At 42.7% G+C, this 144,179-nt stretch overlaps 1 protein-coding gene across 1 annotated transcript in view; it reads right to left on the bottom strand.

Annotated features, from left to right (window-relative positions):
- The window catches only part of TMEM271 (transmembrane protein 271), a 3,025-nt gene extending 2,607 nt beyond the window's left edge, over positions 1-418 (bottom strand). Inside the window, exon 1 of the mRNA XM_075264063.1 lies at positions 1-418. This exon is cut by the window's left edge and continues 2,607 nt beyond it. Coding sequence (XP_075120164.1) covers positions 1-63 — 63 coding nt within the window. The 5' untranslated portion in view covers positions 64-418.
- Positions 419-144,179: the final 143,761 nt, after the last annotated feature.

Below are 144,179 nucleotides of genomic sequence, written 5' to 3'. Positions count from 1 at the left end.
GGCGCAGGCAAGCAAGAAGCAGCTGGACAGCGCAGCGCAGGCTCCCCGGACACCCCACTTCATCCTCCGCGCCGGCCTCTCTTCCTCCAGCACCCCCTCCTCTCCTTCTCCTCTTCCTCCTCCTCCTGTGCTCCGGCCGGCTCTCTCTCCTCATCCTCCCGTGTCCTCCTCCCCAGCTGCCCTTTCCAGGAAGGAGGTGGTGGGGTCTGGGGAGGACATGCTTTAGGGAGAGAGCTTGTAGAGCTGCATGCACCAAGGCTCAGCCTGAGTATCCTGGTTTGCCGAGTCCAGGCACCAGCAGCAACAGCAGTTGTAGTATCATGCAGCAGCACGGATCCCTCTCACTGCACCTTCCCTGCCTCTGCACATTGCATTATCTCATTGCTCTTAGAAGAGAATTAAATATTGATGTGAGAGAGGGGGGAATACAGGCAATGTGCAGAGGAATAGACAAGAAAGCCTGTCAGACTTTACACCAGCCAGCTCTGCTGCACGCCAGTCCGCTTTAGACTAGGAGAAAAAAAAAACAATCACTTAGCAGTTGATGTCATGAAGCCCACACAGAGCTGACTCCCTCCCCCAGAATTGCTATCTTTAACCTGCATATCTTCAAAGCAGGGAAGAGGTTAATGGTGCAAGAGGCTAGTTGTATGAAGAGAAGTCACTTCATTGTGTAAATGCTGCATTGTGACAAAGGCACAAAAAATAGGGAACCTGAACATCTCAATGCTGATCTCAAATCTCTGCTCGTCACTGCAAGAATTGAGGAGTTAATTGCTATTTTCCTCCATTGACGGTATTTAGTTTTCAATTCCATGCCGTGCTGCAAATATACCAGAAAGACTTTCTATTAATCCTATACAATTGTCACGTAAACATTATTGCATAGTACTATTAACACTGGGCAAACACTGCAATATATACTGCTTATACTACTGTTTAAAGTTTGGTATTCTAAGTCAGTACACAGTAGTAATAACCTGTGTTACAGAAGAGAGACAGAATGCTAAATTTACAGGCCCAAGGCACATACTGTACCAGAAAGTGGCATTTGCTGAATAACTGGATTGTTATGAGGATTACTATGTGAAACAACGGCTCTGCTATTGGTAATATACTGTATACAGTTCAGCAAATGCACTGTATAGACCAATTGCATTAAGAACATACATATAGTATATAGAATTAAAAGCCATTGTACAGCCAGATCTAATGGCAATGGGAGGTACAAGATGGCAGCCGCAGATCACGCCAAAATATTAAATCCAATTATATCTCAACTAAAAAATGAGAAACTCAATACATTTACAACTTACTTACATAAGTGTTAAAATGAAACCATTACTTCATGTAGAAATCTTCTTACATAAGACAATATGCATGTGAGCACATATGAACATTATGGAGGGGCCATTGCTACTGTACTATACAGCTGTCAATGGAGGATTACTCCATGATCTGGGTACTGTTTATTAGCTTCCACACTATAGCAAACTTTACTGCACGCAACAGTCATGTTTTTGATGGCTTGAATGGCCATTATAAACAGATGTACCTGTCTATTTTAACAGCCGTTTTGCATCCGCTTTACATCTGATCCATTTTTCCATTTTTGATGCCTGACTGTCACCATTGTGCATCAGTTTTCAGTGAAAAAAAAAAACCTGAAATATTACATTGGTGTTACTTTTTGATACAACGCCCTGACATCAATACATTTTACATCAATTTAAAAATGGATCCATTTATTTTTATCCGTGTTTCTGAGTCTGTGAAAACAGACAAAGATACAGAACATCATGGTTTTTGATGGGCATGAAAAATGGATAGTCAAAAAAAACGGACATGTGAATAGACATTGAACTCTACGTGTGAAGCTACATTGGCTGCGTGACGTTTATTTTTTTCATGGATGCCACACGGCAGTTTTAAATTCAATGTCAGTGGATGGGGGCAATTCACATGGCTAGTATTTCGATGATCCATTGTCACAGACTGTAAAGATATAGGTCATGTCCCATTTTTGCCCGTTTTCACGTATTCGTCCTTACACTTAAATGTATGGGAAATGTGTGAAGACGGGTGTCCCCAGGTGCAAGTCAGCTGTGAAAAGTGGACACTTCACAGCTATTTTGCACCTCGATTGTCTGAATGTAGCCTGAAGGATGTGGCATGTTTCTGTTCTATTGCCTACTGCCATCATCATCCATTTGAACCATCATCCATTATCATCTCCATGTGTCTCCTTGTCTAATGGTGAGTTCCTTACATTACGTGCTACATATATTTTCTCTTCTGAATGTCTGATTGTTACAGCATTTGCCTCTACTTAAGTCTTGACAGTATCTAAGGGAGTACCACACACATATTAGCACCCGTTAGTGTCTATTTACTGCCTTATCATAACAGACTATCAATGATAGTGTTATAGAATATAATATTGATTTTCATTACATTCATTCTCATCTCAAGGATCCTATCTATACTGGTAACTTATGTATATTGAAGAGTTTTCCTAAATATATTGCTTTAGTAATGCTACTTTATTTTCCTACTATGTGAAATTATTTCTCCTATTATTTACACAGCATTTCCATAGTGCTAGAACTGCATGATAAGATAGGACAAGTGACATCACTTACTGCTCTCACTGTTATCTACAGCTCTGCCACTCAGCCAATTGCAGTTTGCTGATAAATCCCTGTATGTTATCTCTCTATGTAAACACATAGATAACACTGAGTCAATCTCTGCAAGTATCTGCATATTATTTGATCAGCCTTTGTATTAGATTTCTAGTAATCATAATAAATATTGCGATACTTCATAGTATCCTATTCAGTAAGCTGGGAGAGGGGTGGCTTTGACTGTTTGATAAGGAATACAGGAAGTAAGAAGAGACACGAGGCAAAACTGCTGAAATAGGGAGATGGGAAACCCCCTTTAATGTGTTAAATGTCATTGTAACATGATTGGCTTCTGTTTTACTGGAAAATTTTATAGATTCTGTGATAGTTCTGCTTTTTCATACTTTAATATAAAACAATTAGATACACTGGCCAGATCATGATGAGTAACCTTAACAATTTTCCACAAATCTGAACTTGAGATCTGAAATATAGGTATCTCATATATAGGTAATACAAACATATATTATATATCTGTTCAGGTTTACTAATTTGTCACGCTGACTACTAACTAAAAAATATCCTATGGACCATATATGTGAATGTCATTTATATCCGAATGTGGTTGGTTGATCAGATATCATGATTGTAAAAGGCTTTATCATTTCAATAAATGATTGGTTGTCAGAGTGAAAACTCTGAGACAACTCCCTTGACCACTCCTGTGCATTAGTATATTTTTCCGGGGGGCAGAGCCTGACCGCTGAACGAGACGGCCGCTTAACATCAGAGCTCCCATCGGTTCGGCTGGAAAACCTGTCTATATTGCACTTACCTGGTCCGGAGATGGTGAAGCCGCTCAAAGAAAAGGTGGGGGACAGACCGGAGACCCCGAAATCCAAAAAAGGTACCGGGGATCTTGACAAATTTCTTTGTAAAAAGGCCTTAACCTCTCCAGCGCGCATTCACAAAATGGCGCCGACGCTCCCTCCTGCTGAGGACCAAGACGGCCTAGACGACTCAGACCGAGACAGCTCCGGCGGCGGGATGGAGGTATCAGATTTACACGATTCTTCCCCTATTTCTCGTGCTTATTTGAAAAAAATACTTTCTCAAGCCCTGGCACAGGCCCTCTCCCCTGTAATGAAAGAACTGGGGGATATTAAGGCTGAAGTTGGGCATATAGGAGAGCGCCTGGACATAGTGGAACATACGCAGACAGACATTATTTCTTTTTGCAATGCTACTGAGCAATACTGCAAACAACAACTTAATGCATTGAACCTTGCCTTAGAAAGAATAGAAGATCAGGAAAATAGGGGAAGGCGCAAAAATATAAGATTTAAAGGCATCCCAGAATCGGTACCACATCAGAACTTGCCTGAGGTAGCTACAAAACTTTTTACTAAGCTTTTGGGTGAAGAACAGGCAGCCTCCATTTCCATTGAGCGCATTCACAGAGCCCTGCGCCCCATCCCACAAGATGGCGACCCACCTAGGGATGTAATTTGTGCTTTACTTTGCTACACGGATACGGCGGCAATATTTAAGGCCGCCAGATCTCACAAGGATCTATCTCTAGATGGAGAACCAATCCTTTTATTTCAAGATTTAGCTCCTTCTACTTTGTACAAAAGACGTTTATTGAGGCCACTCACTATTTATTTGAGGGAGAAGAAGATTTTATTCCGCTGGCTCTTCCCTTTCGGTATTCAATTTCAGTACGAAGGCAGACGCTGTACCATTAGAGTCCCGGATGACTTGCCTGCAGCATGGGACGTTCTCCATATTGAACCCATCCGTATTACGTCGTGGCTATCAGTCACAGATGAACATTTGGACTTTCCAAAACTGCCCTCTTCGGAGCAATGGTCTAAAGTGTCCAAAGGGAAAGCATCAAAAATCCGTAAATTTCCCTAAAAGAGTCGCACTGGTATTTATGTTCTGCTGTCGTTTGCAATCTTATCTGCCTATTATATAAGACCCTCACCTCTTCAACTAGAGGCTGCTTTTCCTAAGACTTTATAAGTTTGTAAGCTTATGGTTTGTTTGTTTGTTTGTTTTGACTTTACATGCCGTTTTCGTTCCTGGTAACGTTTGCCATGCTGTTTTCATATTTCCATATGGTTTTCCAGTCGACATTGACGATCAGGTGATCATGTATTCGTGGTCCTACATAACCTCCGCTTCCTCTCTATACCCCCCAGAGATTCTTTACCCTTGGTCTTCATTTTTGATTTCTAGTATGTTTTTATATGTTTGGCATAGTTATTCCATGTTCTTCGGGTCCAAAGGTGCTAGTCTTACATTGCTTAAGATAAGCTCTCCTGATAGCTCGTTCTGCTCAACCCACATTGGTTTCCCATGGCATCTATCAAAGTAACATCATGGAATGTTTGTGGTTTGAATACGCCGCAAAAAAGGTCCCAACTGTTAGCTTTATTAAAGAAATTTGGCTCAGATATTTGTTTTTAACAGGAAAATCGCTTTAAGGCCTCCTCTGTACCAAAACTCTCTACCATCCGTTACAAACATTGGTTTCACAGCTGTAATATTAAATCCTCCAGGGGTGTGTCGATTGCGATAGCTAAGACGGTCCCCTTTGAACCCATGGTGGTGTGTGCCGATCCAGAAGGGCGTTTCCTTTTTGTGAAAGGTAAAATAGGTAATCAGATATTCTCATTTTGTAATGTATATGCTCCCAATGTGAAACAAACAGTATGGGTCTCACAAACATTAGCTAAATTTAGGGACTTTCCTGAGGGAATAAAAGTAGTGGGAGGAGATTTTAATATTGCAATGAACCCTAGTTTAGATTCCTCCCCGCCTTCCAAAATCCATTCTCAAAAAGCCCTCTCTAGATTACATAAAGCGGTACAGGAGACAGGTATTATTGACACTTGGAGAACTTACCACCCCTCCTCTAAGGATTTCACCTACCAGTCCCCGATGCACTCCTCTTCTCATAGACTTGATTATTTGTTTATTTCACTGCCGTATCTTAACATGGTTATTTCTGTTCACATTGGCTCTTTTACCATTTCAGATCATACACCGGTCTCCATGTCTCTGGCCCTCCGGGAGCTTCCCCGCAGGAGTTGGTCCTGGAGGCTCAATGAAACTCTTTTGGACAACCAGAGTCATGTGGAAGCACTTTCTACCTCCTTGAAACACTTTTTTAATGAGAATCCAGCCTCTGATACATCCCATACTATTACTTGGGAGACCCACAAGGCCTTTATACGGGGTGAGTTGATTGCTTTGGGGGCGAGAGTTAAGAGAGAACGCATGTCCCAACTGAATAACTTGTTAGCAAAAATATACACTCTTGAATGTCTTCAAAAACGCTCTCTCGCTACCTCGGTCCAGTCTGAATTATCACAGCTTCGTGTGCAATTGAAAGACCACCTAAATTATGTCTCATCTCCTTAAGAAACGAAAAGAGTTATCTTTTGTTAATAAGATTGTCCCTGATTCTGGCCCGGCTGCAACTTCAACTGAAGAGATAGCCTCTCAATTTCAAATCTTTTTCCAAGATCTCTATAACATCACTCCTGCTCTCGATCCTTGTTCCCCGGAGACTGTCTCCCGGATTGATAGTTTTTTGAACGATTTGAACTTGCCTTCCCTTTCCTCGGATCAAGCCGCTCTGTTATCACGCCCTATAACGCAACAAGAAGTTCAGAGTATACTGAACTCGCTACCGTTAGGGAAAAGCCCAGGGCCAGACGGTCTTCCAGTAGATTATTATAAAAAATTTGCTTTAGTCTTACTACCACATCTTACTAATTGGTGTGAGGAAATCAGGACTACTGGCTCCTTGCCGCCACAAGCTTTAGAAGCAACGATCACAATCCTTCCTAAGGAAGGCAAGGATCCATGTAAATGTGGAAATTACAGGCCCATCTCATTACTTAATGTGGATGTAAAATTGTGGGCAAAAATCTTGTCTACACGCCTTCAATCCTTCCTTCCTGAATTGATTAACCAAGAGCAGTGCGGCTTTGTCCCTGGAAGAGAGGGCAATCATAATTCCTGCAGAGCCCTTCACCTGACTCAATATGCCCTTTACCATCGCTTGCCTTTAGTTCTTCTCGGCACCGACGCTGAGAAGGCATTCGATAGGATAAACTGGTTATATATGTACCGCACTCTACATAGGTTTGGGATCCCTGCGGACTTCATTACAGCAATCTCATCCCTCTACTCATGCCCTCGGGCTAGGATCAGGGTAAATGGTTTATTGTCTGACCCTTTTTTGATCAAAAATGGGACCCGCCAAGGTTGCCCTTTATCCCCTACCCTCTTTATTCTGATAATGGAGACTCTTCTTCAAGCCATTCAAGACCACCCACACATCAAGGGTTTTACGGTGGGGGAGGTTACACATTATAGCGCTGCTTTTGCAGATGACCTACTTTTGTTTGTTTCAGACCCTATAAATACCTTTCCGCATATAATAAGACTGATTGAACAATTTAGTACACTCTCAAATTTCAAAATTAATTATTCTAAGTCGGAAGCTATGAATGTCTCCCTCTCTATCCCTGAGCTGAGATTTCTCCAAGGTGGTTCTCCTTTCACTTGGCAATCTTGTAAATTGAAATACCTGGGTATTTACCTCACAAAGGACCCAAAGGCTCTCTTTCAAGCTAACTACACTCACCTTTTTAATTCTGTTAAAGCCTATCTGTCTTCTCTGTCAATTCCCAGTATATCCTGGATGGGTAGAAAGAACCTGCTATGTACCTTCGTGTTACCCAAATTTCTTTACGTATTTCAAATGTTGCCTATACCAGTCCCGAAAGTGTATTTTAAAAAGGTCAGATCTTTGTTTATCTCCTTCCTTTGGAATGGTAAAAAACCCAGATTGGCTTTTGATAGACTAGTTTTCCCGAAGGAATTCGGGGGTTTTGGCATGCCGGATATAGCGAATTATTATAAGGCGGTTCTGCTTAGACGATGGCTTTGGTTGCATTCGGAGGGTCAAAAATCCCTAGATGTGTTGTTGCCCCTACAGCCACTACAGCCTGTCAGCTCTCCATTTATCCCTCAGGGCACACTGCACCACCAATGCTACGGCCACCATTGGAAGAGAAAAAAGATACAGGTAAATCTTCTACCATCTCAATTAGTGTACACATAGCTATTTAATAGGTCTTAGGATCATTTGTATTTCTATTTTCAGCCAGCTCTTTATATTATATGACACAAGTATCCCGGTCTAAAAATCTGAGTCAGCCACTACTGCATAGGTTCAAGAAGGGTAAGCCACACGTCAACACTGTTGTTTTAACCCTATCGTGTCAGCCACTGGTCTACATTATACTATCTAACCATTAACCATTAGCATGTATATTCACCCACAGTATTCTGTATATAGACCGGTTGAGACATCGATACCCTATCGTATTCACGACTTCCAGTTGACCCTATAGATACTCTATTGAGGGTAAGCATCTACTTTACTATACAACATCCAATATCTGTACTACCTTGTATCATATTTCTCATTACACTATGCATCTACCCACAGGCTCATACATCTCTCTCGGGGAATTTCCGTACATCCAAACTTACTAAAAATCAGAAACGGTATGTCCTACCATATATCTGTTTCTAATGACTTTCTTTTCTCTACCTTCTTATCACAGGGATGCCTTGACAATCCAGAGATCACTAAACTATCTTTTGGTTTAACGGGGACACTATCTTTCAGTCTAACTCTATGCCTCATGCCTTACTTATGAGTGACCAAGGACCTATACGGCAAAACGGCGAGCTATGTCTCATGTAATTTGTGCACTCCAGGAGAATCTCTTGTGATATCGACTTGTCCTTCTGGTCTTGTCTCTAGTATAGCGTATTAGTGATGACTTTGTATATTTTGTATATTTTGTACAGTTGGTTATTGTCAAGTCACCTCTTTGTATATTAACACATGATATGCTTTGGTGGAATACTCACTTTTTGTTTGTTCTGTATTCTGCTTATTTGTAGAGTCTGATGAAGGCCGTTTAGGCCGAAAACGTTTAATTTTCGTTTTCACCAAGCTTTGTAGAAACCCTTGAGAATTAAAAGCAATCACGCAAAAGATTTATTGTCTCTCGGTAGGATTCTTTATAACATAGATGTGTTGTTGGAGCTGCACTCTCTTGACTCTCGCCAACGCGCAGGCCTATGGGGAGTGACTCCTTTTTTGGATTCTCCTTTTCTAATATCTAATGCCCTGTCTAGGGTCTTCAGGGAGACCCACGAATCCTACTCCTTGATTGGATCCCCTCCACCTTTATTACCTGGTGATCTTGCTCCTTTTCTTCTCCGCCCGTGTGCGAGGGAGGTGTCAGGGGCATGGAGACTGGTCAAACAGGTGAGACTGAAAGATATTATTGCTTGGGATCATGTCCCTACACAAATCTTTGAACGGGCACACACCTTCTTCAGTCAGTCAGTCAGTCAGTCAGTCAGTCAGTCAGTCTTCTGACCTGGGGAATTCTCATTCCCAGCTCAAATCTAAATATCCTTCTATAGCCTCCCCACCCTGGTTTGAAGCCCTCCTGCTCAGAGCAAATATATCTAAAGGTATCATCTCAATATTATATACATTTCTACTGACATCAGGGAAAACAGTGAAACCAGCTTACATTTCTAGATGGGAATCTGACTTAGGCCGTACTTTTACTGAACCAGAAATAGCTCATATCCATACCAAATCGCATGGATTTTCTCAGTGCGTGAGAATCCAGGAAAACTCTTACAAAATTGTAACAAGATGGTATCGTGCTCCATCAGATCTTCTAAGAATGGGCTTACGTAATAATGATATATGCTGGAGATGTGAATCCTCAGGTGGCTCATTAGGTCATATGTTTTGGTACTGCAACAAGGTACGACGATTTTGGTCTCAGGTGGAAGAGATTCTCCGCAAAGTCAGACCCCCCCAATATTACACTCTCACCAGTGTCTGTTTTATTAGGTTTACCAGAGAATTTTTGGGCTCCCTCTGCTCGCAACCTAGTCACATTATTAGTACAAGCAGCAAAATTCCTGATACCCCTGCATTGGCTAGAAAAAGAACCCCCTACTGTAGAAGAATGGGTACACAAAGTAGACGAGCTAGCCAGGTTAGAAGAATTATATAGCTGGGAGCTACGTAAACACCAGGCTTTTAAAGACCTTTGGCAACCATGGTTTGCCTTCAGGAGACAATTTACTTACAGTTAATACTCCGCTGTTACATAACCTGCTTATCAATGGAATGCTTCAACATAGCACTACTATCCATTAGTACCTTTGGACCTCTAATACCCCCCCTCCCTTATCCTCACCCTTAATATTATTTTTGCCTTGTTGATATTTTGCATTGGTTCATTATTATTATCACTGTTCATGCAGATGTTATTCTTTGTATCTGATTTATCGATATTTGTTCATTTACTTTAATAAAAAGAGAATTTGAAAGAAATAAAGTATATTTGTCCCCCTCCGACCAGTGATGTAGCCCTTCCTAAAGAGGAAAGGCTAACTATGATAGTATAAAGTATATAATTTGAATCCTACAGAAAAACAGAAGTCCACTTGGGGTTTATCAAATTCAGAATTCTGCAGCAACAATAGTATGAACTTATCCCAAGTCCCAGAAAACACTGGTAGTACCCAGGAAAAGAAATTGCCATAAATGGTCAAGTTCTAATGTGTTACATTAGGTTAAAAGAAAAACATTCAAAGGTGTACAAATTCTATATAGTGTAACCTATGACTTTTCTATGATATTTTTTCCTTAAAGCATTCCTATCATTACATGTTTCTGCTATAGATCGATGAAACTTTGTATACATTAGAAACATTTTTAGGGTAGAATGGCACCTTCTTAAACTTCCACCACCCTGTGGTACACCTTTCTCTGCATGTAGGTCTTCTGAAAATGAGTGAAGAGCACTCACAATGATACAGTGACATCCAACCAAAATTGCATTAAAGTGGTGTTAACATGATAAATAGAGATGAGCGAGTAGTATTCGATCGAGTAGGTATTCGATCGAATACTACGGTATTCGAAATACTCGTACTCGATCGAGTACCACTCACTATTCGAATGGAAAAGTTTGATGCAGAACCAGCATTGATTGGCTGAATGCTATACATTCGGCCAATCAACGCTGGTTCTTCTCCTACCTTTAGAAGTCTTCTCTGTGCAGCTTCCCCGCGGCGTCTTCCGGCTCTGAATTCACTCTGCCAGGCATCGGGCCTGGGCAAAGTTGACTGCGCATGCCCGTTTGTAGTGCGGACATGCGCAGTCGGCTCTGCCCAGGCCGGATGCCTGGCAGAGTGAATTCAGAGCCAGAAGATGCCGCGGGGACGCTGCAAGGAGAAGACTGCACGGAGGATTCAGCCTGACCCTCACTCATGGACTTGGTAAGTATAATTTGATCGAATGTTGCCTACCCCTGAAACGAGCATTTTCCCCCCATAGACTATAATAGCGTTCGATATTCGATTTGAGTAGTCGAACATTGAGGGGCTACTCGAATCGTATTTCAAACCTCGAACATTTTAGTGTTCGCTCATCTCTAATTATAAACACATTGTTATTGTGTGATAGATGTGAGTCTCAAACTCACTGTCCTATGCTGTTCCCATAACTCCCATTCCAACTCCCATGGGTGGAGTTGGTAAAAGTCCTCTTTAAATTCAAAGATTGGCTGAGAGCACCTATATATATATATATATATATATATATATATATATATATATATATATATATATATAAATGAAAGGAGGGTGCGGGGTCTGGAGAAAGAATGCTCAATTGACAACTATCTAATGTGTATGGTCAGACTTTCCATGTGAAGATATCTGACCAATTTCTGTCCAATCAAACCATTAGCAATCTCAGTTGGTATATGTAAATGGAAGTTCAATTAAATTAAAAAAGCATAAGTAAACATACATGTAAGTACCGTTTATTGTAATAGGGATAATGGCTAATTGAATGTTTAGTTCAGTGCACAGTCTGTTACATGTATGTGCTTTTAGACTGAGAGTTCCAGGGTTGAAACTCTTGTTCCCATCTGCAAGCTTGAGTTAGAGATCGGTAAGAGCAGAATTCAAGACTGAGGGCAATTGGCAAGCTTGAGCAAAGCATGCTGCTCACTAAGCTAGCAGTTAGTGGATTTATATGGAGGTTGGACAACGTTTGACAACTGTGTATCAAGAAGACCAGACAAGGAGCAGAGTAAATACAAATAGAAGAGGTAGAAGGGACTCCCAAGAAAAGGAATGCCATTCCTGTTTCTGTTCATGAAAACAAAATTTCCAAGATGATGTGAGGATTTCAATGTCAGAAATGGCAGCTCTAGTGGACGCTGCTCTTCCTAACAGCCAGGAACCATGTCAGAGCATTTTAACTAGAAATGAGGGTGAGGGCCAGGTAGACATTAAAGTGTTACATAGGTCAGAGAGGGAACAAGCTGTAGTAGTCACATTTAATAGAGCATGTGATTCTGGACTAAAATGCAATGCATTTTACTTAAAAATGTTGTTTCTTTTAGCCTGAAAAATAATTCTCTAGAGTTCCTGCCACTAGCTCTCTACCATCTAGCTAATTTATAGTTCACTCTTTGTTGCTAAGCTAGTTTTATCTCCATAGATGGGAGATGGATCACAGTGAGTGCAAGGGGGAGGAGGGGGGCTGGTCTTCTCACACAATAAATGCACATGGGAGGGGCTGATTCTCCTCACAAATTCTCCTCACAAACTCCACTCATGTCTGCAAACTGCTCTGTGCAAAGTACTGAAGATTCTGTCCATCTCACAGATTATAATGTAAGAAAAATCTTTTATGTACTTATATCTACTTCTGGCTGCTTGTGTGATTATAGATGGGATAGTATTCACAGACAGCAAGCAGCTTTCCTGATTGTGCTGATGGATTTATCTTTTCCTGTGTCATGCCTGCATGGTAAATGTTAGAATAGCATGAGCACGTGCCTGTATTTGCCCTATATTTGCAGCTCAGTGTTCCTGGATCACCTATATGATGGTCACCTGTTTTTTTTTTCTCAGCTATTTGTTTGCTCTTGTACAGTTACTCCTAGCATATAAACTAACCAATCTAGTTATATTGGATAGGTGAGATGGACAGACTTCTTTTATTGTACATACCCCCCGCCTCAGAGACAAATGCAAAATATGTTGCAGATTATTAGCAGCAGAACATTTGATAGGACACCATGGAGGAACACAGTAATGTAGTTAGAGATATGGCTAGACTGCTCACATGATTTAGTTGGCAATTCCTTGAGGACATAACTTAAAAATACCTATAGACACAGCCCCATTTTTCTAAACTCGCATGTGTCATTTTATGTGGCAATAACTCATTAACTAACTCAGGTGAGAATATTGAATTTTGAAAATACTTTTTCATAACACATTGTACTTCATGTTAGTGGTAAACTTGATAGTTTTTGTAATTACTGAACCAAAGAAGAAACTAAGAGACCAAATTATAATAAAAATAGAAAAAAATCAATTGACCACCATCAGGGCCTCCGAGCATCCGATTATTTTTTACGTTTTTTAGATTTGGATCCGGATTTGATATAATTTGTTATTGAATTATTGGATTTTGTTTTGAAAAATGATTTATTTATTTTTTTTTTAAGGACTGCCTCTTCCTACAGCTCCAGGGAACAGGGATGGGGGCCGTTTGTGCCCCTCATATGCCAATTTGTTCCTGGGGCTGTGGGAGAGGGAGGTGGTCCAACATACTGAAGGGTACGAGGGGGTCCTGATGTGGTCAAGGTATATTGATGATATCTTGTTTATCTGGCTGGGCTGCACATCACAATTGGAATCTTTTTTTATCCTCTCTGAACTGCAACAACCATAACATTCGTTTGACCTCCACTATTAGTTTTGACCAAGTGGATTTTTTTGATTTATCCATAAAACAGAATATTGGATGGTATTATTACCACTGATGTTTTTAGGAAGACTACTTTGACCAATACCTTGCCTCATGCGACTTCCTCTCATTATCCCAAAGTTAAACAAGTTATCCCTGTGGCACAATTTCTGAGGATGAAACGGATCTGTTCCGATAATATGATGTTTGAAAGACAGGCGTCTGACTTGACCACGAGATTCCTTAATCAGGGTTACCATCGTAAAACTATTTCTACTGGTTATCAGACAGCGAGATCTACTCCTAGAGACTCATTATTGGTGAGTAATCCCAAAAGAACGACTGCGAACACTACTCAGGATGTATGTTTTATCACGAGGTTTAATTGTCAGTGGAGGATGTTGTCAGAAATGTTACCATCTTATCCCCAGATTACATGGAAGATATCAAGGAATCTGAGGGATATCTTGATCTCGAGTCACTATATACCTGATACATCTAAATACATTTTTGGAAATCGGGGTCCCTCCTGGGGATTGTTCAGTTGCAACAATTGTGCCGCATGTAAGTATATAGTGCGTACTTCCACATTTGTGCATTCCAAAGGGGGACAGAGAGTTTAGAATTGTTCAGCACATTTCATGTAACACCAAAGGGGTTATTTACTATGCCACTTAGTTGCATCTGCTAAATCGAGGGAATTTGAAAAATTGTAACCAGTCCCATGAAACTTTAAAGATTTCCATCGTAGCGACCCATGTGGTTTTAGTGTACAAGGGATAGACAGGGTCCACTTAGGAAGTAGGGGATGGTGACTTACAAAAAGCTCTTCTACGCAAAGAAACCCACTGGTTTAGTAGATTTGGATACTGCTGCACCAGCGGGTCTTAATGAGTCTGTCAGTTTTAGGTCCTTTTTGTAATTTCCATCTTGTGCAAATTTTATTAATTATTAATTTTTGTTTTTTGTATTTGTGTTTAATTGTGGTTATCTTTATAGGTTCATCTGTTTTGGTGCCCTCCAGTTTATTCAACAGCCCAGAGTTGTTTATTATATATATATACTAGTAGAATACCCGCGGCTTTGCTCGCAGAAAATATGTCAAATTGTTGGTTATGATAGCTAAAGTAAACTTTTCAGTGTCACAATAAAATTGACATATTCAGACTGCTACAGTAAATCTTTTTTCCACTTAAACTTTTTATTGTTTTGTCATTTTACTAATTTGTCGTAACATTGATGTGAACAACTTTTTTTTCTTAATTTCAACATTAACACAAGTATTTTTTAAATGAAAAATTTTAATATCTGCCCCTTACACAAACATATAAAACCTTTATACCCAATTAACAACATAGTGCACCCCTTCCCCCCTCCCTCCAGTGTAATCTATAAGTAGCTCACAGACAAAAGAGTAAAATTGGTTTCCAATTACACAACTATCTATTGTAGTGCTTTTTTGTAAACAATGTTTCTGGTTTTACCTTCAAGTGCATACCTGTATATGAAACGATTTTTGGGGTTACCCACTCTCAGGGTAATTTCACATGGAGTTTTTTTGGATCAGAACCTGAAGTGGAGGCCGCCTCAGGTTTCGATCCAAAAACCGGGTAGCCGCGATGAAAACCGGTGCACTGCATCGGCATCCGGCCACGCACTCTGCTTTGGATTAGGCCCAATGAATGGGCCTAGTCCAGAGGAGGGAGTTTCTTCAGGCTGAATCGCGAGGCGACTCGGCCTGAAGAATGAGCATCTCACTTCTTTTTTTCTGGGAGCCAGAAGAAACGGCTCCTGGAAAAAAGACCTGAGCGGCTCCCATTGATTTTAATAGGAGACATCTTTTTGGTCAGGGTTTTGAGGCAGATACGGCCTCAAAACCCTGACCAAAAAACTCTGTGTGAACTTACCCTTAGAGTTTCCCATAAGAATAGTGGCTTCAATAACATTGGGCATGAGACTCTTAATGCACAATCTTGTTCCATTACACATTTTTTGGTGGGTCAAGGTTCCGAAGCAAAATTATTGTGGCTCCTATCTTTAAAGTGAGCTTATGTGGTGGTATTCCAGGAGGCTCCAAATAATTCAGGAACTCCAATGGATAGATTACAGCTTGCTCACTCTCCATGACTGAATCATGGAACAATTGGTTCCCTGCAGCTCTTTAAAGGTGCATTCAAGGGCCTTGACAGCTTTCTTGTGCGCCATGGTACATTCATCCCAAACAATTACTTTGCAAGTTTTTAATACCTTAGCTTTCCAAGAGCCCTTAGGCTGGGTTCAGACGGGATTTTTTGGACCTGATTTTGACGCAGAGGCTGCCTCAAAGTTCAGTCCAAAAAACTGGGTAGCCACGACTGGATGCCATGGCAGTGCATACAATGAACCGGCAGCCAGTTGTGGCATTCCGCTTCGGATTAGGCCCAAATGAATGGGCATAGTCGGGAGGGATTGTTGCGCTGCGGACATCCGCGGCTGTTTCAGCTGCGGAATCTGCGTCAAGAAAGGGCTGGTTGCTTCTTTTTTCTGCAAGCAGGAACAAACCGCAAAAAGGAACCCATTGAATTCAATGGGAGGCGGTTTTTTGAGCTGGATTTTGATGCGGATTCTGTGTCAAAATCCGGACCAAAAAACCCCATCTGAACCCAGCCTAACTGATATTACAGACAGCGCTAGATTAAAGGGCAATCCTAATCTCAATGAGCTGTGCGCTTCTCCATCTAAAAGAGTGGCCACAATCCCAGATGAGGCAACAGCCAAGGCACTGTCATTATTTAAGCCAATTTCTGCAAGCAGCAAATTAATTAAAAATGTTTTACCAGAAAATCCTGGTGCGTCTAGGAAAAATAGTCCCCCATTTCCACTGGAAATCTGAGCCATAATTGCCAAAATTCACAGCTTTGTGCACAAAGAAATCTATGGAACAGCCAAAACCATGGCCTTGAGGCCTGTGAAAAATACTGTAGTTTGAAAACAGCTACTAAGGATACCAGACGTGTTTTGTCAGTGCATGCATGTGTGTATGTGTGTGTGCACGCGTATGATCCATGTGTATGTATGCGTGTGTGCATGCACGTGTGTGGTCCGTTTATATGTATGCGTGTATGTGCGCATGTGATCCATGTGTTTGCGCATGCACAGTGCAAGTGTCCATCCGTGCAGTAGTAAGCATGTGCTCTGTTTGCCATATGCGTAGTGGGCATTCATCTGAGTGTGTTTGAGTGTGTGTGTGGTCCTTGCATGTGCGTGCGTGTTTGTGTATGTGTATGTGTGTGTGGTGTACATGTGGTATTTATGGGGTGATGTTGTGGTATTTGTGGGGTGGTGTTTGTGTTGTGTGTGTCTAGAGTGGTCTGGTGTTTGTGTTGTGTGTTGTGGCATTTGTGTGGTGTTGTGCTTGTGGGTTGGTGTATGTGTACTGTCTGTGTGATGTGTATATGGTGTTTGTGAAATGTTTGTGTGTTGTGTGTGGTGGTGCAGCCACTTTAGCAGTGACTCTTTGGCGCCATTGCTATAATCCGTCCCTGTCAGTCACAACTGTGGTTTTTCCCTCAGCACTTTTGCTTTCACTTTTCCCCATTATATGTATAGGGCCTAACTTGGGGCATGGGGGCCCCCATCTCATGACGGGGAGATGCTAGCGAGATGTAACATGCGCAGTATTCTGCTCCTGTGTGTGAAGAAGGGGCATGCCAAGTTTCACCCAAATCGGGTGAGAATTGTGGATTTGTATAGAGCAGACTACTACAGATTTTGAGTTTTATATATATAGATTTTATATGATATGTTTAATTACGATGTCACTTTATTCACACTATTTATTGTATTGTCACTTTATGCATGAATTGCCATTCTGTATATGAATTGTATTTCTTATGGGATTTTAATGTAGTGCATATTGCATATTAATTTTGATGTATTTCACTTTGCATATATTTTTGTATAATGTTTGTCTTATATGCACTGTTATTTATTGCACATGAATTATAATTATATGACACTTTATGTCATGTGAATGGCTTTTTTGTATATGAATTATAATCCTTTATGCACTATGACTTTATGTGTTTATTATATGGATGTATTTATATGTATGTCTTGTATATTCTTTATGTGTTTATTATATGGATGTATTTATATGTATGTCTTGTATATTCTTTATGTGTTTATTATATGGATGTATTTATATGTATGTCTTATATAGTTTTTATACATTGTCACTTTATGTCTATTACATTGATGGATTTATAGTATTTAATTGCTTGGGATATTCTATATATTCTATATTTTATTAGCTAGCCTTCTATCTTCGTGAATGCGTTATAGATTATTATACTGTTGAGGTGTCTACGCGTGCGCGATCAACATAACTTTACTTAGTAACTGCTAACGAGCACAGTTACGTGTGTGTGACGACGTCATCTGTGATTCGCAGGCATTCACGGAAATGTACTTTCATGGCGCTCCGGGATAAGAGGACACACTCAGGTGAATCCTATTTTGTGTATTATGTTTGGGGTATATATATCACGCTCTGCAAATTAAACTGTGCCTCCTGACGAAGCCGCTTTGGGCGAAATGTGCGTTGGGAATGTGATTTTCGTTCCCACTGTTGATGTGCAGAGACTTCCTTTTCTCCCTTCTATGGTGACCTATTGAGTTTCTGAAAGATGTCTGTGGGTATGTAGGTTATTTTATATGTATCTTTATGCCTGTTACTAGTTTATTTTGATTATTTATATTGGGCTACACATATATTATTATTGACCATATATATGTATTGTTCTTACTATCCTACTACCTTCTGGTATTGTATGTACTTTATATCAAGATTGTGAGGGGTACTCTGCTCATCTGTAAGAGGGAGGGTTTGTGGTATTTGTCTGCTACTATGTGGTGGACCTTCCTTTGTTTGTCTCCCTATGTGTTGTGTTTACATTTTTAATGATTTGTTAATTAATAAATACATGTTTTTTTCTATTTTTAATATAATTTGGTCTCTTAGTTTCTTCTTTGGGTTAGTTTATATATTGGTTTCTTAGACTTACTTGTGTTATTTTGGGTACATTATTTGGTTTCACACAGTTTTTGTATTTAGTTATGGTAAAATATACAATTTTGAGGAAATTTTAAAAAATTCGCTATTTTCAAAATGTGAAACACCCTGCTTTTTGGACAGATAGATATACACCAAAATGTATTAATTATCTACCATATTTCTGCTTTAAGTTAGCATCATCTTTTGTCTATTAATTTATTTAGAATCTTAGATGGCTTAGAAGTCTAATATTTCAGTTTTCAAGAACCACTTCAGTTCTGGTATGGATTTTAAAGGCCTATATATTAGAAACCCCTCATAAATAACCCTATTTCTAAAGCTGAACCCCTCAAAAAATAAATTCAAAACAGCATTTGATAATACATAATAAATATAGATAAACAATATGAAGGTCAAATTTTGTTAGTTGATTTTTCACCAGTAATATATTCATTTAGCCCTAAATAAACAATTTATTATGTAATTTCTCTTGAACATGGAGATATCACCCCATGTGGATGTAAACTGCTGTTTGGGCACATGGCAACTTGCGAAATGGATGGTGCGACACTCAGAGTTTGACGAGCAGATTTTGCTGGAATAGTTTTCAGGGGCTATGGTCTCATTGGCAGAGTGCCTAAAGTAAAATGAAAGCCCCCCAATAGTAAATCACTTTTAAAACTATGCCCCTCAAATGCACCCCAAACTTTGATATGCAATGTACTTGCTAGGCTTAGAAAATGGTAGAATCATTTTCAGTTGCCATGACACATTTGCCGAGCCCCTAAGGTGCTAGTGCAGTGGAGAGTACCAAGAAGTTGAAACTGCACCTTGAAAACTATATCAGGGAGTTTAGTGATCATTTTGACCCAAGAGATGGTTTCCAAAAAAATTTGCAGTAGATGATGAAAATTAAAATTTTCGCAGATATATGCTATTTCAGTGGCATAATGACACAGCTTGTTGCACTATGAAAAGTCAGCTTTCCGGGTATCATGTTCTGTTTCCTGAGTTTGGCGACACCTGACCTTAATTCTCTAATCTTTTGCTTGGAAATACGACAGGGCTCAGAAGTGAAAGAGCACCATGTGCTTTTGAGGCCTAATTTGGAAACTTACACTGTAGTGACAGGCAATTTCTAAGGCTCTGAAGTAATATTAACCCCTTCCTGCCAGTGACATTTTTCGATTTTCATTTTTGACTCCCCGCCTTCCAAACCAAAACTATATCTTTTGTATTTTTCCTTTCACAAAACTATATAAAGACTTAATGTTTCTGGGACAAATTGTTCTTCATAATGGTCCCATTTTTTTTATTATGTACAATGTACTAGCAAGCTGGAAAAAAACCTCTGAACTGGGTGGAATTGGAGAAAAAGTGTATTTGTGCAACCTTCTTATGGGCTCTGTTTTTATGGCGTTCTCTCTGCAGCTAAAATGACATGTCACCTGTATTCTATGTTTCGGTAGGATTCTGGTGATACCAAATTTATACAGTTTTAATTACATTTAACCCCTTAACAAGGATCTAAATCTTTGAAAAAATGTATTTTCTAAAAGTCACCATATTCTGACACCAATAACTTATATTTCTGTGTACAATGATACATAGGTTGTCTTTTTTTTTTTTTTTTTGCAGAGCCAGGTGTACGTTTTAGTTATACCATTTTTGGGAATGTGTATTGCTTTTCTCACCTTTATTCAAATTTTTATCAGAGGCGAAACAGCGAAAAAATGGAAGTTCAGTACTTTAGATTTTTTTTTCCCAATATGGCGTTCACCATATGGGAAGAATATTTTTACAGGTTTGTAGATTGGGCATTTTTGGACACAGTGATACCTAATGTGTATGTGTAGCACAGTATTTAAGTGTTTATATATGTGTTCTAGGGAAAAGGGGGTGATTTAAATTTTTTTGAAGATTTTTTAAAACTTTTTAAAACTTGTTTTATTGCATTTATTAGAAACTCTAGGAGCCTTAAACCACAGGGAGTATGATCACTAATGCAATACATTAGAATGCCAATGCTTTTCAATGCATTGCAAAATATTGGCATTTGCATGACAGGCTGCATAAAGAATACAAATCTATGGCAAACAAGCCTGGGATGCTTCAATAGGCTCCCAACTGTTGTGGTAATGGGACGCTGGGTCAGGAGCTTGTTCTAAGTGCTGGCAAATCCCAGCAACATGGCAGCATCTGGAGCAAAAAGTGCAATCCACTGGCAAAGTGGCGCCTTGGTCACCTTTGACGAGGCCCACAATCAGTATGGGCGCTGATTGTGGGCACTACCTCCGAGTCTCTGCAGTATATTTTAAATAAGTGTCATCCGCCATACTATTATGACAGATGTCAGGAAGGGGTTAAAGAACTCCAGATAGCACACTGACCTAGCACACGGTCGTCTGCAAGGGGCTTTAGATGCATTTAGTCGAAGACCAGATAATTGTGCATAGTGTATAACATTACTAATCAGGTTTGGGAGTGTGATCAGTGGTTTGGTGATATATTTGCAGTCTCCAGTACGAAATATTGTGATTGGAATATATAGCAACGGCTAGGGGTTTAATACAAGGGTGAACAGTGCTGGTAAAGGGGAAAGTGCTGGTGAGGCATAGGGGTCCGGGAATCAGTCAGAAGTTTTAGCTGGAAAGGCATCACAGTGAAAAAAGTACACATAAAGCTTGCTGGAACTGACCACTAATACCCATAAACCTGAGCACTTGAACAAAGTAGCCCCATGCTACCCAAATCTATCAATCTATCAGTGCCAGTAACAAAATAGGGATGTGATGTGTATCGGCCCAATGTATAATATTACATAATTTGTGAACATTGACTGAGGCTTGCCTGCAACCTGATCAGCGTGGGCTAGTGATTCAGACAGGATGCAAAGATAGAGGAAAAGATTTTAATATATAAGTTCGAAAAAAAGATCGGCCTATAGTTGGCAGGAGTAGTATTATCTTTATTGGGTTTGAGAATCACTGTTATTAATGCACTAAGCATTCCTTGCTGCCCTGCAAAATAGAATTGTACACTTGCTGGAGATGAGGTATAAGTGCAGTTTTAGATTTCTTATAATATAATGATGACAAGCCACCCTGGGGCTTTACCATTTTTGAGGGATGTCAATCACGAAATCTAGTTCATCTTTAGTCTTTATTTAAGGTGACAGCCTTGGCACTCAGTATTGTGGGAATACGGAGGGAGGCCAAGGAGGACGTTATTACAAATGTAGGGGAGGAATATACCGTCTGGTAGAATAGATGAAATTATTAATAAATAGAATTGGGATTAGAAGTAAAACAGCCTCCCAGCTCCTGTATATCATACAGTGTGTTGCATTGTTGGGCCTTCAATTTGAAGGCCAGCAGTTTATCTGGTTTATTGGCGAATTTTCTGTTCTATGCGTAAGAACCACATAAAGTTGCACTTTGGTTCCTCTAATAGTTTTTATCAAGTATCTAGAGTGGTGTTATTCATTGGCTAATTCTAGGAGCCATTTCTAGCCAATTCTAGAAGTCTATATTCTAGGTCAAAGAAAAAAAGGTGAACTTATGGTGAGACGTCTCAATTTATTTAGGGTACGTAACCCATAGTGAAAAAGATAAAAAAGCCAATAAATCACTGGCTCCAACTAAGCTCCATCCACATGTTAAAGGACATGACTGTTGACAGCTCATAAAGTTTTATGTTTATGTAACGACAGTCACCTCTATTACAAAAGTGTCTGACCTCTGCATAAGCAATGCCGCCCCTGCTACCTCTTGTGTCACCCCCTCTACCTCATAGATTGTAAGCTCTTGTGAGCAGGGCCCTCAGTCCTATTGTGTGAAATGACTTTCTTTGTAATGTATCTTTCTGTCTGTATGTGAACCCTACAAATTGTACAGTACTGCGGAATATGTTGGCGCTATATAAATAAAATTTATTATTATTATTATTATTATTAGATGTGCGCTTGACAAGAGGAGGTCATTATGTGTGAATCGATAATTTTGGGGTCTATAAATATCAATTCCTTTCCCCCCCAAAAACAAATAGTACACACATATACTAATGTACCTCCCAATTCTAAATAGATTACTGCAATCTGTCCAAAACATCCTATATCAAATGGAGTTTCTGTAGTAAATCCTTGCAGAAAGCAGATACCATATATACTCGAGTATAAGCCGAGTTTTACAGTACAGTTTTTGCTTGGGTCATTACAGTAATTCAGCAACATCATAGTTACAGACTTGGCATCCGGACCTGGCATACAGACACTGGGACAGGTGCCGGGCCACAGCATCGCCACGCTCATAGCAGGAGCGTAGCAATGCTGCTTATTCCAAACTGCAGAAGTACTTACGGTACTTCTGCTAGCAGGCCCGGAATACAGAGATTGCAGGCATGAGCTAGGATATCTCCGCTGTAAGTGTTACAGTGGAGATGCTCTACGATGTCCTGGTACGAGGGGTCCGGGCAGGTGCCGCCATGCTGCTGGAGGGAGGAGGAGCGGGCGCGACTGCTCTCTCAAGTGCGATCCTTTAGATAGGAACTGCAGCCGACCGCCAGCAGAAGCGCTTCTGCCGGGGATTCCCCTCAGCTCTCCTGTAAAGGCTCCCAAGCCGGCAGTGCTTCTCTTTTGCAGACTGCTCTATGCAGCCTGCAAAAGAAATGACAATTTTTGCAATGTATTGCAATGAATTAGCATTCCAATGCATTGCATTAGTGATCAGACCCCCTGGGGTTCAAGACCCCTAGGGGGTCTAATAAATGCAAAAAAAAAAAAAAAAAAAAGTAAAATAAATAAATAAAGACGAAGTATTAGTAAAGTATTAGTATTAGTAAATAAAAAGTATTAAAAATTCAAATCCTCCCCCTTTCCCTAGAACACATACAAAACTAATACTGGTAACACTGTGAAACACATACACGTTAGTTATCCCTGTGTCCAAAAACACCGGCTCTACATGCCTATATATATATTTTTCCTGTACGGTAAATGCCGTAGCAGGAAAAAAAAGTTGTCTAACTGCACCTTCCCCGAGACTGAGTTTTTTTCCCCCCTACTTGGAATTCAGCCTGAATACATCCAGGCTAAGTATAGGGTATCTGCACTGCTCATATTCTGTCGTGAAGGGGTTAATAGGAGCACTGCAGATATTCAGCCAGGCTAAATTCCAAGTGGGGGAAAAAAAAACAGTCCTCAAGCTCAGGGAAGGGGCAGACAGACAACTAAAACACCCACTCCCCTTCCTCAGCGTCTACTACACCCAAAAACTCCGGCCATTTTAATTTTTGAAATTTTCCAGTAGCTGCTGCATTTCCCCCCCTAGGCTTATACTCGAGTCAATAAGTTTTCCCAGTTTTTTGTGGTAAAAGTAGGGAAGTAGGCTTATATTCGGCCCGGCTTATACTCGATTATATACGGTATATCTATACTAAACAGCACTCACATCGCCTTGCCATATAGAACAATGTGAAGCCCCGAGTGGGTAGGGTAATATACCCCAGACATAGCATTGAGGATCGTATGCAGCATTAAAATAGACTACTAACAGGGGGAAACCAATGTGTGCTAGATGGCCACTGATTGGGTCCTCTGGAACAGTTTTCAGGTGCCATGTCACATTAGCAGAACTGTAACAGTACACACACCTCACAAACTACATCCTTCACAAAACATATCAAGGGGTATAGTAAGCAATGTGACCCCACAGCTGTTTCACAGAATAATTAAGGGTCCATTCACACAGAGGAAAATGGTGAGGAATTTGGTGTGGAATTTTCCACGCTGAAAAAAGCCTCCCACTAATTTCAGTTGGTTCTGCTGTTTTTTCCACTAGCGGAATGTACTGGCTAGAATTGAATTCAACAATAAGTAAAATTTTATACACTAAAATATAACTTTTAATATTGATCTGCTAAAATATATCCTCATTGCGAAATATAAGTTGAACATTTGCCAAATATGTGCCATTGTTTGACCATATACTAAAGCTGGTGGGTATCCATCAAAATCTAATTTTATCTTTTATTTAGGGGGAGGGGGAACTTCTGTGCAGCATTTAATACTGTGTGGGGAGGGGGGCTACTGTGGAACATTTCATACTGTGTGGGGAGGGAGGCTACTGTGGAGCACATAATCCTTTGTGGGGGCCACTGCAGGGCAGATTGTACTGTGTGTGGGGGTCACTGCAAGGAAGATTGTACTGTGTTCAGGGCCACTGTGAGGAAGATCGTACTGTGTGGGGGCCACTGCGGGGCAGATTGTACTGTGTGGGGGCCCCTGTGGGGCAGATTGTACTGTGTGGGGGCCACTGCGGGGCAGATTGTACTGTGTGGGGTCCCCTCACTATTTATATCACACAGTATCTGTTATATAGCAGATGTGATATTAGTACAGGCTGTAATAACATTTCACAGTCACTATAAAACAGAACCTGTGTGATGTAAATAGTGAACATTAATTGTTCAAAAGTACCAAATGCAGAGACCTTTCAGTACAATTTCTGTAAAGCCCCATTCACATGACTGTGTGATGGATCCACAGAGCTTTAAGGTTAAATTGCCATGTTGGCACTCCACAATAATTTATTGGGTTTTGGGTTGTAGTTTGGGCACTCAGTCTCAAAAAGATTCACCATCACTGTGTTAGGGTGACTAAAGAGGCCAACAAATACTGAGTGAAAAATATGAGACCCTCTGTGTTTTGCCTTATCACAATTAGGGCAACGTAAGTAGGTGAGTTTATCATGCAGATGTACACCGATTAGGAGCAAATTTATGGTTTCTCTAGGGAAGTGATCTTTGGTATGAGTTTTGTTTTTTTTGTGTTACATTTATATGTACTGTGATTCTTATTCACGTCTGCTCCCCTGCTCTGCTTTTGGTATTGTCCATTTAATGAAGTGTCCATTATTTCCTGTCCCTGTCCCCTTTCCCGCTCTCTATGCAACCGCACAGCAAGTTTCCCGTCCTCCCTCCCTCCCATTTTCTTTTATAATTCTTATTATTGTCTTTGTGAATCGATTTCTGTTATTCTGATGCTATTTGTCTTTTTAGTTTTGTTTGTCTGATTTCATATCACAGCTGGCGGTTCGGTTGAAGTAAATGGAGAGGGAGTGAATGTGGACGTAAAATGTTATGACATAAGGTAACATTTCACTATTTGAGAAATATTAATGAAACACCATCCACTAAAGAGTTAAATCTGTTGTAGTGTGAACTTATTTCTGGAGGGATGTTTCCAGTGTTTAGTCTCCACAGGCTAATAATGTCCTATCCTTAGGAGTCCATCATAGTGGAGTCTACGTAAATTGTAGTTGAGCTTCTAACAAAAACTGCCACTCCTCTACTTTTGGTCTGATCGAGTGCGTGGTCAAGTAAACTATAACATGAGTCGAAAATCTTAGGGACTGAGGTAGCAGTAAAATAGGATTCCTGAATGCAGATGAAATAAGGCTGCATCTTAACATATTGTAGAAAGACTTTATGCCGCTTTTGTAGTGAGTTGAAACCATTCACATTGTAGGAGGTAACCTTACATCTTTAACCCCTTTCCACCGCAGGCAGTTTTTGATTTTCGTTTTTTACTCCCCCCTCCCCCTTCCAAGCCTCATAACTTTTTTATTTTTCTGGTTTCAGAGCCAAATGAGGTCTTAATATTTGCAGGACAATTTTTTCTTAATGATGCCGCCATTAATTATTCTGTACAATGTACTGGGAAGTTGGAAAAAAAATTCAGAATTGGGTGGATATGAAGAAAAAGTGCATTTGTGCAACTTCTTAGGGGCTTCATTTTTACAGCATTCACTGTGCAGCCAAAATGACATGTCACCTGTATTCTATGTTTCGGGACGATTCTGGGGATACCAAATTTATATGGTTTTATTTATATTTTAATCCCTTAATAAAAATCCAAAACTGTGCCAAAATAAATTTTTTTCTAAAAGTCGCCATATTCTCACACCCGTAAGTATTTTATACTTCTATGTACAGGGATGTATAGAGCGTCTTTTTTTGCGGGGCCGGATATACTTTTTAATTATACCATTTTGGGGAATATCTTTTGTTTTGATCACTTTTTATTAAAATTTTTATCAGAGGCAAAACAGTGAAAAAACGGCGGTTTGGCACTTTTGATTTTTTTCCCACTACGGCGTTTACTGTCCGGGAAAAATATTTTTATAGATTTGTAGAATGGGCATTTTTGGACCTAATGTGAACACGTTTCACAGTATTTAAGTACTTTAAGTACTTTTATATGTGTTCTAGGGAAAGGGGGGTGATTTGAACTTTTATTTATTTATATTATATTTTTTTTAACTTTTTTAAAAAATTTTTTAATGAAATTTGAATTTGAACCCCAGGGGGTCTGATCACTAATGCAATGCATTACAATGCTAATGCATTGCAAAAAAACCCCGTCTCTTCTATTGCAGGCTACATAGAGTAACCTGCAATAGAATCCATTGGACTGGACCCGGAGCTTGCTAGGAAAATGGCGTCGCCCACGTGCAGCTGGGAAAATGGCGCCTCGGTCAGCTTTGATCGAGGCACTGGAGAGGTTAATGCCCACGATCGGTGTGGGCACCGACAGTGGGCATTAGCGCTGGGTGTCTACTGTATAAAACAGTAGACACCTGGCGTCTATGGCGGCCGCCATGTTGAAACACCCAGCATCTGCCGTACTAGTATGGTGGATGTCGGGAAGGTGTTAAATAATACCATACATTGCTAACTAACAAGCTATGCTGAAAAATGGTAATACCTGTGGTCCCCAGAAATGAAAAAGCAGAACACCCCAGAGTACATACGAGAAGTAATGCTTGATATAGGAAACAAACTTGGTAAAACAACAGGATTAACAAATAATACAAACAGTATCACTATCAGGGAGTACATGCCAGAAAACAACAGCATGCAAAAAACCCCTATGGCATGGAAGAAACATGGGATCTGTTGACACAGCTAAAACCTTGTATGGAGGGGGAAAGGGTAGATCAAAGAAATGAGATTTGACAATAAAGATATGAAGTCAATGAACTATAAATATGACAGCTTAAAACATACATTAAACAACTTGGAACAAAGCTATCAACTGAATAGTTTGGTATATAAAAGTACTGAACAAGGCACTTCAGATGAATAAAACATAAGCTCACACACCATCAAGGTCCATGTATGTCTCAAGAGGCGATACAACAGCACAGGGTAGCAGTATTATATTCAAACATTCCATCTATAAAACGGTAACCAAAGCAGTATAGCAGTCAATATACTTATCATGTAGCAGCCGAAGGGCCCAGAAGTGGAAGAGGCTGGACTACAGTTGGGCCTACTTGTGTTTGAACAGCACACAATGATCTCTGATGGAGAGAGTCAGACTCATCTATGTCCTCCACCTGAAGACCTTCATGTTTAAGGGTATTGAGCCAAGTCTCTGCAAATGCTTCAAGCTTCCCTGTAATATTCTATTATCCTCCTCAGTTTTGATTCCTTTACAGAGTTTAGCATAATCTGCAAATATGGACACCCTGCTCTGTAAACCCTCTATCAGGCCATTAATCCTACTAATATTATAAATGTGAAAGTTTGTATGTTTGTGTGTTTGTTACTCGATCACGCAAAAACAGCTGAACAGATTTGGATGAAATTTGGCACATAGATAATATATATCCTGGATTAACACAAATGCTACTTTTTATCCTGGTAAATGACATGGCTTCACAACTGTTATGAAATTATGTTCATATACTAAACTGCTCTTGCCAGCAGCACTATCTCAGCTAATTCCACTTTGCTGATAAAGTCTGGTCTGTTATCTCTCTACATAAACAAACAGATAGCACTGAGTCCATTGTGTACAAGCGTTTGCATATTATCTGATCTGCTCCAGTACTGAGATGGAAAAAACCCTTTGATCCAAATTGGCAGATCTATAGGCATCTACTTTACAAACAGTGAGATGCGTCTGGCATCCTACATGCATGCACAGAGGCTCCCTTTAATACAGAGAAAATAACAGCTTAGTTTGGAAGATTTCTCTTACAGATGAAAAGAATGAACATAAGACAATGCAAACAGATGACCATCTACTTCCATACAGTCAGAACAAATAAAAACAAATCCAAAAAAACAAAAACAAAGAATACTAGATTCTCTTTTTTTTCCCCACTGACTCAGAAACAGATTGCTTTCCGTTTGCATTTGTTTTTTGAATCTGTTTTGCATATGTTATATGGATCTGCTAAATCAGGGTTTCTCAAACTGTGAAGCAGAGACACTAAAGCAGAATCTACACCGATAATCCCAGCATTGCATTATCAGTGTATCTTACTAATATTATAAATGTGACAGTTTGTGTGTTTGGATGTGTGTGTGTTTGTTCCTCAATCATGCAAAAATGGCTGAATGGATTTGAATGAAATTTGGCACATAGATAGTTTGTAACCTCAATTAACACATAGGCTACTTTTTATCCCGGTAAATGACATGGCTTCATGACTGTTATGAATTTATTTTCACATACTGTATATTAAACTGCTCTCGGCAGCAGCTTATCTCAGGTTCTGATAAAGCCAGGTCTTTTATCTCTCTATGTAAACACTCAGCTAACCCTCAGTCCATTCTGTACATGCATTTTCATATTATCTAATCTGCTCCAGGCAACATGCTGACACACTGGATGGGATAACACCTCAAGCGGCAACAACACTCTCATTATATGGCGTCCCAGTGAGTTGCTGAGAAGCCAGAACAATAACAGGCACAGCGAGAAATGAGTTCAACGGCAGGCCAGCTTGACAGCTGCCAAAATGCCTGAGCAGTTGGATCATCGACACCAACAATACGCTCATTATATGGCGTCCCAGCGAGCTGCTGAGATGCCAGAACAATCAGGGTCACAGTGCAAGAAACGAGTTTAGTGGCAGGCCAGCTTGATAGCTGCAGAAATGCTGGAGCAGGCGGATCATCAACGCCAACAACATGCTCATTTTATGGCGTCCCAGCGAGCTGCTGAGATGCCCGATGGCGTGAGGAACAAGTTCAGCAGCAGGACAGCTTAAGAGCTGCTGAAACGCCAAAGCAGGAAAACCATTGACGGCAGCAATATGCTGAATATAGGCAGATGATCGATGCCAACAATACGCAGACGAAGTCGTGGGCAGAGGCTAGTTCTCCATAAATAGAAAGGATTAATGACCCGTGATAACACATTCGCCAAGAGTCTTTTGTTCTGCACACTGGCATTTCTGTGGTGCTGCTAGAGGGAGATATTAGATTGACTTTGTCAATTTTTTATGTATGTTTGTGAAATGATTTATTGCAATAAAGATTATTTTGTGTAGTTCAGCTGTTCCACTTTTACTTCACTATAGGTGGTATTCATTTTACAGGGTGGCAGAGCCATTACCTTGGGAGAGGTATACCCTTTTTTGCAAGTTGGTGTGACCAAAATGCCAAGTGTGAACATACCTGAAGACTTCTGTCTTCCATAGTCTTTTTACATTTGGAGTCAGTACTGCTCCTGTAAAATTCTGGAGCAAAGTTATTTAAAAACTTTTTAAATTCTGTAAATGAAGCACAAAATATATTCATGTAATAAATCACTTTTTAAGGTCAGATACTTTATTCTAGATATTGCTGTGCCGGCATTAATAGCTGAATGATTTTCCAGTCTAGGGTTTTTAGCAACTTCTCTCATTATTTAAAGTCAACTTGTTAACACCAACTCATCCTCACTCTGTTCAATAATTACAAGCTGTAGTCAACAAATCTGTTTTATATGCAAAACGGATTATACGTAGTTTAGCCGAATGCACAGTGACACTCTGCACATCTAAATAAGAAACGTGTCTGATTGCCAATCTGTGAACCACAGCACTGATGTGGAGGGGAGGCCTCTTTGCACAAGATATATTAAATTGGAATGTCTTGATTTCCCATGATGAGAACATATTGTTTAAAGTGGAACACAAGTTGAAATATGAAATCGAAATATTGCTATGATTTATAAATTGTTTAAGATATATACATATACAGATAAATGGTGAGCTTGCTGCGTGCCTAGTACTACATCACTTTTAGGCTAAGGTCCCATGTTTCAGAAACGCAGCAGAAAATAATGTTGTGTTTTATAGTATCTGCAAAGTGAATTAGATTTTGTTTAATTTCATCCACATGTAGTAGAAAAAAAAGCTGCGGAAATGCTGTATTTTCATAAATCATGCGTTTTTAGAAATGCGCATGTTAATTTTAGTTATGGAATCTCAAGCATTTTCCCCATAGACTTAATAGGGGAAGGAAAAATGCTACTGAAAAAAAACTGCAATGAATTCTTGCTACATTTTTGCCAGTGGGGCTTTAGGCTAAGGTCCCAAGTTGCCCAAAAGCCATAGCCAATAGTGGCTACAAAAGGAATGAGAAATATATAGGAAGTTCTTTTACTTCTACCTTCTGGTCAATCCACTCCTGGCTCATGCAAAAAATTGCCGCAAAATGGTGGGCACCTAGCCTTTGAAAAAATGTAGAACTTTGGCCACTGTGGAAACGCTGCATTTTACATTATCTGCAAAGTGGATGAGATTCTGGCTAATCCCATCCAAATATTGCAGAAAACTATCTGCAGCAGAAATGCTGAAATTTAAAAAATGTTTGCGTTTTTGTATATCATAACATATCAATTATACCTACAGGAATGCTGCCGTTTTCCATTCAGGTATAATAGAAGCAGAAAGTCCTGGGAACTTTCTGTGAAAAACGCTTTCTGCAGTTTTTTTTTTTTACAGTAATTCACTATGTGCAGCCTTAGGGTGCATTCACACTGAGTAAACGCTAGCTTATTCTGAACGTAAAACACGTTTAGAATAAGCGGCGTCTAAAGCAGCTCCATTCATTTCTATGGGAGCGGGGATACGAGCGCTCCCCATAGAAATGAATGGGCTGCTTCTTTCACTCCGTGCAGTCCCATTGAAGTGAATGGGGAGTGCCGGCGTGTACGCTCCGGCATGAGCAGAGCTTGCCGTATACGCCGGCACTCCCCATTCACTTCAATGGGACTGCACGGAGTGAAAGAAGCAGCCCATTCATTTCTATGGGGAGCGCTCGTATCCCCGCTCCCATAGAAATGAATGGAGCTGCTTTAGACGCCGCTTATTCTGAACGTGTTTTACGTTCAGAATAAGCTAGCGTTTACTCAGTGTGAATTCACCCTTAGGGTGCATTCACACTGAGTATACGCTCACTGATTCTGAACGTGTAACTCGTTCCGAATCAGCAGCATTAAAACAGATCCCATTGCTTTCTATGGGAGCCGGCATACGTGCGCTCCGCATAGAAATAAATGGAAAAAAGCAGCCAATCCATTTCTATGGGGAGCGCACGTATGCCGGCTCCCATAGAAAGCAATGGGATCTGTTTTAACGCCACTGATTCGGAACGAGTTACACGTTCAGAATCAGTGAGCGTATACTCAGTGTGAATGCACCCTTAGTCTAAGTCTACGGCCCCATGGGCTGTAATCGCAGCGCTAAAGCGCTGCGGAAAGAACCGCTGCGTGTTCGCATTGCGGTTCTTTCCGCAGCTCTTTGAAGAGAAAGTTCACAGAGTTTTCCTCCGCTGACTTCCTCTGCCCATTATAACTACAGGAAAGCCACCGGCGTTTCCGTAGATATAATTGACATGCTGCGATTTGCAAAGCCGCAACGGCTTTGCAGATCGCAGCGTGTCCACGCTGTGATTTCTTCCGCAAAGAAGGGATGGGATTCGCATGAATCTCATCCACTTTGCCTGCACTGTACAACAACTCCGCTGTGGGTAAATCGTGGCATTTACATCCCGTGGGGCCCCGGCCTTAAAGGGTTTTTTCTGGGCAAAATATATATATAGTAAGTGGATGTTCCTCCTCATATTTATAAATATTTTTATATGATGTGATTGTTATCTATATATGTGTCACTTATATTGATCTGAAAAATGTTATTAGATCATCTTATACTTATAGCATTTTGTTCCACTGTATTATCTTTCACTCCACCTAAGTGTGTTTTGATGTAGTGATACATTGTTTTCAAATGCTGATTAATTAATTGTAATTATGCATCATATGATGTGGTTGTTATTTAAACTGGTGGATTTCCTCACTTCTTTGCTTGAAAAAGGTTCTGATAAGAACCGAAACGTTGCTGCTTGGAATAAACCCACACTTTTTCTAAATGTTGGAGTGCTGCCATTTTTTTCCACTTCTTAAATAAAGTTGAAGATTAGCGATCTTCTAGTTTGGCTCTGCACCCAGTTTGTAAGCTGTGCTGCTTCGGCATTTTTTTCTACTATGTATATATATATATATATATATATATATATATATATATATATATATATATAGAGTCTGTTAGTGTTGTTAATGGGTTAATAAATCTACCCATATAATTATTAATTAATTATATAAGAGAGATTTCTGGGTGTCTCTGGGAGCTCCTGGAATCTCCTGCATTTGTTTACTAGGTTCTGCTTCCTGCTATGTGGCTTCCTCACTAACCCTACTCACCTTCCTCACTCCCTTCCTCCTTCCACACTCCCTCCTTCCTTTCTCCCTCCCATACACCCCTTCCCTGTCTCTCTAGCTATCTCGCCCTTCCCTACCTACTCAACCCAACCCTTGAGCCATATTGTATACTTACCCTCCACGCTTCTTCCTGTGAGATGTCCTTACCACCTGTATTGATTCTGTCTCTGCGCGCTGTTCTCCTCCAGCAAGGATCCACTTCTAATGCGCCTACGTGGATGTGCAGTAGAAGGGAATTATTGGCAACACACAGTGCGCACAGTGCTTGGAGAAGCGCGCACACCCTGCAGAATCAGTACAGAAGGAGGAACCATCTCGCCGAAAGAAGCGTGGAGGGTCAAGTATAATGGGGTGGATGGGAAGGGGTAAGTAGTAGCGACAATCCATTTCCAGAAATGAGGAAATGGATAGTCACCGGATAATCAGAAAATGTCCCTCAACTGGTCACATTACTGCCCCAGGGACATGGGTAAATATACATTTTTGTTTAATTATGTTATTTAGAAATTAGGAGGGGCAGGATCTTTAGATTAGTTTAGGGATTTCCAGTTATCCTGGACAATCCCTTTAACAGGTTTTTGTCTTACTGAAAGAGTTATGGTCTGCTGTGAAAAAGTCAATACAACATTTGCCATATTTTTTTTTGCAGCAAACTAAGACTTGAAAGTGGTACAGGCTTGTTATTTGCGAGGCAAATTTGTGCCTGTGTGCCTAGTTGAAAAGTGATGAAGAAGAAGTGGCTTTTGAAAACTAAAAGACATCAACAATTATCATGGGAGTACAGATGGAAGAACCAATTCGTCATGAGTTGGGTTTGACCTGAATATTCAAAATGGTTTGGTTTTTTAACAAAACCGAACAAATGTCTTTTCATCCCAGGTGAACTAAAATGGCTGCCACCACATGTGTTGTGCAGGAAAAATACAGCGGGTAAAGGGCCCTATTTACTTACCGATCCTCGCTCCTACTCATGCTGCGTCCACTTCCCTTTCTGCGTCCCATATCACGTCACTGATATTTGTTTTTTAAATGTTTTTTTTTGTTGTTGTTCAATCAATTTGCAGTCTTGCAGCCTGCGCCAATCTGAAAAGATCTCTTATTTTACATAGTTATATAGAACAGTTGAAAAAGATATATGTCCATCAAGTTCAACCAAGGGTTGGGAAAGGACATCACATTCTATGCATTCCCATAAGCATTAATGCTGTATTTCTCAAAAAAATTATGTAACCCCTTCCTGACATCCGCCATAATAGTATGGCGGATGCCAGGTCTTTAAAGATGGCTACTACTCTCCTGCATCGTGGCTGCCATAGCAAAAAGGGGGCACGTAGAGGTAATGCTCGTAATCAAGGGTAATGCAGTGCAGGATTCCCCTCCCCACCACAAAAGTCCAGCTTTCGCATGAGCGAGATCACGGGAACCAATCTTTTCTTCTGTCAGCCGGGAGCCTTATGAAGCCTCCCAGGCTTGTCATAGCAATATTACTAAGACAGTCTCAGTAGTAACACAGTCCTTTGTTAACCAAAAGTTTCTTTACTGAGGAGAACTTCCATAAAGTGCAGCAATATCTCATAATGATACAGTCTTTTATGTGCAGTACTGTGGAGTGCATGTGAGGAGGATTCCCTTGCAAACTGACTGGTAAGGGCTGATGCTGACACACAACATTCCTCAGATTTCGTAGTCTACAGTTTTGAGGAGACAGTCCAGATTATACAGTCCTATGAAAAAGTTTGGGCACCCCTATTAATCTTAATCATTTTTAGTTCTAAATATTTTGGTGTTTGCAACAGCCATTTCAGTTTGATATATCTAATAACTGATGGACACAGTAATATTTCAGGATTGAAATGAGGTTTATTGTACTAACAGAAAATGCGCAATATGCATTAAACCAAAATTTGACCGGTGCAAAAATATGGGCACCTCAACAGAAAAGTGACATTAATATTTAGTACATCCTCCTTTTGCAGAGATAACAGCCTCTAGTCGCTTCCTGTAGCTTTTAATCAGTTCCTGGATCCTGGATGAAGGTATTTTGGACCATTTCTTTCTACAAAACAATTCAAGTTCAGTTAAGTTTGATGGTCGCCGAACATGGACAGCCCGCTCTCAAATGATCTGAAAACAAAGATTGTTCAACATAGTTGTTCAGGGGAAGGATACAAAACGTTGTCTCAGAGATTTAACCTGTCAGTTTCCACTGTGAGGAACATAGTAAGGAAATGGAAGACCACAGGGACAGTTCTTGTTAAGCCCAGAAGTAGCAGGCCAAGAAAAATATCAGAAAGGCAGAGAAGAAGAATGGTGAGAACAGTCAAGGACAATCCACAGACCACCTCCAAAGAGCTGCAGCATCATCTTGCTGCAGATGGTGTCACTGTGCATCGGTCAACTATACAGCGCACTTTGCACAAATAGAAGCTGTATGGGAGAGTGATGAGAAAGAAGCCGTTTCTGCACGTACGCCACAAATAGAGTTGCCTGAGGTATGAAAAAGCACATTTGGACAAGGCAGCTTCATTTTGGAAACAAAAATTGAGTTGTTTGGTTATAAAAAAAGGCGTTATGCATGGAGTCCAAAAAGAAACAGCATTCCAAGAAAAACACTTGCTACCCACTGTAAAATTTGGTGGAGGTTCCATCATGCTTTGGGGCTGTGTGGCCAATGCCGGCATCGGGAATCTTGTTAAAGTTGAGGGTCGCATGGATTCCACTCAGTATCAGCAGATTCTTGAGAATAATGTTCAAGAATCAGTGACGAAGTTGAAGTTACGCCGGGGATGGATATTTCAGCAAGACAATGATCCAAAACACCGCTCCAAATCCTCAGGCATTCATGCAGAGGAACAATTACAATGTTCTGGAATGGCCGTCCCAGTCCCCAGACCTGAATATCATTGAACATCTGTGGGATGATTTGAAGCGGGCTGTCCATGCTCGGCGACCATCTAACTTAACTGAACTTGAATTGTTTGTCCAAAATACCTTTATCCAGGATCCAGGAACTGATTAAAAGCTACAGGAAGCGACTAGAGGCTGTTATCTTTGCAAAAGGAGGATGTACTAAATATTAATGTCACTTTTCTGTTGAGGTGCCCATACTTTTGCACCGGTCAAATTTTGGTTTAATGCATATTGCACATTTTCTGTTAGTACAATAAACCTCATTTCAATCCTGAAATATTACTGTGTCCATCAGTTATTAGATATATCAAACTGAAATGGCTGTTGCAAATACCAAAATATTTAGAACTAAAAATGATTAAGATTAATAGGGGTGCCCAAACTTTTTCATAGGACTGTAGCTACAGAAGAGGGATCTTCACTGGTTGGCTCCTGGCAGGTCACTATTTTGGGGTATATGTAGTTACAGTTACTAGGCTGCTGTATCCGATAGCCGGACGCAGACCTAAGAGACACCTAAGTGGCTTGAAAACCACAGAGCACTGGACTTGACTGGAGGCCTACTGTGAGGTCCAGGAATGCAGAAAGGCTCCTTTCTAGCTGCTCTTTTTTTTCAGTTTCTCTCCCTCTTGGAGGCAATAGATGTGTGCTTGTTATCCCCTCTGTATGGACTGGTGAATGGTCCTAGGAGAATCTCTAGCTTACATGGGCCATGAGAGTCACCATGTTGCTCCTAGGGTTTGGCAGGAATAAACTGAAAATCCTGCCTGGTGTTGGCCTAGCAGCAGGTGCTCTTATCTCACACACTAGACCAGGGGTCGGCAACCCCTGGCACGCGTGCCAAGAGTGGCACGCAAGGCATATTTTGCTGGCACGGCAGCCAGCCCGCAACCTTCATACACTAAATTGAGAGAGAGCGTCCCTTCAGTGCTCTGCTAGAGCTGCGGTGTAGGACACACCCCCTTCTCTCACTGCCCACCAATCAGAGGTGAGCCTCTCACTGCACAGGATAAGGGCTCCCTGGACTTGCTGCTACATGTGAGGAGGAGCTCCTGCCATCTGCAGCCCTGAGGAAGAGAGGAAGCTCCGGGGAGCAAAGTGAAAGCAAACACAACACCAGGTACGTGTGTGTTACTGACTATTCTTATTACTGTCAGGCATTTGGGGTTATTACTTTAGTTTTAGTAACTCCATGTGCCTCACATTAATAGCAGTTATCCCCATCATGTCCCTCACATTAACCCCTGTGTTGCTCACATAAGGGTTACTGATGTGTGAGACCTATGGAGGTACTAATAAGGGACCTATATAATGAAGATATTCACTTATTACCTCCATATGTCTCACATATCAGTGTCCCTTATGTAAAGCACACAGGGGTTAATGTGAGGGACATGATGGGGTTAACTGCTATTAATATGAGGTACATTGAGTTACTAAGCTGTAATGCACATGACCAGACTCTTTATCTACAACTGCAGATAAAAGTACAGACCTATATATTTCAATTGACCCATATATACAGCCATTCTTTTTGTGGCTGTGTATCTGGGCCAAATTGAAGAGCTGAAAACTATGGAGCAGGTCCTATATGTGTACTATACATCCCCTATATCTGTCCTATACATACCCTATATCTGTCTGCATTTGCAGCCCTGTCAATTCATTTTAATGTATAGGTCAGTGAAAACCACATCCGTGCCATTTGTATTCAGGAGGCGTAAGGCTGAGGCCCCACGTTGCAGAAACACAGCGTTTTTGTTGCAGATTTTCATGCGGTTTATTTCAACCAAAGCTAAAAATGGCTACAGAAGTAATGGGAAATATATAGGGAGCTTCTTATATGTTCCCTTCTGCTCAATCCACTCCTGGCTTAGGCTCAGAAAAACACAGCAAAATATGTAACAAAAAAAGCTGTGTTCCAACAACGTGGGGGCCTTAGGCTAAAGCCCCATGTTGCAGAAACAGCTTTTTTTCATTGCAGATTTTGCTGGTTTTTTTGAGCCGAAGCCAGGAGTAGATTGAGCAGGAGGGAGACATATAAGAAGCTTCCTATATATTTCCCATTCCTTTTCTAGCCATTCTTGGCTTTGACAGAAAGAAAAACGCAGCTAAATCTGCAATAAAAAAGCTGCATTTTTGTAATGTGGGGCCTCAGCCTTAGTGTGATTCTATTGGGTGGTGACACTGTAACTAGATGCAATTAAAGCCAAATCCAGTTCCTGGGCACCAGTGCATTCACTTTGTTGAAAGTGTGACACCCATTAATTCCTGGCTGGGGTTTTGCTGTTACTGCACCGCCAGGAACTAAAAGTGACAAATTAATCTGCGTTTCACTTAGGGAGCGTTCACACTACCGTCGGTGTCCGACAGCTAGTGTCCACTGCTAATGTCTGTTCAAAATCTTGTGCGGATATTAGTAGAGATGAGCGAACACTAAAATGTTCGAGGTTCGAAATTCGATTCGAACAGTCGCTCACTGTTCGAGTGTTCGAATGGGTTTCGAACCCCATTATAGTCTATGGGGAACATAAACTCGTTAAGGGGGAAACCCAAATTCGTGTCTGGAGGGTCACCAAGTCCACTATGACACCCCAGGAAATGATACCAACACCCTGGAATGACACTGGGACAGCAGCGGAAGCATGTCTGGGGGCATAAAAGTCACTTTATTTCATGGAAATCCCTGTCAGTTTGCGATTTTCGCAAGCTAACTTTTCCCCATAGAAATGCATTGGCCAGTGCTGATTGGCCAGAGTACGGAACTCGACCAATCAGCGCTGGCTCTGCTGGAGGAGGCGGAGTCTAAGATAGCTCCACACCAGTCTCCATTCAGGTCCGACCTTAGACTCCGCCTCCTCCGGCAGAGCCAGCGCTGATTGGCCGAAGGCTGGCCAATGCATTCCTATGCGAATGCAGACTTAGCAGTGCTGAGTCAGTTTTGCTCAACTACACATCTGATGCACACTCGGCACTGCTACATCAGATGTAGCAATCTGATGTAGCAGAGCCGAGGGTGCACTAGAACCCCTGTGCAAACTCAGTTCACGCTAATAGAATGCATTGGCCAGCGCTGATTGGCCAATGCATTCTATTAGCCCGATGAAGTAGAGCTGAATGTGTGTGCTAAGCACACACATTCAGCACTGCTTCATCAAGCCAATACAATGCATTAGCCAGTGCTGATTGGCCAGAGTACGGAATTCGGCCAATCAGCGCTGGCTCTGCTGGAGGAGGCGGAGTCTAAGATCGCTCCACACCAGTCTCCATTCAGGTCCGACCTTAGACTCCGCCTCCTCCGGCAGAGCCAGCGCTGATTGGCCGAAGGCTGGCCAATGCATTCCTATGCGAATGCAGACTTAGCAGTGCTGAGTCAGTTTTGCTCAACTACACATCTGATGCACACTCGGCACTGCTACATCAGATGTAGCAATCTGATGTAGCAGAGCCGAGGGTGCACTAGAACCCCTGTGCAAACTCAGTTCACGCTAATAGAATGCATTGGCCAGCGCTGATTGGCCAATGCATTCTATTAGCCCGATGAAGTAGAGCTGAATGTGTGTGCTAAGCACACACATTCAGCACTGCTTCATCAAGCCAATACAATGCATTAGCCAGTGCTGATTGGCCAGAGTACGGAATTCGGCCAATCAGCGCTGGCCAATGCATTCTATTAGCCCGATGAAGTAGAGCTGAATGTGTGTGCTAAGCACACACATTCAGCACTGCTTCATCAAGCCAATACAATGCATTAGCCAGTGCTGATTGGCCAGAGTACGGAATTCGGCCAATCAGCGCTGGCCAATGCATTCTATTAGCCCGATGAAGTAGAGCTGAATGTGTGTGCTAAGCACACACATTCAGCACTGCTTCATCAAGCCAATACAATGCATTAGCCAGTGCTGATTGGCCAGAGTACGGAATTCGGCCAATCAGCGCTGGCTCTGCCGGAGGAGGCGGAGTCTAAGGTCGGACCTGAATGGAGACTGGTGTGGAGCGATCTTAGACTCCGCCTCCTCCAGCAGAGCCAGCGCTGATTGGTCGAGTTCCGTACTCTGGCCAATCAGCGCTGGCCAATGCATTCTATTAGCCCGATGAAGTAGAGCTGAATGTGTGTGCTTAGCACACACATTCAGCTCTACTTCATCAGGCTAATAGAATACATTGGCCAATCAGCGCTGGCCAATGCATTCTATTAGCTTGATGAAGCAGAGTGTGCACAAGGGTTCAAGCGCACCCTCGGCTCTGATGTAGCAGAGCTGAGGGTGCACAAGGGTTCAAGTGCACCCTCGGCTCTCCTACATCAGAGCCGAGGGTGCGCTTGAACCCTTGTGCAGCCTCGGCTCTGCTACATCAGAGCCGAGGGTGCGCTTGAACCCTTGTGCACACTCTGCTTCATCAAGCTAATAGAATGCATTGGCCAGCACTGATTGGCCAGAGTACGGAATTCGGCCAATCAGCGCTGGCCAATGCATCCCTATGGGAAAAAGTTTATCTCACAAAAATCACAATTACATACCCGATAGAGCCCCAAAAAGTTATTTTTAATAACATTCCCCCCTAAATAAAGGTTATCCCTAGCTATCCCTGCCTGTACAGCTATCCCTGTCTCATAGTCACAAAGTTCACATTCTCATATGACCCGGATTTGAAATCCACTATTCGTCTAAAATGGAGGTCACCTGATTTCGGCAGCCAATGACTTTTTCCAATTTTTTTCAATGCCCCCAGTGTCGTAGTTCCTGTCCCACCTCCCCTGCGCTGTTATTGGTGCAAAAAAGGCGCCAGGGAAGGTGGGAGGGGAATCGAATTTTGGCGCACTTTACCACGTGGTGTTCGATTCGATTCGAACATGGCGAACACCCTGATATCCGATCGAACATGTGTTCGATAGAACACTGTTCGCTCATCTCTAGATATTAGTATCGGACACTAGCTGTGTCTGTGACATTTTACATTGATTTAAATGGACATTGGTGCGTTCATTTACTGTTCGTGGGTGTCCTTAAGTGTCCGTTCCCAAAGATGTCCGACTTTTCAAGCGGACAGAAAAACCTACATGTCGGGTTTTGCTGTCCACTTGAAAAGTCGGACATCTTTGAGAACGGACAGTTAAGGACACCCACAGACAGTAAAAGAACGCACCCGGTGTCCGTTTAAATCAATGCAAAATGTCACAGACACAGCTAGTGTCCGCTGCTAATGTCCGCATAAGATTTTGAACGGACATTAGCAGTGGACACTAGCTGTCGGACACCGACGGTAGTGTGAACGCTCCCTTACAGAAAACTGAAGTTACTAACGGCCAAGGACGGATGGAGCATACAGGTACATTGTGTGTCAGCTCTTTACAGGTATGACCTCACTCTGCTCCCAGTCACATACATTACCACTAATTGTGGGTTACACATGTACTTACATTGCTTCTAATGGAAAAGAACATGTGTATCCAGGCAAATAGTGGTAAGCGCATGTGGCTGGGAGCGCAGTATGACAGCACCCCTATGTTGTGGTTTATGCTATATGACTTTAGTGTAGGTGTCATCAGCTTTACAATTATTGCCCGGCACTCCGAGGACCTCATGTTTGATTTTCTAATTTAAATCGGCACGCCGAACAGAAAAGGTTGCCTACCCCTGCACTAGACTCTCTAGAACAGGGGTGCTCACACTTTGTCAGCATGTGAGCTACTTTATAACATTACCAAGTAGAAAGATCTATTACCCACTTCTTGTGGGTGGGGCCGGGGTGTGTCTGTGGTCGGCGCCGGGCATATGGGCGGGGCCGGGCGGATCTTGAGAGCAGGATACAGCGGTGTTCTGTGGCCGCCCAGGGATCCCTGATGTCTGCTTGTTCACAGCGCAGGCTGAGAGTTATCTCTGGACACTGGCAGGCTGGGGCTGTGGCAGCCCCGCCTGCCAGTGTCCGTAGATGACTCTCAGCTTGCGCTGTGGACAAGCTGCACCCTGGCCCCCTCCATCCCTAAGAGCGGCCTGCAAGTGTCCGGAGTGCTTGTTCACAGCGCAGGGTGAGAGTCGACTCTCAGCCTGCACTGTGAACAAGCAGACACCGGGGATCCCTGGCTGCATCCCGCGATCGACCCATACGTCCATTGCGATCGACCGGTAGATCGGGATCGACGTATTGGGCACCCCTGCTCTAGAACATGGCTGGACTGAATTTCCTGTCTCCTGCTAAGAGGAAGGAGGGGCTATGCAGAAGATTGTGCCGTGTATGCAATGACTGGGATCCTTCCATCACATGAACCTACAGGAAGTGAACCATAGATGTCAGCAGAGTAGAACATAGCAATGAATACAGTGTTTGCACAAAGGAAATACAGATTATACAATAGACTTAGTAACATTAATCACTGAGAAATCCTAGGAGGACTCTGATGCGCTAGTATAAAACTTAACTTTTAATAAGATAAATAATTAAAAATGTAGTTCAGAACAAAGAGTGGTCAATCTTTCTTTGTCACACTCAAGACCAACACGATTGCCGTAGCAGATCAAATGCCTATGGACTTTGGCATACCACTCCCACTCACTGCACTCGCAGCAACTGAGGGGAATGAAACTTCAATCACAGGGAGAGGGGTTTTGACCAATAGTCATCTGTGTATAAAGCTAGATATGTACTCTAAAATTGGTACAGACCTCTGGCCCTTCCTCCCTGTAAATACCATGTCATAGCTAATCCAGTGGGAGTGTGATCAAATGGCATGGGATTCCAAATAAATGATACAGCCTTCAACACAGTACTTGCACCTGAGGATACTGGCCTAATGCCACACCAACAGGACTCATGCCAGATGAAAGCTGAATTTGGATCCACTAGACTCCCCACAGAGAAGCTATATATGACATGTAGCTAAATAGCCCTGCCACCATTGTTATGGTGGGCATAATATATTATATATATATAATACAGTGGCTTGCAAAAGTATTCATACCCCTTGAACTTATTCACATTTTGTCACCTTACAATCACAAACTTAAAGAGGACCTTTCACCACTTTTGGGCACATGCAGTGTTATATACTGCCAGAAAGCCGACAGTGCGCTGAATTAAGCGCACTGTCGGCTTTTCCGATCTGTGCCCGGTGTAAAGAGCTTACGGTGTCGGTACCGTAGTGCTCTATGGTCAGAAGGGCGTTTCTGACAGTCAGTCAGAGACGTCCTTCTGCCTCGCGGCGCCAATCGCGCTGTGCTGTGAGAGCCGGGAGGAACTCCCCCCTCCCTCTCCTGATAATACTCGTCTATGGACGAGCTGTGTGAGCAGAGGGAGCAGAGGATCCTCCAGGATTGAAGGAGGATAACCCCGCTCACCAAATTTCAGGCGCATCTCTTCCAGTCTGGAAGCGCGTTTCTGTGGATCGTCCACTATACGTTTAACTCTAGTAAATTGTGATTTGGGCAAGGACTTTTTGGTTGCTTCAGGATGAAAGCTAGAATAATGAAGTAAACTGTTCCTGTCTGTTTCCTTCACATACAGGTCAGTGGACAGGTTTCCTGATCTATCCTTACAAATCAGTGTGTCCAGAAAACTGATGGATTCATTGCTATGAGTTAAAGTAAATTGAAGCTCAGGGTATATATTGTTGATATAATCCCTGAAAATCAGCAATGAATCCAGACCGCCTGTCCACAAACAGAAGATGTCATCTATAAAACGCCGCCATAATAGGCAATGTGTCTGAAACTGGGGGGATGGGTACACCCAGGTTTCTTCAAAGTCTGCCATATATGCATTAGCATATGGGGGGGCCACATTGGACCCCATGGCTGTGCCCTGTCTTTGTTTATAATACGTATCCTGGAAGAGAAAATAATTCTCCTCCAGTACGATCCTAAGGAGGTCTACTGATAACGATATTACCCGTTGGTGTAGTGTTGATTTTTCCAATAACCTCCTAGTAGCCTGAATACCTTTGTTGTGTGTGATTGAGGTATAGAGGCTGACCACATCAAATGTGACTAAGATGGTGTCCGAAGGTACTGGGCTGTATGTGCGTATGTGGTTGAGGAAATCAGAGGTATCAAGTAGAAATGATGCTGTGCCTTTTGTGAGTGGAGTTAGTATTTTTTCTAAAAAGATGGCCAAGGGTGACAATATTGAGTCGGTGGAAGCAACTATGGGCCTGCCCGGGGGTTTCTGTAGCCTTTTATGGATTTTTGGAAGAATGTAAAAGACCGGTGTTACTGGGGATGAGTTGACCAGGAATTGTATTGTATCATCATCAATTGTGCCTAGTTGTTGATGTAACTGTAATGTATTATCTATTCTTTCCTTGATCTTGTTCAAAGGGTTCTGCCTCAGGGGCTCATAAACATCCCTGTTGTTTAGTTGACCTAAGATTTCCTCTACATAGTCTATCCTATCCATAATAACTGTGGCGCCCCCCTTATCAGCTGGTTTTATAATGAGGGTTTTATCCTCGGTAATGGACCGTAGAGTTTGTCTCTGAGCTGAAGTTAAATTCGAGACACATGAGAGCCTATTGCCCTCTATTTCTCTACGTAACTTGTTAACGTCCCTCTGGATTAGAGTGATCGTGGCCTCAACTGCTGGGTTATTCTTAGGTGGTTGGAACGTACTTCTATTCCTAAGTCCCAGTGACTTAGAAGAGATCAGTCCCGAATTGTCTGTGACCCGTGATACAGCATTGGTAGGTTGGGTCGAGAAATAGGCCTTCAGACGTAAAGATCTGAAGAACCTATGAAGGTCCAGATCAGTCTGAAATAAATTGAATTTATATGAGGGGCAAAACGAAAGACCTTTCTGCAGTAGGTCGATCAGCCCTGGGTCAAGGGTTTTTGAACTGATATTGATGACCAATGACTCTTGACCTACCTGTGAGCGGGTTGGGATGGAGGCTCTACCTCTGTTCATGCCACGCTGTCTCGAATTGCCCCTCCTTGTTGTATTAGCCGACACCGGAGCCCGATCTCGAGAGAAGGATCTGGTCGAGTCTGAATCTGAAGTCACTGGGGATGTTATATATCCTTCTATAGCATCTACTAAACGGCTTTCCACTACGCTGAACATAACACCCTCTACCCCAACCCACTGAGGGTAAGGCAATACCCAACTTGACACATGTATCACCTTCACCCCTGCACATTACAATCAATCTTGACGAATATATATTCATCTACAGACCTTCTGAAATACCTTTTGGTTTCCACTTGTCTTCAACTTCTCCATCAGCTTGAGTTGGTACGTACCACTGGTTATTCTACTCTCAATTTATTTCTTTATCTCCATAGGGGTGTATATACAATCGGGAGATTGTTATATTTTCTCTTGGTACAATTGGGACATTCTCTACATATATCCTAATCTATATCTTAAACTTCATGTGACCAAGGACTTACGGCTGGAAGGCGATTTACAATTCCATGTACATCTATGTTCTCCAACAGGCTTGAATATGACTCCCTGTGTTATCGGGCCTGATCTTTTTTTCCTCTATGCGGTACCACGCGACTGTGATGTTTTTGTATAATTTTTGTATATTTTGTACATTTGCTATACCAGTTTGTTCTCCACTAGATGTTATTGTACAAATTCTGACATAATGCGATGGTGTATTACTCACTTTGTTCCATTGTTTATTTTATTTTATTTTTTTCTTTATTTTGCTTTTGTAGAGTCTGATGAAGGCCGAATAAGGCCGAAAACGTTTATTTCACCAAGCATTATTGAATTCTTTGGAAAAAATAAATAAGCATTCTAAGCAAAAGAATATTTGTCTCGTGGTGGGATCTTCTTCATTATATGATAAGGATTGGGACCCTATCTCACCACCCTCCCAGCCAAATCCATTGCACTCCTGCACATATATTCTTCCCATTGAAATCAATGGGAGGCTTTTTTTTTCAGCGTAGAAAATTCCACACCAAATTCCTCACCATTTTCCTCCGTGTGAATGGACCCTCGGAGAACACTAGTGAAGAAACAGCATAATGAAGACCGAGGAACTCACAACACAGGCCAGAGATAAAATTGTGGAGGAGTTTAAAGCAGGGTTAAGTTTTAAAAACATATCTTCAGCTTTCAGCATCCCAAGGAGCATTGTTCAATCCATCATCCAAAAATGGAAAAAGTATTCTCCAACTGCAAACCTAACAAGACATAGCCAACCACCTAAACTGATAGATCGAGCAAGGAGAGCACTGGTCAAAGAAGCTGTCAGGCTCCTTCTAGTTTTCAAAAGGGGGTAAATGTTTGCAGGTCTTCCATTGCACTGGAACTTTAGGAACTCTGCAAATGAGACATGGCACCCAAAAACTATACCAGCAAAATCTGCACACCAAAAGCCAAGCAGTAGTCCTACCGTTCCAAGTTCCCCATGTATCTATTTAGATGTTTACAAGTACGTATGAGATATTGCTGTGCTTGGGAGAAATTGCATAACAAATTGTAGGATGCATTTTATCTGTTAATCCCATGTAGAAATGTACATTTCAGTGCTTAATGAACTTAGGAAACCCATGCAAACTCCTTGGCTGTATTCAAACCTAGGACAATAGTCCTGTGCTATACACTGAGCCACCAAGCTACCCTTCTAGCATCCCAAAAATATTCAAGGATTATTAACAGATGAGGCCAACGTAAAGCAGAAATGTAGTAAATAATATTTATCAACCATTTTGGGTGGAATGAAAAGCAGAGCAATTCAGATTTTGAGAAAGTTTCACCAAATGTCATATTTTTTATGTAAATAAATGCAAAAAATAGCAAGCAAATTGTACCACTAACATGAAGTACAATATGTCTTGAAGACAGTCTTAATATCACTTAGGTAAGTTAAAGTGTCTCAAAATTATTACCACATAAAGTGACACATCAAATTAGAAAAATAGGGCTGTATTCTTAAGTTATTTTTAGGCCATGTCTTGACAGGGTTAAAAAAATGTCAACATGTTCAAAGTTAAATAAAAGTAAAAAAAAAAAAAAGATATTCATTATATAAAAAATAAACATTTTATTTCACCATATGCGTAAGTCTAAACTATTGAAATATAATGTTATTGTGTACAAGATTGTGAGAATTGTTCTTTTTTTATTACCCAATGAAATTCTGGCACACATTGTCACATCTTAAGCCATGAACACTTTCTGCCAAGACACAGCCTTTTCTTATATAAGTCACACATGCCTGCCTACATAGGCTATATCCCCAGACATCACTAACCTAAGGGTCCATTCACACGGAGTTTTTGGGCACTGATTTTGACGCTGAATCCGAGTCAGAATCCACACGGAAAAAAACGCCTCCCCATAGAGTTCTATCTATGCTACTGGAAAAAAGTTTTCTTCAGGCAGATTCTGCCTGCAAAAACCAACGCAGTCAATGGGAAGCGGAAAATCCATGTTGCGGATTTAGGGTCGGAATTGGCAAAAACCGCGTGGAAAAACCACTAGCGATTTTTTCAAGGTCCATACACTGTTCTGGATGGGGAAAAACCAAAAACTAAAAAAGCCTCAAAAAATGCTACAAAAACTGCTTCAAAAACCATTTCCTAATTCATGAAGCAGATTTTTTCCTCGACAAAATCCTCACCAAAAAAACTCCATGGGAATGGACCCTAAAAGTAAAGGTTTTTGATGGCTGTGACGAACTGCTGAATGATACCACCGTCAACAGTAGCAAAGTGCAGTGACTCTGTGCAGACTATTGATGAATTGCTTTGGCCAATAATACCAGCCGAAAATAACCAAATGATGTTAGGCTGAAATGGCCAAAACTGCTTATTCTGGCCAACAAAATACTAATGCGTCTGAGCAGCTTTATACATTGACAAATACAAGTAGTGCATAAAATTCATACCCTCATTTTTCATATTCACATTCATCATACCATAAACCCAATACAAACCTTGTACTCAGACCAATTTACTGGCTATCCCTTTATCTGCCCAATTTCATTACAAATATTAGTACTGACAAGACTGTCCACAATCTTTCCCCTCTGTACATGTCTGACCTAATCTCTCTACACCTCCCTCCCTACACATTGTCTGTGATCCTCACAAGGGCTCTTTTTTCTTTACTCTCCTCTTATCTGCTTCTTATATAACTGTGTCCAAGATTTTAAGACCTACCCAACAACGTACAGTATAACCCTGCTGCTACAACACTACCATATGAGCACCTTCTATCGAACCCGTTTCCCTTTCCCTTTTAAAATAGGGGTATATTCTATATGACAGAGAGACCTTTAGGTCCCCCTCAGAGTTCAGGGCAAATGGACACTGTGTTGTCATTCTAGTGCCCTCTGAAATTAACCATCCGCTCCAGTTTTTCTCTGTATAAAGGGTTAAGATACTGCTCTGTATAAATGCCTTGCACTGATACTGATACATACAGGAGCATGTTAGCCCCATGGTTGCTATAGCACCAAGACAGATAGAAGATTCTTACTTAGTGATTATATTCTATGAGGTGGGCATAGAGCAGAAGTTATAGCCGATCGATTTGTTTCCCCGCTTGCTGGATCTTGCTGCGCTTAGGGTTGCTACAGTAAAGGGACGATTTCCCTCTGTGAGCTGGCTCACTTACATAACAGATGCTGACTGAGATCACTGACATGAGGAATGGATCCTAACTCCAAATTCGGACAATCAGAATAAATACTTGGCGCAGCCTCTCCTCATCCTATAATTTGTAGATAGATTATTTAGAACCCTCAATCTTACTTGTTATTAGATAACCATTTAGCCCTTTTTAACATGTTGACATGGTAGCTGCCATTCCTAAATCCCATCCTTCATAGTCTGATCATACTAAGTTGTGAGGGTGTAAACCTAGAGGGCGCTGTAGAGCGACCAAAAACAGGGTTGAAAAGGACCCTGACCACATCCATACCGGAGAAAAAGGCTCCACTCCAGAGGGAATGCACAGATTAGGAGAGTGTTGCTGGTGACCAGCAGGAGTAGGTATACTGTGGACCAGTTAGAGACAGACAGGAGGTCTGTCCCAAGAGGACTAGATTTCAGAAGGAGCCAAACTCCAAAGAGAGAGTGCGGCTAGTGACCTGCAGGAGCAAGAGAATCTTGGACCAGTTAGAGACAGACAGGGGGTCTGTCCCAAGAGGACTGGAATCCAAAAGGGACTTAGTTAAACTCAGTGTTAGCCAGACTGGTGAGCAGAAACCTCAGTAGAGTATCTTGCCTTCAATCAATTAGTCAGGGTTCAAGAAGTGAGGTATTGCCCTGTATGTGGTCTAGGCTGTTTGTTGTTTTTTTGTTCCTGTTATAAACTGAATAAAGACACTTATTTTGGATTGCATTACCTGATCTGCTGTTTATTTGGCACCCAGTGCCACCAACACCTCTGTTGAGTCCAGGAAAACTGCTACCTTTGATGTTAACATGCAGAGGAAGTCGCAGCCAGAGGCTAGTTACATATAAAGAAACCAATTACTAATAGTAGTAGTTATAATGGATAGGGAAGGGGAGCAGACTGCTCTGTATTATACATGTTCCCTGCCTAAGACAAAAAAGCAAAATGTGCTACAGCTATAATGGGGCTATTAGCAGCAGAAACACTGATAGAAAAATTAACAGACTGCCCAACAAGACCCTGCAGACATTTCAGCCTCTGTTGAAAACTCAGGTATCACTTAAAAAATATTTTTGGGGCTGTAACATGTTTAATGGGTAAAATCAAGTCCATTGGATTGGAAAATATGGTTTGTAATTGGATTGAAAACTAGTTGAAGGATTGTATCCAGAGAGTTGTGGTCAATGACTACAGCTCACACTAGTCTGTTATAAGTGGTGTACTCTGGGGTTCAGTCTTGGGTCCACTGTTATTTAACTAATGATATAGAAGATGGGATTAATAGCACTGTTTCTATTTTTGCAGATGACACCAAGCTATGTAGTACAGTACAGTCTATAGAGGATGTATATAGGTTACAAGCAGACCTGGACATACTGAGTGTTTAGGCATCCACATGACAAATGAGGTTCAATGTGGGCAAATGTAAAGATATGATGGAGAAAGACCTAGGTGTGCCTGTAGATCATTGAGTAAATTGCAGCATGTAATGTCAATCAGCTGCTTCTAAAGCCAGCAGGAAATTGTTTGGTATTGAAAGGGGTAAGAGCTCACAAGACAGGGATGTAATATTGCCACTAAGGGGCCTGGAGGACCTCAGTTATGAGAAGAGACTAAAGGAGTTAAATCTGCTTAGTTTGATGAAGGGGAATATGTTTAATATGTTTAATATGTTTTATATGTTTAATATGTTTAAGGGGAATATGATAAACCTGTATAAATAAATATATAAATAATCCATACAAGAAATATGGGGAAAAGCTATTTGAACTTGATGGATATATTTCTTTTTTCAACCATATGTAACTATCAGGATCCTACAGCATTAGGATGCACAACATGGACTTAAGTTCAGGAAATGTAGAATCACCCATGCAGAGTATGTAGAACCTCTGGCAGAACGAGATAAATCCCAATTTAGAACTCATAGATTGGATTGATATCTTTCAGAGAGATTTTGATAGGTGGGAAAATCCCTTAGCCTTGCGACTGCAATTTCCAACATTTTTATGCAGAAGGGAAGTGGGATATTATGGGATTATGGGATATTAGGGACAGATAATATCTTCTCTACATAGATCTTCTCTACATATATACAAGCAGTATAGAGAAAGCACTGTATTGTCTCCAAGATTTGTGGTTCATGTGAATAAAAGATCATTTGTAGTCTTAGAATTTTGGGGTGCTGAAAAATCATTTCACCCATAGTAAATAGGTAACCATCAGACTGGAAGCCAACTACAATTATTTGGAGCAAAGTTTTCATCTCTTGGCTGAAATTTGACTTATATCTGGTTGTGAATATTATTAGGATGATTTTTCATATGTGCAGTCTGGAGTATAATGGAAACATATATTTGACAACCTTGAACTCAGTCTGATCTGTACCTGTGGGGAAATACATGGCTCGCTGTGCTCTTTCTTTATGATCAAAAAACCCCTGTTTATTGGATTTTAGCACAGACAGTTGTAGCACCATCCATTATTAATGATATCATCTATACACAGATTCTGCAAGTTTTCAAGAAGAACCCAGCAGACGCAATGTTTCTAATTACCATATGTATTTGCAAATAACATTAAGAACATGCTTGTTCTTACAAAAATAATTGAATGAAGGATATGTGCATTGGAATGCCTAGAATTCATTTCTACAAGTGCCACTTAAAGGAAAACACGGGGCTTGTGATTTACAGCAGCTAAAGAACTTTTCGAGTGTTTGGTTATCTAATTCTGGTAAGGCCTGGCTGGAATTCAACCTGCATTTCTGGAACAGGTTTGGCAGTCTTCACTTGATAAGAACAGAATTTTTACAGACATTAAAATTACAGCCTCTGGGAAAAATATGTGAACAGCAAAGACTATTCCTAGAGGGAGCTGCCTTTTGTGACACATCATGACAAGCCTGCATTATAGTTTGGGTTCATGATAACATTTCAGCAAGGTACAACCACTGCTGTCATTCTGTCTAAATCCATCTGAGTGGAAAAAAGTACTACACCCTCAAACTATTTTTTCTTCTTTATAGACGGTACTGAAATGGAGATTCTTACAAAATGTTACAGCAATAGATAATGCAATTTCTATACTAGATTCTAAATTACAATGTTATATAACAGATGCACGAAAATACTCCAGTTCATCACTGATGCTGCAATGATGAGTTACGTAAAAACTTTACTAAAATAAAAATTGAATCGATTTTTATCTATGACTGCAGGATATCTGAAATACCAGATGTCTATTACTATAGTTTGTTATCATATAAGCTGAAGCTCTACACCAGGTCTGACCTGTCGTATAAACCTCTTCACCTCAAAGTATCTATGCTATAATCACCATAAATAAGTGGATTAAACAGAAAGTCACTTTGACCCCACAGATTCTGCTGTGGACAATGGTGAACGTACCATAGAGAGGAGGTCCACATTTTAATGTACAAGTCTCCTTTAGGCTAATTCACATATGGGGGAAAAAGCAAAATTGCATCATATTACTTTTAGTGGTGAAATTTAAATCTTTAAGGCAAAACTGCCTCAAAGAAGACCTTTCACCCCTTCCATCCATTCCTTAGCATCTGTTAATAGATACTTCTCCTCTGATTCCAGTGCAGTTGGAATTTTTCCTCTAACCTCCACCATTCCTGAACAACAAGGCAGTTAGTTTTGGTGCCTGATCTGCTATTTAAGCTCTGTAACATCAGAAAGGTGGTGTCAGGCTGGAGATGATTCAGAGCTTAAATTAGAAGCAAAGCTCAGAATAACACCCCTTGTCTGCTTCTGCCTGATGCCCCCCTCCTGACAGTACAGAGACCAAATAGATCAGTCACCAAAACTAATAGAAATGATTGCTCGAGAATTGTGGGGGCTAGAGAAAAAGTTCCAAAAGTGCCACAATCAATGGATAATGTAAAGAGAGGGACTTGTTGCATGTAGTGAAAGATCCTCTTTAAGGACATGGCCCTATTTTTCAAAACTGACATGTTTCACTCTATATGACAATAACTTTGAGATGCTTTAACTTACCCAACTGATTTTGAGATATTTTTTGTGATATATTGTACTTCATGTTAGAGGTAAACTTTGATCAAGTGGCCACATAAGTACCATACACATAGGAGCTTGGAAAAAAGTGTCACTAATAGGGTTGAGCTGATCTTGAGATTTCAGGATCGTTTTAAAAATCCGATTTCCGATCATTTTCCATTCGTACCCGATCCCAATCCCAATTCCGATCCCAATGCAAGTCTATGGGATTTTTTTAATAATTGAAGATCAGATTTTAAAAACGATCCTATTCACTAAACAGCATGGAGTCTAAAAATTGAACGCTTTAATTGTTAGACTCCACGCTGTGTAGTGATTAAAAAAAAATCTTCTGGCTACTTATTCCTCCTTGGTGTCCACTTACCTGCCGCCACACCAGTCCCCGCTCCTCTTCTCGTCTCACTGCCCCCGCCTCCCGGGTTAGTATTACAAACCTAGCTAGAAGGCTTAGGAGAGTGTGGGCGGGTACGGGGTGGGGAGATGTGAATGCATCACTTATGTCTCCCTTCCCAGTACCCGCCCACACTCTCCTAAGCCACAAGCCCCGCCTTCTTCCTAGGTCTGTAACACTAACTTGGGAGGCAGGGGCAGTGAGGCGAGAAGAGGAGCGAGAACAGCGGGGACCAGACCAGCGATGTGTGCAGGTAAGTGTTAGCTACTAGAGATGTTAGCTAGTCTTCACACAGCAAATGTGAAAGAAGTTTCTCTAGTCAGATGAGACAAAAGTTGAACTTTTTGGCCTAAATGCAAAGCGCTATGTGTGATAGAAAAGTAACACTGCGCATCGCCCTGAAACATTGTGGTGGCATCATGCTGTGGGGATGGTTTTCTTCAACACAAACAGGGAAGCTGATCAGAGTTGATGGGAAGATGGATGGAGCTAAATACAGGGAAATCCTGTAATCAACCAAGATTTCCTAGCAACAACGATCCAAAATCCATAGAAGTTAAAAGGATTCTACTATTTAAAACTTTTTTTTTCTAGTTGACACATCGGAATAGTCTTAAGAAAGGCTATTCTTCTCCTACCTGTAGATGTCTTCTTCGCGCTGCTGTTTGGTTAAAAATCCATTTTTCATCGGTATGCAAATGAGTTCTCTCGCAGCACTGGGGGCGGGCCCCAGCGATCAAACAGCACTGGGGGCGTCCCCAATGCTGCGAGAGAACTCTCTCCAGTGCCGCCTCCATCTTCATCAGCAACAGCCTCTTCATCTTCTTCTTCCGGCGCTGGGGGGTCACACTTGTACGCCTGTGCAGTCGGCTCTGCCATTGGGCCGCAGGTAGAGCCAAGTGCACATGCCGGCGGCCATTTTTTTGTGTCTGCTTACGCGAGCATGCGCAGTACGCTCTGTACTCCATAGAAATACAATTGCGTACTGCGCATGCCTGTGTAAGCAGCCACATCTAAAGGTAGGAGAAGAATAGCCTTTCTTAAGGCTATTCCGATGTGTCAAGTAGAAAAAAAAGTTTTTAATGGTAGAATCCTTTTAAAACATAACTTTTATTTGTAGTGAATAATAATCACATTAAAAGTCTTAGTGCAGTGGTGTGACAAAAAACCTATGCGTTTCAGGGATTGGATGCCAGATGTTATGTTTTAACTTCTATGGATTCCGGATCGTTGTTGCTGGAAAATCTTGGTTTATTCACTTTTGCTGTGCATCGTCTCTGCCGAGGGAGACTTCCAAGCACCGATCATCACAGATCCGTTCAGAACAACTGTATTACCAGCTGATATGTGAGTGATCATCAACATTTTTTCATCTTTTCAAGGACTGATTAAGTTCATATTATGGAATATACTAATATAATAGGGCTGTTTGCATTTTTTCTTTGATCAATCCTGTAATCAAACCTGTTGGAGATTTGAGACTGGGAAGGAGATTCACCTTCCAGCAAGACAATGACCCTAAACATACAGCCAGAGCTACAGTGGAATGGTTTAGATCAAAGAATATTCATGTGTTAGAATGGTCCAAAGTCCAGACCTAAATCCAATTTAGCATCTGTGGCAAGACATGAAAATTGCTGTTCAATACAATATTTTGGTGTGCCTATAACATACTGAATACATTTTATTAGCTCTTCTTTGATGGGTAAAAAGAGAAAAACATCAATTCTGTTATTGCGTTTTACTTTATTTTTTGGCATACAACATAAGTAACATTGCGTAAGACATAATTTTATTTTTCTGTTGACAGAGTTAGTTGAAGTTTTTTTGCGGGACAAGACATGCTTTTTATTCGGGTACATATGACTTTTTAATCACTTTTTGTATTTTGGAAGGCAAGGTGTCAAAAACAATCATTACTTCCAGCATTTTTTTTCCATTTTTTTTCACATCGTTCATCATCCAGACAGGGCTGCTTTAATCATAGGGTCAATGGTTCTCTTGCATTGGGCTCTCTGATAGTGGGGGCCCCCTTGTGACAGCAGGACAGTCCTACATTTGCTGTCCCTCTGTCTTGGGCACGACGTTGTCTAGGTCTTGACACAATCCACGTTTGCAGCAAGGTGTTAGCTGTGATTGGATATATATGGGAACATTATAACTGTATGGGGGCCATTATATGGGAACATTATGTTGTATGGGTGATATTATACAATATGGAGACCACTATATGGGGTTTTTATACTATGTGAAGGTCACTAAATAATGACATTATACTGTATGGCACCACTATATGGAATACTTTATCCTCTATGGGGCCTCTATATGAGCTACATTTTCCTGTATGTTAGCCACTATGTGGGGACATTATACTGTATGTGAGTCACTATATGAGTACATTATGCTGGATGGGGACCACTATAATGGGGACAGTATACTGTATAGGGGCCACTATATTAAAGACATTAACCCATTTGGGTGCCACTATATGGAGACATGATACAGTATGGGTGCCACTATATGGGGAAATTATGCTATATGAGGGCCACTGTATGCAGGGATGTTTTAAGACATTGGCCCAGTGCAAAGCTTCCATAAATGGGCCCACCATCACCACCACTTAGAAATACATGACCTACACAAATGTTAATGCTCACTCATACAAAATAATGCTCCTTAGTGGCCCATCACACAATTAAATGTGACCCCCCCCCCCCCAAGTTTTCCCTCATTAACCTGTCCCACACCAGTGGCCCAGTGGGGGAACAATGGAACGTGAGTATCAGTGGTTTTTATGTTTAACTTTGAGGGCAAAGGGGGTCCATGAAACTAGTGGCAGGGATGGAGGAGGGAACGACATGAAACTAGGGGAAGAGATGGAGGGGGGCATAACACTAGGTAGAGAGATGGAGGGGTGTCAGGATACGGAGTCGCCGCGGTCTCCTTGCTGCGCGGCGTCTCCCTGGGAGACGTGTTAGGAGTTCTATTGGGTGTGCTTAGGTCATTAAGGGTTAATCTTTTCCTTGCCTTCAGTCTCCATGTCATTAGCCATCAGGTGTGTTTTTCTGCTGCTATTTAATCCCCACCCAGGCATGGATCCTTGCCAGCCATTCACTTTGTGTTTCCTGGTCCCCCTGCTCAGTCTGATTCCCTGTCTGTTTGTATTCCATATGTTTCTTGGTTTTTAGACCCGGCTTGTATTTTTGACTATCCCTTGTCTTTTGATTTGGTACCTTTTATTATATCTCCTGGCTTGACCTCTTGCTCGTCTGACCTCGCCTTCTCTTCTGTGTCTTGCTGGGACTTGTGGTCCTCCCTGGTTCCATGCTGTTTAGTCTTTTGTTTTGCATTGCATTTACACTGTGCTTTCTGTTTAGGTGTGACCCCATGACTCCAGTCCCTAGGACTTTCAGGGCCTCCTCTCCCCTTATCCTAGCCGCCGGATAGAAGGTTAGAAGCCGTGGTAGGCGCACTTCAATTAGGAAGTGCATTGGTCTGCCACATCTCAGATATTACAGCATAGTTATAGCTGCAGGGCCTGCGACCCCTTTTGTCATTAGTTGCACAGTGTTGCTTTCCCAGCTGTGTCACTTTGCACTGCCTGACCCTGACTCCAATCCTTACAAGGGGGAAGCATGAAACTAGGGGGAGAGATGGAGGGGGGCATGAAACTGGGGGAAGAGATGGAGGGGGGGGCTTGAAACTGGGGCCAGAGATGGAGGGAGGGACATGAAACTGGGGGCAGATGAAACTGGGGATATGAAGCTGTGGGAAAGATGGAGGGAGGACATGAAACTGGGGACCGAGATGGAGGGAAATATGAAACTGGGGCAGAGATGGAGGGGGGACATATAATTTATGGGTGACTGTAGGAGGGTTATACTGTGTGAGGGCACATGAAAAATGAATGAGAATGGACGGAGCCAACATAAAAGTGGGTGGAAAGAAAATTGCCACAGCGTGCGTAGAGCGCTGCCCATTTTGTCCCTCTTTCTGTTTTTCGAAAGTTGGGAGGTATGAAAATTGCAGTGTAGCAGGATGCTGCATAATGAATACATCTCAGTAAATATGGTCCTTTAAACATGAATTTAATGGTGTCCATAAGCCACATACATACATTACACACATAATTCTGGGATAAGGGTAAATAATAGAAGAATACTCATATAAAAACAATACACAAATGCACAACGTAACAAAGCACAAATAAGTTGCTGTAGTGTTAGGGAAGATCAAAACCTATCAACATGTGACTTAATAAGAAATAAACCCTTAATCTAAAGGACACAATATGTTGTCTACCTTGAGTTAGCTGGAAGCCTTTATCTAGCTAGCCTCTGATAAAGTAGCAACCTACTCCAAAATCCCTTTTTGAATGACAACAAACTATTTTTATATAAGTACATACAGAACTGAATAATGACAATCCATATGAAAGGCAAATGCACTCAATGCTTGACTGTCATGGAAAGATTCAGCATCAATTAGCTATGTAATATATACATCCCATACAGGATTTACATCTCAGGAATCCGTAGGCACAAAATCCTTTCCAGCAAGATTTTAATCAATGTAAATATAGCAGATACAGCACCAGCACTCCATAAACACATGTTTACCAGGGATTGCGGGGTTCAAGAAATATTATAATAGATATTACAGCACAGAGCTGAGGATCGATGTAAGAATCACATCAATAGTATTATACTGGTAAGGTGATCTCATTTACAGCGTCGCTCATTAATACTAGATGTATTACTATTTCTTTTGCTTAATGAAAATACTATCCAGTATATTTGATAACAGGAGAGAACATTATTTGATCATTGAATATGAACAATATCACATATGGATCATATTGTAATGATTATATTGCTGAACAGGTAAGTAGTCAACATGGTGGCCTTGCAGCGCTGGAGTCCTGGCTTTGAATCCTGCCAAGGACATCTTCAAGGAGTTTGTGTGTACTCCCCATGTGTGCATGGGTTACCTCCCACACTCTAAAGACATACTTGTGGGAATATAGATTGTGAGCCCTATATGGGAAAGTGACTGACAACGTCTGATAAGAACTGCAGGATATACAAGTAAGCCAAATAAATAAATATTATCTATTTAGCATAGAAATGGGGCATTTTATCCTTACCAAGGGAGACGGTTCTATCCGGAACCACAATTACCCCTGTCTCACAGGCCCAATGCCTTGGGGTAACCTTGGACTCCGACCTATCCTTCAAGTCACACATTCAAACCCTCAACACTTCCTGTCGCCTCCAACTCAAAAACATCCACTGAATCCGCTCCTACCTCACCCCTGAAACTACCAAGATGCTTGTCCAAGCCCTCATAATCTCCCGCTTAGACTACTGCAACACCCTTCTCCATGTACTCCCAGCAAACACCCTCGCCCCCTCCAGTCCACCTTAAACTGCGCTGCCCGCATAATTCACCTCACTGCCCGATCTTCATTGGCTGCTCCCCTCTGCCAGTCCCTCCACTGGCTACCCATAGCCCAGCGAATTGAGTTCAAGCTACTAATGCTATTATACAAACCGATCCACAACCTGTCCCCTCCATATATCTCTGAACTAATCTCCCGCTACCGGCCCACACGTAACCTCAGATCCTCCAATGACCTCCCACAACGCTCTGCTCTCATCCGCTCCTCACACAACCATCTCCAAGATTTCTCCCGTGCATCCCTCATACTCTGGAACTCCTTACCAAGACACATAAGACTGACCCCCACAATCACAGGCTTCAAGAAGGCCCTGAAGACTCACCTATTCAGGAAGACCTACAACCTCCAATAACACTATCACCGCACTGCCATCTGAACTGTCTCCCCCTCTCCTTCTGACTCTACCCCCTTCCCCCATAGATTGTAAGCCCTCGCGGGCAGGGCCCTCTACCCCACTGTGCCAGTCGGTCACTGTTAATATTATATCTATCTGTATTCTGTGTACTGTATGTAACCCCCAAATGTAAAGCACCATGGAATTAATGGTGCTATATAAATAAATAATAATAATAAATATCCACTTTCTTTTCAGGTGCAATGAGGTTATTTATGAAATAACTAAAAAAAAAAAGTGATAGACTACTCAGCTCAGATTGTACTTGGTAGAAGATGTAATAGATTCTCTTGAGGACAAGGGTATACATAGAATCCTCTTAGCTGTTAAGTTCTGAGTATTTGTACAATTGGGGAATTGACAAAATGGACATGGAAAGAGAATGGAAGAGAGAAGCAAATACCAGACCCTGATGGTAATGTGTGGCTTAGTTTCATGGGCCTCATTACTGTGTCATCTATATATGCTCCACTAGAAGAACTTGTCAAAAAAATCTGCAGCATTGGTAACTGTGTTTAATTCAGATAAACGTCAAGTTTCCTATCACTCAAACAGAGGCACCTTTAATTCATTCTGACACCATACTGTACAATTATGGTATAACAAGGAGGGTCTTAACATGCTATGCCTTAACTATCCAGCTACCATGATCAATAACAACCTATACATTTACGAGGTTCCTGAAAATAGTTGGTTTAGCACGCCATCCCCCCACCTCATGGAGGCAGGGGCCAATAGAAAGTTTTTCAGCGTTATTCTGACTGCGATGATGCACTGCAATATTATTACATACAAAACTATTGCAGTGTTTTATATCCACAATCAGAATATTGTACTTCTGGAACTAAAAAAACAATCCCCCCAAATCATCTTTTTTCTCTATTAATAATTCCCTTAACCCGCTGGGGACACAGTCTAAACATTCCTTCATAACTAGGCCTCATTTTTTCAAAACTGACATGTGTTACTTTATATGGCAATAACTTTGAGACGTTTTATCTTACACAAGTGATTTTGAGATTGTTTTTTTGTGACACATTGTACTTCATGTTAGGGGGCAACATTGATTAATATTTGTGTATTTATTTATTAAAAAAAAAACAAAACAGAAATTTGATGGAATTTGGCATCATCTTTTTACTAATTTTTTAGGGACCACGTCAGTGCTGAAGGGGAATGTGAAGGCCTATATTTTAGAAAGAAAAAAAAAAAAAAAAAAAAGGTAGCCCCTGAAGAAGCAGGGGCGAAAAAGTCCGTCGGGGCTCAGAGTGGAGGTCGCAGCTGGTGAGCAGTGGTTTATGTATATGCTTCACATTTTTTGTCCTATGTAGGTTGGCTTATGTAATACTGGCATGTGTGTGTAACTTTACATTGTTTCTGTTACCTTATATGCTCTTACTATATAGTGGTGATGTGGTATGTGTATGATCTTTGCAATGCTACAGATATTTTTCAATTAAGTGCCCTGACCTTGTGATATTGTGGGCAATAGGAGTCTATTTACATTTACAGTCCTATGAAAAAGTTTGGGCACCCCTATTAATCTTAATCATTTTTAGTTCTAAATATTTTGGTATTTGCAACAGCCATTTCAGTTTGATATATCTAATAACTGATGGACACAGTAATATTTCAGGATTGAAATGAGGTTTATTGTACTAACAGAAAATGTGCAATATGCATTAAACCAAAATTTGACCGGTGCAAAAGTATGGGCACCTCAACAGAAAAGTGACATTAATATTTAGTACATCCTCCTTTTGCAAAGATAACAGCCTCTAGTCGCTTCCTGTAGCTTTTAATCAGTTCCTGGATCCTGGATGAAGGTATTTTGGACAAACAATTCAAGTTCAGTTAAGTTAGATGGTGGCCGAGCATGGACAGCCCGCTTCAAATCATCCCACAGATGTTCAATGATATTCAGGTCTGGGGACTGGGATGGCCATTCCAGAACATTGTAATTGTTCCTCTGCATGAATGCCTGAGGATTTGGAGCGGTGTTTTGGATCATTGTCTTGCTGAAATATCCATCCCCGGCGTAACTTCAACTTCGTCACTGATTCTTGAACATTATTCTCAAGAATCTGCTGATACTGAGTGGAATCCATGCGACCCTCAACTTTAACAAGATTCCCGATGCCGGCATTGGCCACACAGCCCCAAAGCATGATGGAACCTCCACCAAATTTTACAGTGGGTAGCATGTGTTTTTCTTGGAATGCTGTTTCTTTTTGGACGCCATGCATAACGCCTTTTTTATAACCAAACAACTCAATTTTTGTTTCCAAAATGAAGCTGCCTTGTCCAAATGTGCTTTTTCATACCTCAGGCAACTCTATTTGTGGCGTACGTGCAGAAACGGCTTCTTTCTCATCACTCTCCCATACAGCTTCTATTTGTGCAAAGTGCGCTGTATAGTTGACCGATGCACAGTGACACCATCTGCAGCAAGATGATGCTGCAGCTCTTTGGAGGTGGTCTGTGGATTGTCCTTGACTGTTCTCACCATTCTTCTTCTCTGCCTTTCTGATATTTTTCTTGGCCTGCCACTTCTGGGCTTAACAAGAACTGTCCCTGTGGTCTTCCATTTCCTTACTATGTTCCTCACAGTGGAAACTGACAGGTTAAATCTCTGAGACAACGTTTTGTATCCTTCCCCTGAACAACTATGTTGAACAATCTTTGTTTTCAGATCATTTGAGAGCGGGCTGTCCATGTTCGGCGACCATCAAACTTAACTGAACTTGAATTGTTTTGTAGAAAGAAATGGTCCAAAATACCTTCATCCAGGATCCAGGAACTGATTAAAAGCTACAGGAAGCGACTAGAGGCTGTTATCTTTGCAAAAGGAGGATGTACTAAATATTAATGTCACTTTTCTGTTGAGGTGCCCATATTTTTGCACCGGTCAAATTTTGGTTTAATGCATATTGCGCATTTTCTGTTAGTACAATAAACCTCATTTCAATCCTGAAATATTACTGTGTCCATCAGTTATTAGATATATCAAACTGAAATGGCTGTTGCAAACACCAAAATTTTTAGAACTAAAAATGATTAAGATTAATAGGGGTGCCCAAACTTTTTCATAGGACTGTATATATACAAAATCCTGGGCCTCTCTATACACACATTAATTGTGGCTGTTCTCATCCCCTACACCACTAGCAGATTATACACCTGCTGGAGCTGCTCAGTCCAGTGCGACCTCCACTCTTGTTGTTTGACATCTGTTGTTTTTAAATGTTTTTATGTGTTTGTGTTTTCCTGATACCAATATTTTTTACAATTAAAAACACTTTTGTAACAATAAATTTAGATTTAAAATCAAAAGAATTTTTTGTGTTATTTATACATTGATACTTAGTTGGTGCTTTGAGTTTTTGCGGGTATCTTTGTTTTTTTATCTAGTATTGAGATTGCTTTGGGTTTGCTATATTTTAGAAACACTCAATACATCACCCCATTTTCAAAATTGAACCCCTCAAATAATTCAAATCAGTATTTAGGAAGTTTGTTAACCTTTCAAGCATTTAATGGTAATTAAAACAATATGGAAGTGAAATTTAGGCATTTCATTTTTTATCAATAATATATTAATTTATCTCTAAAATTAACATATTCACAAAGGGTTAAAGGAGAAAATGCATCTCACCGTTTCTAACACAATTTCTCCAGCGCACAGAAATACCACATACGTGGCCGCTGAACACGGCAGCGCATGGAATGGAAGGAGCGCCACTGGGTTTTTTTTAAAAGCAGATTTTGCTGGAATAGTTTTCAGTTGCCATGTCATTTGTAGAGCCCCTAGGGTACTAAATTTTGGAAACTAGACTACTCACAGAATTTATAAAGGGGTATAGGGAGCATTATGACCCCACATTAGTTTCACAGATTTTATTAACAATGGGATGTATAAATGAAAAAATTACTAAAGTAGTAATTTATCCCCAAAACTTTAATTTTCACAAGGGGTTAAATGAGAAAAAGCACCACACAGCTTGTCAAACAATTGCAAACAAATACCCCATATGTTCGTAATCTGCTATATTGGTACATGGGGGGCTTAGAATGGAATGACCGTTATTTGGCTTTTTGAGAGCAGATTTTGATGGAATAGTTTTCAGGTGCCATGTCGCATTTGCAAAGCCCCTAAAGTACCAGAGCAGTGGAAACCCTGCAAAAGTGACCCCATTTTATAAGCTAAACCCCTCAAGGAATTTCTCAAGGGGTATTATAATTTGAGCCGAAGAGTGCTTCCAAAAATTATTTTACAAAGTGAAAATTTAAATATTTAAAGAAATATGCCATTTCAGTATCCAACATGTGCCCACTTTGTATCATTTGAGATATACACTCCTAAAACTTTTAAGCGAGCTATGCCAGGTACAAAAAAGTTATATATGTGGGTGTACGCTGCTGCTTGGACACACAGCAGATTTCAGAAGGGAAGGAGTTCTGTGCTTTTTAAATGGAGGTGCCAGTAAATTGGAATTTCTTAAGAAGCAACCGCATTTTGTAGGAGCAATTATAGGGTCTCTGCAAACAATGGCATGCAAAAACAGCAATCTAATTCTGCACTCCAAAAGCACATAGTGCTCCTTCACATTTACGCCTTGCTGTGTGCCCAAATCGCAGTTTATGTCCACATGTATGACACTGCTGTACCCAGGATAACGTACTTAATGCCATGTGTGGGTAGACAGAAGGGAGTGCTATTTTGGCTTTGGAGCACAGCTTGGTTTTTGGATGTCATGCCACATTTGCAAGAGCCCCTGAATTGCCAATACAGTGGAATCCGCAGATATGTGACTCCACTTTGGAAGTCAGGGGCTTTACAAAAGTGGCATGTTGTCCAAAAACCAAACTGTGCTCCAAAAACCAAAATAGCACTCCTTCTGTTCTTGGTCCGGCTGTGCCCAAACGGCCGTTTCTACCCACATATGGCACTAAGTACGTTATGCGGGGTACACCAGTGTCATACATGTGGGCATACACCACTATTTGGGTACACAGCAGGGCGCAGATGTGAAGGAGCGATATGCAGTTTACACCCACATATATAAATTTTTGCCCTTCGGGATGGCCCGCTTAATAGTTTTAGGAGTGCAGGTGTCTGACAACACAAAGTGGGTGCAATATATTGGGCACCGAAATGGCATAATTCTTTAAAAATTTCAATTTTTCCTCTTGTACATTAATTTTTGGGAAGCATTTTAAGCTCAAAATGATAATACCCCTTGATTCATTCCTTGACAGGTGTAGTTTCTAAAATGGGGTCACTTTTGAGGGGTTTCCACTGCATTGATACTTTAGGGGTTCAGCAAATTCGACATGGCACCAGAAAACTATTCCAGCAACATCTACCCTCCAAAAGCCAAATAGTGCTCTTTCCATTCTGAGCCCCACCATGTTCCCATACAGCAGATTATGGCCACATATGGGGTATTGCCCTGTTCAGGAGAAATTGTGTAACAAACTGTGGTGGTCTTTTAATTTTTTAACTACTTGCAAAATTAAAAATATGGCGCTAAATGAATGATTCATTGGAAGAAAAAGTAATTTTTCATTTTTACGTCCCAATGTTAATAAAATCTGTGAAACAGCTGTGAGGCCAAAATGCTCACTCTACCCCTAAATAAATTGTATGAGGGGTGTAGTTTCCAAAATGGGTCGCTTTTAGGGGGTTTCCACTGTATTGATACTTTAGGGGCTCTGCAAATGCGACATCCAGCAAAATCTGCCCTTCAAAAGCCAAATAGCGCTCTTTCCATTCTGAGCCCCACCATGTACCCATAGAGCAGATTATGACCACATATGGGGTATTGCCGTGTTCAGGAGAAATTGTTTAACAAATAGTGGGGGGGCTTTTATTCCTTTAACCCCTTGTGAACATGAACACTTTGGGGATAAAATGACATTTTAGTAATTTTTCACTTGCACATCCCAATGTTAGTAAAATCTGTGAAACAGCTGTAGGGTCAAAATGCTGACTATACCCTTTGATTTGTTTGGTGGGGGGTGTAGATTCTAAATTGGGGTCATTTGGGGTCATTTGGGGGGTTTCCATGGTATTGGTACTCTAAGGGCTCTGCAAATGAGACATGGCACCTGAAAATTATTCCAGCAAAATCTGCTGTTCAAACGTCCTGTGTCACTCCTTCCCTTCCATGCGCTGCCATATGCCCAAAAATCAGTTTACACCCACATGTGGGGGATTTCTGTGCACGGGAGAAATTGCATAACAAAATGTGAGATGTAATATCTCCCTTAACCCTTTGTGAATGTGTTAATTTTCGGTCTAAATGAATGTATTAGTAGAAAAAAAAAATGAAATGTCTAAATTTCACCTCCATATTATTTTTATTCTTATGAAAAGCTTAAAGGGTTAACATACATCCCAAATGCTGTTTTGAATAATTTGAGGGGTGCAGTTTTGTAAATGGGGTGATTTATGGGGGTTTCTATTATACAGGCCTTTATAATTCCTTTCAGAACTGAAGTGGTCCCTAAAAAATTGGTTTGGGGAATTTTCTTGTAAATCTGGAGAATCGCTGTTACTCTTGTAAGCCTTGTAACATCCAAAATAAATTAAAAGACAATCAAAAGATGATGCCAATATAAAGCAGAGATATGGGAGATAATATTTATTCATGTATTTGGGTCTTATGACTATCTGCTTGAAAAGCAGAGAATTTCACATTTTGAAAATTGCAATTTTTTCAAAATTTCCATCAAATTTCCTAGTTTTTTTTTAAATAAATAAATACAAAAATATTGATTAGTGTTTACCACTAACATGAAGTATAATGCGTTATGAAAAAAACAAATCTCAAAATCACTTGTGTAAGTTAAAGCGTCTCAAAGTTATTGCCATGTAAAGTGACACATGTCAGTTTTGAAAAAAGAGGACTGGTCCTTAACGCACTTCTGGGCCCGGTCCTTAACCGGTTAAAATAATTAATTTTAGATCGGAAAGGGGCATTTTTGGGGCTTTATTCTTTTATTAATTTTTTAACAGTTTATTTTCTTTTACATTTTTAAAAAATGTTCTTGGTGTCCTACTACAGGCACAAACCTAGACAGGCTCATGTCTTTTTTTTTTTTTTTGGGGGGGGGGTGAGGGTGGCATCAATTGCATTGCAGAATTCTTATAGTAACATACACAGTCCAGTCACATTAATGTGACCACTGCCTACTTTTGATGTCAACGTTAAATAACCAATCGCAGAAGGCACATGTCATCAGTCGTCTGGGTGCACTCATCATTGTGGAAGGCACGATGGATCAACACAAGTATGCATCTATCCTTGCGGACCATGTTCACACCTACATGCGAATTGTTTTTCCTCAGGATGATGGCATTTATCAGCAGGACAATGCGACGTGTCATAAAAGCTCGCAGTGTACGTGCATGGTTCGAGGAGCACCAGGATGAGTTTACCGTATTCCCTTGGCCAGCAAATTCCCCGGACTGGAACCCAATCGAGAATCTGTGGGGTGTACATCTCGCCCAGACTACTCAGGTGGGTAAAACTCTACTCTTGTTTTGGACTGACGAAACTGGACTTGTGTGTCTATGCCACCCCACCTAGCAACCACAGACCCAGACACACACACATATATATATATATATATATATATATATATATATATATATATATATATGATAAATTTTTGATATTGAAACATCAATGCATTATTTATCCTGCATGGTAATGCTGTGAGAAGGCTTAGGGTCCATTCACACTGAGTTTTTTGGTACTAATTTTGATGTTGAATCCACGTCAGAATCCACGTGGAAAAAAAACCTCCCATTGACTTCAATGGGTTCCTTTTTCTGCTAGGAAAAAGGAACCCACTGAAGGCAATGGGAGAATTTTTTTCCACGTGGATTCTGAGGCGGATTCAGCGTCAAAATCAGCACCAAAAACTCTGTGTGAATGGACCCTTAAAGGGATTCTACCACTAAAGCAACATTTTTTTCTACTTACCACGTCGGAATAGCCTTAAGACGTGGGCGCTGTTCCTTAGAAATACCGGTTTTAACCGGTATGTAAATAAGTTCTCTGCAGCAATGAGGGCGGGCCCCAGCGCTCAAACGGCGATGGGAGCGTCCCCACTGCTGCCCAAGAGCTCACTCCAGCGACGCCTCCATCTTCAGCTGCAACCCTGTCTCTTATATCTTCCGTCTTGGTCCAACTTCCGATGCCTGCGCAGTACGCTCCTGTATTGAACAACAAGAGCAAGAGCGGCCTTCCAAAAATGGCCACCGCTCTTGCTCTTGTAGTTCAATACAGGAGCATACTGCGCAGGCGTCGGAAGTTGGACCAACAGAAGAAGACGGAAGAGGCGGGGTTGCAGCTGAAGATGGAGGCAGCGTTGGAGTGAGCTCTCGGGTAGCAGTGGGGACGCTCCCATCGCCATTTGAGCGCTGGGGCCCGCCCTCATTGCTGCGGAGAACTCATTAGTATACCAGTAAAAACAGGTATTTCTAAGGAACAAGCGCGGCAGAGACCACGTCTAAAGGTAAGAGACGAATAACCTTTCTAAAGGCTATTCTGACGTCTAAAGCAGAAAAAACTGCGTTTTAGTGGTAGAATCCCTTTAAGAACTATGCCAGGAATGTTTTTTTATCTCTAAATAATGCAATAAAAAGTGATCGAATACTCATATGTACTCATGAATAGTAGCAATGAAACAAACAGGTAATCTCTCAAAAAGGCAGCCCTCAAAAAGCTGTATGGAAGGAGAAATCAAACGTTATGGCTTTTAGAAGATGAAGATGCAAAAACAAATTATGTCATACTTATCAAGTAATTCTATTAATATTATAAAGGTGAAAGTTTGTGAGTTTGGATGTTTGTGTGTTTGGATGTTTGTTCCTCAATCACAGCCAAACAGCTGAATGGATTTTGGGGAAATTTCACACACACACACATATTTGCCAGGAAAAGGTAGTAGGCTACTTAAAATGTGGGTCACTCACCCCAAATCGCCACCATGACCCTCCAAAGACCCCTCCGGGCTGTAGAAGCTGGCATTCCGCCAGCGCTGGTGTGTCCACGCACCTCCTATTGGTGCATGGCAGGCTGTGGGCGGGCTATAGAGCCAGGTCTGCGGCACCATAGGTTGGGGGCTGAATGTGGGAATGCCGATTGAGCAGGGACAACTCGTCCCGGAGCTGCAGCTATACTAGGCCACCTGCACACATCGTGGATGGAGGAGGCTGCTGCACCAGACACTCCACATACAGGTCAGTGCAGCGAGGGGAGGGGGTGTCCCAGGGAGGGGGGGTGTCTTGGGGAGTAGGTGTCCCGGGGGGGGGGGTGTCCCAGGGGGTGGGGGTGTCCCTGGGGGGAGGGGGGTGTCCCCAGGGATCAACCACATTCCCCAGCTTCATGTCCCCCTCCTACATCGGCTCCAGTGTAGTAGCACTCACCTTGGCCACGCTCCCCCGCCGCGCTCTCCACTCGTTCAGTGCACATAGTTCTCGGGCTGCTGCCTGTGTGTTACGTATATGAAGCAGAGCGTGGCCCAGTGTCATAACAACCTGACATCGGGGCCTCGCACTGCCTCATATAGGACACACACAGGCAGCAGCCCGAGAACTATGTGCACTGAGCGAGCACAGAGAGAGCAGCGGCGAGGGAGCATGGCCAAGGTGAGTGCTACTACACTGGGGCCGATGGAGGAGGGGAACATGAAGCTGGGGCAGAGATGGGGGGACATGAAGCTGAGGGCAGAGATGGGGGACAAGAAACTGGAGGCAGAGATGGAGGGACAAGAAACTGGGGGCAGAGATGGGGGGACATGAATCTGGGGGCAGAGATGGGGGGGACATGAATCTGGGGGCAGAGATGGGAGGGACAAGAAACTGGAGGCAGAGATGGGGGACAAGAAACTGGGGGCAGAGATGGGGGGACATGAATCTAGGGGCAGAAATGGGGGGGACAAGAAACTGGAGGCAGAGATGGAGGTACAAGAAACTGGGGGCAGAGATGGGGAGACAAGAAACTGGGGGCAGAGATGGGGGACATGATGCTAGGGGCAGAGATGGGGGGACATGAAGCTGGGGGAAGAGATGGGGGGACAAGAAACTGGGGCAGAGATGGAGGGACAAGAAACTGGGGGCAGAGATGGGGGGACATGAAGCTGGGGACAGAGATGGGGGGACAAGAAACTGGGGGCAGAGATGGGGGGACAAGAAACTGGGGGCAGATGAAGGGGGGACAAGAAACTGGGGCGGAGATGGGGGGACATGAAGCTGGGGGGCAGAGATAGAGGGACAAGAAACTGGGGGCAGAGATGGGGGGACAAGAAACTGGAGGCAAGGAACTGGGGGCAAAGCCAACGCCACCGCCAAACCGCAGACGAAGTCGCGGGTAACTGCTTGTTTTTAATAATTCTTTCAGGGAGGAATTAAAAAATAAAATTGAAAAACAAAAACATTTTTAAAGAGAACCCATCAACAAGTACAAAATTCTAAATGCCATATATGATTTCATTTTTGCAGTGTTTTTCTTTTTAAAATTGATCCACCCTTTTTTTTTTATCCCCCTAGAAAGTATTAATACACATTAGTTGATAAGTTGAAGGCACCTAAAATTACGCAACTGAAACTTTACAAATACATCTTGCAAAAAACCGAACCCAAATGAACTGCAGTTTTCCAAAGGCTAAACCTGGCTGTACCCTTAAAGGGTTAAGTATTAATTTGACTGCTAGATGTGGTCAGTGGGAGAGCAGCACATCAGTAAATTGTAGTAAATGAGTCTGACGGTATTCAAAGCATCTCTTCATTTAATTGGTGCTATCCAACAACTCCCAGTACAAGTAAGGCTTTTACGGTTTTACTGCAGTTTTCTGCATGGTTTAATATCCTTCACACCATTCCAACAATCCAGATGTTAATGATGATTTTTAATGATAATCATTATATCATTAAAAACAAAGCAAAAAACCGCATCATCCGTTGTAAGATGGGAATGCTAGATACAGAGATTTGACAAAAATTCAATAGTTTAAATGCCAATGATAGAATGAAATTGATCTTATATTAATGTTATAGTCACTTTGATTTTCTTCCAACTAGCGGAATATTTTTACCCTGATGACAGTGAAAATTGATAATTTGGCTAAATGATCTACCAACATGTTGATTAACTATTTTCTGGTTGGCTTTGTGCTTGATTCAATTTCATGTACAGTGGTCCCTCAAGATACAATATTGATTTGTTCTGAAATGGCCATTATAAGTTGAAACTATTGAAACCATGAAATGATAACTCTATGGAAGACTAGTCATTTGTTCTGGACTCCCACAGCCCTTCAGATTTACTATAATTTACTTAGCAATAACTGGTGTAGATTTAAGTTTGTGATACACAGACAACTAGCAATACTCCTGATTTTTCAGCAGGCATGTGATAAATTAATAAATTAGACACATCTCCTTCCAAAACAGAGAAGATCGAGACTAACATAACCAGTGTCATCCAGTTACCAGTGGTGTAACTAAAGTCTTGTGGACCCCGGTGAAAACTTTTCTTCAGGGTCCTCTACCCCCTCCCTACAGCAAATTCATGATAGTGACAGTTAGGGGCCCCACACAGCATTATATGCTTCACAGTGGCTCCCACACAGCATTATATGCTTCATAGTGGCTCCCAAACAGTATTATATGCTCCCCACAGTGGCCCCAACACAATATTATACACTCCCCACAGTAGCCCACAGACAGTATTATGTGCTCCCCACAGTGGCCTCCACACAGTATTATATGCTCCACAGTGGGTACCACCCAGTATATGTTCCACAGTGGCCCCACTGAGTATTATATGCTTCACAGTGGACCCCACCCAGTATTATATGCTCCACAGCAGCCCCCACACTGTATTATATGTCCACAGTGACACCCACAGTTTTATATGCCCACAGTGGGCCCCCCACAGTATTATATGCCCACAGTGGCCCCTACACAGTATTATATGCCCCCTCCGCTTCGGTGCTATTATTATACTCTGGAGGTCTTCTCAGGCTCCAGAGTATAATAATCAGAGGTCCAGGGAAGGTGATTAAAAATAACAAACAATCATAATCACCTTCCCTCACCTCTCCTGGGCATCCTCGCTCTGTTCTGCTGTCTTCAGTACTGTCGGCTTTCCAGCGCTATATAAAACCGCATGTGCTCCAACTCATGAAAGGTCCTCTTTAACGGGCTTTGTGTAGGTGAGGACAATATGGGTCGGATGCCTGGAGAAGTGTTAAAGATGTCTGTGTTGCAAACTTTACAGAGACAAACACAGATGGAAGAAGTGGTTATAGCGGTCCAGAGGGAAGAGACGGGAAATGTGAGCGATTAGTCAGGGACGTCACTGGTAAAATGTTACTCACTGTATTCACTGTAATGTTGCCACTAACAACTCCATACCCCCCCCCTGGTATTCAGTCTAGCGGGGGGGGGGGGGGCGCCTTTCTGTCGTCCGCCCCAGGCAGCAGAAAGGCTAGGTTCATCACTGGTATCACTGGTATCACTGCGAACATTTCAGTAACACAGGTCTCTTACACGCTGATTGTTTGATGTGCACGGAAGAGTTTGGTTTATCCAAAACACAATCAGCCAGAACAGAATGACTAGAATATCAAACGATCAATACAGAAAGCTTATAGCTTATTCTCACAACGGCAAAAAATAGCCTCATAATCAGATATACAGAATATGCTGCATAAACAATAAATTTGTCTCTTCTTTGAAATGGTTGTTGCAAGGTATATTGGGATTCTACTATTGACCTCTGTAAAAAAGTTGTATTTTATGAAATTGCCATAGTAAAAATTTGCAAAAATTCAAAAACTGGCAGATATCATACAACAATAGAACAACATACCTAAATCTCACACAGCACTGAGAGATAAAATCACTACTCAAAAAGTCTTCAACAAAGCCCCCAGCAAAGCTAGTTGGTCTCAAGCAGGGATTTGGATCCAAGTTATCGCCCCAGAAGTGTAGTGTCAAAAATAGACGCATTACAAAAGTGAAAGAAAACCAGGACCCACAGCAAACTCACAAGTTTCACTAGGAGAGAAGAATCAAAAGAATAACTATGTCCAAGCGAAGTCGATCAAAGCTATAATAAAAGTGAATATCTAGTAAAGAAGCCAAGGTCAAAAACACAGCAAACCACATATATTCTGAGCACAGGAGTCTAGTTATTAACAATTAAATGGATTATCCAGAGTCCAAAAATTAACTGCAAATACATCCACAGCAGGGCCCCATTCCTCCAGGGACCCTTCCTTAAACCATGTTAATCAAATTGCTGCACTTTCATGACAGGGACTTGGATTTGCGCAAAACTGACATACTCAATAAGGGACGGAGAGTTTCCTTTTACCCTGACTTCTCCTCAGAGGTCCAAAGCCGTAGACCACTGGTTCTGGATGTCAAGAAATGCCTGAGAGTACTTTATGCTAAGCTCTACCTGGCATGTCTCTGAGTCACTGCTTTTGGCAAGTCCCACTTCTTTACACCCCCTAAAAAGGCTAGATGGCAGTCACTTAAGAAAAGAATGCAACTGACCCACCTTCTTCCCAATTTTGGGATACTCTAATATTGCTGGACTTCCCATGATCCTGCAAAGATGCCAGTGGTGTCACGGGGTGACTAATGCTATACAGTCTCAGAACACTTCTCACTGACAAGTGTGTGATGTGATAATAGCAGTGGTAAAAGGAGATGTTTCTGTAATGAAAAATTCTATTGTAGTAATTCTTTTTGACCACAAGATGCCGCTGTGTTAGGTAAAGGAAAAACCAGGAAGTGACGAGTTCAGGAAGTGGACTGCTGTAGTGGGGGAGAAGAAGCTGGCTGTGAGCAGTGAGAGAGCTGAGGGACAATCCTTTGCCATCCGCTGCCCTGCAACGCTTGTTTCAGGCCAGGGCCAGCTCTGGAGAAGCCCGAACCTGTTGCTGGTTCCCATGTCAGGAGAGTTGGAGACGATTGCTGTGCAGACGCCGCGGAGCGGATGACAAGAAGGACCAGCCCTTGTGACACCGTGTTCCAGTTGCCTGGAGGCAAAGAAATTCCTGTTTCCTTCGGAAAGTCCATCTGACTGTTCACCCCCTTGCTAACCCGGGTAAGCGGAGCTCCGATTCACCTTTCATAAGGGTGAATAGTGTATACACGCAGTAAATAGTTTTTTTTTTTTTGGCGCCAAAAACCTAGCATAGACTGGTTCCGGCCATTTTGCTTTAAAGCGAGTTCTATCCAAACGGAGATACAGCACGTGTTGTCCTGCTATTCAAAAGAGACACTATATCCTGGATTATAGTACCAGAAGTATGTCATAAGAGGAGTTATTTGTTTCACTAAGACTTGTGCAGCTAAGCACCAACTTCTGATAAAACAAAACCGGTTGCTGAAGTCTTCCCTGCAGGGTTGGGGTAGTGTGTTGAAATGTGGATATTGGGGAGTGGGTAAGTTAAATAGTAAACTGTGATATTGTTAACCCCAGTGTGACACCGCAGGTGATCTTCCTCTGCATACTTACATTGTTTTGTTAGCTTGGTATTAATAGGTAAATTGCAGCTGCTATATATATGTAGCCGCTAGTTAAAGGCATAGTTCACTAGTTCTGACATATTAGGTCACGGTGCAGTGTCACTCAGGGGTCTCAGCCCTCGGCTGAGTGTCTTGTAATTATTGATTTCATCAGGCCTGTTAGCCTGGAGTTCACCCCAAAAGGGTATAGAGTAAAATTTATATTTCTTACTTCGTGTCTGGTGTGGTTGTGCCTGTCCGTGGAACCGCTGTATCCTAAAAGTTCCTGCAAGAGCCCCGGTAGCCAGTCGGCTGCCGTGTCTTTCCCTTCCTCCTCCCCCCTTACATTTTTGGCGTAGTCGGCAGGATACGGTGCCACCATGGACATGAACAACGCATCTGGGGACGCGCCCTTGGTGGACGCGGACCGTGTGCCTAATGGCGGGGTGGCTGTAGGTGCTGTCCTCCCGCCTGTTGCACCTACCCTTGCACCGACAGCCCCAGTCAGGTGTTTACCAGCAGGTGCCATCTTAAACCAACTGACTAAATTTGACGGACATAACATGTTGCTGACCGATTGGACTGAACGACTGAGGAGTGCGATTAAACTGTGTAATCTAGCCCCCGAACTCCAACCGGAGGTAGCGATAAATGCTCTGGAAGGGAATGCCCGACGGACAATCACATTACTGCCAGAGTCCCAGAGGAGTACGGTGACAGACATAGTAAACAGGTTGGAGAAGGTTTACGGGAACCGTGCCCTGTCAGTTGATTTACTTGCCCGGTTTGTTAATCGGAGACAGAGGGAGGGGGAGACCGTCCCTGAGTATGCTAATGAACTACAGGGGTTGTTAGCTGATGTCCGGAGGGCCGAATCCCACGCCCAGCGTGCCCCTGAGGAAGATGACGAGCTGTTGAGGGACTATTTTATTCGGGGATTATGTTTGAGTACGGTGAGGCGGGAACTACAGAACCGCGTGCTGGCGGACAAGACCCTGACCTTTGTCCAGATTCTGGAGGAGACCATCGCCAGGACTCAAATGGAGGAGCCAGAGGTGGGTCAGGTCGCCATGCAGAGAGCTGGAAGGGTGATGACCAATGCTGTAGGGGGTGAGACAGAGGCCCAGATGAGAGAAATGCAGCGTACTATAGATGCGCTAACCCAACAATTGAGCCAGGTGCAGAGTAGGGTACAGACTCCTGCTGCTGGGAACCCGTTACCAACTCCCTCAGACGGGCCCCCATGTCAATGCTCAGCAAGACCCCCCATGTGGCAAACAGAGGAACCACAGGGAAGGCCATCTCCATCACGGCCGTGGTATCGCTCTCCTCCTGACCCCCAACTGCGACAAAGGCCACCACCTCGGGAGTGGGACTATAGCAATGTTCAATGTTGGCAATGTCAAGAGTTCGGGCATATCTCAAGGAACTGCCCAGGACCGAGAAGGGCCAGGCCCAGCAACTCACCGCCGTTAAACGGGAGACCTCCGCGATAAGAGGGCGCACCGCGGGGGTATCAGGGGGCCCAAGTGCTCCAAAAAGCCCACATGATTTGATCGCAAAAAGCCCCGTGCTGGAAGTGAGTTTTGAGGGAAAGAAGGTCCCCTGCCTAGTGGATACGGGTTCTGAAGTGACAACAATGCCCTTAGACTATTTTGAACGGCATCATGGCCACCTTATGCGACCAAACACCGGAATGGTTATCCGACTGAGAGCGGCAGATAATGGAACTATCCCTGTACATGGGGTAGTCTGGATGCGGCTTCGGGCCTGTGGCCAAGAATTAGGAGTCAAGGGAGTTATCCTTGTCAAGTCTACCTACTTGCCGGAGGTCCCGGTGATTCTAGGCATGAATGTGTTGCGAGACCTGAACCACGTGCTTTTCACCAAGAAAGGACCGGAGTACTGGAAGCGGACTACGGCACATAGGCCAACACAGCAAGTTTTCCGGCAAATTGTCCAGACTTGCCGAATCCAGAAGGGACTCCCTGAAAACCACCGGCTGGGGGCGGTGTATACCCCGAATGGTGCGCCCGTAAAAATACCTCCCCGGCAGGAACGGACATTGATGTTGCCTGTGGGGACCAATCTGAATGTGGACGGATTGGATGTCGAGCTGGAACCGGTAGAGCGGTGTGAAGAGATAACTGGTGTGATGTTTGGGCGAGTGGTGGCCACAGTCCGAAACGGGCGAGTGCCGGTGCGGTGCGTGAATCTACAGGATCATGAAGTGACCCTACCAAGGAGAGTCAAGGTCGCCAGAGTCTTCCTACACCAGGGTGAGACAGCCCGGAGAAGACCCTTTATTCTTAGGGAAGAGAGAGGGGACGTTTGGACCTTGGCGGTACAGATGGATCAACCTGAAAAACCCACGCCCGAGTGGAATGGGAGGAAGATCCTGGAAATGATGGGAATAAACCGTCCCTCTTTGAGTCCAGACCAAGTACGGCTAGTGGAAGAGACCCTATGGGAGTTCCAAGCTGCATTTTCTAGGCATGACGAAGACTTTGGCTGTACGTCTGCTATCGAGCACCGAATACCGACCGGGAACACGGCCCCAATCCGTGAAAGGTATCGACAGATCCCACCAAACATGTACCAAGAAGTGAAGGAGATGTTACATCAAATGTTGGATAATGGCGTGGTACAACCAAGTCAGAGTCCGTGGGCTGCCCCGGTGGTGCTGGTCCGAAAAAAAGACGGCACCTTACGCTTCTGTGTCGACTACCGGAAGCTGAACGCAAAGACAGTGAGAGACTCTTATCCCTTGCCGCGGATCGAGGAATCCTTATCCGCATTGGGAAAGGCGAAATACTTCTCATCCCTAGACCTGGCGAGCGGATACTGGCAAGTGCCAATGGCAGCAGAAGACAGACAGAAAACAGCGTTCATCTTGCCGATGGGCTTGTATGAGTTCAGAAGGATGCCCTTTGGATTGTCCAATGCCCCCGGCACGTTCCAAAGACTCATGGAGTATTGTCTTGGTGACCTAAACTTTGAGTCAGTGCTCATCTATCTGGACGATATTGTGGTCTTCGGATCGTCCTTCGAACAACATCTTCAGAGGCTGAGACAAGTCCTGAAGCGCCTGATGGAGCATGGGCTCAAGGTCAAGCCCAAGAAGTGCCAGCTGTTCCAGACACAGATTGAGTACCTGGGGCATATTGTCTCTGCTGAGGGGGTGCAACCGGCAAGCAGCAAGGTGGAAGCGGTACAACGCTGGCCTGTCCCAAGAACCCTCAGGGAACTTCGCGCATTCTTGGGCCTAGCTGGATATTACCGGCGCTTCATAAGAAATTTCTCAAAGAAGGCAGGACCGCTGAACGAATTGCTGAGGGGGACCTCCCGGGGGCCAAAAAACCAGCCCATTCCATGGGGAGAGAAACAACAACAGGCGTTCGAGGAGTTGAAGGAAGCCCTGACGAGTGCACCAATACTCGCCTATGCGCAGTTTGACAAGCCCTTCATGTTATACACAGATGGGAGTCTCCATGGCCTAGGTGCGGTGCTCGCCCAAGAACAAGATGGCCGTGAGAGGGTCATAGCCTATGGAAGCCGGTCCCTGAGGGAGACAGAGAGGAACTTTGACAACTATAGTTCATTCAAGCTGGAACTACTGGCCCTAGTGTGGGCCATGACGGAGAAATTCTCAGAATACTTGACAGGAGCGGAAGTGACTGTTATGACCGACAACAATCCCTTGGCGCACCTAGACAATGCAAAGTTGGGTGCTTTGGAGCAGCGATGGATGGCCAGGTTGTCCAGGTACAAGTACAAGATCAAGTACCGATCCGGTAGAGAAAATGCAAATGCGGATGCCCTGTCTCGAGTGACGCCGGATGACTCCGGACGAGATAAGGATGGAGAGTTGGAAGACTCAGAGGTTCCCCACTTGGGTAGAATACCCTTGTTTGTGATACTGGCACGGACAAGTGGGGTGGTGACAGACCGACCAGTGTTGCTTGGGAAAACCCATGGAGATTGGGTATATGCTCAGAATGATGACGTGACCCTAAGAAAGATCAAGCAGTGGGTGATGGCAAAGGAGTGGCCTACCCCGATGGAGCGCAAACGCTTGCCACCTATGGGGGCAAGAGTAATGCAACAGTGGGATAGACTGAAGTGTGAGAATGGGTTACTGTACCGTAAAGTATATTTAGAGACTGAGTTGGAGGTGAGATGGCAACTAGTAATACCAAGTACCAGTGCCAGGGAAGTTGCCCGTGAGGCTCATGTGAGAGGGGCCCACTTTGGTCCTGATAAAACGTTCAAGTGGCTCCAGCGATTTGTCTATTGTCCTGGTCTTGAGCAGACAGTGCAGGACGTGTGCCAAGCCTGCAGGGCCTGTGAGCTCGCTAAACCCCCAGAACAAAGGGCCCCCACTCAGACGATTAGGACCACTGCGCCGTTGGAGGTGCTGATGATTGATTATGTCCTGATAGGACACTCCAACAGCGGACATCAGTACTGTTTGGTAATGACCGATCACTTTACCAAGTTTGCAGTAGCAGTAGCTACGAAAGATCAGACTGCCGAATCTGCCGCCAGGGCTGTGTGTAAGCACTTCATCCAAGTGTATGGGTGCCCCACTCGTATTCACTCAGATCAGGGGGCATGTTTTCAGGGGCGGCTCATGTCGGAGTTGTATCGGGTGTATGGTATCCACAGATCCCGGACGACTCCTTATCACCCAGAGGGGAATGGGGCCTGTGAGCGATTCAATCGCACCCTCCTTCAGATGTTGCGAACGTTGGAGAAAGATCAAAAAGCTCGGTGGCCAGAGAGCTTAGCTGAGTTGCTCTGGGCCTATAATAATCGGGTCCATAGTACCACCGGCTACACGCCATACCTGATGCTGTTTGGGCATCCCGGACGGGAGATTGAAGAATTGAACTTGACAAATCCTGAGAGAGAGGGCGCTCGCTCGCCCGATGACTGGGTAGAACTACACCGTCGAAAACTGCAGACCATACACCGATTGGTGATTGACAAAACCCGACTGTCCAGTCACCCAGACAAGACCCCGGTTCAACATGAACCCTTCCAACCTGGGGACAGGGTGTTAGTAAGGGCCAAGAGACCCTCGGGAAAGTTGGATGATCGGTGGGAGGCAATGCCATATCGAGTAAAACGAAGGGTCATCCCTGACGGACCAGTGTATGAGATAGAGCCTGAAAGGGGTGAAGGAGTTACCCGGACTCTTCACCGTAATATGCTCAGACCTTGTAATTCAGAGACTCCCACAACGGAGACTGAGGTGCATCGGTTGAATCCGACAGCCCCAACCTTCACACCTGCTGCACAGATTGATCCCGATGAGTGGTGGGATGTACCAGTTCCCATGTCTGAAACGGTTCCAGCCGTGGTGATCTTACCTCCACGGGAGGGGACGACACTAATGGCTGCTCCTGTACAGGAACCTGAGCCGACCTGTGGGAATGAAGTGACTGATGCCCCGACTTTACGCAGAACGCCAAGGTCTAATGCTGGGGTTCCCCCACAGCGATACGCCCAGGATGAGTTTGTCTGGGGAGGTCTGTCGAGGACGCCGACCTCTAGTGGGGTGGTGTGTCACGGGGTGACTAATGCTATACAGTCTCAGAACACTTCTCACTGACAAGTGTGTGATGTGATAATAGCAGTGGTAAAAGGAGATGTTTCTGTAATGAAAAATTCTATTGTAGTAATTCTTTTTGACCACAAGATGCCGCTGTGTTAGGTAAAGGAAAAACCAGGAAGTGACGAGTTCAGGAAGTGGACTGCTGTAGTGGGGGAGAAGAAGCTGGCTGTGAGCAGTGAGAGAGCTGAGGGACAATCCTTTGCCATCCGCTGCCCTGCAACGCTTGTTTCAGGCCAGGGCCAGCTCTGGAGAAGCCCGAACCTGTTGCTGGTTCCCATGTCAGGAGAGTTGGAGACGATTGCTGTGCAGACGCCGCGGAGCGGATGACAAGAAGGACCAGCCCTTGTGACACCGTGTTCCAGTTGCCTGGAGGCAAAGAAATTCCTGTTTCCTTCGGAAAGTCCATCTGACTGTTCACCCCCTTGCTAACCCGGGTAAGCGGAGCTCCGATTCACCTTTCATAAGGGTGAATAGTGTATACACGCAGTAAATAGTTTTTTTTTTTTTTGGCGCCAAAAACCTAGCATAGACTGGTTCCGGCCATTTTGCTTTAAAGCGAGTTCTATCCAAACGGAGATACAGCACGTGTTGTCCTGCTATTCAAAAGAGACACTATATCCTGGATTATAGTACCAGAAGTATGTCATAAGAGGAGTTATTTGTTTCACTAAGACTTGTGCAGCTAAGCACCAACTTCTGATAAAACAAAACCGGTTGCTGAAGTCTTCCCTGCAGGGTTGGGGTAGTGTGTTGAAATGTGGATATTGGGGAGTGGGTAAGTTAAATAGTAAACTGTGATATTGTTAACCCCAGTGTGACACCGCAGGTGATCTTCCTCTGCATACTTACATTGTTTTGTTAGCTTGGTATTAATAGGTAAATTGCAGCTGCTATATATATGTAGCCGCTAGTTAAAGGCATAGTTCACTAGTTCTGACATATTAGGTCACGGTGCAGTGTCACTCAGGGGTCTCAGCCCTCGGCTGAGTGTCTTGTAATTATTGATTTCATCAGGCCTGTTAGCCTGGAGTTCACCCCAAAAGGGTATAGAGTAAAATTTATATTTCTTACTTCGTGTCTGGTGTGGTTGTGCCTGTCCGTGGAACCGCTGTATCCTAAAAGTTCCTGCAAGAGCCCCGGTAGCCAGTCGGCTGCCGTGTCTTTCCCTTCCTCCTCCCCCCTTACAGTGGGAACTTTATATTGCGGTTATTAAGTTTCTCCTACTCTTGTATTTTGCCACATGCTTTAACATGATGCAGTTCAGGAAATTACTTTGCCTCTACTCCTGCTACTGCAGAGAAATATCTTTTTTATGCTCTGTTTTTTTACCTATTGGGGTGACCCTCCAGAAACCCTGACTGTATAGTTTTCTATTCACTTGCCAGCTCTATTTATCCTTTATGCCTATGTATGTATTATAGTAAATGTAGCTTTTAGTCTTTTACTGTTGTTGCTTGGAACGTGAAGGGCCTTGGGGATGCAAATAAGACATGATCAGTGATGCAAAAAATATACCAACACCAATCCATGGCAGCATTTTTATCGGAAACTCATTTGACTAAAGTTATTACCATTACTCTTGGGGCAAAGCAGACGCCTGTTGTTGTCTTTCCATGTCGGAAGTTGTATGCAGCAATTTGGTTGAAATATCCTAAGTTTTTTATAAACTGCATAATTTCTGAAGAAGAAGAAGAAAGCTAGACTATTTTCATAGGGATAAGGAGAATGGGAGCCTGGAGGTGCCCAATCCTTGGGTGCTTTCCCACTCTGCGCAGCTGCAGTATTTAAAGGGTTGGTGGAAGCAGGAGAAACTTAGTGTCATTGGTCACTTGTTTGCCCAAAACAGTGCCTTGGGAGGTCTCAGCATATGTGTTTGAGGTGAAACAAGAGTCAAAGGGTGAGCTCGTATGTAACGCTATCTTTGACATACAGGGTTTGGGACTAGGGAGAGAAGATCATGAGCCTGAAGAGACATTCATCTTATACCCCACTTTGGAATAACCACAGTATTCCTGAGTTCTTACAGCTTTTGAAAGAAAGGGGGGTTCAAACTATTGTCTCCACACAGGAGAGAGATAATATGCATAGTACCATGTTTCCCTGAAAGTAGGACACCCCTGAAAGTAAGGCATGTCGGGGGGTTTCTGTTGAATTGCCTAATATAAGGCACCCCCGAAAATAAGGCATGCCCGGCAGTGGTGGTTGGGGCTTAGCAGGGCTTTGGGGGCGGGGCTTAGCGAAGCTTTCGTGGGCGTGGCTTAGCGATCTTCCCTGACACAGCAGCCGTGCTCTGTGCTCCGTGTGCACAGCAAAGACGGCTGGTGCCTCTGCTGTTGTCCACTGAACCTGCTGCTGTAGGATGAGCTCTTTGCTGTGCACACGAAGCACAGAGCAGGGCTGCTGTGTCAGTGAAGTGAGGATCGCTAAGTCCTGCCCACGAAAGCTCCGCTAAGCCCCGCCCCCCGAAGCCCCGACCACCACTTCCGGGATGAACAGCAGCACCAGCGCTGCTAGGAAGATGGGAAAAGTAAGTATGATACCTTCTCCCCCTCCCCTACACTACCTACAACCGGCAGTTATGCTGACGCTCCCTAAGGAAGTGTAATAAGACACCCCCCGAAAATAAGACAGGTCCTACATTTAGGACGGCAATTTAATATAAGACACTGTCTTATTTTTGGGGAAATACGGTATGAACCACCTCCAGGCCCATTACAATGCTCTATATAGCTCCTTGTACAGGCACCTGACATACTTCTATGTACTATACTTCTCAGGACCGGTGTCTATCTCAAAAGCCCTCTATTGGTTTGCTTGACTGAGGCTCTGTCTTCCTAATTACATCATGGAAGATAGACTTGCACATTCTCAGTCAGCGCTCTCTATTGGTGTGCATACTTGAGGCACTGGCATCCGAATTACATCATGGAAGTCAGATTTGCATATTCTTCCCATGTTCCTTTGCACAGTGGAGCGCTCATGGCTTAATAAGACTCCACACAGCTAATTGGTGGTCTATCCCTATGGAGTGACGATATCCCCTCAACCCTATCTTAAAAGCCGATGTGTTGAAGGTACCTCAGGAAACCTCTAGGGATTTAATTTGTTATATATTCATAGAAACAATCCATGAGTGTTTGCAAAAGTACTTACCCCCAGTTAAGGCTATTTGGGAGCAGGATTACTTTTCTCAGGATCACTGTGTGAGGCTCAGCGCTTGTCTCACCTCATTCTTCTATATAGATTATACATTGCTGGCCAAAAGTATTGGCACCCCTGCAATTCTGTCAGATAATACTCATTTTCTTCCATAAAATGATTGCAAGCACAAATTCTTTGGTATTATTATCTTCAATTAATTTGTCTTCAATGGAAAACCACAAAAAGAATTGTCAAAAAGCCAAATTGGATATAATTCCACACCAAACATAAAAAGGGGGTGGACAGAAGTATTGGCACTGTTTGAAAAATCATGTGATGCTTCTCTAATTTGTGTAATTAACAGCACCTGTTACTTACCTGAGCCACCTAACAGGTGGTGGCAATAACTAAATCACACTTGCAGCCAGTTGAAATGGATTAAAGTTGACTCAACCTCTGTCCTGTGTCCTTGTGTGTACCACATTGAGCATGGAGAAAAGAAAGAAGACCAAAGAACTGTCTGAGGACTTGAGAAGCAAAATTGTAAGGTAGCATGAGCAATCTGATGGCTACAAGTCCATCTCCAAAGACCTGAATGTTCCTGTGTCTACCGTGCGCAGTGTCATCAAGAAGTTTAAAACCCATGGCACTGTGGCTAACAGGGGTGAACCTACCTTTTTTGCCGCCCGAGGCAGACGACAGAAAGGAGGGGGCGGAGAGGAGGGGGCGGAGCGAAGAGGGTGGAGTGAAGGGGGCATGGCGGAGCGGCATTAGCAGGCAGAGAGCAGGCAGGGAGAGGACCTGCTCTCTGCCTGAGTGTGAGGGGAGGCCACTGGAGCAGCGCTGCGTCCACAGGGCCTCCCCAATCCACCACTCGCTTCCCGTGCCGGGCCGCCGAGACAGTGACGCTAAGCCAGTCCAGGACAGCTTGTCCTGGACTGGCTTAGGTAAGCAAAAATGCGGCCCCTCCGGGGCCCTGGCATAGCGCCGCCTGAAGCGGTCGCTTCAGGTCGCTTCATGGGAGGTGCGGCGCTGGTGGCTAACCTCCCTAGATGTGGACGAAAAAGAAAAATTGACGAGAGATTTCAACGCAAGATTGTGCAGATGGTGGATAAAGAACCTCGACTAACATCCAAACAAGTTCAAGCTGCCCTGCAGTCCGAGGGTACAACAGTGTCAACCCATACTATCCGTCGGTGTCTGAATGAAAATGGACTGTATAGTAGGAGACCCAGGAAGACCCCACTTCTTACCCAGAGACATAAAAAAGCCAGGCTGGAGTTTGCCAAAACTTACCTGAGAAAGCCAAAAACGTTTTGGAAGAATGTTCTCTGGTCAGATGAGACAAAAGTAGAGCTTTTTGGGAAAAGGCATCAACATAGAGTTTACAGGAAAAAAAAAAAGAGGCCTTCAAAGAAAAGAACACGGTCCCTACAGTCAAACATGGCAGAGATTCCCTGATGTTTTGGGGTTGCTTTGCTGCCTCCGGCACTGGACTGCTTGACCGTGTGCATGGCATTATGAAGTCTGAAGACTACCAACAAATTTTGCAGCATAATGTAGGGCCCCGTGTGAGAAAGCTGGGTCTCCCTCAGAGGTCATGGGTCTTCCAGCAGGACAATGACCCAAAACACACTTCAAAAAGCACTAGAAAATGGTTTGAGAGAAAGCACTGGAGACTTTTAAAGTGGCCAGCAATGAGTCCAGACCTGAATCCCATAGAACATCTGTGGAGAGATCTCAAAATGGCAGTTTGGAGAAGGCACCCTTCAAATCTCAGGGACCTGGAGCCGTTTGCCAAAGAAGAATGGTCTAAAATTCCAGCAGAGCATTGTAAGAAACTCATTGATGGTTACTGGAAGCGGTTGTTCGCAGCTATTTTGTCTAAAGGTTGTGCTACCAAGTATTAGGCTGAGGGTGCCAATGCTTTTGTCCGGACCATTTTTGGAGTTTTGTGTAAAATGATCAATGATTTGACTTTTTTTACATTCTCTTTTGTGTTTTTTCATTGCAAGCAAAATAAATGAAGATATTAATACCAAAGAGTTTGTGCTTGCAATAATTTTCTGGAAGAAAAAGAGTATTATCTAACAGAATTACAGGGGTGCCAATACTTTTGGCCAACACTGTATACAATGCCCTTCTTCTCATGAAGGTTCGGGCTTCATTATGATGACAGCAGCCTCAGATGTGGGATGGGGAAGCATCTGCTGCCAATGTTCTGGGAGTGCGCCTCCCTGGGACCTTACTGGAAAGTTGTGCTTGATTTCAATTATAAGATATATGGAATTAGGCTTCAGACAGAACCTAAAATATGCATACCGGGCTGGTAAAAGATGATATGGAGCATACTCCTGTATTAATTGGTATGTCCTAAATACTGTACTAGGCTAGAAAACTAATACAAACTAATCCTGACCCAGTTTTCAGCTATCTTAGTAGTGCTTTGTCTTGATTGGTTGCCAATGAATATAACCATGAATGCAGGAACATTCGATGTTCTGGCAGTAGTCAGAAACCCAGCCATGAATTTCTTATTGTGGAAAGGTTATCAGGCAGGAGCAGTGAATGTATGAGAAGATAGTCTGACCTCAACAAAGAAATCATGGCTGGGCTTAAGACCATAGTAAGTTTCTGCATCCATTGGCAACCTATCAAGACAAAATACAATAAAATGATTAGAGAAAATCTTTAAAATTCTGCAAAAGTTTAAATTTATATATGTAACAATGTTTAACTCTTAATAGTCTACAATTTTAAATATGATTACATGTGTGGGAAGTAGTCTTTAACCTTGCCAAAATAGAAATGTTTTATTTATAAAGGAAGTTATACTTGCCTCTATTATTATACTCACCCCACTATTCCAGAAGCATCCACAGTCCCATGCTATATTCTAAGGCTGCAGCAGTGACGTATGTAATGTATACATGCAACATTTTATAGTAGCAGCAAAGTGGATAACAATTAAAGCAAGAATTGACCTGTGCTGCAGATTTCAACATGGATTTCAGCCTTTACAGGGAGTAAACTGTGCTGATGTTCTACAGAAATGCTACAGATTCTCTGCTGCTGAAAATTTTTGTTTTAACCCTAAGTATTTTATAGGGTTAAAATACATAGGCAGAAAAGGATTTTCTCTGTGTGATTGAGTGCAGAAAATGCTGCCATACTCGTATCCCTTTCTGCATTATGGAAGTACTAGCTTTTACCCGCGACTTCGTCTGCGGTGATTTGAGAATTGGGCGGACACAGACGTGTGAAACTGTAAAAGTGCTTTAAAAAGTTTGGTGGGCTAGCAAATGTGATTTGATGTGTTATATTGTGTATGTTGTGATACAGACAATGTGATGTGTTATACAGCCTGTGTACAGGAGTATATATGTATCAGGTACTGTATATAGCAGTGATAGGAGATACATGTAATATATAGTATATACAGCCTGTGTACAGGAGTATATATGTATCAGGTACTGTATATAGCAGTGATAGGAGATACATGTAATATATAGTATATACAGCCTGTGTACAGGAGTATATATGTATCAGGTACTGTATATAGCAGTGATAGGAGATACATGTAATATATAGTATATACAGCCTGTCTACAGGAGTATATATGTATCAGGTACTGTATATAGCAGTGATAGGTAATACATGTAATTATATAGTATATACAGCCTGTGTACAGGAGTATATATGTATCAGGTACTGTATATAGCAGTGATAGGAGATACAGGTAATATATAGTATATACAGTTTGTGTACAGGAGTATATATGTATCAGGTACTGTATATAGCAGTGATAGGAGATACATGTAATTATATAGTATATACAGCCTGTGTACAGGAGTATATATGTATCAGGCACTGTATATAGCAGTGATAGGAGATACATGTAATTATATAGTATATACAGCCTGTGTACAGGAGTATATATGTATCAGGTACTGTATATAGCAGTGATAGGTAATACATGTAATATATAGTATATACAGCCTCCCTGAACACTGTATAGTGCCACTCAGACGGGGACTCTGCATTCATGGCATGGTTTAGTCCATTAACATAATATAGTCTATGAATTTGATTAGTATGCTAAAAAATAATTCCAATATGAGAATAAAAGTACTAAGATCTATATGGTAGTATAAAGATGCACAAACATGCAAAACAATATATCTCTTGAATTTACAGTACATATGTTAATCTCTTTTCAAGTGATATGGATTTCAGTGCACAGAATGATATGGACACTTCACAAGTCCTTACTCTATGACAATGACAATGACAACTAATGTATATGTAGTGCTGTGATCCAGTTTAAAGGTTTATTTGCAAAATATTAAGCCAAGTCAGCTTTTTTTCTGGCTTCTCGAAAAGGCTTTTGATAAAACAAAGACTCTATTTTCTGAGGGACTTGACTCAGCTCAATTTTGCTGCTTGATAAATTCGATACATTGTGGGATTTTCAAAGAAAAGCTAGCACTTACTGGATTTATTGAATTTATTTTGATGCAGTCATCATTTGATAATTGTCAGCCTCTCAGACGTCATACTATCCAACCTTTCCAATGTCCGCTGGGAGTTCAGTGCCTAGTGTTTTGTTTTTATCATCTGAGACATTTTCCCTTTTAACTATTTATTACCTAAAGATTTATTTTTTATGCGATATATACAGTTGTAATATCTTCTGCATTTTAATGTTAAATTCAAGGTCCACCTTTGAGCTGCTGTAAGACCAGGGCCCCATATTGCAAATATGCGACATATTACAGTACCTGCAAAGTGGATGGGATTCTGGATAATCCTGTCCACACATTGAAGAATAAAATCCACAGTGAAAATGCTTTCACAAATGTCTTTGCAAATCGCATCCATGTCAATTATACCTATGCTGGTGTTTTCTGTATAGGTATACTACAAGCAGAAAGTCCGCAGAGTTTTGCTCTGTGGACTTTTGGTGGAAAGGCTGCGAAGAAAACCTATAGGTTTTACCACCATAATTTTTACTGCTTTTTGGCTGCAGCTCGCTACGTGTGGCCTTAGCCTATAGAGGTTTTGTATGGTCATGAAATGGTGGGTTGTAGCAACAGCCAGAACAGGGTAAACTTTCTAATAGGCACCCTATGAAATTCTGCCTCTCTGCACACCATTAGCATTGGGTAGAAGCAGAAATGCTGTGCAGCATGAACATATGTCTTGGAGTTTTAACTTCTAGAAAGTGTTGCGTACAGAAGCAGCTAGGCCAGCAACTAGTACATATAGGAAGAATCAATACTAATAGTATACTATAAACATTATAAAAATATAATAAACTTTTAAAAATGTTTTTACAAAACCGCATAAAACCAAACTTAAAATCCGAAATTCTATTGCTGTTCCAAACACAACAGAAAACTATTCTTTTATGAGTTGGCAACAATGTAGAAAGTCATTCTTGAAAAACAATAGACTGATCCATATCTTGTGTCATAGCACAGTCTGAGGGATAAATTATCATACTCCGTAGCCTGTAGGCAAAAATGTTCCGCAATACAGTTCTTGCCAGTGTTTTCAAGTTTTACTTTCTGTGTTGCTGTCAACTCATGAAACAATCATTTTCTTGTCTGTTATTACAGTACAGAAAGGGTCAGTACTGTGCAGTATAACTAGGTATTCGTACGGTATATGTACATTAGAGATGAGTGAACACTGTTCGATCTAATACATATTAGATCGAATATTAGGCCATTCGGAGTGTTCGATTGGAATCAAATACCACGAGGCAAACGCAGTAAAAATTCGAATCCCCTCCCACCTTCCCTGGCGCTTTTTTGTACCAATAACTGTGCAGGGGAGTTGGGACAGGAACTACGACAACAGAGGCATCGAAAAAAAATCAGAAAAAGTAATTGGCTGGCTAAATCAGGTGACCTCCAATTTATACGAATGGTGGATTTAACATTTGATTAATTTGAGACTGTGAACTATGTGACTGTGAGACAGGGATAGATCTACAGGCAGGGTTAGCTAGGGATTACCTTTATTTAGGTGGGAATGTCACTCACCCAGCTCTTTGGGGCTTTATCTGGTCAGGATCCCTGTCAGCTTGCGATATGCGTGAGCTGACTTTTTTCCATAGGAATGCATTGACCAGCGTTGATTGGCCAAATTCCATATAGAGTACAGCATTCGGCCAATCAACACTAGTTCTGCCGGAGGAGGCGGAGTCTAAGATTGGTCCACAGCAGTTTCCATTGTGGTCCGATCTCAGATGTAGCAGTGCTGACACAGCTCTGCTACACGGAGAAGCAGCAGTGCTCAGCACACACAGAGGTACAGCAGAGCTGAGTGTGCAGCAGGGTTCAGCGCATACTCAGCACTGCTACATCTGAGATGCAGCAGAGCTGAGTGTGCAGCAGGGTTCAACGCACACTCAACACTGCTGCATCTGAGATGTAGCAGTGCTGAGTGTGTGTTGAACCCTGCTGCACACTCATTTCTGCTACATCTGAGATGTAGCAGTGCTCAGTGTGTGTTGAACCCTTCTGCACACTAAGCTCTGCTTCATCTCCGATGTAGCAGTGCTGGCCGTGCACTCAGCTCGGATGCATCTCCGGAGTAGTCGAGCTCAGCGCACGGCCAGCTCTGCTTCATTTCCGATGTAGCAGTGCTGGCCGAGCACTCAGCTCCGATGCATCTCTGGAGTAGCCGAGCTCAGCGCACGGTCAGCTCTGCTTAATCTCTGATGTAGCAGTGCTGGCCGTGTGCTCAGCTTGGCTGCATCTCCAGAGTTGTCGAGCTGAGCGCACAGCCAGCTCTGCTTCATCTCCGATGTAGCAGTGCTGGCCGTGCGCTCAGCTCGGATGCATCTCCAGCTCCGGATGTAGCTCTGCTACATCTTGGCATAGGAATACATTGACCAGCGTTGATTGGCCGAATGCCATACAGAGTATAGCATTTGGCCAATCAACACTGGTTCTGCCGGTGGAGGCGGAGTCTAATTTCGGTCCACAGCAGTCTCCATTCTGGTCCGATATTAGACTCCTCACAGACGAGCCTCCGGCAGAACCAGCGTTGATTGGCATGCTGTACTCTGTATGGCAGTCAGCCAATCAATTCTGGTCAATGCATTCCTATGGGAAAAAGTCAGCACCCACATATTGCAAGCTGACAGGAATCCCGACATAATTCAGTGACTTGGGCATGTTAAGTGCCCCCAGACATGCTTCCCCTGATGTCCCAGTTGCATTCCAGGGTGTTGGTATCATTTCCTGGGGTGTAATAGTGTACTTGGTGACTCTCCTGAGTCGAATGGTGGGATCCCCTGAAATGAAGCATTTTTCCCCATAGACTATAATGGGGTTCGAATAGTCGAATATTGAGCGGCTATTCGAAACGAATATCGAATATTTTACTGTTCGCTCATCTCTAATGTACATATAAAGCTTCATCCTTTTTTTTTATAAGCATATAAATGGAGATTTACTGTATTAAGTCCTTGAAAAGCACTGTAACCCTGCCCTGATCCTAAGAGTGAATTAGCCTTTCCAGCAGAGCTGAATATAGATGTTTTGGACCTCTTGAGCCTCATGTCAAACAACAGATCTGCTAACTCCTCCCCCATAAAAATATCTTTTAATATTTTTTTGTAACAACATTCCAAGTATATTAAAATAAAATATACCGCTTATACCGGTACCACAACTTTTGAGATATCATATTTTTTTAAAATTACTTTAGCCAATTCGGTCCATACTACTCACCAAGATGTCTATCTCTTTCTTATGTCTGCTACTCAATCATATAATCATATTTTTGGTGCTTACCCTTATTTACAGGGCTGGGGTCAACACATAGCAAACCTGGGCAAGTACCAGGGCCCACAGCACCTGGGGAGTAGAGTAGGCCACTCAGCATCTGCAATGAGTGCTTTCATCAGTGGACATGTAAGTGTTCATTGTACTAGTAATGGGAGTGAGCTGTGAGTATAAATTTTATCTTTTGTCACCTCTGTTAGCACCTCAGACTCCATGCCTTTTCCCTGCTCCAGCACTGATAGGGTGATGCGTTCTAGCGCCAGTGCAGAGAAAAGGGGTCAGGGAGTCCTGTATGCTAAGGACAGATGGAAATGATGAAATCTGTACTCACTACTCATTCCCCAGGTCATGCAAAAATGTCATGCAGGGGGTGAGCGCTAGGCATAAAGGGCCATAATACTTAGTGGGACAAGCATTAGGGAGCCATTATACTGCATGGGGGCGTAAGAGGCCATTATACTGCATGGAGCATAATCATGGGCCATTATACTATGTGGGCACATAAGAGATCCATTATTCTGTATACCAGGGGATGCAACATTCAACACTCCATGTGATGTAATACTACAACTCCTAGCATGCATATATGCTCTGTTGTTCTTGAAATTCCAAGCATGTTTGGAATTGTCATTTCACATCAGCTGGAATGTGGAAGGTTGCTGACCCCTGCTGTATACTTTTTGGGGACATGATAAGGGAGCCAATAAATTATGTAAGCGCATAATAAGGGGTATTGTTCCGTGTAGGAGCATAAAAATAGACTATCATAATGTGTGGGGGTATAGTGGGGGCAGTATACCATGTGGAAGCATGTTAATTACTGCTGTGGGTCTCACCCACAGTTTCCAATCTTTGTAATGTAAAAACTAAACATAACAGAAGACTTACAGGGATTCCAACAGGTTTTTTTTTTTTTTTTTTGCTGTAGCAGCTGTGGGGAAGAAATCTTAGTAGAAGCGGTGGTGCGGGCTCAAACAGTCAAGACAGGGACACAATATATGCAGGAAAAAGATAAAATGGGAGAGACACCGAGCACCAATATAGTGTAGTAATTATAAACACTCTTGATGATGATATGTAGTTAGTCTCTTACCTATTGGTGTTGTGAAATAGTCACAACTCCATATGAGCATATAAAAGGTGTTAAAGCTGCAGCTCTTTCCCTTACACTGTGACACAGCGTGATACAATGATAGGTGATTCCTCAGGCAAGCCCGACAGGAGTGGAGGAGTAGGGAGTAAGCGCGCACACCAAAGTATGATCTTTCTTGAACAGTTTATTAAACACGACGCGTTTCGGGCATCTGCCCTTTCTCAAGTGTGATACAAACACCACTACACAGGTAAGAACTATAAGAAGCTTTACTACAACACTGTTTTTTTACTGTACCCCGGCCCTTTTTGCTTTAATAGTAAATACTATTTTGATTAGTAAGCACCTTTTGCTACAGCGCTGTATTCTGTATTCTGCTCTACTCAGGATCATTTGGTTTAAGAGTAAATATTATTGTGATGAGGCAAACACCTTTTTGTTGGTAATATTGAAACCTTTAGTGCATGTGTCAGTATCTATAGGATTTTGGATGATCACATTGGCTAACGATGGAAATTTGTATATATTGATTGATTTTAATATGTTGCTACCATATTGGACTGTTCTTTTTATAGTTTGTATCACACTTGAGAAAGGGCAGATGCCCGAAACGCGTCGTGTTTAATAAACTGTTCAAGAAAGATCATACTTTGGTGTGCGCGCTTACTCCCTACTCCTCCACTCCTGTCGGGCTTGCCTGAGGAATCACCTATCACAATATATGCAGGAAACAGATTTATTTACAAAAAATCAAGAAAAATAAATAAACCTTGACTTCAGGCACAAATAAGCAAAACAAACTACAGCCTTAACTTCAGGCAAAAATAAAACAAATTCCTGCTCGTCTGAGAGACAAACTGAACAGAAGTTATAACCTGACTATACATGTGGCTTATTATCAGCCACATGAAAAATACAAGCACAAATTGGTCTCACCAGACTCAGGGTTACAGGACAGACCCTATCAGTTCTTCTCTTCCCAGGATCTGTCCTGAACTGCAGGCTCAGCAGGCTTTTATGGCCCAATAACGAGCCAAGGACCCACACCTGGAGTTGAGGCCTACTCCAGACCTGCACTGGAACAGACATAAGTCAGGAATCTTGGACGGATATAGTGTGATTTCAGCACTTTGCCTTTCACCTTCTCACGCAGCTTTTAGAGGAACACAATGCTGCTACATGAGTTATGCTGCAAAGGAGCCCACTGAGACACTGTCATCCCTGGCCTCACACAAACCTGGAACCAGCCCTGATTCCCTATAAAGGGAATAATTGCGCATAGCAAGAGAATCAAAACTGACTTATCCAACAATTAGGCTACTGTTCCGTTTGCGTCTATGACCAGACCCAGAATCTGGACTGAAGACTGCACCGCTAAGTGAACAGGGGTGGGAGACTTTCCCTGACGCTACGGCGGCTGGCTAGGCCCTGCCTGCAGATGGTGGTCAGCTGTTCCCAAGCTAGCCTTGGCCCTGACAACTCCTGGATCTCTAACACGAAGGCCTAGCCGAAAGATAGGGGAAGAGCTAAAGAGAGTTAGGGACTGGGGATACTAAGGTGGTCACCCCTACAGAAACCAAGGTGCGGCTGCAGACAAAACAAACAGGATGGGATGTGCTGGACAACAGACACGCAGAACAACACAATACTCAACAAGAGAATGAGGAGAGGGACAGTGGAGAGGTGAGGAAAGGGTTAACACAGGACTGGGACAAAACAAACTGGAACCGAAACTTCCTCACAAACACCAAGACAGTGACAGGCAACCAGAACTGAAGGACAGGGTAGAGTAGAAGTGTGGAGGGACAAACCAGACTCACGCACAAGGCAACCACTTTCAAGTCAGCTATAGTTTCCACAAACAATCCTCCTCCCTGAGCCACGAATTCTAGTTGGTTACAACGAAAACCGGCAACTAGTGGAGCCAGCCCTCTTCCTTATACAGGCCACAGAACCGTCCGATAGGATGATGGTAATAACCAACACCTGAGGTTCAATCCAAAGAACCTCAAGTATATTCTAAAGGCAGAAGGCAAAAACAGATGGCTCAACGGCAAGGAAACCATCAGAAGACCGCAGAACACTGGATAAAATCCCCACCAGAAACACACACAAATTTTATACAAGTATTCAGGTCGTGACAGCTACATTCACACGACAGTGCTGTTGAAGTGTACACCTAAGGGGAATCCATTTTCACAGATCCCTCATAGATACGAGTTTATTGAGAGATCCATAAAATTGGCCCATGAAATAGCATATTCTATATTTTCTCAGATCGTTCACTCAGACCATTGAAACAATGGTCATGTGAACCGATCCATTAAAGTCTATGGAGCTGTCTGGTGGCAGTTTATACAACGGCTAGCACACGGCTGTTGAATTTTGTAGTGTGAATGAGCCCATATTACACATATACATCATAGACCGCTGGTCAGTGGTTAATGTAAGTAGTGGTCATGTGGTTTTTTACTGGTGTCATTGTATGATTCATCTACAGTATATACCACTTATGTATCTAGAAGTTAAACCAGTGCATACAGTACCTCGGTCACCTCATTTCCTATTTTGAGTGTTGGTTATTCTTTTTTATTTATGTCAAAACAACCTAGCTGGTGAAAATTTATATTCTGTAGTTTAGAGGATATTAACAAAAACTCTTTATTTCAAGAATGCAGAATATGTCATTAAAACGCCATCTTCATGTTAAAGGTGATCTTTTATGACTGCCACTGCAACTTATTATACATGGCTATTACCACTCATAAATAAACATGGGTGTAATAATTTCACGTCGGCAAATATCTGTCAAATAGCAGACTAATTGATGAAGATGACTTAATCATGTTGTTGTTTACCAGGGAAGACTGGATAGACAGCTCGCTTAGATAAATGGACCCGCTGGTTATTGAGCAGTGTGCTGCCATTTTAGCTAAGATCTTAGTTCCTTGCTAATTTATCATGAAGAATTGACTCGATGCTTGTTAATAGCATCATGGAAAGAAATCTGATCACACTGAAGGGGAAATTATTGCCTAATTTAATGTTAATTTTATGCTAATTTACAATACTCAGTAAAACATACTTCTATTTGTTATTTGGTTGTTTTTTTGTTTCAAACACTGTTATTGAGTTTCTACTTTTAAAGGGAAATACAAAACACATTTGTGTTCTGTCACGCATGCATATTATACAACTATAATCTATAGAGTGTTTCTAAAAGTAGTGAGGAACTGACGTAGATTTCCATTATAAATCTCACCAAAAAACTATTAATATGTCTTGTCAAGACGTCCCCACTCCAGTCCGGAGAATGGAGAGTAGGAGTTTGTCCCTTGGAGGAAGTTAGCGTGATTCTCGGGTAATTATACATTATCTATCTCCATCCATTTGGTGTACGCCAATAAGGTAGATCAATCTTCTCCTAAACTGTGTAGCCCAGTAATAGAGACTCAAAATAGGAAATGAGAGTGGGTCCATTCATAGGTTTCCTCCTCTTCTCATTCTACACAGGAACTATTGGACACACCATCAGCAGACTTGTCTTTTGGTATCATCTTTATGTTAATGACCCATCTATATACCTCTTCCTTCTTTACTACAGAAAACCAATATCTGTCTCTGCTGTATCTAACATCATGTCTTCCCTCTATATGAAACTGAATCTTTCAAAGCTGGAACCAACCACTGATCTTTCTGCCATCTACGCCGCTACCCTCGACATCTATTCTGTATGCAGCAGCAAGGCTCATCTATAAGTGTAAACACTAACAACAATGTCGCCAGTTTCTACCAGTTTGTACCAGTCATTACATTGGCAGCCTATTCACTATAGAATCCTACTAATATTATAAGTGTGAAAGTTTGTGTGTTTGGATGTTTGGATGTTTGTGAGTTTGGATGTTTGTTCCTCAATCACGCTAAAACGCCTGGACGGATTTGCGTGCAATTTTCCACAAACATAGTTTTCCCTTAGGATTGAGTCACAGGCTACTTTTGGTGCCACTAAACAACATGGCTTCCTAGCAGGAGACTCACAAAAGCAGGACTCCTAGCCCCAGCTATAGACTCACACACCCTGCCTGGCATTTCCTGCCTCAACCTGCCTGCACACTCCTTACTGTCACCTCAGGAGTAGCCCTCACTCTACTCACTCACATTTACATATAGCTTTCCACTATATAACACATCACATTGTCTGTATCACGACATACACAATACAAAACATCACATTGTCTGACACAATACAACACAGCACATTGTCTGACACAATACAACACATCACATTGTCTGTATCACGACATACACAATACAACACATCACATTGTCTGACACAATACAACACATCACAGTGTCTGACACAATACAACACATCACATTGTCTGTATCACGACATACACAATACAACACATCACATTGTCTGACACAATACAACACATCACATTGTCTGACACAATACAACACATCACATTGTCTGTATCACGACATACACAATACAACACATCACATTGTCTGACACAATACAACACATCACATTGTCTGTATCATGACATACACAATACAACACATCACATTGTCTGACACAATACAACACATCACAGTGTCTGACACAATACAACACATCACATTGTCTGTATCACGACATACACAATACAACACATCACATTGTCTGACACAATACAACACATCACAGTGTCTGACACAATACAACACATCACATTGTCTGTATCACGACATACACAATACAACACATCACATTGTCTGTATCACGACATACACAATACAACACATCACATTGTCTGACACAATACAACACATCACATTGTCTGTATCACGACATACACAATACAACACATCACATTGTCTGACACAATACAACACATCACATTGTCTGTATCACGACATACACAATACAACACATCACATTGTCTGTATCACAACATACACAATACAACACATCACATTGTCTGTATCACGACATACACAATATAACACATCACATCACATTTGCTAGCCCACCAAACTTTTTAAAGCACTTTTACAGTTTCACACGTCTGTGTCCGCCCAATTCTCAAATCACCGCAGACGAAGTCGCGGGTAAAAGCTAGTATAATATAAACTTATCACCCTTATCCACAAAGCTCTCTAAGGTGCTAGGCCTCCCTATATTAACTCGTTCATCTCCAACTACCACTCACTGTGCGCCGTTCAACTAACGGCCTAACATTAACGTCCTCTATTATCAGAAGCTCTCACTCCTGCTTTCATGATATTTCCAGAATTGCAAAATTTCTCTGGAATTTTCTACCCCATACACTGTATAGCATTCGGCCAATCAACGCTGGTTCTGAATCAAATATTTACTGCGAATAGCTAGTAGTACTGTATTCGATCGAGTACGAATATTTCGAATACCGTAGTATTCGATCGAATACCTACTTGATCAAATACTACTCGCTCACTCTTGTATGAATTATTAATCTGCAGTGATCCATCTTGTCTGAACGTTAACCATGGCTTTGTAAAGTGCTGTGGAACGTGTTGGTACTGTATAAATCAAAATGTATCATTATTATTATTATCATTATTTTCATTACATGTGGGGCTCATTTCAGCTGCAGATAAGCCTCACTGTTAAGCAGTTGAAATGTTATGTTCAGCAATAAAGGGCAAACTATTCGAACGAATAATAATGCAACTTGGACATCAGGGGAAGCATGCCTGGGGGCATCTAACATGCCCAAGTCACTGTATTACGTCGGGATCCCTGTCAGCTTGTGATATGCGGGAGCTGACTTCTTCCCATAGGAATGCATTTACCAGCGTTGATTGGCAGAATGCCATACAGAGTACAGCATTCGACCAATTAATGCTGGTTCTGCCGGAGGCTCGTCTGTGAGGAGGCGGAGTCTAAGATCGGACCAGAATGGAGACTGCTGTGGACCGATCTTAGACTCCGCCTCCTCCAGCAGAACCAGCGTTGATTGGAAGAATGCTGTACGCTGTATGGCATTCGGCCAATCAACGCTGGTCAATGCATTCCTATGGGAAAAAGTCAGCTCCCACATATCGCAAGCTGACAGGGATCCCAATGGGATCGAGCCCCAAAGAGCTGTGTGAGTTACATTCCCACTAAATAAAGGTAACCCCTAGCTAACCCTGCCTGTACATCTATCCCTGTCTCACAGTCACATACTGTAGTTCACAGTCTCAAATTAACCGAATGTTAAATCCACCATTCGTATAAATTGGAGGTCACTTGATTTAGCCAGTCAATTACTTTTTCCAATTTTTTTTCGATGCCTCCATTGTCGTAGTTCCTGTCCCACCTACCCTGTGCAGTTATTGGTGCAAAAAAAGCGCCAGGGAAGGTGGGAGGGGATACAAATTTTTAGTGCGTTTGCCTCGTAGTATTCGATTGGAATCAAATACCTCGAGCGGCCTGATATTCGATCAAATATTTATTCGATCAAACGGTGTTCGCTCATCTCTAATTGTTACGTGTCTTCAATAAGGATTCCGATTCTGCACCAGTCGGTTCTAGTACAGTGTTCATTCAGGCAAACCATAATATAATTGACGCCAAACAGTTGCTATTTCCACTCCTCCCCAGTCTGGGGTTGATAAGACTACTGCTGCTGGCAATAAAGCCAACTTAATAGTGGGCATTTTCAGATAAACGGAGATCATCCAAACACTCAACCCTATTGAGAACCTTTGGCGTATCCTCAAGCAAAAGATCTGTGATGGTGAGAGGCAGATCACATCCAAACAACAGCTCTGGGAGGCTATTCTGACATTCTGCAAAAGAATTCAAGCTGAAACTATCAAGTTCAATGCATGCAAAAATTGTGAAGGTGATATCAAAGAAGCGGTCCTAAAATAGATTTTAATTACAGTAGATGCTGCAAATTCACCAAATGACCATTTTCCATTATATACAACCTATAAAATGTTTATAGGTTTATATGTTTATAACTCTGCTGTGCATAATAATTTGAAACAGTAGATTTTCATTTTTTAATTTGTGATAAAAATGTTATTATTGGGAAGTTTGTCCAATAAAATTTGATTTATACTCAGTTGAAGATTTAAACATTATACTGACTGTTATTTGCATTGATCATTTTTTTAAAATCAGAGAAAAATATAATTTTCATAATAATTTGGAGTGTGGTTCCTTTTGCTGTAATTACAAATAATACGAAGATATATTGTTCACACAAAAATCCCCTCATTTGCTGGTCACATAATAATGCCATATACTGGACATAGATATAATGTACATATTAGTAATACCTTCATATACTGTACACATGTTACTGCAATTTACTAAACATGTAAAGAATGTCACAACATACTGTACACATCATTAATGTTACTATATAATGCACATCCAAATCATTCCACCACATACTGTAAACATAAACACCATATACTACATACAGAGAAACTGGTGCAAACTGTATAAACAGTACAGATAGTGAAACTATATCCTTTATATGCCTTATTACACAATATACACCATTTGGTTTTGTAAAGGCCTTGCCTGTTGGACAAGCTTTCTATCCTGCATGGAGTGGCTGCTTTCAGGTTGCTTATACACCATCCATATGTGATGGCTATGTGGTGCAGCGGAACTGATTCACCACTGGCAATATTTAACATAATAAGGAATTTCACTTCTGTATACAGACTATTAATTAAATTAATAAATTATTAAACACTGAGGCTAAGGCCCCACATCGCAAATCTGCAAAAAAGTGATGTAGAAAAGACTATGGCAAAAATGGGTTGCGTTTTTTCTGCAGCATTTTTCACAAAAAGTCTACAGAGTTTTCCCCTGTGGACTTTCTGCCTCTATTATACCTACACGGAAAATGGCAGCATTTCCATAGGTACTGTATAATTGACATGCCATGATTTACAAAAACCCAAGCGTTTTTGAAATTTCAGCATTTCTTATGTGATTTTTTTTTTTTTTTTTTGCAGTATGTGGATTGGATTAGCCAGAATCCTGTCCACATTACAGGTAATGTAAAACGCAGTGTTTGTTGTTTCTGCTGTGGCCAAAACACTGCATTTTCACAGTGTGGGGCCCTGGTCTAAGATGGTAAAAGGAGTGTCTCCACTGGGTATCAGGTAAGGCATAGTCACATAACTAATAACAGAACAAACCTAGTACTATAGACAGATGTGGTTCTTCATGTGTGACTTTAACTGAAGCTACTACTACTAATGTTACTAAGGCTAGGTTCACACTTGCACCTGGATTTCGTTCAGGGTTTTCATCCCCAAACCTGCTTAAAAAAAAGCAATTTTCCGCATGTTTTGGGCGGAAACTGAGCGGAAAACAAGCGGACCACATTCTAGTCTATAGGGTCCGTGGCTTTCCGCGGGTAAACACTTTATAAGGCACAGGTGTGAACCTAGTGTATGCTAGCTAAAATTCTACCAATAAATAAATATATCATTACTAATACACATATGGATCCCATACAGAAAAGTGACTCCCAAACTTTGAGTTACACCATTTTGGGTACAATGAGTATAACTTGATATATACATTAATATTTCCCTCCATTAACCTAATTAACATGTAAGATGCTATTACCTCTTATATGCTGCCAAGAGTCGATCATTTTTCATTATTTCTCTGTATTATATTATCTATATGCCCCCTGGTGTTAGAGAGTATTGTTCATTCAGGAGCATTATAGAAATATGCTGACACATACACACACACCATTATGAAGCAATATTAACATAAGTGAGGTTACACTGTACATCAAGTGGTTTCTGGCATGCCCTCAACTGGTTAGCAATTACGTACAATGCAAGATCACTGTCATGACTTCTGAATCTTAGTCATGGAGTATTTGAGCATATTGGCAGTACAGTCATGGCCAAAAGTTTTGAGAATGACACAAATATTATATTTTCACATGATCTGCTGCCCTCTGGTTTTTATGTGTGTTTGTCAGATGTTTTTATCACATACAGAAATATAATTGCAATCATATTATGAGTAACAAAAGCTTATATTGACAGTTAGAATGAGATAATGCAGCAAGTCAATATTTGCAGTGTTGACCCTTCTTCTTCAGGACCTCTGAAATTCTCCCTGGCATGCTCTCAATCAACTTCTGGACCAAATCCTGACTGGTAGCAGTCCATTCTTGCACAATCAATGTTTGCATTTTGTCAGAATTTGTAGGTTTTTGTTTGTCCACCCGTCTCTTGATGATTGACCACAAGTTCTCAATGGGATTAAGATCTGGGGAGTTTCCAGGCCATGGACCCAAAATCTCTATGTTTTGTTCCCTGAGCCATTTAGTTATCACCTTTGCTTTTTTTTTTTAAATGTAGATTGTGAGCCCCACATAGATCTCACAATGTAAATTTTCCCTATCTGTATGTCTTTTTTTGGAATATGGGATGGAATTCCATGCAAACATGGGAAGAACATACAAACTCCTTGCAGATGGTTTTTTGCCCTTGGCGGGATTTGAACACTAGGACTCCTGCGCTGCAAGGCTGCAGTGCTAACCACTGAGCCACCGTGTGGCCCCTATCACCTTTGCTTTATGGCAAGGTGCTCCATCATGCTGGAAAAGGCATTGTTGATCGCCAAACTGCTCTTGGACGGTTGGTAGAAGTTGATCTTGGAGGACATTCTGGTACCATTCTTTATTCATGGCTGTGTTTTTAGGCAAGACTGTGAGAGAGCCGATTCCCTTGGCTGAGAAGCAACCCCACACATGAATGGTTTCAGGATGCTTTACAGTTGGCATGAGACAAGACTGGTGGTAGCGCTCACCTCGTCTTCTCTGAATAAGCTGTTTCCCAGATGTCCCAAACAATCGAAAAGGGGATTCATCAGAGAATTCAGGTCCACTCCCTGTACCTTTTGCAGAATATCAGTCTGTCCCTGATGTTTTTTATGGAGAGAAGTGACTTCTTTGCTGCCCTCCTTGAGACCAGGCCTTGCTCCAAGAGTCTCCGCCTCAGTGCGTGCAGATGCACTCACACCTGCCTTCTGCCATTCCTGAGCAAGCTCTACACTGCTGGTAGCCCGATCCCGCAGCTGAAACACTTTTAAGAGACGGTCCTGGCGCTTGCTGGTCTTTCTTGGGTGCCCTGGAGCCTTTTTGTCAACAATGGAACCTCTCTCCTTGAAGTTCTTGATGATGCGATAGATTGTTGACTGAGGTGCAATCTTTCTAGCTGTGATACTCTTCCCTGTTAGGCCATTTTTGTGCAGTGCAATGATGACTGCACGTGTTTCTTTAGAGATAACCATGGTTAACAGAAGAGAAACAATGATGCCAAGCACCAGCCTCCTTTTAAAGTGTCCAGTGGTGTCATTCTTACTTAATCATGGCAGATTGATCTCCAGCCCTGTCCTCATCAACACCGACACCTGTGTTAATGGAGCAATCACTGAAACGATGTTAGCTGGTCCTTTTAAGGCAGGGCTGCAATGATGTTGAAATGTGTTTTGGGGGATAAAGTTCATTTTCTAGGCAAATATTGACTTTGCAAGTAATTACTGTTAAGCTGATCACTCTTTATAACACTCTGGAGTATATGCAAATTACCATTAGAAAAACTGAAGCAGTAGACTTTGTAAAAATTAATATTTGTATCATTCTCAAAACTTTTGGCCATGACTGTATATATCATGACTTTCTAGGCATTGGGTATTTGACTACTGGGACCACCACGAGATTAAGACTGAAGTGGTTATAGCACAGCTTTGGTGCTGCATCTCCATCACAGTTATACATTGTGCAGTGCAGCTAGGAGCCTCTGGCTATACAGGGAACAGTGGCATAAAATCTGTGAAATGGACCCAATCATTGGATCTCAGGATCCTTGGGGATTCCGTCATTTTAACCTCCAGCAAACAGGAAGTGATACCTTATCCTAGTGTTATGAAATTTCTTCATGAGATAACAGAACTGCTTTAAAGGGAACCTGTCCCAACATGTAGGGCCTAAAACAGCAAAAGAGGCAGAGTATAGTATATCTCACTACAACGCGCATGTACATTGAAGCAAAGTGTTGTCTACTTGGCATTAAATGCACACCGTACATACATTGGGAGCTATGGGAAAGAGTGTGACTCATTTTCTGCAGAATAGAAGTATCACTTTCTGTCAAACAGAGCTGGGATGACTAGGTTTGGAGTCCTAAACCACAAGAGCATAAGGACATTTTTCTTGTTTGTGCCGTAAATTTCTAAAAAACATTCTAATAACTGCAGTCGTAGTTGCATGAGACTTGGTTTTTGTGGAATCAGTTGTACTTTTTAATAGATATAATAGGCATTAACTTACATTTGGGGGAAAGGGGTTACCAAAAATGCAATGCAGCCTATTGATTTTTTTTTATGGTGTTCACTGCAAATGACCTCTTAAATGCATGGTTCAGTACATCACCATTATAACAATACAAATATGTCTACCTTTGATAGTTCGTTGGTAGCCACAGCAACTAGTTGTTAACCCCCTTGTCAATACCTCCCCTTATTTACACCTTTATAAACTAAAGGAGTCAATCAGCTTAACTTCAACCTCAGGCATTACCAAAGTATGTTAACTATAATTTTCAGCTAAATTCTATGGCTATAGTGAGTATAATGTTTCTGAGCCTGCACCATGACAGTATGGCAGAGGGTTAATGAAAATGTATTACTAAAGTTCAAGCTGCATTGCTGCATTTCTCATGCCTCTTGTACTACTGTAGTTTGTCACCCCATCACTCTGATCCAGTTGCCATGTCTTTTCTGCAATAGAATATTAATCATATTCAGTAATTTGATTTTAAAAAATTTGACTCCTCATGGGATTCATCAATAGAATTCCACTATACCCTCACTATTCCTACTTTCATATTTCCCCCTTGTGCTCCTAACAGCACAAATATCAGTATCCTATCCCCTGCAACTACAACCTGTACCACCAGCAATTATGTCTTCCACCACTGCCTCCTCTACATCCAAAAAGAACCGTTTGTTTTCGTACAGCTTATCAAGATGAGGAAGAAGAGGAAGACTTAGGCTGCGAGGAATAACTCTCTCAGCAGATGCCATATGACTGATAGGAAATTAAATCTTTGTCAGTGAAGATGAAGGCAACATGATTGACAGTGTAGAAAGGCAGTGCAGTAAATTAAATGTTACAACAGTAGAGTAGGAGGAAAACAGAACCTTGACTCAACATTTAGATTTCCCTACTTTCAAAAACTAACTTTATAATTATTCTCAGGAAGTACAACAACCCTGCAGCTGGGGGGCTTCCAAGACTATAAGTAGTGTTGCTGTTAACACCCACATTTTTATTGTTAGTATCAGTATTGCTGGATGGTGTTACAGTAGCACAAGTGGTTCCTCCTCCTCCTTTAGCTGGTCCCCTACTCTGTTGTTTTTTTTTTTCTGTCATTTTGCTTTATTGCTGATATAATTGCTTATATAATAAAATAATCCTGGTCAGTGAGCATAAGACTAGAACACACAATATGAGTCAACCTGGATTTTTGCTGAGAGAAAGGCATTGGTTAGAAAATAACACTAGTGCTAAAACAACCTTAACAAAATTAAATGTTGTCCTATAGACTACAACACACTGTGTGAGTCAGCTTGGATTTTTGTGATAATGGCACTTTTTATGTATTGGTTAACTAAAAAGACTGCTGCCCAAAAAACTCTTAAAATAAGATTTTTAGCTAAAATGACTGACTTTGTCAGTAAAAATGATGTAAAACACTATCCAGACAGTCTTAGATCACAGTACAGCAAGGTACACTAATATCAATGGCATATCTGACAATGTATCACAAAAAAAATGCCCTGTTGCAAAAAGACTGAAAAAAAATTAGATTATTGGCTACAAAAGGGTGACTTGGCCATTGCATGTATAATACACATACGCACACACAAAACACATAAGACTGACCCCCATAATCACAAGATTCAAGAAGGTCCTGAAGACTCACCTATTCAGGAAGGCCTACAACCTCCAATAACACTACTGGCACCACACCACCACCTGAACAGCTTCTACCCTCACCTATCTTCTCTATACCTCTATCCTCATAGATTGTTCTGATAAATTTGAGTTAAACCCTTTGATTACAAATCGGTTTGCTAATCTCCACTGTGCTTACTGTATACATATTTGGTGGTGACAGTGGCTTTAACAATGCTGCTCCATCAAGGTAGTAATAAACATCCGGATGAGATTGTGAAGCTATTCAAAAGTATTCTTAAAAGTGGAAAAATTCCTTAATTTTTTTAGACAAATATTCTTTGTTGTCTTGGGTATCAATGAAAAGTAAATAAGGTAGACATAAGAAAACTACACTGCACACCAAAATGACTTTGTAGGTTTCTAATATTACAATTAACTCTCTATATTTTTAGCTTGTGAGCAGTTATTCTGCTGTCCTTCATACTTTGTATTTCTGAAGAATGCATTAGAGTTAATTGGCTCACTTATATCCATTCTCTTCCATTACTGAAGAGGATCAATGTCATTTTTAAGCAGCACAAAAAAGAAGCACATTTCCTTAGAGATTCTATTAGTGACTTCATTAAATATGTATGTAATTGTGTGGGATCCTTTTTATCGCACATAGATCAAGTCACTGGGAATCACTATGTGTCAGCTATACATCTATCTATAATTCATATTTTATTGCTGTACCCTTATGTAAATTTTAAAAGGTTATTCCCATCCCAATGGTTAGGATCAAGGCCGACTCCAGGTTTGTTTGTTTTTTAAATGTAGATTTTGAGCCCCATATAGGGATCACAATGTACTTTTTTTTTTTTTCCTATTAGTATGTCCTTGTAGAATGGGAGGAAATCCATGCAAACAACAGGAGAACATACAAACTACTTGCAGACGTTGTTCCTGGCAGGATTTGAACCAAGGACTCCAGTGCTGCAAGGCTGCAAGACTTTATCTTCTGGCTAAAACAATAACAAAAAAGATGGAAGAAAGTTGGCAACTTGTTTTTAAAATTACAGCAATGTGGAGGCAAACAAAGGTTTCTCTGTCTGCATCTGTCAGTCTGTCAGAACAAAACAACTCTAAAGTGTTACTTAATAATAATAATAAATTTTATTAATAAATTTTATTTATATAGCGCCAACATATTCTGCAGCACTGTACAATTTGTAGGGTTCAAATACAGACAGAAAGATACATTACAAAGAAAGTCATTTCACACACTGGGACCTGCTCACAGGAGCTTACAATCTTACTTCTACAGTACTGTAATCAGTGGTTGGATGTGTATGTCAATACAATTACCATCAGTTGCGTAACTACCGCCATAGCAGCGGTGACAGCTGCCATAGGGTCCGGGACATTAGGGGCCTGTTGACAGCCGCTACCGCTGCTATCATTATACTCGGGGACTGAGTATAATGATTGGCGGACCGTCAGAGGTAAGGGAACATAAAAAACATGTTACTTACCTCTCCACGATCCTGCCAGGCCTCCTTTCTGACGTCACGTGAACCCGGCCTGCGTCCCGGGTCATGTGACGTCCGACGTCATAGCAGAAGGACAGCAGCAGAGAAGACAGCGCAGGAGCCGGGGGACAGGTAAGTAACAGTGTTTTTTTATGTTTTTATTCCCCCGGGTCTCCGATTATTATACTCTGGGGTCTGAAAAGACCCCAGAGTATAATAATTGTTTATGGGTGTCCACAGTGGGACATAATACTGTGTGCAGGGGCCACTATGGGGGATAATACTGTGTGCAGGGGCCACTATGGGGGGTAATACTGTGTGCAGGGGCCACTATGGGGGATAATACTGTGTGCAGGGGCCAGTAAGGGACATAATACTGTGTGCAGGGGCCACTATGGGGTATAATACTGTGTGCAGGGGACACTATGGGGTATAATACTGTGTGCAGGGGCCACTATGGGGGATAATAATGTGTTCAGGGGCCAGTAAGGGACATAATACTGTGTGCAGGGGCCACTATGGGGGATAATACTGTCTGCAGGGGCCACTATGGGGGGTAATACTGTGTGCAGGGGCCAGTATGGGGTATAATACTGTGTGCAGGGGCCACTATGGGGGATAATACTGTCTGCAGGGGCCACTATGGGGGGTAATACTGTGTGCAGGGGCCAGTATGGGGTATAATACTGTGTGCAGAGGCCACTATGGGGGATAATACTGTGTTCAGGGGCCACTATTGGGGTACAATACTGTGTGCAGGGGCCCCTATTGGGGTACAATACTGTGTGCAGGGGCCACTATTGGGGTACAATACTGTGTGCAGGGGACACTATTGGGGTACAATACTGTGTGCAGGGGACACTATTGGGGCATAATACTACGTGCAGGGGCCACTATGGGGCATAATAGAACGCGCAGGAATGCGTAGGAGGGGGTCGGTCGAGGTCTTCGGTGTTGGTCGGGGGGGGGGGGGGGGGCATGTCAAAAGTTTGCCACGGGGCCCTGCCGTTCCTAGTTATGCCACTGATTACCATACATATAAAACATTCATTGTAGTCTCAATGCACTTTTTAACAAACCTTTAATGCAAAAACCCCCCTCAATTTAAGGCTCCATTTACATCTGCTTTATGGCTTCTGATATAATTTCAAACTACAACATAGTGTCCAGCTGTCACCAAATAAGAGGAAAGATGGGACCCCCATGGACTGTTATACCCCAAATCACCCCATATAGGGCTCACAATTTTTATTTTTTTTTTCCTATCACTATGCCTTTGTAGTATGGAAGGAAATCCGTGCAAACATAGGGAGAACATAAAAACTCCTTGCAGATGTTGTTCCTGGTAGGATTCAAACTCAGGACTATAGCGCTGCAAGACTGCAGTGCTAACCACTGAGCCACCATGTCACCCCTTGTCCAGTACTTTTTGTGTGTCAACTTTCTACATCTCTGCTTGCTGTCATTCATTCCGCTTACTTCCAGAGGATAAAAATTGGTTCATGGTCAAGTGATATAAAGTCCATAGTCATGGGATGTACAGTCCATGATCATGTGATGGACACACACGTGCACAGCTTGTTACAGTCACATCACAGCAGGGCCGCCATCAGGAATTTTGGGGCCCCATACAGCCTAAGTGTCTGGGCCCCCCCTCCCCCGCCATTTTAAAACTACCTTATTTTGCGTCATACCAATTATGTATTACATTTCCCTTTATTTAGCAGCATTACAAGGCTTAATCAGATTCTATTTGCAGGTAAAATCTGCTACGTGTGACAGCGCCTATAGAAAGCCAACACCATTTATAAGAGCCCTCTTAATAAATCCTCAGGGTTTATTCACATTGCGTTTTTGGCCTCCCTTGCCGGGATACGTTGGTAATCAGTCAGAATCAGCTGTCAACTTATCCCTGCACGAAGAACTGGCCATTAAAAAAAAAGGGGGGCCTGCAGTTCTCCATGCAGGGATAAGTGGGGAGCTGATTGTGACTGGTTACCAACGTATCCCGGCAAGGGAGGCCAAAAACGCAATGTGAATACTCCTTTACAGTGAAAGTCCCACCCCCAAACAGGCTGCTATGCAAGTAACATAGCGGCCTACATCATTATTATTCTCCAGCTAAAAACTTATATATTATATATTATTGCCCCAGTTCCCTCTCCGCAGTGCCGCACACCCGATGTCCCAACAATCCCCCCCGTCCACCTTCTAACATCTTTCCATTGCCCCCTGTACCCATACCTCTCAACTTTTGAAGAACCAAAAGAGGGACAAAATGTGCGGCGGGCTTTGCGCGCCGTGGGAAATTTAGCCCCACCCACTGTTATGTTGACTCCGCCCACTCATTAATTTTCCATTTGCCCGCACACTGTATAATCCTCCTACAGTCACCTGTAAATTATATGTCCCCCCTCCGTCTCTCCCCCAGCTTCATATACACCCTTCATCTGCCCCGAGATTCATGTCCCCTCCATCTCTGCCCCCAGATTCATGTCCCCTCCATCTCTGCCCCCAGATTCATGTCCTCACATCTCTGCCCCCAGATTAATGTCCCCTCCATCTCTGCCCCCAGATTAATGTCCCCCCATCTCTGCCCCCAGATTCATGTCCCCTCCATCTCTGCCCCCCAGATTCATGTCCTCACATCTCTGCCCCCAGATTCATGTCCCTCCATTTCTGCCCCCAGATCCATGTCCCCTCCATTTCTGCCCACAGATTCATGTCCTCCCATCTCTGCCCCCAGATTCATGTCCCTCCATCTCTGCCCCCAGTGTCATGCCGTCCTCTCCTTCATCTGCCCCCAGTTTCACGTTCCACATTACACTTACCTTCTCCTTCGTTCCCCCGCTGCTCTCTGCGCGCCTCTCTCTCTTACTGGCGCACAGTTGTAGACGCGATGTGACGTCACCTGTGTCAGCTCCTCGCTTCGCTGCTGCCGCCTCTCTCGCTGCAGCTGACACATATGCGGCTGAAGCGAGGAGCTGACCTGTGTCAGCTCCTCGCTTCGCCGCTGCCGCCTCTCTCGCTGACCCATATGCGGCTGAGCCGGGTTCCGGCTCAGCCGCATATGTGTCACCGAGAGAGGCGGCAGCGGCGAAGCAAGGAGCTGACACAGGTCAGCTCCTCGCTTCAGCCGCGTATGTGTTCAACTCAGATCTGCGTCCTCTGGACGCAGATCTGAGTTGAAACAGGACATACAATGACTGCTGCCGGCGCCAGGGGGCCCGGCCAAATTTAAAAATGGGGGGGCCCGGGCCCCCTGGCGCAGTAGCAGTAGTACTGGCCTATCGGCGGCCCTGCATCACAGTAAGCTGACACCTGCAAGGCCATATTTGCATCTGTTAAATGGAACCACAAACTGGATTTAAAAATGTGCCGTGAATGGCCCCCTACAGGGAAGGTACAGCGCTAGATCCAAGAAGAACCTGGTGTTTGCAGGAAGATGGTGATGCTGGTGATATTGCTGCACAGTCAGGAGGGGACAATAGCGAGCCCATATAAGGTGGAAGTTTAGTTCCAACCTGAGGAGTGTGGACAATCGGTATGACGTGCAGACCTGTTTTGTGGGGTCTCTGTAGAAAATAGGTTGAGACCTGATCAATGGTATAAGGCTAGCTTGTTCTTCTGTGGAAGATGCAGAAGAGAAAGCACACTGCTGTAGAATGGTGGACCAGAGATGTAGCATAGTATTGTGCAGTGAAATTACGTCACATGTCAAGAGCCAGAGAAAAACAGTATAGCACCTTTACAAGCAGGACCTTGGGTATTTGTCACAGATTTAATGGTACAAAATGACCACTAGATTAGCTGGTGAGGTAAATAGTAAAGATTATGATGCTTAAACTTCGGAGGTGCGGCAGTCCTTTTGAAGAGCTGAGAGAATTCCCTATCCGTATGTGACTTGGTAATACAGTCCTGAGGTTGTGTAGCTGAAACATTTGAGAGTCATGGTCAAGCTAGGAAGACTATTCAACTGATGGAGTGAGTGGATGTGAAACTGCTGAGGAATGTTAACTAAGGCCCCGTTCCCATGGAGTAGCGCGTCGCTCGTTCTGACACGTAAAGACGTGTAAGAGTGAATGCTTCAAAACAGAATCCCATTGACTTCAATGGGTTCCGTCTTACGTGTGCTACACATTGAAATCAATGGGTTAAAAAGCCTCCCATTGATTTCAATGTGTAGCGCACGTACGATGTTTTGAAGCGCTCTCTCTGACATGTGTTTACGTGTCAGAATGAGCAAAGTGTTACTCCGTGGGAACGGGGCCTTAGACTGATGGTATAACTAGACAGAACCCTTAAGATACAGGGACTGCAACAGAGAGTTAGAACCTTTAAGAGCAAAATTTATGAGCATGAATTATGAAGTCCATAGGGGCCAGAGAAGAGTTTGACGCTGCTATGAGGTATTGCCTTGTTGTTCTGCTATGTACTAAAAATGTTCAAGCTTCAGCACCCTCGTGGGTATTTTAGCCGCAACGATTCAGTACCTTTCATGAGCATTGCAACCAATGAGCATATCGTGCCTATTTAAATTAGATTTCATGAGCGACTGACCTCTTTTAAAAGGGGGGTCACTCAAGAACGCCAAAATACAATGTAGCGAACCAACATTTCAGGCAACTGCACTATCCTAGACACTTTTTATTAGTATAAAACCATTTTTTATATGAATGTTTTTCCTAATCCTGGCCTTTCATGTTATGCTTATGTGACTCAACTTTTATAATGATTGCAAACAATTCTATGACTTGTTTACCTGTATAATTTTTTTTTTTAAATAGAATGGGAATGTTTCTCTTAAAACATTGATAGCAGTTTGACATTTGGAGGCCATACATTACTATGCTGACACCTGTGGACAATCGGTATGACGTGCAGACCTGTTTTGTGGGGTCTCTGTAGAAAATAGGTTGAGACCTGATCAATGGTATAAGGCTAGCTTGTTCTTCTGTGGAAGATGCAGAAGAGAAAGCACACTGCTGTAGAATGGTGGACCAGAGATGTAGCATAGTATTGTGCAGTGAAATTACGTCACATGTCAAGAGCCAGAGAAAAACAGTATAGCACCTTTACAAGCAGGACCTTGGGTATTTGTCACAGATTTAATGGTACAAAATGACCACTAGATTATCTGGTGAGGTAAATAGTAAAGATTATGATGCTTAAACTTCGGAGGTGCGGCGGTCCTTTTGAAGAGCTGAGAGAATTCCCTATCCGTATGTGACTTGGTAATACAGTCCTGAGGTTGTGTAGCTGAAACATTTGAGAGTCATGGTCAAGCTAGGAAGACTATTCAACTGATGGAGTGAGTGGATGTGAAACTGCTGAGGAATGTTAACTAAGGCCCCGTTCCCATGGAGTAGCGCGTCGCTCGTTCTGACACGTAAAGACGTGTAAGAGTGAATGCTTCAAAACAGAATCCCATTGACTTCAATGGGTTCCGTCTTACGTGTGCTACACATTGAAATCAATGGGTTAAAAAGCCTCCCATTGATTTCAATGTGTAGCGCACGTACGATGGAATCCATTGAAGTCAATGGGATTCTGTTTTGAAGCGCTCTCTCTGACATGTGTTTACGTTTCAGAATGAGCAAAGTGTTACTCCGTGGGAACGGGGCCTTAGACAGATGGTATAACTAGACAGAACCCTTAAGATACAGGGACTGCAACAGAGAGTTAGAACCTTTAAGAGCAAAATTTATGAGCATGAATTATGAAGTCCATAGGGGCCAGAGAAGAGTTTGACGCTGCTATGAGGTATTGCCTTGTTGTTCTGCTATGTACCAAAAATGTTCAAGCTTCAGCACCCTCGTGGGTATTTTAGCCGCAACGATTCAGTACCTTTCATGAGCATTGCAACCAATGAGCATATCGTGCCTATTTAAATTAGATTTCATGAGCGACTGACCTCTTTTAAAAGGGGGGTCACTCAAGAACGCCAAAATACAATGTAGCGAACCAACATTTCAGGCAACTGCACTATCCTAGACACTTTTTATTAGTATAAAACCATTTTTTATATGAATGTTTTTCCTAATCCTGGCCTTTCATGTTATGCTTATGTGACTCAACTTTTATAATGATTGCAAACAATTCTATGACTTGTTTACCTGTATAATTTTTTTTTTAAATAGAATGGGAATGTTTCTCTTAAAACATTGATAGCAGTTTGACATTTGGAGGCCATACATTACTATGCTGACACCTAAAAAAGACTCCTGCTTACACTTAGCGATTACATTAATGGCGGCATTCTGACAACACAAATATTTAGTATGTCAAATTAACTTCAATGCTGAAGGCAGAGATTATCTTCAATTAAAAATGATCACTTTGGGTCATTTACATATTGGAAGATACTGCTGGAATGACTCAAATTGCAAGTAAAACATAGCATGTAAACTCAGTTTAATATATGCAGTGTTCACCAAAAAAAACCTACCTGAAAAACTTGTAGGACAGTAAGTTTTATTCTTATTCTTTTTTAATGTAGATTGTGAGCCCCACATAGAGCTCACAATGTACATTTTTTTCCTACCAGTATGTCTTTTTAGAATATGGGATGGAAATCCATGCAAACGTGGGGAGAACATACAAACTCCTTGCAGATGGTTTTGTACCCTTGGTGGGATTTGAACACCAGGGCTCCAGCGCTGCAAGGCTGCAGTGCTAACCACTGAGCCACCGGGTGCCCCTTTCTTAATCTTTTAGGCAAGGAAAAGCAGATAAAAATGGCTGCAAGAAAAAAACACATTTTTTTCATTGGGTTTTGTATATTTCACAACATTTTAACAAAGAAATGACACACTGAATTTTTCTTTATTGTATAGACATCAATAGGAAAAAAAATCCAGCTTTTCAGAAGGCAACACTTTAACCCTTAGGGAATGCAGATATCTTTCATTAATAGGTAAACATTCACTTATAGGTCATGAATAGAGATGAGCGAACAGTGAAATATTTGATATTCGTTATTCGTTTCAAATAGCCCCTCAATATTCGACTATTCGAATGAATATCGAACCCCATTATAGTCTATCAGGAAAAACCGTTCGTTTCAGGGTAAACCCCAATTCGATTCAGGAGGGTCACCAGATCCACTATGACACCTCAGCAAATGATGACAACACCTCTGGAATGCAACTGGGACAACAGGGGAAGCATGCCTGGGGGCATCTAACAAGCCCAAGTCACTGTTTTACCCCAACATCACAGCCTATCAACTACACACTTTCCACGCTCAAAGAAACCTCTATGAAAGTGGGAAAATACCAGGAAACCTTCTTTCCTCCCCAATTGTATTGACAGAAACCCAAATTTTACTCTAATGAAACCTTAACAAGCACCCCTTTAAATCACATTGCCCATGACAAGCACAGATGGAATAGGCAATGGGAAATCCAACAGTACCCGCCCTTAACTGTCATTGTGGATGTGTGTGTGTGTGTGTGTGTGTGTGTGTGTGTGTGTGTGTGTGTGTGTGTGTGTGTGTGTGTGTGTGTGAGAGAGAGATGTGGTAAGACCTTCAAAAATTCACTTTTCTGGCCCTTAATGTGAGCCCTTCCAAATTAAGTTAGAGGCCCTTAAGCTGAGCTACCAGCAGAGATTGAGGCCCTTTAGGTGGCTTCAGCCTCTTACCAGCAGAGTTTTTGGCCCTTTAACTGGTTAAGGACCAGGCCCAGAAGTGCGTTAAAGACCAGGCCATAGCAATAACTTTGAGTCGCTTTAATTTACAGAAGTGATTTTGAGATTGTTTTCTCGTAACACATTATACTTCATGTTAGTGGTAAACACTAATCAATATTTTTGTATTTATTTATAAAAAAAAACTAGGAAATTTGATGGAAATTTGGAAAAAATTGCAATTTTCAAAATGTGAAATTCTCTACTTTTCAGGCAGATAGTCATACCATCCAAATACATGAATAAATATTATCTCCCATATCTCTGCTTTATATTGGCATCATCTTTTGATTGTCTTTTAATTTATTTTGGACGTTACAAGGCTTACAAGTGTAACAGCGATTTTCCAGATTTACGAGAAAATTCCCCAAACTAATTTTTTAGGGACCACTTCAGTTCTGAAAGGAATTATAAAGGCCTGTATAATAGAAACCCCCATAAATCACCCCATTTTCAAAACTACACCCCTCAAATTAGTCAAAACAGCATTTGGGATGTTTGTTAACCCTTTAAGCATTTCATAAGAATAAAAATAATATGGAGGTGAAATTTTGACATTTCATTTTTTTTCACTAATACATTCATTTAGACCTAAAATTAACACATTCACAAAGGGTTAAAGGAGAAAATGCATCTGGCAGTTTATCGTGCAATTTCTCCCGAGCTCAGAAATACCCCACATGTGGGTGTAAACTGATTTTTGAAAAACAGGGCGCCGAGCCGACCCTAGTGCAGTAATTTCAATAAATGAAATGGAAATATAAGATGAAAACAGGATGGCCTCTCACCTTGGCAGGTTGTGTGAAACACAACAACCTATAGGCACAATCAAATGGAACATTCAGGAGGGCAGCAGCTGAAAAGGCCGTCAGGAAGACGTGAGGAATTCAGCAAATTAGGACCAGACTCTCCAAAGAGAAGTACAGAGGCAGCGCTCACCCAAAAAGACTTTATTTGGTAACAGCACAACGTGTTTTGTGTGTGGCTCAGGTGGTGTTCTGGACCGTATTGTGTTGGGCACCTTGGGTGACCGTGTCGGGACTCGAACTCGGTCTGCCAGGCTGTTTGATCGGGACAGTCTCGGGAGCCCAGCTGATGGCTCCATTCAGCTTGGGGCATTAGTCCACCTGGTGCTCAGGAGAGTCTACTGCATGCTACGCTGTCTCCACATGTCCGGGAGTGTTTACCTACACATCCTCTCTGTAGCATGTATGAAGCCCAGTATCTCTATCAGCTGTTCTCTATCAGCTCATTCCTGCAGCTACTTCCCATAAATAGGAGCTGACAGCTTCCTTATTTTTACACCCATTATCCACTGTGGGAAGGTAAGCTGACCTCTTATTCCTCTGCTCATATTTAGTTGTCTACTCCTTATTGCTTTGAATAGGATGGGTTTATAAGTTCAGATTGGAGTTTTGGAGTGAGGTGAGCATCCTCCTGTTTCTAGTCAAGCCAGTCCCTATGTAATATACCTATTTACAAGTTTTTGGATTGACTAGCCACTGTGTAACCTGTCTGGCATGAAAATGAGTATATAGATGGGCATGTGTATATGTATGTATATATGTGTACATGATTATGTGTGATCTGTCTGTGACTCATCTGTGTATGAGTCATTGGTTTCTATAAGCTTCAATGTTTGGTATTGAAAATATTTTACGTACATATGGGTTCAACCATCTGACATTTTAGTGTAATATTTATCCTTTTGTCTATATTTTTTTCTACTTATTGTTGTATTTGTGTAATTTTAAGGTTATCTATATGCACTTGAGAAAGAGCAAGATTGGCTCGAAACGCGTTGTGCTGTTACCAAATAAAGTCTTTAAGGGTGAGCGCTGCCTCTGTACTTCTCTTTGGAGAGTCTGGTCCTAATTTGCTAAACTGATTTTTGGGCAGACGGCAGCACATGGAAGGGAAGGAGCGACACTGGTTGTGTGAACAGCAGATTTTACTGAAATAATTTTCTGGCACCATGCCTCATTTGCAGTGCCCTTAGAGTACCAAAACAATGGAAACCCCCCAAAAGTGACCCCATTTTAGAATCTACACCCCTCACAGAATTCATCAAGGGGTATAGTGAGCATTTAGACCCTACAGTTGTTTCACAGATTTTACTAACATTGGGATGTGTAAATGAAAAATTACTAAAATGTCACTTTATCCCCAAAGTTTTCATTTTCAAAAGGGGTTAAAGGAGTAAAAGCCCCCCCCCCCACAGTTTGTTAAACAATTTCTCCTGAACACGGCAATACCCCATATGTGGCCATAATCTGCTGTATGGGAACATGGCGGGGCTCAGAATAGAAAGAGCGCTATTTGGCTTTTGGATGGCAGATTTTGCTGGAATAATTTTTAGGTGCCATGTCGCATTAGCAGAGCCCCTAGAGAACCAATACAGTGGAAACTCCCTAAAAGTGACCCCATTTTGGAAACTACACCCCCCACAGAACATATCAAAGGGTATAGTGAGCATTTTGACACTACAGCTGTTTCACAGATTTTATTAACATTGGGGCATGAAAATGAAAATTTACTTTTTTTTCCAACAAACTGTCAATTTAGCCCCAAATTTTTCACTTTCACAAAAGGATAAAGGAGAAAAAGCTCCCTAAAGTTCGTTACACAATTTCTCCTGAACACAGAAATGCCCCATATGTGGTCATAATCTACTGTATGGGAACATGGCGGGGCGCAGAATGGAAAGAGCGCTATTTGGCTTTTGAAGGGCAGATTTTGCTGGAATATTTTTCAGGTGCCATGTCGCATTTGCAGAGCCTCTAAAGTACCAATACAGTGGAAACACCCTAAAGGTGACCCCATTTTAGAAACTACACCCCTCATAGAATTTATCTAGGGGTTTGGTGAGCATTTTGGCCTCACAGCTGATTCACAGATTTTATTAACAATGGGACGTAAAAATGAAAAATTACTTTTTTTTCAAATTAATCGTCCATTTAGCGCCATATTTTTAATTTTGCAAGTAGTTAAAGAATTAAAAGTCCCCCACAGTTTGTTACACAATTTCTTCTTAACACGGCAATACCCCATATGTGGCCATAATCTGCTGTATGGGTACATGGTGGGGCTCAGAATGGAAAGGGCGCTATTTGGCTTTTGGAAAGCAGATGTTGCTGGAATAGTTTTCTGGTGCCATGTCGCATTAGCTGAGCCCCTAAAGTATCAATACAATGGAAACCCCTCAAAAGTAACCCCATTTTAGAAACTACACAGGTGACAGTAAACTGGAATTGACCAAGAAGTGACCCTATTTTGTAGGGACAATTTTAGGGTCTCTGCAAATGTGACATGGTGTCCAAAAACAAAGAATATAAATCTGCACTCCAAAAGCACATATCGCTCCTTCACGCCCTGCTGTGTAATCAAATGGCGGTGTATGCCCACATGTATGACACTGGTGTACCCCGAATAACAGACTTAATGCCATATGTGGGTAGAAATGGCTGTTTGGGCACAGAAGGAGCGCTATTTTGGATTTTGGAGCACAGTTTGATTTTTGGACGTTATGCCACTTTTGTAAAGCCCCAGAATTGCCAATAAAGTGGAATCCGCAGACATGTCACCCCATTTTGGACACTACCCCACTCATGGGATTTATCAAGTGGTGTAGCAAGCATTTTTAACCCTTGAGTGTTGCATTTATTTAGTTTCCAGAAATGAAATCGCAACTGACAATGAGAAGTTAAAAATGAAATTTTTCCAGAGATTCGCCATTTCAGTGCCAATATGTTGTGCCCGACTTATGTCAGCAGAGACACTCCAAAAACTGGTAAGTGGGTATCCCGGGCACAACAGCTTTCAGAGCGTTCATCTCTGATACAAGTTGGGCACAACATATTACGCAGTGAAATGACGGATTCCTGGAAAAATGGTCATTTTCACCTCTCACCTCGCTTCGTATTCATTAATGGATAATAAGTTATAGCAACACTTGGGGGTTAAAAATGCTCTCTGTACCCCTGGAGAAATCCTTCAGGGGTGTAGTTTCCAAAATAACGTCTCATATCAGGGGATTCCACTTTACTGGTGTTTCAGCTCTGCAAAAGTGTCATGGCATCCAAAAACCAAACCGTCTTTGCTCCAAAAACCCAATAACCCTTCTTCCCTTCTGTGTCCGACTGTGCCCTAATATCAGTTTATACCCACATATGACATTACGTCCGTTTATCCCGGGTACACCAGTGTCATACATGTGGCATAAACTGCAGTTTGGGCGCACAGCAGGGCGCAGAAGGGAAGGAGCGTGATGTGGCTTTTGGAGCACAGATTCAGATGTTTGGTATCTGGACGCCATGTCATGTTTGTTGAGCCTGTAAAGGTACCAGAAAAGTGGATTCCCCAAAGGAGTGACCCCATTTGAAAACTGCACCCCTCAAAGAATTTATCAGGGGGTATAGTGAGTATTAGTATCCCAGACGTGACTGCACAGCGGATGGCGAAGAGGGAATATATAAGCGGTGCGGAGGAAATTGCAAACACCACATTCCCTACTATGTCCCAGTAGCTCCTATAATTGGGGGAGTCACTCTGGGGGTCACTTTGGGGGTCCCTACTGGTGTCTTTTCGCTCATAAGCTGTAAATCTGGGGTGTCCCCTGATATCCGCTCGCACAGCTTATATATATTCCCTATCTGCCGCAGCCAGTTGTGTTCTAATGATTTGGCAATTTTGGTGTTTTTTTGTCTTCACATTGCTAGATGCTATAATTTCTTTATTTTTCTAGTGACGTGGCCATATAAGGGCTTGTTGTTTGCGGGATGAGATGCATTTTTTAATGACACCATCTTTGGGTGCCTACAACTTATTGAATACATTTTATTAACTCTTTCTTGCTGGATTTAAAAAAATAAATAAATCAATCCTGGCATTGAGTTTTACCTTTTTAATTTTTCGCCATGCAGCGTACAGTAAAAGTAACATGTTCCCTTTATTCTGCGGGTCGGTACAGTTACGGCGATACCTCATTTATGTTATTTTCTTATACGATACTAATTCTCCAGAACAAAAACACATTTGGGGACATAAATCAATGTTTTTTGCATCGCCATCTTCTGAGAGGCGTAACATTTTTATTTTTCGGTTGACAGTGTTGGTTGAGGGCTTATTTTTTGCGGGACAATGTGCACTTTTTATTGGCACTGTTGTGGGGTCCATATGACTTTTTGATCACTTTTTATAGCATATTTTGTAAGATGAGATGGCGAAAAATCATTACTTCTGGCGAGTTTTTTCCATTTTTTTTTTTCCGACGTTCACCGTGTACATTAAATATTATTACACTTTTATTGTACAGATTGTTACGGACGCGGCGATACCAAACATGCATTGTTTTTATAAATTTTTAAAGTTTTTTTTTTCATATAATTCATTTTCTATAGAAAAAAAGAGATTTTGGGGCTTTATAACTTTATTACTTTTTTTATACACTTTATTTCATTTTTTCACTTTTTTTTTTACTTTTTCATGTGTCCCTTTAGGACACTTGAATCAGTTGATGCTTTGATGAAAGCACCAACTGATTCTGTATAGTAGCTTGCAAGACACGAGCCTGCTCGTGTCCTGCAAGCTACAGAAGAAGTGACACATCGCTCACTTCCTCCACCGCCTGGCAGGATCACCAGGTATGTGGGGGCTCCGGTAGTCACTGGCCAGACCCCAGACTACCTTTTACTGCTATAGGCACCCCCCGATCTCGTTGCGGGGGGTGCCGATCGGGATAAATCTGCGGCGGATCCCTTTCGATCGCGCCGTGATGTTTCACGGTGCGATCGAAAGGGTTAAAACGTCCAGTCGGACTCAGTTCCGACTGGACGTTATGGAGGAAGGGGTTAGGTGTTAGTAACACCTAACCCCTGCCCCCCCCCCCGCACCCCTGCCCCCGCCAAGAAGGTACCTAAAGACCGGACGTATTTTGACAATAGTCCGGTCTTTAGGTACCTGGACCGCAGGCCGTAAATTTACGTACGGCAGTCCTTATGTGGTTAAGTTAGTTCAGCCTTGCACCAGCAGAGTTTTTTGCCCTTTGGGTGAGTTGAGCCTTGCACCAGCAGAGTGTTAGCCCCTTTAAAATGGTTAGCCCCTAAAATGGTGGTTCCAGGACCGTCACTCTCATTGTGTGGGATTGATACAGTGGATTGGAGTGAGGATCCAGACATTGACCTTGATTTTGATTGGGAAATAGATAACATTTTGGCATCAAGTTTTGGGGGTAACTTTTATTTAGAGGACCACAAAGTTGGAGAATTGGCTGCAACCACTACTACCGGTAATGATCCTCTAATATCGGACTCTACATTACCCACCTCTACAGGGTTCTGATCAGGTGTTAATAGTCCAAACAACATGCTCCAGTACTTTAGATGTAGATCAGAAACCACTTTCCCTTCCGACACCAGATTTAAACAAGCATCATCATCAATCATCAATCATCAATCATCATCATGCTGAGATGGAGCCACTAAAGGAAACCTTGCCTTCCAAGGCATGTTCTGGAGCTGTGACTGAGCCAAATCTATACACAGTCGTTTGGAACTGAACAAAATCCACCAGCAGTGTTTTTAGCCCTTAGGGTGAGTTGAGCCTTGCACCAGCACATGTCCCATAACATCAGGCGAGCCCTAAGTTCTGCGTTTTGCACAAAGTTCCTCTTGACCACCGACGCGTGGACAAGTGCATGCGGCCAGGGACGCTATATCTCAATCACGGCACACTGGTTGAATGTAGTTGAGGCTGGGATCGGGTAGCAAACTGTGGCGGCCTACCTTGTTTCCCCGCCCAATATTCCTGGCAGGAGTGCTGAAACACCACCCTCCTCCTCCTCCGCCGTTAAATCGACCCCACCTACGAGCTGGAAACGCTGCAACACTGGCATGGGGAGACGTCAGCAGGCCGTGCTGAAGCTCATAAGCTTGGGGGACAGACAGCACACTGCCTCCGAGGTGAGGGATGCCATCCTGGATGAGACGGCAATGTGGTTTTCGCCACTGCACCTGGGCCCAGGCATTTTTTCGTGTGTGATAATGGCCAGAATCTGCTAGCGGCTCTGGAGCTTGCCAGCCTCCAACACGGTCCATGCCTGGCCACGTTTTCAACTTATTGGTGCAACAGTTTTTAAAAACGTACCCCAATTTACACGAGCTACTGGTGAAAGTGTGGTGAAAAAGTGAAAGTGGTGAAAGTGGGCTTGTGCACCCACTTTGGCAAGTCTACAGTAGCTGCTGTTCGCCTCAATACACTCCAGCAACGTCTACATCTGCCTGAAGCACCGGCTGTTGTACGAGGTCACCACACGCTGAAACCATAGATACCATATGTTGAGCAGGGTGTGTGAGCAGCAGAGACCTTTGATGGAGTTCCATCTCCAAAACCCAAGGGTTCAACAAAGTCAGCTCCCTCAGTTTCTGCACCATGAGTGCCCATGGGTGGCAGACTTATGTGAAATCCTATCCCATCCTTTCCACTGGACACTTTACAAACTCACTAGAACCTCTATGAAAGTGGATAAATAATTTGAAAACTTCTTTCTTCTACAATAATATGGACAGAAACATAACTTTAAACCGAAAGAAACATTAGCATGCGCTCATCACAATTCCTGATATGACAGCTGCGTTAAGCAGGGTGCAGGTTACAACACAGACCAGGCCCGAGCACCAGGAACAGGTGTTACAATGGCTAGCGGATAATGCTTCCAGCTGCTTTTCCACCAGCCAGTCAGCCACTACCTGCAGTCATGTTCATACCCAAGGGTCTGCCCCTCCTTCCTCCCAACATGCCCAATCTTCCCAACAGAGTCATCCCACTCTTGCCCCCTCCCAGGATCTATTTTTGGGTCCTTTTACTGTTTCTCCCCCTTGTTGAACCACTTCCCAAATTGCAGGAGCTACCAGACGACTTTGTGTGTCTTGATGCCCAAATAATGGAGCATCCGCCATTTCCTACCAATTTTGTGGTTGTGGACCTGCAACCGGCGTTTCTCGGCCTCAGTGATGATGATGAGACCCTGTTGCCATCAGGGCAAACTGTGGTTTTGTGTAGTTTGCAGTAAGAGGAGAGGGAGCAATTGGAAGAGGAGTTGGTGGACGACAAGGCCACCGACCCGACATGGACAGGAGTGATGTCTAGGGGGGAAGCAGTGTAGGTGTGGAGGCAAGCACAGCAGCAAAAAAGGTGGCTAGAGGCAGAGGCAAGTCCAGCAGCAAGGCCAAAGATTTTCCATGTACTAGCCACTCGCACAAAACTCGCCCATGTTGGCAGACTTATGCGAGATCTTGCTTGTCTTTGAGGAGTCCCTGAAGAGGGACAGCTGTGACGACGCATTAGTGAGTGTAACAATCCAGCTCCAGTTTGTGATACAAGAATCCCTCACCGCCATCAGGGATAATGCATTGTACACTGAGGAGTCAGGCATAGGAGCTGAACCATTCAAGCAGGATAGTCAGTGCACACTCCTGTCCGCTTCACAGCTTATATTGATGGAGGAAAAGGAGGATGATGAAGTGGCAGATGATCTCATTGTCACACTGGAGACTAGCGGCACCCCCTGACCAAACTACCGCCACTGAAGGGCCTAGTGTCACCAGGAGGGACAAGTATAGGCGCATGTTGCAGAAGTACCTGGCCGACCACAGCCCTGTCCTCTCCGATCCCTCTGCACCCTACACTTAGTGGGTCTACAAGTTAGATTTGTGGCTGGAACTTGCGCTATACGCCTTGGAGGTCCTTTCCTGTCCTGCCGCCAGCGTGACTGAATTGTTGTGTATCCCACTTAGGTTTTGGGGGGTACACCGTTAAAAGCTGGATTGAGCTTGTATGGACTGACTGACTTACTGTGTATCCCACTTAGGTTTTGGGGGGTACACCGTTAAAAGCTGGATTGAGCGTGTATGGACTGACTGACTTACTGTGTATCCCACTTAGCTTTTGGGGGGTACAGCATTAAAACCTGGATTGAACTTGTATGGACTGACTTTCTGTGTATCCCACTTAGCTTTTGGGGGTACAGCATTAAAAACTGGATTGAGCATACATGGCCTGACTGACTTGCTGTGTATCCCACTTTGGCGTTTGGGGGTAGACACCGTGGAAAGCTGGGTTGAGCGTATATAGCCTGACAAGTGCTGTCTATCCCACTTTGGCATTTGGGGACACACACCGTGCAAAGCTGGATTGAGCATACATCGACTCCTCTCCCTGCAGTATAGCTCTGAAAAGAGCTGTTGTTGTTCTTCAGTTTTTCCCTGCCTAGCGGAAGCTAATCCCTATCTAGTCCTCAGCAGCACGACTGTCCCTACGTCTCCAAGCTGCAAAATGAAACGAAGATGGCGGCCACTATTCTTATAAATCCGAGGTCACATGTTTTCAGCAGCCAATGGATTTTTTCAATTTTTTTTCAATGCCTACGTTGTCGTAGTTCCTGTCCCACCTCCCCTGCACAGTTATTGGTGCAAAAAATGCACCAGGGAAGGTGGGAGGGGATACGAATTTTTACTGCGTTTGCCGCGTGGTATTTGATTGGAATCGAATACCTCGAACAGCCTGATGTACAATAGAATACCAATTCGATCGAACAGCGTTCGCTCAACTCTAGTCATGAACTATCCAAAGCATGTCCCAGGGACCCCAAATTGTCCGGAAGTGCTCCTCCTTATTATTCAAGAGAGCCATCAAAGGTTCTAAAGTCCTTAGGTCTCTAATTAAAATATATATATATATATATATATATATATATATATATATATATATATATATAGCGAGAGAGAGATTTTAAAGGACTATATATATTAGGAACCCACAAAGCCTTTTCAAATAGTTTGAGTACATTTAGAATCCTTTATGCGGTTCACAGGAATTTAAAAAAAATGGATGTGAAATTTAGACATTTAATGTATTCAATAATATATCCCTAACATTTACACATCCACAAGTGGTTGAAGGAGAAGATACATCCATAAATTCGGTATTCAATTTCTCCGAGCACAGAAATATCCCACATGTTGATGGACACATAGTAGCACACTAAAGGAAAGGAGGGGCTTGGGATTTCAAAGGGTGGATTTTGCCAGGACAGTTTTTGGCTATTGTGTCTTACATGCAGAGCCCCTATAGTACCAGTACAATTGAACTTCCCAAAGGTGACCCTGTTTTAGAAACAAGGAATTTATCAAGAGGTATAGTGAGCATTTTAACCCCACAGCTATTTCACAGCTATTAATAACATTGAGGCATAAAAATTAAGGATTATTTTTTTTCCAATGCAATGTTATTTTAGCTCCATATTTGTCACTTTCACAAGGGGTTAAAGGAGAGATACTGTAGCATCCCACAGTTCATCACACAACTTCTCCTGAGCAAGAAAAAACCCATATGTGGCCACAAACTTGTATTAGTACATGGCTGGACTTGGAATTGACATAACAATTGCCATGTTGCAATTGCATGTCACACAAATGTTATTAAAATTCGGCATTTTGACCCCAGAGCAATTTCACAGATATTAAAACACTAGGGCGTGAAAATGATAAATTGTCACTTTAGCCCCAAATTTTTGACAAGGGGTTCAAGCAGAAAATGTGTCCTACAATTTGATACGCAATCTCTCCCAAGTATGGAATTACCCTACATATGGATGAAAACTGTTGGCTTAAGCGTATGGCAAGGCACAATTTCTAAACCTGAGTTATACCCTGATGTGCCCTCCCAAAGCTTATACATTTCCCTCCTGCCACAACTAGTTTTGTCCTAAAGATGAGATGATTTGGGAGTTTTCTGTTGTCATATTGTCTATATGAAGGCCTTCTAAGAGGTTCTGAGATTTTTCTCTTGCTGGCGCTGGTTGAGGACTTCTGCTTTGTGGGACAAGCTGTGCTTTTTATTGGTATCATTTTGATATACATATGACTTTGCACAATATGTATGGGTGAAAAACCTCTATCTTCACCTAGAGAGAGCAATCATATTCTTATATTTTACCCTCTCTTTTCTCTTAGAACAAACTGAGAGTTTGAGAAAGGCGTGATCTGAAACGCGTACCTGTTGGCAAAGGTGTCCTGGTCTGGATGCTATTTTAATGATAAAGCAATAAAAGAAGGATTTTTTTTTTTTTTTTTTTTAAATGTAGATTGTGAGCCCCACATAGAGCTCACAATGTACATTTTTTCCCTATCAGTATGTCTTTGGAATATGGGATGGAAATCCATGCAAACAAGGGGAGAACATACAAACTTCTTGCAGATGTTTTTTTGCCCTTGGTGGGATTTGAACACCAGGACTCCAGCGCTGCAAGGCTGCAGTGCTGACCACTGAGCCACCGTGTGGCCCCTAAAAAGAAGGATTTTATGAACCGTTGGCTATTTGGTTTTCCACAAGACAGATTGTTCTCTGGATCTTGCCGTATACAGTGACAGTGAGCTGACTATTTTGTTATTGTTGGATGTAGCTGTAATAGTTGTAACATTGGAGATAAGGCGAGATAAATAACAGCTGTTTCTTCATGCAAGAAAGGTGACAGCTGACTTTATCATTGATATTGACAAGTATGACAGCTAATCTGATGTAGTAATGAAGAGAGACTGTGGATGAAACTAGGATTAACTGCCTTTGTGCATATAACATTGGTAGAAGATGAAAGATCAGGCCAGGTGCATTTTATATTTTAGTTTTCATATGGTATTTTTAATTAATCTATATTAGTTTTAATATAATATTTTAATTTATTATGAGGTTCATAATTTATAATAGAATATTAATTCTATTACACTGAAATAAAAATGACTATTGATGAACCATATGGGGAGTGATGGTGTAATTTCTGGCTGTAATTTTTTGAGTAAGCCAAATACAAAGAATTTTGTCCAATTCTGGTAGACACAGCTGGAATCAGGTAGCCAGATGGAATAAGCCAGGCGCAGTTAGGAATAATAAAGTTGTAGTCTGGGGTGAAGCTTGAAGTGTGGACCACAAGGTGATGATTTAAGTGAAGAGTAGAACAGTCTGGGAAAGACAGTTCTGAGGAGCAGGAGACTGGAACAAGTCACAATGCTCAAGCAAAGGCTAAACTGGGTATAAATAGGCCCAAACAGGAAACAAGATGGCTTCACATTGGCACAGATTGGCATCTTTGTTAAAGGCAATTCTTAGGATAAACACAGCAGCCTCCAGTGGTGAGGAGTGTAAGTGCAACATAATGGTTAAGAGTGAGAGAAACAGCACCCACTGGTGGTAGATTAGCAAAATACACCAGGATTCTGACAGCTAAAAAGTTATAGTACAGATGTAATATAGAAGCTGGATAGATATATAATATATCGCATTTAACCCGCAGCTATTCCTAAAGGTGCTCTCTAAGTGCCCATCCCCCCAAGTCCTTACCTATGGACAGGGATCCAGACTTTGTTGCAGAAGAACTGCCAGGTTGCTAACTTTTGGATTAATGTATGTTCAGTAACAGCTTGCTGAGGTGGGTTCAGAGAAATCAGTGTGCAGTACCAAAGTATGAGACAGAGACAGGGTTACAAAACAGGCCCAGGTCAGGGCTAGCAGAGGGCTAGGCAATAAGTCATGGCAGGCAGAAAAGGATAAATGTCAAATAAACACATTTAGGCTAAATGCACAAATTATGGAAAAGCAGCTTTTTTGTTGCAGATTTTGCTATATTTTTTTTAACCAAAACCAGGAGTGGTTTGAGTAGAATGAAGAAGTATAAGAGCTTCTTATATAAGTCCACTTCCTTTTGTAGCTTTGGTTGAAGAAAAAAAAAAAAAAGTAACAAAATCTGTAAAAAAAGAAAAAAAAAAGCCGTTTTTCCGCATCATGGGGCCTTAGGCTTAATTAGGAAACATAGCAGCAGAGAAACTGTGGCCAGATGGCACATGTCTGAAGAGATCAGAAGTAAAAAATCTTCAATAGGAACATTGTTAAAAATATATAAAGAAAAAATTTACCAATAAAAGAAATAATAATATATATCACAGAGTAGGAAACATATACCTAATGATAGTCAACAGGGCTGCAGTTGTCCTTCCAGTAGTGTGAGGTTAGGGTCCCAACCCGTCTTAGTAGAAGAATGGACTTCACATGAATATAGTGACCTGTCCTTAATCACTGTTTATTTATAGATGCATACAATGTAGAGTTAACGTTTTCAGTCTTGTAGTGACCTTCTTCAGACTCTACATGAATATAACAATAAGAAAAAGTGTCACAATCACAATATGCAAAACAATGTGAGAAAAAAAAAGATATAGAAAGTGATATAGTACACCAATATCCTTCTAATATTATAATTGTGAAAGTTTGTGTGTTTGTGGGTTTCGATGTTTGGATGTTTGTTCCTCAATCACAGATTTCACACATACCTAGATATTCATGAGGAAGGAAACATAGGCTACATTTTAGGTCCCACACCCCACCAGAATCCCAGCCGCGAAAGTTGTCTCCGACTCCGCTGCAGGACCTGAGATGACGTCATCGCAGGTCTTTCAGCGGAGCTCCTATTGGTTGGCTGCAGTCTGGGGGCGGGCCGCGTGGCTTTCCCTGGTGGCATTGCTTGGGTGGCACCAGTGCCCAAGTCTGCACCGGGAAACATGGCAGCTGCTCGCGGCTCTGGAGCAACGCCGCCATGCTGGACGGCAGCGCAGTGCCGGCATAGGTTGCGGCCGTGCAACCACACATTCGGTGGACAGGCGCACCTGCCCGCGAACTTGCTGTCCGGAGGTACACACGCTGGAGAGGCCGTGCCAAACGTACCTCGGCACCACCCGTTCGATGAGTACAGTGGGCTGTTTACCCCAGGCCTGGCTGAGACGCCCTGTAGCGGGCTCCAGGTACAGGTTGTCAGCTGCGGGGGTTGGGGGCTTTGAGAGTGCATGGGGTTGGGGGGGATTCACAGGGGTGGGGGGTTTGGTCAGGGGTTCAGGGTTGGGCCCGCAAGGTTACTGTGGTAGGGGGGCACCGGTGGGGGCGTTTGTGTGTGTTGAACCGGCGGGGGCCATTGTCGCGTGGCGCGGAGGAGGGCCAGCAAGGCGCGAGGGCAGGAGTGATGTCGGCGGGTGCGCCACGGCGGGGGAAGGACATGGGTGCGGGAGCGCCTGCGGGGGAAGGGGGCCAGATGTGTTGAGGAGGGTGGGCCCGTGGGTGCGCTGAAGGTGGATCACGCAGGGAGTGAGGGGGCCGTGGACAAATATACAAAAGTCATGTTCAAAGTTCTTGATATGGCAGGTGAGTGTTGCAGGAACTTTTGCATAATATGTTGATTACAGTCAAGGAATGGTACAGAATCAGGTACTGGTATATGATAAGGATTAAGTTAAAGACGTCATCCGCTAAGGAGACTCCCTGCGTGTGCACACATGGTTTACATATATACGGGTGTGCGGACCCACAAACAAGCATGGTAAAGAAATCTGTCATCATAGAGTCATGCATATAATCTATATAGGATCGTTATACATTCAATAGGATTATTCGCATAGTATCACAAACCCATGATAATAAGATTAGAATCCTGTATAAATGGAATACACTTGAAAACATGCTTGAGGGAACTTATCAACAAAATGTCAAGATCACATTATTATTATTATTATTATTATTATATTATTGTTTATTTATATAGCACCATTAATTCCATGGTGCTTTACATTTGGGGGTTACATACAATACACAAAAAATACAGGAAGATATAATACTAACTGACCAACTGGCATAGTGGGGTAGAGGGCCCTGCCCGCGATGGCTTACAATCTATGGGGGAAGGGGGTAGAGACAGAAGGAGAGGGGAGAGACTGTACAGATGGCAGTGCGGTGATAGTGTTATTGGAGGTTGTAGGCCTTCCTGAATAGGTGAGTCTTCAGGGCCTTCTTGAAGCCTGTGATTGTGGGGGTCAGTCTTATGTGTCTTGGTAAGGAGTTCCAGAGTATGGGGGATGCACGGGAGAAATCTTGGAGACGGTTGTGTGAAGAGCAGATAAGAGCAGAACGGAGTAGGAGGTCGTTGGAGGATCTGAGGTTACGTGTGGGTAGGTAGCGGGAGGTTAGTTCGGAGATATATGGAGGGGACAGGTTGTGGATGGCTTTGTATATTAACGTTAGTAGCTTGAATTCTATTCGCTGGGCTATAGGTAGCCAGTGGAGGGACTGGCAGAGGGGAGCAGCCGATGAAGATTGGGGGTGAGGTGAATTAAACAAGCAGCGCAGTTTAAGGTGGACTGGAGGGGGAGTGAGGGTGTTTGCTGGGAGTCAATGGAGGAGGATGTTGTAGTAGATTATGAGGGCCTGGACAAGAATCTTAGTGGTTTCAGGGGTGAGAAAGGAGCGGATTTGATGGATGCTCTTGAGTTGGAGGCAGCAGGAAGTGTTGAGGGTTTGAAAGTGTGACTTGAAGGATAGGTCGAAGTCCAGGATTACCCCAAGGCATCGGGCCTGTGGGACATGATAAGAAGTAGAGGAAAAACATGATGACAAACAGGGAGGAATCTCTCGATGATATTGTCACTCCATATACACCTGGACAGTAATATATAGAATATATTTAATGGGTCACATACATATACATGGTTGAGGAAGGTGTCAGGCAGTAGTTTAAATAATATAGAGTGACCTGGTGACGTCATAGTACTTCTATTAACTAGTCATGTATACACAAATGCACAGACATATACATTATTAAAGGAAGTGTGGATCATAAGAATAGGCTCGTTGTATCTAGGGTTACTTACCTCTCTCAGAAAGCCCAGAAAGGGCCCGCAAAAATTACAGCTCATTTTGAGCGTTAGTCTAGCAGCACAATGCTACTAGCCAGGCTGCCACCCCTCCAACGCTACCATTGTCTACCATCATTGTTTTTGCAACCTCTGTTTTTTAGATTTGGAGCCCAGTTTTCATCTAAATCGCTTTTTTTATACCGTGTTGGCCAAAAGTATTGGCACCCCTGCAATTCTGTCAGATAATACTCATTGTCTTCCAGAAAATGATTGCAAGCACAAACTCTTTGGTATTGATATCTTCATTTATTTTGCTTGCAATGAAAAAACACAAAAGAGAATGAAAAAAAAGTCAAATCATTGTCGACCATAGTCGAGACATATTTAGAAACTATAGAAACACCTCTATATGGTACTGGGCTTAGGTTTATAACCAATTTACTGCTGCAGACTTCCTTTAAATGCTAAGAACTGGTTGCAACAGACAATGAAAAGTTTAAGACCATCTTTCAAGCTTCTTAAAGGACACTTTAAGCATTTAATGTCCTGCGCTTTAGGCCTCTCTTACTAGTAATCACCCCAAACAACACATGTGACCCAGAGGTGAACCTAGCCTCTCTGCTGCCTGAGGAATAGTATAGAAAGGCACTCGCCCCACAAAAAAATAGAAACCCACCTGACTAATCCCATTCTTTTGCCCCAACATAGTATAACACCCCCTTTATTTGGCCTCTATACAACCACCTTTTTTTGGCCCACCACATGATACATGACCTCCTTTTCTTGGCCTCCTACATGGTGTATGACCCCATTTTTCTGGTTCCCTGCATGGTATATAACTCACTTTTACTGGCCTTCCCCATGGTATATGACCCCCACACTGTATATGACTCCCTTTTTTTGCCCCCCATAGTATATGACCCTATTTTTTGCCCCACAGTATATGACCCTGCTTTTTTATGGGCCCACACAGGATATAACCCCTTTCTTATGGCACCCCACATTATATGACTCATTTCTTATGCCCCCACAATATTTAACCCATTTTTTGCTCCTCACACAGTATCTGACACCTTTTTTATGGGCCCCCACACAGTATATGACCCCCATATGATCGACTTATTTATGTCCCCACAGTATATGACCCCTTTTTTAAAGCCCACGCGCAATGTATGACCCTCTCCTTTTACACACACTCCACAACCACTAAGTTTAGGACCTCCCCATTTTCCTTGCCTCCATATAGAGTAGCAGTTAATCATTTTTATTCACCTGTCCACGCTCCTGTCCTGTCTGCCCTCCGCTGCTGAAGAATGCTGGGATGCTGTATGCAGAGACAGCACTGGAAGGCGACATGGACAGGAGTGCGGACAGGTGAGTAAAAATTATCAGCAACAGCTTATTGCAATAACACAATAAGTAGCTGATGATAAAAAAAAAATGCCATTCCCCTCCTCCATTGCCTCAGGTCACCTCATGGAAGGTGCACCCCTGAAGTGTCCCTTAGTAGGCAGGCTCCCTTATGGGAAATACAGCCCTGTGTATAAATGTATAAATATATGTATAATATTGTTAATGTTGTATAAAAGAACTGGAGCATAGTTAAATTATGAATGAAATTCAGCTGAGAATATCTGAGAATCCGTGTAATACATGAGACGTGACACTGTTTGCAAAACTCCCAGATATTGTACACGGAAAATACTGCAGAATTTTCCACGTTCAAATAGTAAGGGAACAGCTGCCTCAACAGAACGCTTTGCCTAGAGAAGAGAGCGAGAGGGATGAAATAATCCAAAAGAAAATGCCATCCATAACCATTTTATCACCATAGAAACCAGCTTTCAAGCTTTCTACTGTACTAAGATCTACTGGAAAACTCCTAAGTACCTTTAAAGACCAAGCATCCTCAGCTAAAAGTATATATTACATTTTTAATAAGAAGTGAATTATTAATGACTTTTAAGTGTAGAACATTGGCACTCATCAGAGACACGTTATTGATCACATCTCTCGGAATTGCACCACATTCAGAATTGACTTGGTTATACATCCTGGATCTCAGACGACATCCATTACTGCAAAAGCAGCATTTTCCGTTTTGCACAATATGTCTATGGAGCCAATTTACAAGAAGATTTCATTTAAAAAAAAAAAAAGTTAAACTTCATTAAGGATAAGGCCCCATGTATTGAGCCACAAAACGCTGCGGAAAAGACCATGGCGCAAACAAATTGTGGGGTTTTTTGCTGCATTTTTCACAGAAAGTCCCCAGAGTTTTCCTCTGCGGACTTTCTGCCCCTATTATACAGAAAACGCCAGCGTTTTCGTACGTATAATTGACTAGCTGTGATTTTCAAAAACTTGAGTGTTTTTTAAATCGCAGCATGCCTGCTATGGATTTTTTTCTGCAATGTGTGGATTGGATTAGCCAGAATCCCATCCACTTTGCAGATACTGTAAAAAGCTGTATTTTTTGCCGTTTTTCTGCCTTGGCCAAAGTTCTGTATTTTCACAACATGGGGCCTTAGCCTAAAGGGGTTTTCTGGGACTTGTGGGAGTCTAGCACCCAAGACCCATGTAGCACCCAAGACCCATGTAGGTCACCTGTTTGAAGCAGCAGCAGTGCTTTTTGAGGGCTGCTTCTGTTGCACAGAATCTAAGCCACGTTCCTCCATCACATGGTCTTACAGGAGCTCATTCCTATTCAAGAGAATGGGCTGAGCTGCAATAACAAGCTGTACAAATGTATGGTGCTGTGTGGTAAGCACTTAAAAGGCTACAGAGCGCATGCAAACACTGCAGCTTCTTCAAACAGCTGATCATTGGGGGTCCCCTGACTTAACGCCTACTCCAGGGCACCAGAGACATTTTTTGTAACTACACATCATTCTTGTAATGAATCTCCAGTCTGATATGTCTAACATCCAATAAAGAAGTTGCATTTAAAATCATTGGAAGAAGCTCAGTTTAACTCATGGTTCCACTTATGGTTCCACAGTTCCACTTATTTAATATCTTAAGTATATTTGGTAGTAGGGTGAAATTTTTACTGTTTAAACTGTACCTGTGTTTTCATGAAAAGTTGAACTATGTGCAGGGTTTTGCTGAGCAGTCTGTTCTATGACTGTATAAGTCTTCATACATGTTCCCTATAAGTTTTTTGCTGCTAATAATCACATTATAGCTGAAATATATTTTACATTTCTGTGTACAGGCTGTGGGCATTTACAATAAGAAGCAGTCTACCCCCTTCAATATCCATTACTGATACTGTTCTGCTATTCTGCCTGGAATAACTGTACACTAGTAAACAAATAGCTGACAAAAGCACAAATGATAAAAGATAGGAGACAAAAGAACCAAAGGACTACCTTCACTATCTGTGATATTGTCTTGCTTATCTAATGTATTTATGGACATACTTACCTGATAACAAAGGAGTGAACTGCAAATTAGAAATGCCTAGTGGCCATATTTTAAGTTAAGGTACATTACTTTTTGTGCAGAATCACATGCTCTATGAAATGAGGCTTAGTGGTCTGAAAAGAAGGCCTCCCCTAATAACTCTTAATTCCATTTATTTCCTGTTTACATGGAGCTAAAATTTCCCACAAATCTGTACTATACTTTCACTTAGTCATGATTGCAATTGGGATCATAATTTAATTTTCCTTATCTTAGCCACACAAACAAAATAGGGCTAATACTGTAGGAAGTAAACTTGCCTATCAGTATATTTTGAGTTGTAGGACTCATATTTCCTTAACAGGGTGATTTAATGTCCTCTATAACAGGGGTCAGCAACTCTTCGCATGCATGGCAAATCTTGCTGGCATGGCAGCCAGCACAGGATCTGCATATATTAAGAAAATAGGGCGCGTCCTTCAGTGCTCTGCTACAGCAATGATATAGGACGCTTCCTCCTCTCTTGCTAGAGAGAAAGGTAAGCCCAGGAGGTGATGCTAATCACTGTGCAGTAGGAAGACCCTGTCTGGACCCTGCTCCTGCTGTCTGGATCCTACAAAGAAGAGGAGGAGAAGAGAGCCCTGTACCGCAAAGTGAAAGTAGAAAACACAGGTACCTGCTGGAGTTACTGTTCCTATTAACGTCAAGAATTTGGGGTTTTTAATTTAGTCTTAGTAACTCCATGTGCCTCACATTAATAGTAATTAACCCCATCATGTCCCTCACATTAACCTCTTTGTGCCTCATATAAGGGTTTCTAATATATGACATATGTGATATGTAACATATGGAGGCAATAATTAAGGACCTTAATAATGAAGATACCTAATTATTACCTCCATATGTCTCAGATATTAGTAAACCTTATATGAGGCACACAGGGGTTAATGTGAGAGACATGATGGGGTTAACTGCTATTAATATGAGGCACATGGAGTTACGAAACTGTAATGCACATGACTATACTTTTTATCTGCAATTGTGATTAAAATTATGGAGTATTATATTTCAATGGGTCCGTACACATAGATGCCATTGCTTTTCCGGTCGTGTGTCTGGGCCAAATTGAAGAGCTGCAATTTATGGAACAGGTCCTATATGTGTCCTATACCTGTCCTATATCTGTCTGCATTTCTGGCCCTGTCAATTAATTTTTAGGTTGTGGCCCCATGTTGCAGAAATGCTGCTTTATTTGTTGCAGATTTTGTTGCGTTTTTTTGAGCCAAAACCAGGAGTGGATTGAGCAGATGGTAGAAGTATAGGAACTTCCTATTTCCCATTCCTTTTTTAGCCACTCCTAGGTTTGGCTCAAAAAATGCAGCAAAATCTGCAACAAAAGAAGCTGCGTTTCCACAATGTGGGGTTTACCCTTATTCATACCTCCCAACAGTCCCAATTTTGGCGGGACAGTCACGCTTTTGTAGTCCTGTCCCGCCGTCCCGGTCAGCTTAGAGCTTGTCTCGCTCTGCCCCTGAGTGTTTTCACTTTTCCCTGATCCCCCGACTCTCTGCTGCATCTCCTCCCCCCTGCTCACTCCTTGCTGAGCCGGCAGAGGAGAGTGAGTTTGTGACCTATGAGCCCTCCTCCTCCTCCTCCTCCTCTACAATCCTGTGTAAATAGTAACACATGTCTGTGTGGGGTGAATGCAGGGCCAGCATTATGGGGGGGGGGGGCAAACTGAGCACTTGTGAAAGTATATGTCACAAGCACACTGTGTGTAGCTGGAGCGGCTAATACATAACAGCCAGCACAGGAGCTGAAGGTATTGATCGAGGAAGCTCCACTCAGCACTCTCAGGAGTCTTCCTCCCCACCCCCTTTCTCTGGCTGCCCTCTGCCCACCAATGAGAGGGTGAGGAGAGCCCTTATCCCTACACAGAAGTTGGACCCTGCCGAGCTCCTGCTGTCCTGCAGAGAAGAGAAGGACGAGAGGACAGCTCAGCAAAGTGAAAGCAAAAAAATTACAGGTACATGCAGTAGTTACTACTGTATGGCTAGTAATGTCAGGCATTTGGGGTGATTAAATTAATTTCAGTAACTCAATGTGCCTCACATTAATTGCAGTTAACCCCATCATGTCCCTCACATTAATCCCTGTGTGCCTGATATAAGGGTTACTGATGTGTGAGACATATGGGTGTAATAATAATGAAGATACCTAATTATTACTTCCATGTCTCTCACATATCAGTAGCTGTTATGAGAGGTACACAGGGGTTAAGGTGAGGGACACGATGGGGTTAACTGCTATTACAATGAGGCACATGGAGTTACTCAGGGCTCGTTCACATCTGCGCCCGGGACTCCGTTATGCAGGTTTCCATTTCCTGCACAAAACAGGGAAGAAGACGGAAACCTGCAGGCATCTTTCAAACCCATTCATTTGATTGGGTTCAAAAAGTGTCCAGCTGTGAGCGCCGGTGAGCGTTTTATGTTCTCCGCGACAAAACCGTTTTTTTTTTAACCGGACACAGAGTCGGACATGCAGTACTCTGTGTCCAGTTTAAAAAAAAAATTTAGCCGCAGAGAGCATAAAACGCTCACCGGTGCTCACGGCCGGACTCAGCATGGCAGGTTTCCATCTTCTGCATGCAGAAGACGGAAACCTGATAACGGAGACCCGAACGCTGGTGTGAACCCAGTCTAACTTGTAATGCACATGACCATATTTTTTATCCACAATTGTGGATAATATTGTGGACTATTATATTTTAATGGTTCCGTACACACAGTCATTTTTTTTGCAGCCGTGTGTCCAGGCCAAATTGAAGAGATGCAAATTATGGAGCAGATCCTATAGCTGTCCTAAACCTAGACCTTTCATGTCCTCAGAGATGGGTGGTATTATATACCTTTAGAAAGACTGAATTCACTGCACTGCCAGCTTTCACGGTATGTGCCCCTGAGCTGGAGATATCGGTGCCATTAATTTCGGCAGCAATATCTCTCCAGTGTCAGAAGAGCGGGTCTTAGGTTCCATTCACATGGAGGAAAATGTCGTTTTATTTGGCGCTGAATTTTCCACATTGAAAAAAACGCCTCCCATTGAATTTAACCCCTTCCCGACATGCGCCGTAATAGTACGGCGCATGTCGAGTCTGTAACTATGGCGACCGCCCAGGAGCCGGTTCGGCCGCCATAGCCGCCGGGTGTCTACTGCTTTAAGCAGTAGACAACCGGCTCTAATGCCTCCGATCAGTCCCCGGACCGATCGGAGGCATTAACCCCTCCGGCGCCGCAGTCAAAGGCGCCGGAGGCGCCATTTTCCCGGCGGCGCATGGGCGCCGCCATTTTGGCCGGGATCGCCGGCTCCTGGTGCATGCTCCAGGGCTGACGTCCCATTGCCATGACAGCCGGGAGCCTTGTACAGGCTCCTGGGCTTGTCTGCAAATCCTCTCTTTTGTAGGCTGGTCTATGCAGCCTGCAAAAGAAAGGATGCTTTTTTGCAATGCATTAGCATTGTAATGCATTGCATTAGTGATCAGACCCCCTGGGGTTCAACACCCCTAGGGGGTCTAATAAATGCAAAAAAAAAATAAAAAAAAAGTTTAAAAAAATATAAAAAATATAAAAAGAATTAAAAATTCAAATCACCCCCCTTTCCCTAGAAGACATATAAAAGTAGTTAAAAACTGTGAAACATATACATGTTGGGTATCCCCGCGTCCGAAATCGCCTGCTCTACAAATCTATAAAAATATTTTTCCTGTTTGGTAAACGCCGTAGCGGGAAAAATAGTCGAAAGTGCCAAACCGCCGTTTTTTCACTGTTTTGATTCTGATAAAAATTTGAATAAAAAGTGATCAAAGCAATAACATTTCACGAAGATGGTAGAACTAAAAAGTACACCTGACCCCGCAAAAAAAGACGCCCTATGCATCCCCGTACACTTGCGTATAAAAAAGTTACGGCCGTCGGAATATGGCGACTTTTAGAAAAAACATTTTTTAACACAGTTTTGGAATTTTTTTTAGGGGTCAAAATGTAAATAAAACCATATAAATTTGGTATCCCTGGAACCGTACCGAAACACAGAATATAGGGGACATGTCATTTTGGCTGCACAGTGAACGCCGTAAAACCAAAGCCCGTAAGAAAGTCTCAGAAATGCATTTTATCTTCAAATCCACCCCATTCTGAATTTTTTTTCCTGCTTTCCAGTATATTATATAGAATAATTAATGGTAGCATCATGAAGAAAAATTTGTCCCGCAAAAATTAAGACCTCATATGGCTCTGGGAGCGGAGAAATAAAAAAGTTATGGGGTTTAGAAGGAGGGGAGTCAAAAACGAAAAACGAAAATCAAAAAATGCCATAGGCGGGAAGGGGTTAATGGGTTCCTATAGAAAATTCCGCTAGTGGAAAAAAAGCTAGCGGCACCCATTGAAGTCAATGGGAGGTTGTTTTTTTTCAGCCCTGAAAATAGCAATCGCCGGCTGACGTGACAGTATTTAGTCCTGGTAGGTTAGAGAGGGTGGTTTTTGTGTTTTTTTTTTTTTTTTAAATTAAAATGCATGGGAGTGCATAAATTGTAGGGCTGCTTTATTCATGGGACTCATGGGAAAAGGGCTTTTCAACTCATTAGCATAATTAGAAAATGCAGACATTTTCAGCAACCAAGTAGTGGTCAAAAATAATACAGACATGTGGAAACTGTCACAAGCTCTACAAGATACTATGAATAGATTAATGTTGTTTTTTCTGATGACAAACTCCCTTTAAATGAGTTCTCTGGGACTTGCTAATGATGACCTAGCCTTAGAATAGGAAAACAATGGCAGATCAGTGGGAGTTCAACTATCAACACTTCCACTGATTTACAGCCCTTTATTCAGTCTTTGGTGCTTCAGAGCACTATCAGCCAATAGAAACATACCACTAATTTGTTATGTTGCAAGGTTTATCCCTTCTTCAAGAAGAAAGTAGTCTAGGATTGCAGTTGTGCTAAAAATGTAGAGCCAGTGAAAGCAGCAGTGTCCTGGACTAACAGAAATCACTTTCAGGATATATTAACATGAGGCTAGGGCCCTACAGCACCATGATAGTGGTTGGGGAAAGCTTGGTTCCCCAACTGCTATATTATCTCGATAACTGAAAGGGGTCCGGTGTTATGTTATATATGTAAATGCTGCCGGGCTTCTTTCCAACAGTAGCTTGTCCATAGGAGGTGATTAAAAATATCAATACTTATACTCACCTCTCCTGGTCTTCCAACAGTACCCAGCATCTTCTTCAGTGCTGTTCCGTCCTCCAACTGAGGTCACGTCAATGACATCAGCATGCCCCAAGTGACCACTGAGGCCCAATCACAGGCCCCAGTAATGGCCTTTGAGGTACATGACTTCAGTTGCAAGACAGCGGGGATTAGAACACTTACCAATACCTTCCCATAATCAACTTATACTACCAAAGAAAACACGGACGCAAAGTTAACTTTTGCGTGGGTAGAGGTCGGCCACAACTTATTTATTTATAAAACTATGAAAAACTGTAAATGTTAAGTTGCCATGGCAACCGTTACCATGGCAATCGTAATGTAAACAACAATATAAATCAGTTGCAAAACGGGAGAATATCCCTGCCCCATCCCGCGGAGGGGCAGACATAACCCCGTCTCCCCTACTTCCTCTGCATTACCGCCATGGAGGGACCCGGGTGCCTACACCGGGTTCCGAGCCTCACCCAACAAGAAAAGGTCCCGCTCTATCCCATCCTGCAATCCCGACAAGAAAATGTCAAGGCCAATGTCGTTTAGGTGAACCCCATGCGACCTCAAAAGATGGGCATTATCACCCTCCAGCTGGTGATGCCTGATCACCACTCCCCCGCGAGACTGCACAAAACGTGCCATGCAAGCATTAGCAGATCATCTACAGCGCTCAGCAGAGTCAGCATCCCGGGAACCATGCCAACGCAACCGTGGAACAATCTCCGACCATACCAGGACCGATTCTGGGAAAAAACCTGGAATACGCTCCCAATCTGAACGCATGACCGCAAGAAGCTCTGCCAATCGAACAAAACAGGTTGTTTCCGCCAGCATGTATGACCAGGATGACCGGGCTGTCACAGCTGTGACTAAATTCCACCGTCTCAGAAAGAACCTGCGACCACCTCATCCTGCGGATACCCCTCCACACCACCTGGATCTGTTGAAAGCCGAGGTTGCTCCCCCCTGGTCTGCATTCGGCCCGCTGGGCAGCCCAGTAAATATAGGAGTGTCCCAATAAAAACACCACGGGGTCCTGCTGATCTGCAAGAGAAGGAAAAGAAAAATTAAATGACCAACTCCGGTCGAACATAACGGGCATAGCAACCGGACTTCCACCACCCGATATGCATGAGATCCTCCTCCGACAGACCCACGCGAGCCGCTTCAGTCACAGCCCCTGTTCTAAAGGAGTGCGTACCAAATTCCGATGCTGGCAATCCAATAAAACTCAAAACATTCTTCAATAATGATTCGAACTGGTACCGTGACAGCGGAGACCCATCCCCATGAGCCAAGAACGCAGGGGAAACCGGCCTAATCGGCACATAACTGGCGATCGTACGAACGGGACAGACTGGTCCCGAAACCCCTTTTAACAGGAGCCGCTTGCCTTTACCGAGCACATCAGTCTTTGACTGCCGAACCCGAACAGAGGAATTACCCAGGATGACGTCGCCATCCAACAACCCACCAACCCTGGATCTCGAAGGGGAAGAGACCCAAAAAAGGCCAGGCAACAAGCCGAAGGGTTGCCTCATACAGGGAACTACAAATATGAGGGGAAGACACCAGCCGAGTGAAGGATTCATACGTAATAGGGCGCCTACTATCCTTCTGCAAGTGCTCTTTCCGCCATCTCTTTAAAGCCTAATACAAAAACACCCCGTAACATCTTCCAGCCCAGACAATTTAAGGAAAAAACCCACGCCCGCCAGGCAGCGTTGCAAGACGCCAGCGGACACCCCTGCTCTACGCAAACTAAGCACATAATCAATAGTCAACTTTAATAAAGAGCTACAATCCCCCCAACTGAAATCCCCTCTCGCCAGAGAACACCACTCCCCCAGGCCTTACCATGTCCCCTCCAGGTGGCCTGGGCAACCGAAGACTGAATCAACAGCATCAATCGATCCCCACCAAATCCCACAATTGGGACACGCATGGGATACCCTCCTTCGCAGCCTGCGGAAAAACCTCCCGAAACTCCTGCCAACAGAAACGGGACAAGGCATCAGCCACACGGTTCTCGACACCTGGCACGTGACGTGCCCAAAACCAAATATTAAATTCAAGGCAACGTAGCACCAGGTGCTGAAGCAAAGCTAACACTGGAAGGGAGGAAGAAGAAAGGCGATTAACACAATGGACAACGGCTAGATTGTCAGTCCAGAAACGAACCCTACGATCTCGGAGCTGGTGGCCCCAAAATTCTATGGCTACAATGATGGGGAACAGCTCCAGGAGGGTAAGTTTCCTACACAAGCCCGCATCCCGACAAACAACCGGCCAGGGCTCCACGTACCACTGTGACCTGAGAACCGCACTAAAACCCAGGCTGCCAGCCGCATCAGTAAATAGGGATAAATCAAAATTTGAGACTTCGTCCGCCTGCGAACACGTGTGTCCATTATAGGAATCTAAAAAAGACAGCCACGCGCTCAAATTCAATTTAAGGGGCCTAGAAATGCGGATCTGGTGGTGGGAGGAACAAACCCCTCTAGTGGCCAAAGATAGACGCCTAGAGAAAACCCGACCCATGGGCATGATCCTACAAGCAAAAACCAAAAAGACCCAGGGATTGCAGCTGCTTCAAAGTAACCTTTGAAACAGCCATAAAACCCAACAAAAGATTTCTCAGCCTAACGAGCTTATCTTCGGGCAAACGGAAGACCATAGCCTCCGTGTCAAACTCAATCCCCAGGAAGGATAATGGACCTTCCGTTTTCTCCAGAGAGAGCGGGACCCCAAACTCGCGCATGAGGGAACAAAAAGTATCAAGGAGGTATTCACAACACCCATTACCTAGGGGGAGGGGGGCCACAAAAAGGAAATCATCCAGGTAATGAGTGACGGAACAAGAGCCAGTTTCAAATCGCACCACCCATTCCAAAAAAGAACTGAACAGTTCAAAATAGTGGCACGAAATGGAACAGCCCATCGGGAGGCAAGTATCGTAAAAATATTGATCATCGACCATGCACCCCAATAAATGATGACAATCCGGGTGGACCGGGAGGAGGCGAAAAGCCGACTCAATGTCCGATTTTGCCAATAAAGCCTATTGGCCCCTTGACAAGGTCCACCGCGCAGTCAAAGGACACATAAGATACGGAAGACTCCTCTTGGAGAATGCCATCATTTACTGAGGTACCTTTAGGAAAAGACAAATGGTGTATTAGACGAAACTTGCCCGGCTCTTTTTTTGGAACCACCCCAAGAGGGGACACCCGCAAATTCGCAAAGGGGGGATATTGAAAGGGCCCTTTATGCGGCCCAAAGACACTTCCTTCATAATCTTAGCACAGAGAGCGTCAGGATTGTCTCTAGCTGATTTCAAGTTTTGGGCAAAAAAGGGGGACCTAGAAAACAAAAAGGGGATGAAAAAAACCAAAAGAGAAACCGAAATGCAACTGGGTGGCAGCCTGAGAATCAGGGTAATGGTCTAGCCACAGCAGCATCTTTACCACGTTCACTGGAGTCCTTGGGCTCTGATGCAACCTTTGATGGTGGCCTAGAAGCCCTGGTGCACCTAGCGGCGGCGTTCCCCCCCCCCCCCCCGCATGAGGAGCACTCGTGCTTAAACTTGCAGAGGCCAAAGAACCAACAGTGGCCTTCATTGAAGAGCCAGCACGTTCCCGGCCTGCGCACGGCCACCGCGTTTGGGGGGGGGGGGAAGCCCCAGGGCGGCTGCCCCGAACTGAAAGGGCAAAGGCTTCTGTGCCATCATCAAACACAACCAAACCATAGTAGCCTGGACAGACCACCCAATTTCAGGCTGCATGGACAAGCGCCTCCTGAACTCTTCATCGTAGTGCCACCATGCGCTACCGCCGTGCAATTTATACGCACCATATATGGTGTCCATATAAACAAGAAGTTCAGAGCAACGTTCAGGATGACGCTGGCCCATAACACAACCCAAAACCGAGAAAGCTTGTATCCAGTTATTAATATTTTTTGCTATACGGGGGTGTCTATCAACCGCTACTACACGCCTCTCTTTGTCGACCGTGTGCTGATCAACAGACAAGAGAGACCAAATATCCACATATTGATTATTAAAATTTTTTGTACATGTATCCTCATCTAAATGAGCCCCTAAAGGACTCACACCACCGAAAAAGGACTCTTTGAACAAACTAGCGGCAGGAGGCTTAACATCGCCTCCTTGCCTCTGCTCTAATTGATTAACCAAAGCTTTCAACTTAGGAAGCATTTCCCTACCATCCCCCACCCCCCAAGCCCCGGCAAAATCACATTCACCACTCGGAGGTACAGCAGGAACGTTCAACTGCCGGAACTGAAAGTGGCGCTGTGCTGGCCCGACTGGCCTCACGTGAAGCCCACACCTGCGGGGGATCAGGCACCTGACTCTTTCTATGACGACACACCGATCGGGCAGAGCCACAAAGGCTAGCAGAGGAGCCAGAAGAAAACGGGGAACAACGCCTGGAAGACTTCGAAAGCTTGGAGCAGGAGCTGCGCTTGGAGGACCTCGAACGCTTCCTGTCTCTGGCTCGCTTGCGGTCACCCTTGTGGCGGCTACGCCGAGGACGGCTCTCAGACGATGAGAAGGAGGAAGATGACCGCGATCTATCCCGCCTATGGGACCTGAGAGCCGGGAGGCCGACCGCAGAAAACTGCTCCAGAGGAAGCTGCATGTTATACATGGATGGCATCAACAAGGGAGGAGGGGTGGCTGAAACATAAGGCTGCAGAGCATGGGTCCTATTACCGGTCTGTGGGACCGTCCCATCTAGTCTACTATCCTGGGGGTCAGGCACGACAGGACTTTGAGTGGCAGGAGGGGTCAATGGAGCCGCCGGGGGGGGGCGTAACGGACTCCTTGGAACCCATGCTGCTCGGAATGGACGTTGTCTGTGCAGTAGCACCAGGCAAAATGGCCGCCGCGACCGCCGAGCTGGAAGGGGAGAGGCCAACAGATGATGGGAGGAGGGAGGGCAGAGGCCGCAATACTGGCCCTCAAACCGCTCCCCGCCACGCCTCCTGGAGGGGGAAGTGCTCGGGCTAAGGTGCTCCGGAGGACGGGAGCGCTGTCCATCGCCGCGTACCAGCGTCATCTGGCGCCGGAAGAGGGGCAGAATCTTCCCTTGCACCTGCTATCAAGCGGGCAAGGAAAGATTCCCCTTCACAACGAATACCCTCCCGGATGGCTTCCAGAAGGGAGCTCTCAGATGGCCTATCTCCAGGAGACATCGCACGAGGTGGAAGAGTTTCTCGCCGCTCGTCCTTGCTGGCCGGCTGCCGTTGAAAGAGACAGAAGGGGCGTGTCCGCCCCAGATATGAAGGGGCGGGAGAAACCAAGCCGGGAGAAAACGGAGTGGGAGAAGAAGGAAGAAATCCGGAACAGACCAAGTACAAGAAAACAGGTAAGCACACAAGAAAAGGAGGGGAGGAATAAAAGGGGAAGGGGAGCACCTTAAACGCTATGTTAAAACATCACCCCACTGTCTATAGTGTACTTTTGCTGTCCGTCACTTTTCAGCAAAAGAGGACAAAAAAGATGGGCATGAGAGGTGATGATGTTATTTTCCATCACTTCCTCTGGGCCTCTATTTATTATACTTGAAGAGACCCAAAAGTATAATAGCATCAAAATGAACCAAATGGTTGAACCTCACGAATATTCATCAAATACAGTACTTTGTGTGGCCTCTGAATGTAGCTTATTATACTGTGTGGGGTCACTGTAGAGCATATTAAACTGTGTGGGAGCCTTATCCTGTACAGGGGTCATTGTGGAGCATATTATATTGTATGGGCCCACTATGGGAGCATAATATACTCTGGGGCCACTGAGGAGCATATTATATTGTGTGTGACCACTGTGGTGGGCATATTATATTATGTGGGGCCACTGTGAAGCATATTATATTTTGTAGGGCTACTGTGGAGCATATTATACTTTGTGGGGCCATTGTGAAGCAGTATACTGTGGTGACCATTGTGAAGCACATACTACTATAGGGACGATTGTGGAGCATATTGTACTGCATGGGGCCATTGTGGAGCATATTATATGGAGTGGGGTCCACTGTGGAGCATGTTATACTGTGTAGGGGCCATTGTGCATGATATTATATTGTGTGGGGGCCATTGTGGAGCATATTATACTGTGCACGGTGTTCTTCAACATCAGTAACAGTACACCCTGGAGATAGCAGGTCAAATAAAAATAGAATGCTGTCCTCTCCACAGTCATTTACTTGGTGAACTGGCATAAAAAAGGGATCATATACTGTTCAGAGGGCCATCAAAAAGGGGAACCAATAAAAAAAGGAGGTCATATACTGTGGGTGTGAGGGTAAAAGAAGAGGTGCCATATCCTTTGGAAAGGCAAAAAAGGGGGTCATATACTGTGTGGGGCCAAAAAGGGGTGTCAAATACTGTAGGTGTCATATACTGGGGCAAAAAAAAGGTTACCATATACTTTAGAAGGGGCAAATAAAAGATGGTCATATACTGTGTGGGGGCC

The sequence above is a fragment of the Leptodactylus fuscus genome, chromosome 1 (assembly GCF_031893055.1).
Source record: "Leptodactylus fuscus isolate aLepFus1 chromosome 1, aLepFus1.hap2, whole genome shotgun sequence".
Taxonomy (NCBI): domain Eukaryota; kingdom Metazoa; phylum Chordata; class Amphibia; order Anura; family Leptodactylidae; genus Leptodactylus; species Leptodactylus fuscus.
Note: the sequence above shows the minus strand (reverse complement) of the source record. Positions and strands in the feature narration are given on the sequence as shown.